Here is a 133880-nt window from a genome sequence, read left to right on the forward strand (position 1 = left end):
ATGACCAGCTTGATCTTGTGATACCAGCTGGATGAAAGCTTCATTCTTGCCCCGCGGCGTCCCGCTGTGCCATTGCCTCAACCAGACACTGTGATGGTAAGTGACTGCTGTAATTGTTCTGCTCCCAGCTCTTACACTTCAACCAACCAACTGGCTCTTCCCTCCTGGTCGTGCCACATTGCCCTCGTGGGCCGTCTTGGCTGCGGACCCACAGCCACAGGGACCGAGTGCCACTGTACAGTTTGACGCTGATGTGGAATTTCTTTCACACGAGCGACTGTCAATGAGTGCAGCACCTAACTCTCATCCTGGTATCAATACTATTAAGTTATTTGTTTTCTCCATTTTCCTCCAGTAGCACCGACGCATTCAAAGTACAGTAAGACTTCCACTGGCACACCCATACAATGGAGGGGAACAGAATTTAGTTTATGGAGCTCACAGTAGAAATAGAAAATCTCTCTCCAAAAACAATGTCCCTTATTTTAGTATTATAACATATATTATTTTTACATAAGACAGCTGTGGAAATCTACGCAGTGGGTCAAATCTGGGGAAGATAAACCAAAACATGGATGTACAGAAGAGGAAAACTGCATGTGTGGTTAGAGTGAACTGACTTTAAATATTTTGTTTTCATCATCACGCTAAAATAAAAATAAAAATATATATTTTTTCTACCATGGAAGCTCAAATCTCTGCCTCACTGTCTAAGTGTTTACTTAGCAGTCAGCGTGTTTTTCTTCATCGTCATCTCTCCCAAAGATTATGCACGCACTCAAATGCTCTAATAGCCTCATGTAGCCTTACTGACTACACACACACACACACACACACACACACACACACACACACACACACACACACACACACACACACACACACACACACACAAACAAACAGGGGAGAGGGAGGAAGAAGAAGATGCGGGGACGGTTGCTCGCTCTACTGTACATCAAATATTAAATTGTTGACCATGGCATATAGACTCATCCGAGCCCAGTGTGTTTGAAGTGGCAGTCGTTGCTGGGCGTAGTGGGTAACGTGGATCAGCCCTTGTCGTGTAGTGGGGAGCTATGCTACTGTAACTAAGAGACTCATTTACCATTCACTCTGCTGTGTCACTTCTTCACACACTCTTGTTGGAAACGAAAACCCACTCCGCATTAGTCAGGCCTGACGCTGATATCTCTGCCATTTGGGTGTTAATAACGTCGGAACCCTGTAGTGGTCTCTGTTCATTTGCTTATGTAACAAACGTCATACAGTGAAGAAGAGGAGGAGGAGGAGGGGAGGAAGGGTGAGGGAAATCAGTGAGGAACGGTAAAGAATAGTAAATTGTCTGCAGAGCAAAGACTAAATTCCGGCGTTACCACGCAGTCCATCCATAAACGGTCCATCTCCCTTTACCTACGGGATCCAAATATACACAAAGAAACACACGTGTGACTACACACACACTCACACACACACAGGCTATATATACAGTACACCACACTCTCAGACCCAACCGTAGGGATTCGCACGTCCGGCTTTTATCTCGCCTCAACCACCAGTAGTTGAGTCGGGAGCCGAGTGAATAATTCACTATATTTACCTGCTCCTCTCCTCAAAGCCTCTAATGTTTGTATTGCAGCACAAGTAAATGAATAAATAAATATATAAATGGAGCACTGGGTGAACATGAATGCATGAATAAGTAAAAGAGCAGCGGAGGCAGGCCGGCGTCTGAGCCAGAGGTATGTTGCCATCTTCTGGTTTCGGAGTCAAACTTCAGGGGAAGATGACAATTTCTGTCCCTGAGACCTTCAGTGCTTTGTGACTTCAATTTTGGTTAAAAAAAAAAAAAAATCTCTCTTCCTGGGCACCCAGATTAAGATTTGACATATCAGTGGCATTGTTTTATTTCTTCACTTCATTTGAAATTGTACTTGCCACCACTTGTTCGGTTCCGTCAGAGTTAAGTTGCGTCTTTGCTACTTTCATGTGAGTTTTGTCTAAATGTACTCCATGTCAAACACATTTAAATAAATCATATTGATTATGAAATCTCCCTGCTATGCAAGACATTTTTGATCGGTGACTCAAGGCAGTGCTCTTATAGGTGTTGCCAAAATCTAGATGCCTCTCTTGTTCATCTAATTTGCATGTATGATTATCCACATATGCCCTCCTGTTCCACCACTGCTCCGAAAAATGATCGGTGCTGTGGCAGGGTGTTAATTGGCTTGGCCCTGCAGTGTGTGTGTGCGTGCGCATCGGTGTGTGTCTTGCGACACACAAATGTTTGCGTATGTATATGTCAGCATGTTGACAGCGTGAGCAGTGTCGGAGCCCCTCTCTGCGGCCCGGCACATGTGGCTCTCCACCAGTCTGAGTGGCTCTTTCCTCTGTTCGTAACATGCGCTCTGTGCCTCCTCCGTTCCCCCCGTCCAGCCCTGCTTGGCCGTGTGAGGCCCTGTCCCGCCACAGACAAGGGCCCTCACACCCAGGAGCCAGCCGCGTGCTGGTGCTGGAGGACAGTGTGGTAGATTCTGGAGGGCTTACAAGCACAGCTGCACAGTCATTCAATATTATAATTTAATGACTTTCAGCAGAACCGCACCGTCGGGATAGGATCATGTCATGGTCTTGTTTTTGCTAAATTCTGTTCAAGCAAATTGTTATTAAAAACAAACAAAGTGAACTGGATTTTTGATTCTTTTTTTTTCAACTGGACGTCAATTTTAAATTTGCATATTTCTCGTGATTATATTTCAGGCAAAAATGGAGTATCTCAATATGAAGTATAATAAATTCAGCTCGACATGTTTGGTCCGTGACCATCCCTCCGGCTCTTTTGTACTGAAGCATTTGCAGACGCCGACACCAACATTATAAAAACATTTTTCAGAATCATAATCACAAACGGTATGAGTATGAGCAAGACATTGGACTTGTGATTGGTGTATGACAATAAACACAGTGCAACAGTAAAAAGACTTTACATATAAAAATAAAAATATGAACATTTGTACAATAGAATACGATTAACAAACAAACAATATAAGAGTATGTTAAAATAAGTCTGTTAATAAAGAGTTGAGTGTCTATAGTCTCACTTGAAAACCATCCAATAGAAAACGTCCATTACCTTCCTCTCCCTCTCTCAGCCAAGTCCTGTGGCATTTGTGTTCATCCCATTGTTCAGCGCGGGGATGTCTCCTGGGATATGTGCTTGCCCTTCCTTCATGGCTTCCAGCAACTACACCGGCCATGTTTCATCGTGTTGCCGTGCGGCGTCCCGGCCCGGTGGAGCCTGTGTTTGAGTGCCTCTGGTGTTACCTGCCAATGTGTGTGTGCGAGAGTGTGTTTGTGCGTGCCACGCGAGAGGTGCCGATTCCCTTCAGTGTCCAAAGCGTTTTGTGGGGACTCTACTTTGTGTGTTGCTCCGCCATCCACGTTGTGTAAACTTTTTTTGGTGGGGGTCGGCATGGGGGGGGGGGGGGATGCTGAATGAGCGGGATGCCACGCTGAGTGGGCACATGCCCCAGAAAGTGCCAGAGGACAATCAACGCCACCACCAAAAACACACACAAACACACACCCACAATCTCTTGCCCTCCCTTCCCTCTCTCTCTCTCTCTCTCTCTCTCTCTCTCTCCTTTTTCCTGTCTGTATCTTCTCCCGCTATCCCTCTTTCCTGATTTTCGCCCGGGGCAAGACAGCTGTGTCCATCAGGCCGTGGGGCCCGTGACATCGGTCGCACACTAAGAACCCACTAAGATCGTTGCAGCTCTTCTGGCTGTTTGTGCAGAGGCCCCTCACACCAGCACGTTGTTTTCTTCTTCTTCTTTTTTTAAAGAAAAGAAACAAATCTTTCACTTGTCAAATAATTCACTTATCCACAACATCCCTAGTTTATTTTGCTCGTATATATTGATTCAATGCTTCAAACTTTCATCCAAAAATATTTTTGGGCTGTTAGATTGCGATTGTGTAGATTAAAAAAAACAGATCCATGACTGAGCCCCCTGTCTTGTGACTGACACTGTGCATAATATATCAATTTGAAAGGGGAAAAAAAAATGGTTAAGAAACGTTCAGGGATGAAAACGTAGAGCGGCAGTGAACTATAATTATAATTAGACGGATAATTCAGTCAACACAAAGACTGCAGACAGATTTTCAGTTTGCAGGCCTCACTCCGCTCTATTAAATCCTTTCATGTTGTGCTGCCCAGCAATGGAAGTACCAGTGTTTTTTTGAATGGTTCCACAATAATGAGAGGACCCATCATAGTAGCCTCTGAATGAGATCCATTATGATTTCATGGCTGGTTGGGCAGAGTTATTTCTTTTTTTTTTAACTGTGTGCTCTTTAAAAGGTGTTGTCAGCTTCACTTAGAATTCTACCTGAATCTTTGGTTTTTTACGTCGCACACTAAAAGAAGCAGTTGTAGAAAAGATAAATCACTCGCTTAATGTCACATGCAACCGTTTTCAAAAGATGTGTCAAGATAAAATAAAAAATGTTGAGACCTTATTGATGGAAGTCAAATTTTGCTGTAATAGAATTAGTACCAGACAATCTGTGGCGGTAACACTGAGTGTTTTATGGTGGCGTGTTGATAAAGTTAGAAATGACGATACAGGTTTTACAAACAATATGAGACGAGAAAATAGGAATGCCACACGTTTTATGATCTAAAAACGTATTTCAAAAACTCAATCTATGGCGCCACTGAATGATCACAATGCTTATTTTTCATTTCAGTCATATCACACTAAAGCTGTAAATAAGTTAGCTGACAAGCGTAAAGAAAGAAAAGAAAGAAACTGTGGTGTAGTATTTACTGTAGGGCTTGAAAGCATACTTTTAAAATGAAGGTTGTCACAGTTGTAATCAGTGAATGATGATTGGGCTCCTCAATCATTAAACAATGCGATACACACGGTGGCACTTTAGATTTGTAAAAGGGTGTACTTTTGTCTCTGTGTCACTCCTTTCTTTCTCGAGTAATGCATCTGGATTTGTTTTTCTGTTGTTGCCCCATCCATACTGTTGGTGCTTGTAAAAAAAAAAGAAATCACAGTACTCCTGCTGCTGGTAATCCATTACCCACAGCCGCGTGGTGCTGTATTTATAGTAAAAATATTGTCACAAATTGCCACAGCTGCTCCAATTCACTTAATGTCGGGCTTTGAGGAGCAGCTAAAAGCTTTGCTCCAACAGCTCCGCGTCTTTGATGTCGGGGAACTGGATATCCCCCCAGATCTGGAACACAGCTCCAGAATAAACACTGTGGTCTGGAGGTTAACTTGCAGAGCGCTATACAGCCCGAATGCTGAAATCCATATGGCTTCAATGGAGGTGCCTCTCTCTCTCTCTCTCCCCCCGCCTCACCCTCCGTTCATTCGCTGCTTTTTTTTCTCCCTTCGCTCGGCAGCTTTTGTAACTTTGTGGGGGCAGCATGTGCTCTCTCTCTCTCTCTCTCTCCCTCCATCTTCACCTCTCTTTCTCTTGTCCTCTTTCACTTGCGGAGGTCCGTTTGAACGGGGGAGCCGTGCTCCCTGTGACCTGTGCTTGTCAGTGTTAATTGTATGGGTTTAATTACAAAAACACATTTAGCACGTTTGAAAGGGGGTTTAAGTTAAACCCTTCCTCTTCAGACCAAAACCTCCAGGATTTGGACGTGGCAGGGCTGTATCAGCTATCCGAGTCAGATTAGATGTTGCCTCTTATCTTAGCGCGGCCTCTCCTCTCGCTCAGCTGTCTGTCTGAGGCTTTGGCGGCCTGCTTAGCAAGGCAGCTTGATTTGTATGATGCGTCCACTCATTGCTTCTTTAAAAGAGCAATTTGGTGTCCCTTCTTTTTCTTCTACTGGTTACTTATCAAAGTTAAGAAGTAGTCACTTTTTTTATCTTTTTATTTTAGAAAAAGTGATATCTGCTACTTTATTAAAAGTCATTGTAAGATTTTAATTTGGCAAATTCGTTTTACTAAATCTAATGCCATTTAGAGAATTATTTTCATGTCTATAAGGAAACTCCTCAAATGGTACGTTTGCAGTAAAATTCTAACTATTTAAATATTCCAATATCAAATGATTTTAACTGATGAAACATAATTCACAGTGATTTTAAGACATTTCTAAACGCTTGAAATGAAGATTTTAGAGTTGATCTAGAGTGTAAAATGCTCCTGCTCATAGGAAAACGTCTGTAGAAATAACAGACTAAAGTCAGCTGAATCCAGTGTTATGTGAAGCAGCCAGCGAAGCCCCGTTTAATCAGGAGGATTTGTCATGTGATTGACGGACTGTTGACAGCAGCATTGGAGCAGTATTTAGCAAGGTCTCAGGCCCCCCGTGGCTAAAGTGAATTTTATGGAGACACTGGTGGGTCGCTGGCATAACGAGAACTCAGGCACTTTTTTAAAGCCGATGCAAATGAAGGTATTTCATGTTGACATCTCACCGTCTGGGGTGTGATAGTTGATCATGGTGGGGGGAAAAACAAAAAAGTGCATGAAAAGCCAGCCCTACTGAATAGCACGTGTGTGTGTGTGTGTGTGTGTGTGTGTGTGTGTGGTTGCACCCACCAGTGTGCCTCTGTGTGTCTTGGAGCAGAGAGTATATTAACAGACCTAATTTACAATGTATGGACTCCGCGGACTGGAACATTTGGAGTTAGGAGATAGTTAAGCGCTTGGTTAACAATGCTGGGATTGAACATGGGGCCAATGGCTGGTGGTCCTCTTGTGTGTCTCTGCTTAGGAGTTATTGCTGTGGAGATTCCAGAGTCAACAGTGAGGAACAAAATGCCTCCATGGCCTAAAGAATTCATTTGGAAGAAAATGATTAAAGCTAAGTAAGTGAGGTGTAATTATTAGTCTACACACAATGTCCTAAATATTTTTTTTAATTTAATTAAGAATTTAATGTCACATTAATCAGATGGTAACTCTTTCCAATTATATATTTATTCATTGGATTGTAACGTTTTATACTGTTCAACCTGAGTGTTTAATGTGTTTTATCACTTGAAATTGATCCTGACAGCACACGTTCTGTCCAATGAGTATCAATATGTGAGATGGACTCTTGTACTTGGATGCTGTCTGGTATTTGTTGTTTAACAGATTCCAGGAGAATAAAAATGTCCCGAATGAAGAAGAAGATTGAGATTCTTCTGCTCCATGCGGAAGCACGTTGGATTTCTGTGATTAGTTTTACCGATTAGAAGACTGTAATTCTGAGGATCCTCTGACGATGGGTTCTCAAATACATTCACTCAAATAATATGTTTAGGAAATCCTTTCTGAGGGTGATTTCACTGTTACAACGTGATTGTTATTATTTTGAAGAAAATAAAATGTAGTGTTATTAGTCAAATGGTTCTCTATAATATATCTGTCTACATAAGTATCTTTTGATTTTAATCTCAGCTTTTTCAACCTCAGAAGTCTGATCATGATGATGCATGTAGAACACATTTACATCAGGTCTTAAAACTGAACTGCAGGAGTGTCTCATTCACTGACACACCATGTCTGTCAAAAAACTAACTAAATGTCCTTTACGGATAACAAAATCAATATTCTACACATACTTTGGTGCGATATCTCCCCACTGCTTTTTGACTGGTGCATGTCCCTTTAAAGGCAAAATAAAAACAATATTCCATAAAGATTATACATCTTGAATGCTTTCTGACTTTTTTTTCCCAGTGCAGGCCCGAGGTCACGGTTTTGTGGGCAGCACTGCCTCCAGATGTCACATTGAGAACTGCAGCCCTGTCAACACTCCCATTACAGTTTTTAAAGGTTTAGGAATTTAAAATGATTGCAGAGAGTTTTTTTTAATTCACACCGACACCTTTGGGGTCATTTACTGAAGAACCTTAATTTCCTTGTAATGTGATTGTTTCCATTCGTCTACATGTGTGATAGGAGGACCCTCTAAGTCGACAGCTGGTCTGTCACACATTATAAAAAAAAGAAGAAAAAAAAATCACAAAAAGCATAAGTCTTGACTCACATAAGTGATTTGAAATTTGTCTATTTCCGATGAAAGGATAAAAATGAGAACGAATTGCAGCTCTGAGGTTTAATTGCTTTTTCATGATCCAGCAATCCTGCAGGAAAATGCAGCGTAAAAAAGCCCAATTAGAGTCTTTTCACTTTGTGCTGGAGACAGCAGGGTTCAGGCTGATTGTCTTTCTCTGCTAGTTGCTCCGCTCCAGAAGGTGATACTGGGTTGGACCCCTGTTACCCTCCGAGCCTTCTGTTAAATTTGGCAGAAAAAACGCCGGGGCCCAAGGAAGAACAAAGGCGCGCCGGTTTTTGCCATAGAACCAGAAAAAAAGAATCCCAGAAGAATGGATTAATTTGGTCTAATCGAGGAGACCCATTCCATGCTTACTCTAGCAATAAGAGCCATTGGAGCAGGCAGGAAGCAGCTCTCCTCCTTATTAAACGGCCTAAAAAATGGTTCAGAAGTTCTTTAAGCATGCTCCCTCCATACAGCAGATGCTCTGCATTAATTGGTCTATGAAGGCCTGACCTGGGGTTCTGTGCAAGGGGTTTTAAGGAAGCATATTTATTATTTGCTATAACATGGCGTACATGACGTGTGCACACAAGGGCCGCGTTTCACCGCATCACACAGCTCTTAATGCTGTGCGTGCTTCAGGGAGCTGGTGTTTGGGAGGTAATGTTTTAACAGCAGGTAAGTCCTAAACACCATTCATCAGAGGCCTGCTCTCTCCCCTCGTCCGGCCACAGCCATGACTGATGGGCCTGTCTTTTGTATGGATGTTATGCGCGGTGGAAAGCCATATGCCACTGGCACTGACTGCCATGCCCACCACCTCCGACTGCATCGGTGGTGGAGAGGAGGAGAGGAAGAAAGTCTGGAGGAGAGGGTTCAAAAAGCAAGCGGTCAAGCAGGAGAAAAGAAAACTGAAAAGAAAAATGAAACACACTGCCCTAAAAGAGCAGCATCAGAGCACTGGCCAAACTTTAAATACAGTTAGCACGCACTCACACAGTCATAGTGGAGATGTATTTTTAATAAGAGAAGCTGTGGTGGGAGGTGAGCGAGGGGAGGTGGTGCCGGGCTGGTCCATCTGTCCCAAGCAGCCTCTCTCCCAGTGCTGCTGCCGCCCCCTCGTGAGAGAAGCACAGCTGTTACTGGAAAAGCCCTACTGTCCAGAGAAGGGGCTCGCACTCCTCCCCTCCCGTCCTCACATCCTCATGCCCCCCCCCCCCCCCCCCCCTGCAAGAGGATGAAACGAACCGGCGAGCCCAGCCACTGTGCAGTCAGCCTGCGCGTCTGCAATTTCAAACCTCTTTAGATCATTTTTCATGCTCGCCAGAAATGAATAATGCACACATTAACTGGTGCCAGTTAATACATTTCCGTCTCACTGCACTTTATTTTTCAATAAGGGTCTAGCTGCTTCATTTTGTTTTGCAAAACAAGCCTCAGAAGGCTCCTGCTGCAAATGATCCCAGCCCCCCCCCCCCCTCCCTCCCTCCACGACCGCAGAGCTTTACTTCGACTTAAGAAATTATAAAAACGATCATAAATCGGCTTGAAATTCCACCGTTTCATGCAAACATCAGCGACTATATCTTTTTTTTGTCATAACCATGAGCATTTAGTGCTTTTCTCAGCTGAACGTAATACAAGAGCGCATCCTCAACATTCGGCCCCCAGGGCACTGCTACATAGAAACTGAATCAATCTTGGGGAACTTCCAGGCTTTGTGAGGGAGCCAAATTGGCAGACTATGTCCATTATATCAGCTCAGCAAAGCCCTGGCTAGCATCTGGCCACACTGGACGTTTTATGGCCCATCTCTAACTATTAATCATTGGCCGCGACATCGCAGACTCTCAAGAGGGTGGCTGGATCCTCCGTCGCAGGGAAACGCCGCTGAAAATGCCAGGGCATGTAGACACAACGGTCCCGATGCCCGCCGACAGTAGCCCTCCTTAAAATGACAGAGTGCATCCAAGCCAGACGGACAGAGGGGCTGTCAGGGAAGAACTGTGACAGGCGGGGGGGGGGGGGGGGAGGGGGGGACCCCCTATCCCGGAAAATGCCACCGTGCCCGAGCGGCCCACGGTGTCGTAGGCGCGCTGGTAGTATCCGTTCTGAGGTCGTGTCATGTAATATGATCTAGATGAAGCGGACAGGGTGGGTCCCTCTCCGGGATGTGGACGGGGTGTCAGACAAGCTGCTCCTCTAATAAGGGCTGCCATTCTAATGATCACTCAGTCAGCCTAACCTCTGACCCCTACTGTTAGTAAGAAACAGAGGGAGGGGCAGGCCGGGATGGTGGGGAGGACTGCGGGTACGAATGCGCAGTTATTTACATCAATTAGACAGGCAAGATGGAGGTGCCCATCAGAGCCCATTAGGACTGTTGTGGTTGGGGGGGGGGGGGGGGGGGGGGGGAAGGACAGTGCGGGCCCGCGCGGAGGCCCAGCGGACACATCACAGGGCTGCCCTTGATCACATCCTGTCACATTGATGAGAGCTCTGTCAGAGCCGCTCTTGCAGACGTACGGTTGCGCTTTCGAGCTGCCACGTCCGCTTCCAGTCCTTTCACCAAAAAAAAACACAAAATAAAATAAAGTGACGATGTTACAGCAACAATACAGCGAAAATTACAAATATATATATATAAAAAAGGGACCTTTTCTTGCAATCCCAGTCACTCACTTTCAGGGCGACCACCTTGTTGGTAGCAGTTTGGATGAGCCCTGTGTTTCTATATTTTGTTATGGGGGGGGGGGGGGGGGGCTCATCAGATGCAAACTAGCACACCCGCTGTTCCAAAACACCCTGGCTGGGTTCAAATTAGTGCTCCCCTGCTTCTTGTTCTTCTGTCGACTATGCCGCTGCAACAAAGGGATGACAACGTTTTATTTCATAACGAGTTTTGTTGAATCCAGTATTACAGATTTGGGCTGTGAACAATCACAATCCATTGATTACTGTGATCAAAAACTCATCAGTGTGATTAATAGAACACAATAAAAGGACCCCCCCCCCCTCCTGGGAGTCGATTCCATTGTATCATTGTGACGGAGCATCCAAGCAGGTAAAAGGTGTACAGTGAAAAAGGCCCGGAGAACAAGGGGAGGACTTCACAAGGCTGCGCCATCCCATCTTTTATTAATGTCACTCCCTAGGACAGCAGGTTTTTGTCAGTCAGAATGGATAATGAAGATGTTGGCGGGGCCGGGGAATCCATCCCTTTAATACTCACATATTTTATGATAATGAAAGGTATTCAAAGTATGATTATGATAAAAGTGGAGCTCCCCCACTGATGCGCCGGCACAGCTGTGCAGCTAGACAGCCGGCTGCAGGCGCCCAATGGAAGGGATCACACGGAAAGTAAAGAAGGGGATCCATAAGTACATAAAGCAAATAGCTGGTGGTTTTGCAGCCGGGGCCGTACATCGCGCAGCGCCGCGTGTCACGCCGCATGAAGAGAAATAATATGAGGGGGGGACGGGGGGGGGGGACAAAGCTTTTCAGTCTTGAATGTCACTATCCAAAGCTTTTTTTTTATCTTATTCCGTCTGCATTGGCTCCATAGCATGAAGCCCTTTCACCACGCTGACCTTTACACTCTGGAGGAAGCGGGTTTCAAACAATACTTTGAGTGTGTTGTGCATGTAGGCTATTTGTTGTGGTTTGAGAGTCTTTACATCAAAGCGGCAAAAAGAAAAAATGAGTTGAGCAACAAGGAAATCTCATCACGTGATATTAGTTGCATATTTAGAGAGGTCTCGCGCACACACACACACACGGCGTGCATATCGGTAACATCTTCCCAGCATCAAAGTGTCGACCGACGTATTGTACTGTATGTGTAAACAAACTTAGCTGGCCCCCCCCCGAAAGCAAAGCCGTACCAGCCCCGCCGCAGCTTCAAAAGTTCCCCGCGAGCCGCAGGAAGCAGGTGAAAAAATAGAAGTGCGTTGAACTTTGACCTCGGGGTGCACACTTGTTGACTGATGTTTCGCGCCGGGGTCGCCTTTTCCCTTCTGCGGCATTCTTCAAGACGAGCAGGCCCGTGCACATGTGTGTGTGTGTGTGTGCGTGCACGAGTAATCCCCGGGGAGATCATCCCCTTCTACCCTTTGAAGGCTCTGTGCTATAGAGCTGTTTTCATACAGCACCGGCCGTGGGTTTCCTGTCTCAGCTGACCCCCCTCCTCCTCCTGGACACTTCAGAAAAACTTCCCAGGACAAACACCTTTCTCCGATTAACTACAGAGGCCTCAAGAGCGGGGAAGGATTTTTTTTAACCTCTGAGTGCCATCCCACTCAGGAACAAAGAGACGGGGCGTTCAAAAAACAAACGAGATAACCACATTAGCCCGCCAGTGGTCAGAACTAACCAGCTGCCGCCCGGTCCCGACCGGCTCTCTCGGTCCAAGCCGTAGAAGCTTTTCCAGCACGGGGGACATTTGGAACTCCTGACAGAGGGCCAAATCAAACACATTGGACAACAGAATCCTTTGGATCCACACATGCACGGCGCTCAGCCCAGCTGACACAACACGGGCCGAGAGATGAAAAGAGGACGGGGTTCAACCGTGGATCAGTTCCACATGGCCTTCGCGTGGAGCAACAAAACGGCACAGCGCAGACGACCATGTAACCGGCGCAGGCATCCAACACACCTGCCACACACACACACACACACACACACACACACACACACACACACACACACACACACACACACGAAAAAGTTTCTCATAAGAGTAAAAAACAACAACTAACATATTGCTTTTCCTCTATAGATCCCCCCCCGCCCAAGAACGAAACTAGAGCCTGATACACAGACCATGGTCTTTATTTCTAAATGGTACAAAGCCGGAATTAGTGAGATAAAACAAAAGCAAGTGGAAATATGGGGAAAAAAATGATTTTATGGCACACAGGGGTCCCAATAGGCTCCCTTCAGGGTGTGGGGTGTTTAAGCTGGTCCAGTTTGCGTCGCAGCATGTTGTAGTTGTCTCTGGTCCCGGGGGCCTCGGGGTCCAACTTTAGAGACAGCTCGTAGTGTTTCTTTGCCAGCTCCAGCTTCCCCCAGCGATGATACAGCACAGCTGAGGGGAATATAGAAACGCTGATCCAGCTGAGAAGCAGCGACCGTCCTAAATCTATGTCTTCTGCCAGCATGCACGATTGTTCTTTTAGCTTTTGACTGTGTTGACTATCGGGTGCAACCAAAGTTGCCGTATAGCTTACCTAAATTGCCATGGCAACTAGCAGAATTTGGGTTGATCCGGAGAGCATGAAGGAAGAAGCCTTCTGACTCCTGAGGACAGAAAAATAACAATTATCTTCCCCTTCACTACCACTCCTCACTTTACAGCAGACACTGTGAGGAATAAAAGCATCAACATAAAAACAAATCATATTCTGAGTTGAGATGTTTATTCAACACTGACTGACCTTATATTTCTGTAACTTCCCCAGGACGTTAGCCAATGAAAACATGATGGTGTGGTCGTTGGGGAGGAGCCTCAGCGCCTCTCGGCCGATCAGCTCTGCTTGACCCAAGTTACCTCGAAAAGCAGAACAGACAAGTACACCAAACGTTCGTGGAAGTAGATGCTCACGTGTATTTTTACATGGGCCAACATATACGCTACTAAAACGGTGCGTTAACGTCCATACACAGTTACCAAAACACAATTGTAATAACAGCCGGTACGGAGAGAATCTGACTGCAGTGTCTAAGGCAGAGTTTTTCCCTCTCCACACAGGAGCGGTTTAGTCTCCTCATTAAGGTTGAACACAAGGCCCACTGAGTTATTGATCTCTGTCACAGGAGCGTCTGATGTCTGGCCAGAAAGGGAGAAAGCGAGCGAGAGAGAGAGAGAGAGAGAGAGAGAGAGAGAGAGAGAGAGAGAGAGAGACGGACAGTCAGAGAGACAGACAGCGAGACAATGACAATCACGTCCTGAGTCATGGCCTGTGCCCTTCAGACACAGCTTGCCAACACGTGACTACATGTGTGACTGTCTGAGCACCTCTGCCTCAATCTACACCGATTCTGCCTTTTGTTTGTGTAACGATCAAAAAGAAGAAGGAAAAAAATATCCCCAATGCCTTGCTATTTGAAAATGACACCTATTGTTCTTTCTTTTCTCTTTTTTGGTTTGGCGGGGAGAGGAGGTGGAATTATTTCTGTCAGATTTAAGGAACAAATGCGGTGGGGGGGGGGGGGGCTGTTCCAGCCTGCGCTTTGCCCACGTTTGATCAGGAACATACCGGGCCCTGATTGGACGGTTCCAGTGCCCTCCCGGGAGACTCCGCCCCCCCACGGGAGCAGCTTCTGACAAAACGGCTCGAGCGTTTGGAAATCAGAGCATTCTCCACACGGCAGGGAAGAGTGCCTTCAAAACTCACAACACAAAGCTTTAATACATAAATTTCAAGCATTGCTGATTCCTGCTCTTCCGGTCTAATCTTGTTGGCCATTTAGATTTCCTGCCTTTCCAAAACAACAACGCCGCGTTTCTCGGCTGTTTAATGCCGGAACAAGCTGTTCTTCAGCACAGAGAGTTCTATGAAAGTAAAGGGACTCTTAAATGATCAGCTATTCACAAACGGGTAAAGCGTATGATTAGTATTATCATTTGTTAGATTTATTATTGATAAATGGCATTACATAGTTTACTTATCACACAAATTATAATATTTCTGATGTAAACAGTTTTAGTAGCATAAAAGAAATGAAAAGTTGTGTATAGTGTTACTGTGTATTGAAAGATCAATTCTGGATATAAAGCAGGATCCAATCAGGAGTTGTGATTTAAATTTGTATTGAATCATTAGCACTTTCTATGTAGTGTGTATACAGTATCTGTGTGTGTGTGTGTGTGTGTGTGTGCATTTTGTCATTACCAGTGTTGTCCAGTAGTATGACCATGTTGTTCCAAGCCAGGCTGTGGTCAGGTTTTAGCACAGTAGCATTCCTCCATGCGTTCAGCGCATCTATATGTCTGTTCAGGTCAGCGTACTATCATGACAAGAGAGAAATAGTGTTCAAATAGTGCCTCTGTATGGCAAACTCTATATTTTCTAATTTGGTTTAAATGTTCTGAGTCAAAGTATCGCCATCCAAAAACTGACTAGAAGCCTCTTTTCTGTGTGTTAAAGCTTGCAGGTTGTGTGGAGTCTCACCAATCGTCCGAGGTTATAGTAGCAGTCCGGGTATTTTTTCCGGAAGCGGATGGCATTCCAATAGCTCTGCTCTGCTTCCTCAAACTTCTGCAGGCTGTTCTGAACTATACCCAGATTCATCCAAGCTGCAGCAAAGTCAGGCCTGCACAGATATGAAAAACAACAAAACACAAAGCTATCAGCAGTGAGCTATCTCAAGATATCTGTAGTCAGAGGTGTGTTCCTGCGTGTTGGCCAACGTACTGAATAGAAACAGCTTTAGACAGCAGCTGCTCGGCCTCGATCAGCTCGTTCCTCTCCTTCAGGATGTTACCCAGGTTGTTCATGGCGTGGACGTAGGTAGGATGAAGCCTGAGAGCCGCAGAGATACGCAGTTAACATGACTCGGCCCCATGCATCTAACATATATTGGCACACAGTTCAACTAGCAAGTGACCAACTGGCTCTCTAATTCTGATGAGGAGGCATACCTGACCGCCTCTCTGTAATATGCGATGGCAGCGGTGGCGTTCTCTCTGTCAGCCAGGTTCTTTCCGACGTTATAGTGGACCTGAGGAATCAGTCATCGTCACGTTAGGCATCGGAGTGCGACTTCGATTGCTCGGCTACAGGTTTATTTCCGCACGCGGGCAGACGTTTTACTGACACACAAAAACACAGATATTCACCTTGGCGTTGAGCGGACAGACAGACAGGGCGCTGGTGAAGAGGCTTTTCTCCGACCGCCACTGGTGACTACGGAGGGCACAGCGAGCTACGTACACACACAACAGCGCGAGCAACGACACACACAGTGGCTTCTGGAATGGGGAAGAGAGAGAGAAACATTTTTAACAGGCATGTACTGTAAATCTTCTTAAGCCTCAAGCTTTAACATTAATTACCTGTGACTCAGAGTTAACGGCCTGAAAATATATCCATGCAACACGTGGATGCCACCTGCTGTTATCATCCCCTCATAGGTGAGTCATTAGTCATTTCTCATGCATCACTGAGTCATGAAAGCTGCATTAACAGGTGGTGAATAAAAGAGTTGGTGGCTTATAGAAAGAGAAAGGTCACTGGTTTGGAATGCTTGCTGGAAACAGAGGCCACGTCCACACTACAATGTTTTAAAACGCATAACTTTTGCTGCGTTGCTGCCTCGCGTCCACACTATTCCCCCGGCGTTTTAGAGCACCCTAAAATTGAGTTTGTAAACGCTGCTGACGCCATTTTAGCTGAAAAAAAAAAACCTCCTGGGGTTGAATTTTAGTCAGGACGGACAGAAACGGAGACCTTTGAAAGCGATGACGCCGTCGCCCACCTTCAAGTTACACGGTTTGTATTTGTCGTTGTACGACAGGGTTGCACAAGGAAATTTAGATTATAGTCCCAATTTGCTACAAACAAAAAAACAACTGCTATATGTGGAGGGTGGAGGATGAGTTGAGGAGGCTCACAGCCAGAGGAAAGAAGCTGCTTTGAAGTCTGGTCAAATGGCAGCTGATATTACGGCAGCAGGCTGAACAGGTTGTGACTGGGTGGGTTTTGTCTTTTAATATCCCCTCAGCTCTTCTCACTAATATCACTGATGCTCAGTAGATGGGTGCCAATGATGTTCTGTGCGGTTTTAATCACCCGCTGGAGAGCCCTCCTGTCCCAGTTTGTAATGATTGGCGCTCAGTAGTCACGATGTGTCCTTCCCTGATTCGACACGCCGCTGTCACATGATCCTTTTCCGGAAGAAAATCAAACGGCATCATCCTCGACTACCGGTGGTCATTTTCAACATAAATAGCGAATTACAGGCGTTGCTGACATTGGTGTCTATGCCAGAGGCTCATGTGCAGATACATTCTGCATTTTATAATGCTACTACTGCAGGACGCGAGCTGTTATTCAAGTGCTTTGCGACAGGCACGGCAATGCCCGGTGCACGTGAATGGTTATGCGATGCGCTAAAACGCGCATGGAGAGGTAGTGGTGTGGATGTGGCCTGAGGGTTCAACCAGGTTTGGTATCATTTACTTCAGTGTGATTTATTGTGGTGTGATTTCGCCCCCTACCCTGTATTTGGACCAGCGGCAGCAGCAGTGTCCCATGCAGTAGGCCAGCAGCAGGCAGTAGCCAGCCGACGACAAGTAGAGCACTCTCTCGGCGATGACGAAGCCCACCCTGAAAAAAATGTTACAGGCCGGCAAAAAAGGGACCACCAGCAGCACCAGGCCCAAGGTCAGTGTCCTGGAAGGAAGAGAAAGAGGTCAAAAAGTGTCTGTCACTGCATGTTGAAGAATTTTAGGCTAAGAAATGGAACAACAAACCACTCCAAAAACCCATCCTAAACAAACTTTCCCCGTCAACCACAGTCCGTCTCTGAACCGAGAGAGAATTTTTAAAACTCAATCGAGACGTGGCGGTCACACTGCGGTGGACACAGTACAATTTTCATAATCAAGAGCGGGTCCGGAGAGGCCCAACATGTGCTTCGTCTCGTCTACAGCGAGTGCGAGATTGGGCTTGTGCTCGCTTACCTCCTTCTCTGGCTGTCCTGCGAGCATAAGGCTTGGCTTATCAAGCCTATCAGGACGCACCAGAGCAGCAGCAGCCACGCCATCCTCCAATCAGTGGCCGACTTAATGAGAGGCACGCAGCCCATGGACCAATCAAAACACAACCACCAGGGACACAGCAGCAGCCAGGCATTCAGAGAGTAGTAGTAATTATAGTTCACTATCTGCCAATCAAAGAGGAGCGGGAGGGGTTGGGGGGAGTGGGAGAGAGTGTGGGGGAAAGATGAGAGGAGAGAAAGCATTTCAAATTCAGAGTCAAAGTCAATCACAGCGTCTCTTGATAAAAAGAAATTACTTGGGGTCGAGCCCAAATATTAGATGTTTGATTAGACCATTAGAGTGAATTCATTGTTGCACAGATCCCGACATGTTTGTAACGTTTCAAGAGATACTAGGAAGGAGGCAGTCATGTGAAGCTTTGGTGTGTGTGTGTGTGTGTGTGTGTTAGAATATTGCATCTCACGTCAAATAACTTCCACAAAAAACAAAACAATAAATAATTCATACTCACTCTAAGGAATATATTTTCTGCAAAAGAGGCAGGGTTGTCTACTTCGGTGAATGCCGGTGGTCCAGTTCCCATGATCCTCCAGCGTGCATAGAGCATTGAGAGTCCCCCAAGACCCATGAGAGCCAATCGCGTGGGCAGTCCCGTTCGCAATATCGCACTCACCTGTCAGAACGATATTACCAAAAACAATATCATCAATGTTTGGTAGTTACTTGTGAGCGCGGTTTAATGCTTACAATGAAGCAAAATTCAAACACTTTTCCATAGATAATGTATGTGACATTAATCATACGAGGGAGTGCATAATTAATGACAGAAGGGAGGGGGGGGGGGGTATGTAAACTGTAACTCACATCGAGTGGATTCTTCCGAAGGAGCAGCCTCTGGCTGAGTTCATACACATTAACATTACAGATCAGGAGGACATCAAAGGCTGCGTTCACACCCTGAAGGAAAATGCACAGAGGAAGAGGGAGGAATGGCATTTAAAATGTATATAGGTCAGCAACTAAAAGGATCTTTGGCTCCTATCATACATTAAGAGGAACATGACACTTTGAGGTTTTTTTCCCCCGACGTGAGAACAGAAAGAGAGATCACGTTAATTGGCGTGTCTTCATAAATGGTTAACATGTGAGCATTTATGGCATGCGAGGTCTCGCTTTTGACATTGTTTTTACTGGATGTGATGAAAGCGTCACAACAGCAAAAAAGAAAAGACTTCTTACCAAGACTGTGATGCCTTGTTCTTTGCAGAGCATCGCGGCAGCACACAGCAAGAGGCTGACCACAACCCACCGGACAGAAAAGCTGTCATCTCTGTCACTCCCTGGGAAACACAAAGCAAAGACCAAGCCGATTAAAAGAAATAACAAGCGGCTCCAGAAGGTTTGATGCTGCCACTATACACACACACACACACACACACACACACACATCACAGTACTGTGTTACAGTTGCACATAAGCAAGGTACCTACCTCTGTTGAAAGCTTTGCAGTAGGTGAGGAAAGAGAGCTGGAAGAACAGAGCGCACAACAGATCCGCTCGACCCACTACGCCGGCCACCTTGTTGAGATGGAGGAGGAAGAAGAGAGACGGAGCAAGAGAATGAAACATGTGACATGAAGGGCAGGAAGAAAACAAGTTCCCTCAAGAAGCGGCATCATCGCACGCATCCCTTCACCAACTCCTGCTTTTACGTCACATTCTCTTTGGCATGGGGCAAATGGATGCTTAATAGACTTAAAAACAAATATATTAGTAAGAAAATAAAAGAATACTCTGCAAACACAAACAGCACTACACAACATATTTAAATATTTCGTATCCAAAAAGGTGTAGGAAGAAGAGGAAACTTATTAACTACCCAGTGTTCACCACGCACACACCTCGATCAGATCAATCAAGAACAATTCAATCAGAATGAAAACACACAAAACAACAATTCAACCGTGACATCCTGTTCCTCGCCTGACTACGATGTCACTTCCCCTCAGATCATCCAGCTCATATCCAGTCAATGTGTTGTTGAAAATGATACCACTTCCTCTCAGATCATGTCGAGTCTCTCGTGTTTTGGATAGTTTAGTAATAATTTTAAGCCAGACAACACAGAGGTAAATAGAACAATGTTTCAGCCGATAATCATTAAAGAGGATACAGTATAGCTAAGAATATCAAAACTGGGTATCGCAGGGTAGAAAGTTAACCAAAGGGAGACTCAAGGTGTCTCACATTTTTTCCTGAACACCATGCGGTTTACTTTGAAGCTTCTCAAACCGTTTCCCTGAGACAGGTTTCCTGAGCCATCTAGGAGCAATCCACGAGCATCAGCCTCTTAGCTACTAACACACTAACATAAGGGCCTGTTGTCCAGTGTGTGGCGGAGCAAGAGGAGCTTCAGAACAACCAAACAGAGCCCTTAGTGCAGCAGGCTTAACCTGTGAATCATGAATTCTACAGTACGGAAAGATATGCGGCCAGAAAGCATGACTGAGCGGTTTACAAGCCTTATGAAGATTGGATTTGTGTTGAATATATATATATATATATATATATATATATATACACATACACACACACATATACACACACACACATTCCCTCTTTTCAACGCAGTAAGTTATATACGGGACTATAAAGGTGTATAACTAAATTTGATTTCGAAGATATTTGACTTTATGTAACATTGCAATTGACTTTGATATATTTTACATGTTTCCAGCATAATTCATGATCCATTATTAAACACTTCCACCTCATTTATCATGAGGTTCGAGTTACTTAAATGATTCCCAAAGATTATACATTTTGTTGTGTATAAAATGCAGCTTCCTTTTATTACAAAACAACAACTCTTTAGTGTACAGTTATTCTTCCCACTGTATCCAAAAAATGTTCAAAAATCTTAACAGGACCAAGCTTAAAAATCTCTCATTACCAGCATTACCGCCTGTGTGTGTGTGTTGTATATGGTGTGTGGGTACAGCATGGTTGGGATCCTGGGGTTGCCTGCTTTGATACATACAGCGGGCCTAAGCCAACAGCCTGCCTGCCTCTCACCCCCCCAGGTCTCACCCAGTCCTTGACCTGCATGATTAAAGAGAATGGACAGGGGGAATAGCTGCCTTCCAGCCGGCCTTTACAGCAAACACACGTACGCCGGCAGGTCAATAAGCATCCCGACGCAGCTAATCATCAGGCCGCGCAGCCGCACGCACCTCGGCCCCGCGCTCCCAGCTGAGACCGGACTTTTGTTCTGGGCATGGAACCACTGCATGTTTAGTATTAAAGCCTCTGGACTAGTGTGTGAAGGTGGCATGTTGTGCTGCTGCAGGGAATCCATGCTGTTTATGCTATTTGTAGCACAAAATCACAACAAAAAGTACAATGTCTCAAGAGGCTGTAACCTGCCTGTTAATGACCCGGCCCAAGTTCCAAACAAGAACGGGAGCGGGCGGGCATAATTAGGGAACTGGTCTGGATCGACACATCAGCGATGTGTTGGGAAAACACCGATGCATATATTCATCTTCAAGATACGCCTTTATTTTGACATTCCCATGGCACATCTACGGGACACCTCCTTCCTACAGTGCCAGTAATACAATTGTCAAATGCTATTTTAGTTGCGAGTTGATACAAATGTAACTAACGGTGTTAAATGGGCTTCTGACATCACATCATATTGATTGAATCAAAATCGTATCGTGCCAGACTCAGCAAATATGGATCGTTGTCCAAAGAATCGATATCCTATCGTGATGAAACTTCTCGTTTACACCCCCGAGGAACAGCTGCATATGTAGGGAAAATAAGCTGATCCAAATATGTAAATTGCCATCATGTGTCACGAGTTTAAATACATTGCAAAGGCTGCTTTTGCTTGTACGTAAGAGTCGAATGAAAAATGTCAAAGTAACGGTGGTCTTAAACTGCAAATGCAATGATCACAACTTCAAAAGCATTGTAGCGTATCCCTCCGAATGATGGTTTGACACTTAACTGATGATTGTGTAATTTATTGATTAATCAAACAAACAACAAACAACTAACAACAACCAACTTAAGAGCTTGTGCCTCTTCGGGGGGGTACTCATCCCGTACCGTTAATATCCATTTCCAACCGTCTTTCTCTCCGTCCGTTACTCTCCGTCCGTTACTCTCTCTCCAACCGTCTTTCTCTCCGTCCGTTACTCTCTGTCCGTTACTCTCTCTCCAACCGTCTTTCTCTCTGTCCGTTACTCTCTCTCCCACCGTCTTTCTCTCCGTCCGTTACTCTCTGTCCGTTACTCTCTCTCCAACCGTCTTTCTCTCAGAGCTGCTTTCAAAATAAAAGCATTTCGTTTTTTGAAAACAATAAAGACAACAACTCAGAAAAACAAGCAAAACATGCAACGAAAAACAACAGATTGCTTGCTACACATGAATTTGGTTATTTACACTCCCACCAAATTATGAATGTTTCATATTACATCATATGAACTATGAATAATTTCACATTAGGAGCGACAATGTCCCTTTGTAGTCTTGAGCTTAAGAAGTCTCTAACATCAGAACTAACTTCTGCACTGGGCGCTCCATTATGGAGAGATTTCTAAGGCGCTCACCCTTCTTGTTCAGTCTCTTATCTCCCACTGAGATTTTCACTCTCCTTACAAGTCCATCCCTACCACTAACAGTCTCTAAGACCCTTGCAAGTCTCCATTCACCTCTGGGCAACAGTTCATCAATGTCCATCACTATATCACCGACACATAGATTTCTCCTCGGTGTATGCCAGCGCTGCCTTGCGATGATGTTGTGAAGATATTCACGTTTCCACCGACTCCAGAACTGCTCGGCCAGATACTGTACGCGACGCCATCTTTTTACGCCATACAAGTCCTCTCTAGGGAACGTTCCGGGTGGCGGAAGAGCTGTTCCGGATTTCATGTTGATCAGATGATTGGGGGTGAGTGGTTCCAGGCTGTCTGGACTGTTTAAGTTATCCACAGTGAGGGGACGACTGTTGACTATGGCCATAGCTTCATAGAGTAGAGTTCGTAGTGAAGCATCGTTGAGTCTGCTATGGGGAAGTGTTAGAGTGGAATTCAACACACTCCTGACAGTCCTTATTTGTCGCTCCCATACGCCGCCTGCATGACTGGAGTGGGGCGCGTTCATGACGAAATCACACTGCTTCTGTGACAGAAATGTACTGAGTCTCTGTGTGTTAAGCTCTCGTAAAGCTGCCTTGAATTCATTCCTTGCACCAACAAAGTTAGTGCCTTGGTCACACTGGATTTGACGGACTGCACCGCGAACTGCAATGAAACATCGCAAGCCGTTGATGAAAGCATCCGTGGACAAATCTTCCAACATCTCGATGTGAATTGCCCGTGAGCAGAAACAGGTAAAGAGTAGGCCGTATCGTTTATGCTGTTTCCTTCCCTCTGTAGCGACAAAAGGACCGAAGCAGTCCATACCACAATATGTGAAGGGTGGGGAGGGCTCAACACGTTCTACAGGAAGGTCACTCATTTTTTGGCCTTCTGGAGGTCTCCGGAGTCTGCGACAAGTCACACACTGGCGAACATATGACGCCACTGCTCGGCTCATTCCAGGAATCCAAAAGCCATTGGATCTGATTTCGTTAATGGTGAAACCTTTTCCCTGATGCTTTGTCCTTTCATGGTTGTGAGCTATTATCAGCTTTGTCACATGGTGCTCCTTGGGGATGACAATTGGATGCTTGAATGAGTCGGCGAGTGTTGAGTGGCGGAGTCTTCCTCCCACCTTGAGGATACCGTCTGTGTCCAGAAACACATCGAGGTGGTGCAGTTTGTTGCAACGCTGTAGTTGACTTCCTTTGTTTAACAGCTTGATCTCTTTATCATATGTTTGACTTTGCAGATCTTGGATTATGACATGTTTTGCACTTTCCTGTTCACTCACTGTAGAAGGTGCGCCTGACTTGATGTTCTTAGTTCGTCGCAGTAGGCGAGCCACAGCCTTGGTGGCTTGGGACCACGATGAGAACTTGGACAAGCGGTCGGCAAGACTCAATGATTCTGTGGTCTTTGTTTGCAGTGTCTGTGCCTTTTTGACTTCTGGATCTCCTATGGGTAAATCCAGTACTACATCTTTAGGTGTAGGTATTTCATTTCCCCAGAGGAATGTGGGGCCCACGAACCAGTTGGAAGTAAGTAGCTCGTTTACAGTTTTTCCCCTGGATGCGCCGTCTGCTGGATTTTCCTTCGTGGGGACGTAAAACCATTGCTGGGGGCTTGTGTGATGTCGGATCTTCTGGACTCGGTTGGCAACAAAGGTGTGAAAGCGCCTTGCATCGTTATTTATGTAGCCTAGGACTACCTTTGAGTCTGTCCAGAAGTACTCTTTCACATCTGCATAACCAAGCTCCTCTCTGAGCATATTACTGATCGTGACTGAAACCACGGCTGCGGTTAATTCAAGTCTTGGTATTGTAGACAACTTTGTGGGAGAAACACGGGCCTTTCCTATCACTAGACAACAGTGAATCTCTCCTCTTTGGTTCCTGACTCTGAGATAAGTGCATTGACCATATCCGCTGGTGCTCGCATCCGAAAAGTGATGTAGCTCTGTTTCCACAACTTCTCCAAATTTGTCAGGTATGTAACATCGAGCTATGTCTATCTTTTCTAAGTTGGCAAAGTCTTGATGCCAGCTCTTCCACCGTGGCTTCAGCATCTCTGGCAGGGGGTCATCCCAGCCAGTACCTTGGCGACACATTTCCTGTAGGATCTTCTTCCCAGTGAGAATATATGGTGCAAGGAAGCCAAGAGGGTCGTATATGGAGGCAACAGTAGACAATATGCCTCTACGTGTCATTGGTTGCTCTTTCAAGGTGTTGTTGAATCTGAAGCTATCCCTCTCTATGCTCCAGTGAATCCCTAACGCTCGCTCGAGTGGCATATCATCGAAGGTCAGATCCTTGGTTTTGGCGTCTATTGCACGCTCTGAGGAGGGAATGCTCTGTAGGACAGCATGGTTGTTTGACACAAATTTGTGAAGACGAAGACCACCTTTGGCACATAACTCTCTTGCCTCATGAGCCAACTGAATGGCTCTTTCTACAGTGTCTGTACTTGTGACTCCATCATCCACATAAAAGTCTCTTGCGACAAACTGGGAACCTATTGGATGAGATTGACTGTTTTCCTTGGCTAAGTATTTCAGCCCATAGTTTGCACAGCCAGGAGATGACACTGCACCAAAAAGATGTACCTTCATACGATATTCCTGAGGTTGTGTGCTTGTATCTCCGTCTTTCCACCACAGGAAGCGCAGGTAGTCGCGGTCGTCCTCCTGAACATGGAACTGATGAAACATTTTCTCTACGTCGCACATGAGCGCAATATGATGTTGCCTGAACCGTATGAGGACACCTGTTAGGTTGTTCATCATGTCTGGACCTGGTAGAAGGTGTTCGTTTAGGTTTGTGCCGCTGTACCTTGCAGAACAGTCGAACACAACCCGTATTTTTTCAGGCTTTTTAGGGTGGTAGATGCCATGATGAGGAATGTACCATCGTTCACCAGGAGTTCCATCTTTGTTTACTTCCTCAACATCACCTCTCTCAATGACTTCTTTCATGTATGCTGTGTAGTCCTTCTTATATTTCTCGTCCCTGTGGAACCTCCGTCGTAAATGACTAAGTCTGATTTCAGCGAGTTTTTTGTTATCAGGTAAGTGTGGCCGCTGCTTAAAGGGCAGAGGCATCTCGTAATGTCCCCGATCATTTTGCCTTATGCCTTCTTTGAGTTTGTTTAGGAAAATGATATCCTCTTGTGAGACAGTCTTGTCATCTCCTTTGGAGTCCTTGAAATCTGATTCCAGGGCGCTTATCACATCCATTGGCGTGACTATTGGGAGTTCTTTTACAGTGACTCTGTGACACAGCCTTGATTCTGTTCCATCGAGGCACTGTGTTGAGCAGCCTACAATGCTCCATCCTAAGTCCGTAAGGATGGCATAGGGCTCGTTGTCTTTTCCTGCTACTACTTGTCTGGGTGTTAGTGTTCTGGGACAGTTATACCCAATCAAGAGTCCTACATCACAGCTGAGAAGAGGTGGCATCTTATCTGCGATCGCTGTTAAGTGAGGCCACTGTTTTGCAGTTTCGTGAGTGGGAATATGATCACGATTCACAGGAATGCAGTCCTTGGTGTAAGAAGGAGGAAGGTTGATGTGAACACCTGAATTGTAACCTCTCACACGTAGTCCCGATACCCTTTCACTTTTCACAATCATGTTTTCTCCAAGCATAGTGGTAAGTTTCAGTTTCACAGGGTATGCGTCTGCTTGTAGTTCCTTGCTTATCTCCTTGTTGATGAAGGTGCTGTCACTTTGAGTGTCTAGTAATGCGTAGACAAGCTGTTCTTTGGCTGGGTTTTCAGCAGAGGACACCCATACAGGAACGATCATGGAAGTGCTGCCTGACTGACTACCTCCAGTGACACTGAGTGCTGTGGCTGCAATGGTTTCGTTTACAGTGTTTGGAGCTGTGTTAGCAAGGGGTACAGACCTTTCTCTACCATCACGTCTTCTGTAGTTCTCATCGTGGAGACAAGTAGGGTGCCTTCCCTTACATATATCACAAGAATGGTGGCGACGACATTCCTTGGCACCGTGGCCTGGTTTCACACATCCATAACACAGCTTGTTATCCTTCACGTATGCTCGTCGATCCTCAAGGGACTTTTCTTTGAAGTCAGGGCACTTGGGAAGTTGATGCTTGTCATCGTTGCACCACAAACAGGGGGACCTTGGTTTTGCATTGTTTAATGTTGACTTGTCACTGTTCATGGCAGTTTGAGTGCTGAAAACATTGGCTTTGTTTCCCTTTGTTTCCTTTATGTATCCTTTGTCATGAGATGAGTTGGCTGAGTGAAGAGCATATATGGAAGTGACTGGGTTGCATGCTATCTCTGCTTCTAAAGACACAAAGTTAGTGAAATCCTCAAAGGTGGGAAACTCTTTTCCTTCCATTAGGGCTATTGTAACCCGACGATTCCAACTTGATGCTAACCAGTCAGGAACCTTTTGTATTAGCTTTACGTTTTCTTCGCAGTCACTTAATATTTCTAAACCCTTCACGTGGGCCATGGCTTGCAGACAAGCACTTAGGAAGTCCGAGAATGTTCTTAACCCTTCAGCATCCTTGGGCTGAATTTTTGGCCATTTTGATAGCTTGTCCCTGAAAGCTCTTTGGACGACAAAAGGCTGTCCGTAGCGATGGTTGAGCTTATTCCATGCATCCCTATATGCCTCATCATCATTGCGATAAAATGTGCCTTCGAGACATTCATGAGCAGGGCCACTGACGTATTTCTTTAGGTAATACAGTTTATCAGCTGAAGAAATACCCTTTCGGTCAACAAGTGACATGAACGACGCTCGCCATTCAATGTACTGGATTGGGTCTCCACTAAACACTGTGGGCGTTGGCACTGGGAGTCTGTTTATGGCTATGCTGTCTTGGATTGCTTGGGCTAGACAGGACATGTCATTAGTGGGCGCTGGTGTCACAATGTGAGGATTTTGATGGTATATAGCAGGGTTGAAAGGAATGATGGGGGGTCTGTTGTTCTGCTGAATGGACTGTCTATCAGTTTCTTGTCTGATTTCTCTGTCGTAGATCTCCAGTCTAGCACGAGCAACTTCCATATCTCTTTCTACTTGTAGACGCTCTAATTCAGACGTCTGCTTTTTTAATTCCTTCCTATGGTTTTCCTCCATTATCCTTATTTTTTCCTTTTGCTTTCTTTCTTCTTGCAGTATTTTAAACTGAGCCTCCTTTGCAGCGAGCTCTGCGGCTGCCTCAGCCCTTTTTGCAGCTAAGATCGTTGACTCAGAGTGGTGACTGCCACTTGACTGAGAAGCTGTGCCATATACTGAGTACGCATAGTCATGGGCATATAACTGACGGAGACGATGCCTTTCACATACTTCGTTCATTGACTATCTTCATGACGTCTTTAGTCACAGCCTCACATGCATCAATCTTGCGTCTCAAGTCAGTGGATGGTGTGGCACGCTCTCTTATTTCACTGTACGCTCTCATGACATCATCCATTCCTTCTTCAATGTTGTCTGCTATTGTAGACAATTCGGTGTCTGATATGTCTTTCTTTAAATTTTCTTTGGATGTTCTGATTTTAATTTTCCATTGATCATACAAGTTTAGGAGTCTTTTTTCTTTTTTACTCAGTTCATCCTGTTGGTAGGCAAGCATTTTCTCCGTTTGTACAATATGACGTTCTGATCGACGTGGTAATGTAGCATCATCCATTTCAAGTTGAAGCTCAGCTAGCTGTTTTTCCTTACATTCAATTTCCTCCTTTAATTCCTGCTTCGACATTACTTCATAATCCTCCAGATGTAGTAAGCCTCTAATTTCTTGTATTTCCGTTTGTAGCTTATATATCTGATCCTTTATGGAATCCATTTTGAATGTATTTTTCCTTACCGCTACTGTTGACCATCAAGCTAGGTGCTGCAACTCGCTGCTCTGTGGCCGTTCCGTCTTTTTTCCAGAAGTAGCGAGGTGTAGCAGATGAAGGTGAAGCTCTTACTGAAGCGTATCCCTCCGAATGATGGTTTGACACTTAACTGATGATTGTGTAATTTATTGATTAATCAAACAAACAACAAACAACTAACAACAACCAACTTAAGAGCTTGTGCCTCTTCGGGGGGGTACTCATCCCGTACCGTTAATATCCATTTCCAACCGTCTTTCTCTCCGTCCGTTACTCTCTGTCCCACCGTCTTTCTCTCCGTCCGTTACTCTCCGTCCGTTACTCTCTCTCCAACCGTCTTTCTCTCCGTCCGTTACTCTCTGTCCGTTACTCTCTCTCCAACCGTCTTTCTCTCTGTCCGTTACTCTCTCTCCCACCGTCTTTCTCTCTGTCCGTTACTCTCTCTCCTACCGTCTTTCTCTCCGTCCGTTATTCTCTGTCCGTTACTCTCTCTCCTACCGTCTTTCTCTCCGTCCGTTATTCTCTGTCCGTTACTCTCTCTCCCACCGTCTTTCTCTCCGTCCGTTATTCTCTGTCCGTTACTCTCTCTCCCACCGTCTTTCTCTCTGTCCGTTACTCTCTCTCCCACCGTCTTTCTCTCCGTCCGTTACTCTCTGTCCGTTACTCTCTCTCCAACCGTCTTTCTCTCAGAGCTGCTTTCAAAATAAAAGCATTTCGTTTTTTGAAAACAATAAAGACAACAACTCAGAAAAACAAGCAAAACATGCAACGAAAAACAACAGATTGCTTGCTACACATGAATTTGGTTATTTACAAGCATTTACATAATATCACGTAGAAAACATCGTTAACAAAACAAGTGCAAACTTCACTTAAGTCCTCTGCTGTTACAGACAGGAGAAATCTAGTTTGTGCTGTGTTGTCTCACTCCGTGTGTGGATGTGCAAAAGGTACAAACTGTCGACCTCATGATCTAGATGAAGTTCCACGCTAACACTTCAGGTTTGTCACTTACTGAGTCAAAAGAAAAATGGAAGCAGCTAAAGTAGAAAATGCACCTCTGAGACAAAGTGGAGGGAAAATCTATTACGGTTCAACAGTTGCACACTTACAGAATATGACAGTGTCATATTGGACGATGTGACATTTTGTCATACTGAACCACATCAAGAGAAAGGATTACTTTATCCACCCAGGGTTCCTTCAGCTTAAGGCGAGTTAGATTTATGACTTTGTAAGACTTTCTTTAAGACCAACTTTACAATAACCGAACTGAGCCGTCTGTTTGCGGGTTGACTTGGCAGTGTTGCGTTTCTCACTCTGCATGTGGGATTCCACTGCTTTGATGCCCAACGCGCCGACTTTGAAGCGCTTCCTGCACAAAATACGCTGCGCCTCTTATACGGTGGCTGGTACCGCCGTACCGCAGAATCCTGGTTGAATAGTCAATTTAAAATCATAGTCATTAAAATGTGCACTTTCATGTCCTTGCTAGCTAGCAGACCAGTGTTGTTGCTTCCGCTTTCCTGATCTGCATCAGGCATTTTGTAAATAATCCCAAAAAGAGATGTTAATAATTATTTTACGGTTTTAAATTGCAATGTCAGAAAGAAAAAGATGAATTAAGTCCTAATTTGTTTGTCCTCACACTTTTAAAATATTGATTTAATAATAATTAAGGTCTTATTTTTTTAAATAAATGGGAACCCTGTTCACCACACACACTGAGCTTTTATCACCCCAGACAACTGCTGCTGTGAAACTAATGATCCCATGTACTGTGTTAAAATATACGGTTTGTTTTTCTTTTTACTGTATTTGGTGATCAGTGCTTTCTTGCAACATTATTTTTTAGACACCATTATGTCATTTCGTTGGTTGTCTGAGGACTTCTGAGAACACAACACGGTTTGGAGCATGCTTTTGCTGTTGTGCAAACACCAGCTCTGGTGTCATCCACTCTAAAGTCTGGCACTATTCTTTCTAACAATGCATCTAACAATGCATCCCAATAACTCTATTTGTAGCTCTACGTATGGTTCAGTGCTGCGGAGTTGCAGCACGTTATTCTCTACTGACAGCATTGCATGTACTGTTCTGTGCACAAACAATATAGTGCATCCTGTTTCACCGTGGGAGCCCGAGCTTGATGCACTTTATAGAAATAAAAATAAAACACTTTTGAACTCAAACTCTACTTACACTTTCTGTGTGGACCGGGTGGGCGGCGAAGAGGAGGGCGGCGAGCAGAGAGGTCTTGGGTGCGTGGTTCAGTATCCTGCCCTTCTCGTCATACGACAGACCACCAATCAGTATAGCAAACACGTCAATCATAAGGGCAGATATGACAGCGTGGAGGATGATGTTCAGCACGTGGAAGCCAACAGGGTGCAGGCCTCCCGCCAAGAGGTAGTTCAGCCTGCAACAGCAAGAGGGGCGAAAGACCTGCTGGTAAACGTTAGGCGGCTGGAGGAAAGTGCAGAAGTGTGTGAGAGCTGTTGTAAACATGATAGCTTTGTGCCAATTCAGTGTGAAAATAGGAGCATTAGTCACTGTTCTATCTTTAAGTATTGTTACATAGAACTGTAACTATGACCATGTTGCTTTGCAGCAGATAAGACAGTATTCTTGTGGTTCATACTCAAAGACTTGGAAGATTTTATATTCTAAAAACATTCAATTTGGTATTGGATGCCTTAGAAACAGAAGTCTACATTTATTTGTTGTCACCCAAATCGAATAGCTTACAGGATATTAAATCTTTGTTTCTTTATAATGAATGTAACACTTGACTTTGTATTTTTATAGGGCTTGTATAAAGCAAATAAAACAGTCCATGACTATGACATATGATTTAACAGTTAATTACAATCCCTCGTCGGCATTGGTGAGGTTGGTTTACGGCGTTTTGCTGGTTACACTCGTCTTTTTGCTTCATAGAAGTACGATTTGTTTTTACGCCCTCTGGCGTTTCAGAGAATAACGCAACAAAGAGCACGTTGAGCATAAACAAGCTTGAAGCGTGCGCGTTATCTGCGGAGGCTCGCTCTACGGTGCCACGCGCACATTTAAACAAAGCTTCAGTGTGCGTGATTAAAGCCTACACGTTGTTAAGACTGCATTGAGCTCCAGCAGTAAGAGCAACAGGAGGCACCCTGCCACGGCACCAAGCAGCACTAGACTCACAGCAGCTCAGCGTTCGACAAAGCCACATTTTGTTTGACGCCTCTGTGCAGGTCTAGGGTTTGGTCTCATACCTACACACAGTGGAGGAGGAGGCCTGCAGCAAAGAACTTCAACAGACTCATGTGAAAATTGTGTTTTTATGGAAAGCTCATGATACACGTAGTTATGCATGATTCCTTATTTTCCTGAGTTGCTACAACCGAGGAGGAGAGTGCAAAGTCAGCACGACCCATAGAGCCACATCTATGGGAAACACACCAGTGTTAAATGAACCGTAATATTCCTTTAACATAACACACCCTAATGGTTTAAGTGATGACAGGCAGTACGTTGTAGTGTCCTGTTAAACAACATGAACACCTGCCAGACGATCAGTATAATTGTTTGTAACTATTGTCTTAACATCTGTGTTGGAGCACACACAGTAGATATATTACCTAAATGTAAGGACAGTGAGAGGTCGGTAGGATTTGTGACTAGAGTTGCTACTCAGGTTGCTTCCCCAGAAGTCATTGCTCCAGATGTTGTTCAGAGGCGTTGCTGGTTTCAAGTCCTAGAACAGAAACACAAAATTAGACCGATAACGACGCTGTCACTCTGTTGATGCTGCAGAAGCAATGTCATGAAATGGCTTTTTAGAAAGGGAAACGTACCTTGTTGTTGACAATTGCTTCAGAGTCATCAAACACAAACTCCCCGTCATAACTGTTCATGAAGCACAGGAGTGCCACCAGGGCCACAGTGACCTTGGCCTGGACTGGAGCAAGCTTTGGAATTGGTATCTGGTGATCCCAATACACTTCAGATAATGCCATGATGCACCGGGTCTTTGGTCATTCTGTGTCATCATCTAGTGCCTGAGGGGAAGAGAATGGGTGCAGGCAGATAGCGTCATGCTGAGTCCGCTGCCACAAGCAATAAAAGCATACACACATGCTCAATAAAAACTGAGAACAGGCGTAATAGGGAAGCACAGTCTTTATACACTGGGTAGATTCATACCTCATCTTGTGGGAGACGTATTGTGAGAGGTCACTGTGCCTTGTGTTACTCCCATGTTAGCTTTGCCAGCTGGCTAACTAGCAAACGTAAACGTTACCTCGCGGAAGGAGCCAACAGTCGGACGGGCACGCAGACGTGGAAGAATGGCTTTGCACTTTGTAACAAAGACGTTATATTATCACGCTGCCACTGACACACGGAGGGGGACGTTACCTTGGACGTAAGCAGGCTAATAAAGCATGACTTTAGCATGTCTTGTTAGCGGGTGCTGTTCGGATTTGAACGGTATGAACATGACAGGTGCGCGGGAGTGCATGTATCGGCAACACGCGCTATCTTAATTTGAAATATTTTGCCGAACATTATGAAGATTTTCAGTCACATAACGTTACCCGGCGAGGTGCAGACGGAAAGCTCGCAGCTGTAAACAAATATACACGCTCGGGCTACAACACTTCCGGTATAGCGTAGCTGTCACGTGTTTATTTTCAGCCAATAGATGAAATCAGGATGAAACGATCTTCTTCTTCTGTTTTTTTCCCTCCTCTTCTTCTTCTCGTGCCAGCTTTTACAGGTTACACAGAGAAACACATACAATTCAGTCATACAATACAGTTAATGATACAAAAAAATACAAACTGAAAAGGGGACAAGCTCTTCAACCCCTTCCCTCAGGTCTCCGGGGTGATCTGGAGCTGATTAAACTCATTCTACAGACTGTATAGCAACAGGTTACCAGATCTATTGGTCTGGCCCCGTCTATTGGTAAAGCTTCAATAATAGTTCTTGCAACACTTTGCTTAAAAATCCATCATTTTCACTCTCTATCTCTCTCTATTTATCTAGGCTACTTATAGCTGGCTCTGCCTCTGACATAATGTTCTTATCCTGTCATTGATTGTCTATCCTTGTTTTACTTTTGCAGAACTGCTGATGAATCAGACCAGAGATCAGTGCAAAATACTGTCAATAAAGATGGCTCACTATATGTGAATACACACACACTGACACACTGACACACATACACACACACACACACACACACACACACACACACACACGTGAGTGCTGCCTTCTGGTCTTACATGAAACAAAGTTGATATGTATTGTGCTCTTCTCATTTAATTTGTTCTCATACCATCTCAGAGCAAACCACCTTAAATATGAGGAACTATATTTCAAAGTGACGTAGAGGAGTTACCATAACAGCCGGATTTTGTTTTGTTTATGCTTGTTCCGACATTACATCACACTGAAAGATGTGAACATGACACGTAACGTTGGTTGGCGCGTAGTTGTGCTTTTGGTTTCTAGTGCTGATAATTATTGGGTTACTTGGTTCATGTAAATGACACAGTGGTTTGATTAACTAGTTGGAGGAGCATGTCATTTGGTTTCATGTAAAGGTAGATTGTATTTTAACACCACATGATGCATGTTATGCAAGCATCTGAAGTTACTTTAGGTTTTCATTTTTACATTCTATTCTATTAGAATAAGATTAACATTAAAATGATCAAGACATATGGATTAATATATAGGAATAGGCTGAAATTAGTCTCAATAAAAGCATGTTGGACATCAGTGTTAAACAGACAGCAGTTGTCTAGTTAACTAATTCATTTCGTCATCACTAGGGTTTCACTTTTTGAAGTATCGTTTGCCAGTACATTGGAATAACAGCGTAGTGTATCTTCAATCTGGTAATCTGTTGTCTGTCACAAGATATTTCAGTAGAAAGAAGTGTTAATAGAAAGATGGTTGTCTGTAAGAATTAGACGTGCTGAGGTTACGGGGAGGCCCATGGCAGGCTTTGGGATTTTGTGCTCCACTTCACCTGTCATTGCTTAGAGAAGACAAGGAATCTCCCTAATGGCCAGAGCCGGGGGCCCAGGGCGAAAAGAGGGTGTCTGGGGGGAGAATGGGTCTCAGGGTTGGTTAGAGAAACAGACACTTATTCGGCAAGAAAGCACACATAATTAAGGCCGTGCTTTAAAAACATCAACCTTCGGTATCTGCACAGTCGAATGCAATTGTTATGGGTGCTCCTAGCTTGGTGAAGCTTTCGAGGTTTCCAGATTGGTGCCTGCTGGTTCTCTTCTAAAAACGGGTTCAGAGCACTCACATAATTTACTCTGTTTCTACACATGGCCTTGATATTACAAGCTTTTCAGCAGAATTGTTCCCATCTAACCGGGAACATGGATACTTCGGCAGAAGCATTTAGAACCCTCCGAAATTGCCTAATTACCACCCCATGCAAAATGCATGAAGTATGGATTTCATCTCCTGGTTCTTCACCCATGTCAGTCGGTCGGTATTCACGCTATTAGCATCACTTCCAGTGGGCTGGCCAGGGCGGGGCGGTGGAGATAATGAGGGAGGAAGTCCCAGTATACACCATTGGAGGATCCAGTGGCCCAAATGTAGGGAGACAAGGCTGCCATCTTCGACCCCGTCAGGGAGGGTCCACTGTTTCTGTGATCGCGCAGAAGGTGACAGACATTGATTGTGTGCAGTCTGACATAGAATCACAGCAGAAAGGAAAGGTCAGGGTCAAATGGCGTGAAAGTGAAGAAATGGCTGGGCATCACGCAACGTCCCGAGATGAACGATGCGGGCTGCATGTGTTTTTCATCATTAGCTGTTAATCGCAGTCGGAACAGTTTGCTCTCCTCTGATCTCAGCGGGAGACGCGCGGTGATATTCTCCAAAGCCTTGTTTATTAAAGAAAATATCTACTAATGAAGAGCAAAGTTTATATTTGTTAAACATGCTTTGTGGTGAAAGATTTTACATGTTTTAAAGATTACAGATCTGGCAAAAATAGATGTACTAGAACAACTTTTGCACCCGGGACAAAGACAATCTCTTGGGCTAATGCGTGTTTATCCCCTTCAGACCTGGAACATGAAATATTTATGGGTTTTCAGCCGATGGAGATGCATTGTTTGGAAATTTGACTTCTGCCTCAAATCAAAATGAAAGAGTGAGAAACTTTAAGTTATGCATTTGTTTACATGCAAACTTGGCTTACCGGAACTGTAATATTGACATACTTACAATATCCACTGTTACTTTGAGATGTTCAACGTTGAAAACACAGGACGTTGGCTAAGTTGTTGTCCATCCCACTAAACATCTGGTCAGGAGTAACATTCAGAAGTCTGATTACAATATTATTCGCATGGTTTCTGAGGTAAGGGCAATCATTTAACTCATGCAACATACTTTTTTATTTTACATTACATAGTCATTTGAGATATAACCACATTCATATTCAAAGTAAGCAAGTTAATTCCATCATATTTGAATTTATTACAGCTGCAGAGATTCTTGGGCCTGCAAAAAACATAGAACTTCCATTGGGTAGACCTAGTAAACGTAATAGAAACATGACTTGCCATCATTTCTTTTAGCTTGAGTCCCATTCACACAGAAGGGGCAGAAAGTAAACTGGTCAAAAGGAAATCTCGTGAGTGGTAAAACTAGGTCTTCCCATGTTAACTATTGCCTTTAAATGGAGGCTGTTCACAATCCGCTATATGCCGTTCCCCAGGTGTAGTGTGTATGAACGTGGCCAGGGTAAGAGTCACACACAGAACTCGGGCCCCCGCGGCAGTGAACCGGCGATCTGGACTTGTGCGATCTGGCCAGTGCCCGGACACGCTGCTCTGCTGCTGCGATAGCAGAAAACAGCTGTGACGGCAAAACACCAAGGTCGATCAAACGCAGTCAGAACACAGGCAGACCTTAAATACAGAGAACAACGATATAGCCAAAAGCAATACTTTTCTCAAAGGCCTTCTCCTTTTCTTTGAAAGTTGGTGATGGTGGTGCATATTTGCAATGTGCATGAGTCTGTTAAAGCCCGGTTGTTTCACACTGCGCTTGCTAAAACCTTAGTTGTCTCTTCTTTCTTTTTCTAGAAGCAAGAACCATTCCTTTTCTCACAGTCTACAACTTCCCCCGCTCATTAAAGTCACTGGGCTCCAAAGCGTTCTCGGAAAACATTCCTATTTTTGTCTGGGTGACAGAGGCGGAACCGACATCTACAACAAAGGTGAGTGAGATATAATTGACTGTAAACCAGGTACTGAGTCGTCGCTTGTCACGCGGCCCGTCTGAACCTCCTTTAAACAGGCGCTCTTCACTCGTTATTTTGGTTAAATCTGAAAGACTCACCTTTTCTGATCAAAAGTTTCCTAATATCACAATCCCCCCCCCAAACTTATCCTTAAAGACAGTATTGTGTCGTTACACGTGTTTCATCTCCTCTAAAGTTCTTGTAAGCGAACTATTGATGCGGCGGAGCTGAACCGTCTCCTTTTGAAATGTTCACCTCGGAGGGCGCAGAATCCAAATCTCTCCGCGCGATTGAGCGGAGCCGCGGGGACTTCAGGTGGAAAATCAAACGCTGTTTCAAGCACTTCCAAGCTCTTCATCGGGAGCTGGGGATGTTCAAGGCTCCTCCAAAGCTTCCCCCTGCCAACCCGCATGTAAGAACTGCTAATTCGCTCACCTTTTTTGTCGTCTCGCTTTACACATGCAGCACACGCGCTGGAGCACGTGCGGCCTCACGCGAGACGTAGACGCAGATGGGCTCGCTGAACTTCGAGATGTTTTTCGGGCAAGAAACCTATTTATGCCCCGTCCTTCCTCTCTTGTATCCCTGAGTGTTCATCTCTCAGCTGAGGGTACTCGGTTTCTCTTCAGCTCACTCTCATTTCCTTCTGTTCAGCAGCTCGGAAAAAATACAGCATGTTCTGGCAGACGGCGGGAATTCATTTATATAACAAGCCCACTGAAGGATTTGAGAAAAAACTTCTAGCCGAATGAAAGCTTGCAGAGTCTGGTTAAGCATACATTGGGATATTGGGATTTAGAGAGAATTCTGTATTAAAAAAGAACCACCACGAAGTTTAATGATGCAACTTTTCAACCTTTAGAAAAACAGCTTTTATCTGACACGTGTATGATCCCATTAGGTCTGAAGATATTATACAAGTAATAGAATCGCATCCCCGATTTAAACCTTCATGCACAGTAATAATGTTAATGCTGTAATTCCGGCTCTGTAGAGACACAGTCATTAGGCTATGTATGCACTCTGCAGCTGAGAGGAACACAGCTGGACTCCGTCTGATGGATGCAGCTGGAAGACAACCCTGAGAAACATCCTCAAAAAGCGCTGTAACCCAAGCGACCACGAGTGCGGCCACTTGCAGTCAAAGCCTCGTCTTGTATAAAGAGTGACATCAATGCAGTCAACTCCACTGAAGGTGATCCATCCGCGCTTTAATTAGGCGCGAGGAGCTAACAGTAATTTCCTCCTCGTTGGGAGCTTCGCGGCCCGCTCGAGGAGAGTCCCTTCACAGAGGACGGTGATGGAGAATACCTTGCATTAATGAGGGGAATCACAGCAGGCAGGAGCAAAGAAACTATCACTTAAAGAGCTAAGATGGCCGCTAATATCCGTTGCCTAAAGAAGAAGAAGAAAGAAAGAAAGAAAGAAAAAAAAAGCGATGAGATGACACATTATAATAATGATGCGTAAGTGCAAAGTAAGCATTTTTATAGGTAAAACAAAGTAAATTTGTTCTTAAAGAATATGTGCGAGATACTGTAAGAGAAGTATTATATTCTGCTGGAAAGCTTGCGGCTTCATTAGGCTGCCAATGTGTCACGGTCAACTTCATTCTTTTCAAAGGGTGTAGACAGAAAAAAAATCTGAGAGTTTGCAGTTTCTTTTATTCTAAACCGTTTCCTTTCAGAGAGGAAAAGAAGACGAATCTTTATATATTTCATAAGGTCTTTGCAGTGCTGTGTGTGAGTTTTGCCTGGATACCTTTTTGGGATGTCAGTCAGACTTCCTTTGTAAGAAATGGGAGCGTAACTTTAGCTTATTTCATTGTGCTGTATGCTGAGGACGACAAACGTATTGTTTGAATTAGAACCGCACACGTTTATAAAATTGTAGGATGCCTCATTTGAGTCTCAATTTCATTACTTGTTTAAACTATGCAACTGAGACGTTTTTTGCCTGCATTGGTGTTTGTTGGTTTATGAAGTCAAAGGGTTAATCTCGACACAAATGCAATTCCAGAGTGATAATCCTGCGGTGTGTGTGGTACTTTCGGCCTAAAAGATAAGAGAAGAAATGACTGCACATGTGGTAGCATTAGTCTACATCTGAGTTAAAACAGATTCAGCATTCCACACGCTGAATTCAACCATTGTGTCGAGTGTGGTTCTGGCACACTTTGTAGATGGCTGGTGGGGAAAGGACTCTTTTGTTCTCTACATGAGGCCGGTGGACAACCAGGTGGGAATGGTGATCCTCTGTGATAAGGGCTCTCCCCCCCCCTCCCCCCTTCATATCAGGATGAGCACCCAGGAGCCCGGGTGTCCATCACGGACTCACCGTCGAGAACCTCCCCAGGCAGGCATCTCTTCTTATCGTAGATTTACATTTTGCTGTGATGGCATAGCTACACATTTGTGCTGACTGCACTCCTGCACAGATTACTTGTGTGCCGTGTTCTCTATCTCTGTATACATGCCACAAATGTCACATCCATATTGTTTTGAGAACAACACAGGGTGGCTCCATCAGGCTCTGCTAAGAAAGACGCGCCGGACTTGAAACAGAATGCATGCAGGAGTAATGAAACCAGTGCAGAAACTACAGCATGCATGGCTGTTCTTCCGTCTTTTGTCTCCCTGTCTTTGATGGGAGATATAGGATATATGAACTGCCCACCTCTACAGTCAGAATCATGTTTGTGGCTTGCAGGTTTGTTAATCCTGTGTGCTACTTTAATGCCATGGGAATAGGAACCATAGGGTTCTTTGTCAGAACCTCGTGGTATGTACCAGTTTTCCACGATGGAAAATGTCTGTGTGTAAAATTGTGTCCTAACATGTGAATATGAATAACACATTGTATTTGTCTTGATACTAAATTAAACACGTGAATGAATTTGAATGAAACGTGAATTCCAGAAGTTTATTAAAGCCGTGTCTGCAAAGTTTCGACACATTCAGACACGCAGCAACATCGGCAACTCTTTTTTTTGGTCTCCATCAACTCTCAAGAAATAAAAAGGAGGTCGATAACTTTGTCCACCAGACAATTTGAGGGTGTTCAGGGGGTCTATAATAGCTTTTTGTATCAAAATAAAAAAGCAGCTGCTGAAACAGCCCGTTCTCACTCCCAAATGTGTCAAATACCGCAGCTTGGGTCAGTGCTCCTCAGCGTCGGACATCTCTTCAGAGTGTGTATGCGACGCACCATGCTTGCAACTAACTCCAATGTAAACAGACCCGCGTCCTTGACACAGCGCTTTAGTAAATATGTATATGTGGCAATGTGTGCATCTGGCATTGTATTCTAGCCTTTATTCTATGTCTGCCTTGTAAAGCACTTTGTAATCGTTCCTCGTTTTTGAAAAGGGTGAGCATCCAAAGGTCGAAAAGGGTCGTCGCTTTACTGCTTTATTTTTATTTGTTGTATTTAATGTATTTATTTTGTTACATTTATTTCTTTGTTTATTTTTTATCGTAACGACTGGTTTTTTATGCGTTTCATCTATTGTACTTTGTTTTATCTGGTTTAACTCTTACCTTAGTTGTCGTGCTTCGTTGGGCCTCACTGCTGAGCTTCCTGTTGTTATTGTCTTGCTTTTGCTGTTTCGTCTGTCAAAGCACTTTGTAATCTCTGTTTTTAAAGGTGCTATATAAATAAAGTTATCATTATTATTATATAAATAACCTTTACTATCATTATTATCAACCACAAAAGATACAAACCTTCGATGTACAACATGAGACTAGTCTAGTATAATATAGCGTTAAATACTGCAGTGACACAGCAAATTTGGATTTGGCGAGCCAATCAGCTCTTTGATCAGGCGACAGCCGGGCGTTTCCCATCATGCCCCGGGTCTTGCAGTGGGTTGGAGATCAAGTTTCCCAGAGCAAGTTGGGGATCAAGTCTGACACAAATCAGGCATTGTGCAGCATGCCAGGGATTGCTTCTGTGCGAGCCTGGCTCATTTCGAATGAGCCCGTTTTGTGGCGTCAGTCGTTGTAACGAGCATATACAGACACGAGCTGTGTGTGTTGCAACTGAAGCAGGGCTGATGCCATGGATGAGCCTGAACCATTTGGGAAATATGCTGTAAATCAAAACAAAAGGCTAATTATTGAATAGAGTGGGAGAATCTTTCAAAACATGTACTTGGCAAAGTAAGGTATGTAATTGGTATCAGTACTGAAGCTCTGCTACGGTACAGTATTGGCAACAGTATCAACGTTTCTCAAACATACATAGCCCTATGTCACCGTAACATTAACATATTAGTGGTCCAACCAGATCTCATGGATAGGCGTATAGATGGCATGTTCAGTATGTCATTGATGATGACATACTGAACATGATATTTTACGCCCGCTTTTCATGCAACGCCTCGATGTTGCCGTGAAAAGGTTGCGTTTATTTTTAGGCAACAAAAACACTTAGTCAGGTTTAGAAAAAAAGTCATGGCCGGGCTTACAATTATTATGTAGGCTAAGTAAAATACTCACAGAAAACACCTCACAAAGGCAACGAACATAAAAAAAAAACACTCTTGGTGGCAAATCCTGTGGTTGTTTCAACCATCCACCTGCCCATCGTCTTCCCAGCCCGCCCAACATAAGCACTCTCTCTTACATTTGAAACTATTCACACAGATGCATTTACAATGCAGCCAGTAAAGACTACATGGCATACAAATGAATGACGTTCTCATTCTTATTCTTATTGCACGCAAAATGACTTACAAATGTCGGGTCATTCACACGGGCTAAATGATCACAAATCATTTTCTCTAACATTATGAAAAAGATAACATCCGTAAAACTTAACAATAACCAAACTAAAAACCTTTAATAACGGCCACACTTCCTAAACACCTGCAGTCGTCGACGCGCAGACGGAGGTTAAGTCCTGTCCAGTCCCATCAGCTTCACCCCCTGCCTCCACAGGTGTCTACGGCCCGGCCTCCCAGAGTGACGGAGCCATCATAACACATCACGGCTCCGAGTGGGAGAGTGGCAGCAATCCATCCAGCCTACTGTACGAGTGTGGGGCCCCCGGGCACGGAGACGGGGACGGACCTCGGATCATTCGCCGGATGCCCGGGATGATTCTTTTAGGGGATGGCAGAACACTTTGTCAGCATGTGACTCCCTGCAGGGTTCTTTCTCACAGGGGTCAGGATTCGGACCAGAAGAATGGTTGGATGAATGGCCGAAGGGGGGGGGGGGGGGGGGGGGTGGTGCAGTGAAAAAGAAGGGACGTGTGAGACCTGCCAGCGGTTAGGTTTGATTAGTCCTGTACCGCGGTCCCTGCTGTTGCCCTCTCCCTGGTTTTGCTCACAAAAGTGTTCCGCCAAAAACCCTCTCGTCGCCATGGCACCCCAGGCCCCGGCATGATTGACACCTTGTCACATTATCTTATGACAGCGCTTGGGGAGAGAGAGAGAGAGAGAGAGAGTGCTGAGGAGTGATACTGAAGTGGCTGGGGACTCGCACACAGTCAGACACACACACACACACGGTCACACATACGCACACGGGCTTGCACGCATATACAGTAAACACACCCTAAGGAGCTCCAGCACACTTTAGCTGGGTATTGGAGGTGCAACTCAGTGGATGTGTGTGTGTGTGTGTGTGTGTTTGTGTGCATATCGTGCTCTAGAGGCATAATTCACCAAACACTGCGGAAGGTTGATAGAGGGACGCAGATGTTTTGCAAATTGTGTACATCGGGCTGCACAGACATGCTATTTTAGGCAGCGGGGTGTATGGTACAGTCCGCCGATTCCTTTATGAGACGAACATCAGTTTCTATTGCTGGAGATAGCCCCAGGCTTTTATTTATGTCAGTCTATACCCAAGAGAGGCTTCATTACCAGCAATGCAATGTCTCTGGCATATGTACCGAGTAGTTGTAAATCAGCAAAGAGGACTAAAAATAGATGAAAGTCAAGTAAAGAGAGTTGATCTCAACTTTGTTCTCATGCTAATATGATGTGAGGCTCAGAAAAAGGCAGTTGAATCAGTAACATGCTTTTATTGAACAGCTTACTGCTTCAGAAGGCACATTCCAAACCAAGTGCTAAATGATGTGCATTAAAAGGTTCTATATGATATTCAGAGCAGGAATATAGCAGCAAACAACTGTTAGCTGAGCAGAGAATGAAGTCACTCTGTGTTGAAATCCAAGCTTTTCTGATAGCCGGGCAGGCCGCATGTACCTTTTGAGTCTCTTTTTTTGTGTGTGCCCCGCTTGCTAGCTAATGGCTGCCCTTCAGCACTGCTCTCATATGGCAGTAACAACTGATGACGTCGCCCGATCTACGAAGTGTAGCCCCCCCCCCCCCTCCGGTTACGCCCACAGATTAACACTCCGCCAGCACTGTTCCCGTTGTTTGCACTGTTTGCGTCGTTAGCACCGTTAGCACCGTTAGCTGCTAACCAGCAGTTACTATGGAGGTCACTATATGCTCCGAATTCTATATTGAGCTCTTTCAATGCTCAATTCTGTTGGATGGATCCTAATAGGAATGTAATGGTTTCATTTGAATTATGCCTTTAATAGTAAGGTACTAAGCCACCTGGGCCACATGTGCTCTACATCACTATTGCCCTATTTCCACTGCAGAATGTTTTCCACGTACCTTTTTTAGGACGTTACCTGTATGCTGATGGCAGAAAACCTCGTTTTGGTTACAGAAAAAAAAAGAAGTCTTTGCTCATGAAGAGCTACTATCCAATAGGAACTCAGGTTGGCGTTTGCATTGCTTAATGTTACTGAGACTTTGCTGAAAGCCTTGAGACAGTGTTTCAGTATGTATTTACTACAAGTAAACAAAGTTGTTGCTAGTATCAATGTTAGGGACTTCTGATAAAAATGTCTTTGAATGTAATTCATTTAAGACAAAGTCTCGCAAACCAAGTCATATGAAAACAAACAATTCTCGAGAGAGAAGTCTGACAAGAGAAATAGAGCAAACGGACAGTTCTCCCCGTAATCAAAAGTACAATACTATTAGTTCCTGGAACTGTTTGTGCAGTGTGTGAAAGCATCAACCTAGCCAAGACTTCTCCACACACCTTGCCACACAGCAAGATATTCAACCCTCAGGCCCAAACTCTGCTGTCCAGGCCATCACATGACAATATCCTGCTCAGTTGTGCTTCTCTTCACTTTCAACAAACAACTTTTGGAAGTATATCTGAACATCTCCAACACAGTTTTCATAAACTGACTGATTCTAACACTTATTTACCATGAAACCTCACAGTGTGACTCTACCCCAAAACACGCTAAAAATATGACACGTAACAGGACTTCAGTCTTCGTCGGGAGTCGTCGTGGACAGGTCGATGTGCTCAGGTCACTAAGTAGAACGGACAGTGGTAACCCTTTCTGTAAATGGGACTCGCGGGGAGCCGTCTCCAGCAGTGGGCCACCAATGTTTGTCCACATGGGTATGACCCCTTTTCAAGGGCCAGGTCAGAGCAGGCATGCCGGTAACAGCTGGGTGAGGATGACGAGTGTCAGACCACAGCACACATCAAAGCATCTGACAGCTGGACGACACTGAACTGGAAGAATTGTTGAGTTCATGTTTGTTATCAGTGAAACGCATTTTTCACAAACCATAATGATAATTTAACAGAAATTTAAGTTGTATGTATTATATCATATTATTTCATTCGTACACCTGTAAGCTAAACCAGTCATTGGACATACATCCCTCCCCCTCATCAATTATTTGGCAGGTGTATTGAGCAGAGTCAGGCCAATATGAAGTCCTCATTAGCATCTGAGGCCCACTTTAAGGGCGGATATTCATCCACCTCTACCTCTCACACTGAGGCTCTCCTCCCTCCCCTTCTTTCCCCCTCTGGAGGCCTGCATTAAACATAAAGACTCTGCATGGATGAGTGAGTCAACAAATTACCACAGCCAATAAATGGAGAGAAATGATCCGCCTCTCTATATGCCACCAGTCTCTTATTTTCCCTTTCTTTCCCCTTGTCTTCTCTGTACTGCCCCCCCCCCCCCACACACTACCTTACTGACCTCCATTAGGGTTATTGTCCCGGGCTTTTAAATAAACATGATCTTAGCCTGAGCTTCTCCTTATTGCATTCAGTTAGAGCATCCCATCCCTCATGCTTGACTGGTTGCGTCCATCAGCTCTGGGGAGCCTGACTTGCTGCAAAAATCCCAGCAAATGTACGCAAAGCCGCTACAGCTGTTGGTTTAACCTTTGAGTGTCTCCTAAGGAGCACGGTGATATTTACACTTAATAAAATTATGCCTACCAGGAGAATATGCCGCTGACATTTGCCATTTGTCAAGTTGAGGTGGCAGCGAGGCTCTATGAGTCATTAGTGTTCAGGGTACAGTCGAGAGTTCCTCAGCCTGCAGTCGCCCATTACTGCACACGGAAGCAATCTCTGTAAAGATCATACGTAATTGTCACATTGCAGTAAAGGAGTCTTTTCGCCCGTATACCTGCATAACACTAATTCTTCTTTTCTTCATCTTTTTTTATCATCTTTCGCGCAGCGTGAAGCCAATCTTTCCTTCATTCTAACGCAGTGTTGCATTTACAGTAGCAGTAAGTGTCAAATAGCCCTTGAGCTGAAAGGTGGTGATTTTCTATGGAGGGACTCTTTGCTCACATTTCCCGGAGCGATCTGGCCTCAAGTGGAAAAGGAGGTTGCAGTTATAGATATAGATGAAAAGTTAACTGGCCAGCAATGGCTGTGCACTGGTACAGTATGTACCGGTGCGGGTGGCAGAAGTTAGGGAATAAGGGAGGGACCATGTGGGAACTTAAAATAAAAAATACATATTTTCCATCTTACTCATAGTATTTATCAGTCTAGATTGTTTTGGTGTGAGTTGCCTAGTTTTGGAGATACCAGCGAAGGCAGACATCTCTACGGCCGCTATTTCAAAAGTAGGCAACTCACACCAAAACAATCTAGATTGGGCATTAGCTGTCCCCCAAAGCAAAAAATAGTACTATTTAGTTTGCCTATCCTCTTTTTGCTATCATCTGTGCCCCTTGCAGCTTTTCTGCTTAGTATGTCATTCTATGCCCTGTAATAATAGAATAGGTACATTGTTCATTGGGGATCTTAATCTAAAGCCAAAAAAGAAAAACTAGGATATTAATGAGGAGCTTAGAATAAAGGGGCTACATTTCTCAGTCAAAAAGAGGACGAGCTGCACAGGCTTGGTTCCTTCTGAGAAGAAGTCTGCTCAGGATCATATACAAATGATGAGTCCTTTCATAGCACGGCCGTTGTTATGATGAGGATGAATTTGGCCTAGATTAAACATACGGTATACAAGAATGTTTGCTTGTTGGGTGTTCAGAACTTGTTGTTGGTGCTTCGAAATGTTGATTGTAGGTATGTAGGTTGTGTTTTTGGTGCGCATTTTCATTCTAAAATTATATTTGAAGTCGTCATTGATCACAACAACAATGAGATGCAGTGGGAATACATCAGAGATATTACAATGAGCATAAAAGAGGAACACGAACAACAGAAGTAATGTACAGTGCCTATAAAAAGTATCCTCTACGCTGTTCCCTCCAGGCTTTTTCATGTTTTATTCCCAAGGAAACGAAAAAAGTGTACTCAAGAAGTTCCTGAAAACTTTGTATTTCTAGTACGTGTTAGTAAGTGTTAGTTTGTAACATTGAATATTCATAAGTTAATAAGCAACAACCAAAGTTAAAAAATAAGAAAAACAACAAGTTAAGGTATAATTTATTAAGAGTTTAACACTCAAAAATCTTCATTATCACGTTTTGATTCTAAATCCTAATTTGTGTAAAAAAACACTTTCCTGTGCTTTAAATCAAAACCACAAAGGTTGTACTTACTGTTTTAAAATGTGTCTCTTTTTTTAAAGTGTGTTTGAGCTTTTTGGTTGAGAGAAGCTTTTGTGATTGTTCATAATGCATGCTTTGATGTTTATTTGTTGTTATCATCTTGCTTTTTTTCCGTTTAGTTGGTGCTTGCATAAGGTTTATTGTGTTCCTTCCAACACAGGACAATCCTCAAACTCACCTAATGAATCCTTAGCTATCTCAGCATTCACAGTGCTTTACCCACATTATCTGACCCATACTGCTTTATTCAAAAAACACTCAAAACGGAAATATTACAACAAAAATGTATTCTTAGACTAACCTAAGATAATGTGGAAATAAAGACTAACGTCGACGTAGCTCAGAAAATCCACCACAGTCTAGGTAATTATAGGAAACAGAGAATCGACAGTTACAATATTGAATTGTGTACGTGTTGTACTTCAAGGAGTGCAGAAGAAAACGATTACAATGTTAACAATGTATAACGATATATTCTAAGGATATATTCTGACAATAAATTCTAGTGATAGATTCTAACAATATATAAAGATCGATTCTAACTATACATTCACAGGATTTATTCTAATGATATATATTGATATATTCTTACGATGGACTCCAGGGATATACTCATTCTCACGTGTCAACAGTCACCACCACAATCACTGGACTATGTTTACTGCTGATTACCCCTGTAGCCAGAGAGACTAGTAGCATTCATTTGACTGGCCCTGTTAAAAACAATACATATATTATTATTACCGCCTCGCTGTTGGAGGCCTGTTGGACAACCAGTCAAGTTGTTCTGCTGTACGTTTATTACTGTAGACGTTCAGTGAGTGAAACGCAGTCACATTCCTGACATCTATAAATCCACATGCTTTGGCCAGTAAAGCTGATTCTGACAGTAGACAATGCTTTAAATATGTATGTTGCTGCAAAAACGCCAAACGTGGATGCTACACACACATTTTCAACCCAGCAGCATAGAAGATCCATAAAGTCAAGGAGGGCACCCCGAGAGAAGTGTCACCACTTCAGAATCCCAGCAAATGTGGTCACGTTCTCCCCTTTTGTTGTTGAGTCATGGAGGTGAATAACAGCCAGTTCAGTGATTTTATGCAGAGCATTATGATGTCACAGTGAAGTTGACCGTTGACCTTTTGGATACAAAATGTCATCACTTCATCATTTATCCTATCAGACATTTTGTCATAAATAGCATATGAATTCTTGAGTTGACGCCAAAACATGTTTTGTGAGGGCACAGTGACCTTTGACCACCAAACACTGAACAGGTCATCCTTGAGTCGAAGCGGACGTTTAAGCCAAATTTGTGCCACAAGGTGTTCCTGAGACAGACGATCTTGAGTAAAAACGTAGTCAAATTGCTGCTATATGTCAAACCTCCCATGAGATGTGCAACCCTCTGACTGATAACCATCTGATCATTTCTGTGTCTTGCACCTATTCCTCTTTTTGGTCATGTTAGGGTGTCATTGCCTGTCAGGAAAGTCAGCATAATGGTGTGGGGATACTTCTCTCCAACACGGAGTCCACTCCTGAGTTTTCCTTTGTCTTTTTAATGCGTGACAGTGAACTGACTCACCAGCTGGATGAGCTTCCAGAAGCAGGTGTATTTGACCTAAAATCACTCATCAAACATTTGCACTTCACGCAGGTAATCCCTCGCGATTAAAAACTAACAAACAAAAAAAAATATGGCTGATAAAAAAAAACCAGTAATGATTTAGGTGCACCATAAATACTTTTTGTACAATTTGAACTTAATTTCTCTTTTTCTTCATTTGTCATTAAAGAGTCTGTTCCTACTTAACAATTCTTCAGTGATGCAAAGTTGTGAAACCCTAAAACATGAATAAATCCCAGAGGTGGAGCTAATCACTAAGATATACTCGAGTACGAAGTACGTAAACCAATATGGAAACTATTCGGAGCTAATCGTATGCAACTGTCTGCTCGCTGTACTGCACTGCTCCTCATTATAAACCCTCTGGAAGATCAAAACTTGCAAAAGAACTGGAGGCAAGACGCTGCGCTTGTGTGTATTTGCGAGCACTCAAGAGGGGACGGAAACGGAGGCAGCCTGAACTCCAGGATGCTTCCCCTTCTTTCACCCAGAGACCCGGCACAACAAAAGCCTGCGTCTGCGCTCCAGTGAGTCTGGATCCCTTTGGCCTCCATTACTGGCAGGGTTGAAGGCAATACTGCAACTTCATCCTCATCGAGCGGGTAAAACCGTAACAAACCATTTGATGGTACACTTACAGACTCGCTTGTTTGGTCTCCTCGCTGTCGCTTGAACACACATGAAGAGTCTGTTTAGGAGGAGTTTAAACTGCCGGATTTTCAGAAGACTGCAGCTATCGTGTAGATAAAGAAATTAGGCTTCCCTGGATAACAGAAACAAGGTTGCAAATACACGTTAAAAAAAAATGTTTATACCAATAATCTCGTGGCCAGACACGTAGGTGATCCTGTCCCAAGTGTAAAATTAATTGCTGTGAAGTTGTCATGCCAAAAATCTAAATACTTTTTCTTAAATCAGATCTACACTGTCTAAAAGAAAAATCAAAACAGTGGCAAGCCAAGCAGAAAATAATCAGTAACATCACACAGCCCATGAAGGACACTGATTTTCACTTTGATCCTGTTTGATGTCGTTTGATTTTGTTTGCTTTTGCTTTGGTGCCCACGTGCGAGCGCGCCCCGCACACGAGCTGGAATTCTTTTGGAATCCAAAAAAAATTAGAGTGCGACTGCAGAGCGGCCAAAGGTCACGTTTGGAAAACAAACTACATGACAACGGCGTTCTCTTTTCATATCGTGATTGGCAATCTTCAAATGCAGCCCAACAAAGAGGAACAGAAAGAGAAAAACAAAAGACAAACAAAGGCGAGGCAAAATTGAAGTTGTCAGTTTGTACCTGAGCTGTCCCAAACCATCCCATTCTGCAGCCAGTGGGGGTTTTCTGTCAGTCGGCAGCAGACTTCTATACTTCTTGCCTCTGTCACAGCCGTTCCATATCTCTCTGGAGCTGTGGCTTCTATACACCTCTGGGTCTGGGGCTTGAAATGACTAGGTTGGACATAGAGGGAGGAGGACGCAGATGACAAATATATATATCAAAATCATTCAGTTTCCAGAATAAAGGGGGGGGGGGGGGGGCGGACGTGTGGGCAGGTGCGGACTGGACTGAAGAAATTAAAGGCAGTCTTTGATGTAGGCAGGGTAGGAAACTATGTATGGATGCTTATTGAGCTGAGGAGGAAGCACGTTGTTCTTTTGTGCGAGTGCACAATGTTCCAGCGCACACAATGATGGAGTCAGAGAGCCATTCTTCTTCAGCTTGACCTGACTGTAGCACGTGATGCTGCTTTCTATTTGTTTGCTTGCTTTGAGGACTTTCATAGTCGGGTATACAAAAAAAAATCCCCAGAATGCCTTGGAATGATATTGGAGACGGCCGAGGCATTTTGTTCAGAGCTGGGAGTTCTACAAAGCTGTGGAAGGGACCGGTTCGATGGCAGGTGCAGACGGGCCTCTCTTTCAGGACCACGATGTGAAATCTTTTCCCGTTTTCTTCTGACATTGTCAGGGCATTACAGTCGACTTTTCTGATTCACACCGCGGAGCGATCGCTCCGCTTCTTCATAATGTCAGATCCATTTTCTGCTCCCTTGCTCGCAAACAGCATATTCATGCACAATTTGACATAATGGCAGAGTTAAAAACATGAAATTATAAGGAAATGTTTCACCGAAGGCTATAATCACATAAAAAAAAAAGCTTTCCCAGTGATCTGTAAGATTGCTCGCTGCAGTGAAGTTTAATAGTTAGAGCATAGCACCCCCTGCAGGCAGGCATTATTCCCTGCTAATAATACCCTCAATTCTCAGACTGAAGTAGAGGCTTATTGTTACCCTTTCACTGCAATTACAGGCCTTTCTACTTTGATTGATGGGTAATTGAATTGGTTCGAGCCTGTATGATTTCCTTCCGAATTCGCCACTCATATTCCAATCTTGGCTCCAGATCAGACAAAGCCAGTCTCCCAGTAATTAAAGACGCCAAAGCCAGGTGTAGAACTGGGAAACTAGGGAACCAAAGCCACATGAATGGGACTGATTAGGTGTTTAGTGAAAATGAGATTTTCTGGCTCAAAGACAAAGTACAGCCTCTCACTTGGTGCGCGGCGATCGGTGGGGTGGCAATTGACTGCTGCTGATGAGGTACATGAGGTAAAGGCCCTGAAAAAAATGACATCCCGCATTCATCGCGCTTACAAAGGAGTCAACGGCATCGAAAGTCCGAGTGGAAATCTTCTGAGAGATGAGGTTCAAGCACGAAACCGGCTTTTCAATTGAACTTGTGTGGAAAAATAGAATAGACGTTTGGTTCTAATTCGGCAGAAAAACAGCCCGTCCCAGATCAGTTGTGGAGATTATGAAGCACAGAGAGAAACCAGCGTAATGGAAGCCTTAAAACGTGAGAAGAAAAGTTGGATTTGAGCTGAGGCAGTTTTATCTCACCATTGTTGTTGTTTTTAAATGGAAAGAATACACTTTTCTTACTAGACAGTTTACTTTTACATCATGGAACGTGTGTTCTTTAAGTTCAGTTGTGGGGGGACAAAAAAGCCACGTAAACGGACAGTTCACCCCCAAAATAAAAAATACTTCTTTTTCCACTTACCTGAAGTTCTTCTAGATTGTTTTGGTGTGAGTTACCTATTGTTAGGAGATATCGGACATAGAGATGTTTGCCTTCTCTCAAATACTTTGGGACTGTATGGCACTTGGCTTGTGCTGCTTAAAGGGCAACAACAACAAAATACATTTGGAAAACTTAACAGCAATGTCTCTTTCCAGAAAGAAGTAAGAAAGCAGTTATTGAACATAGTAACTAAAAAAAAGTTTAAATATACTTCCAATTTAATATTGGAACAAATGCATGAGTAAAAAGATTTTTCTGCATGTTCGGTGGCAATGAATGAGGTCAAAGCATCACACATTGGTCCTGAGCGGTTCACAGCTGTGGTCAGGACAAGGTCAGCGTACTTTGGGGCGGTGGGTGTACGCCAACGGACTGAGGGGGAAATGAGACTTTTCTCTCCCTTCATTGAGACTGGAATGGATTTTAATCAACACATTATGCCAGTTGTTAATTGCTTTTGCCGCCCGCTGCTAAAATAATTTGCTACTTTTTTTTTTTTTTTATTGTAGTAGTAGCCATCTGTTTCAAAACACAGGGACGGGATCAGGCCCAGACCTGTGGTGGATGTTGATATGAGATACAGGCAGCTAATTTGCACTGCCACCACCTTTATTGATGAGGCTACGAATGTGTGGAGAGATTCACAACGAGGGTCTGCAAATGGAACGCAAAGCTACATTGAAATGAGGAATATTGATCATCAGAAAAAAAGTCCTTTCATTCAAAAATCACACTCCGTTATTCAGTCATGTATCAAAACGATACATGACTAGTCACTTCTGTACAAATGTACACGCCAGATGATCCTGTGCATCCTCTGAAATAGTCATTTTGGCCTTGAGGAACAATGGCCTCCTTATGAGGCTCACCCCAGCTTTAACCCGTCCGTGTCCCTTAATTGCTCGAGGCAGCAGACGGACACGCTCAATAGTGTCTAGGAGGGACAATAGCCACGAGGAGCTCTGCGAGAGAAAGCTCTTACCCTGCTTCACCTCATATTTACTCTAATCAGTCTGTTGAGGCACACGTCACCGGGCGTATGGATGGAGCGCTCAACACCTTCTGCTCTTCTCTTTGGTCCGCTCTCGGGTCTTTGCTCTGTGTTTTATCGTTGATAGTCAAGCTTCTGTTCGAGTGAATGAGTGAGGGTACGGTCTTGTGTTTGTTCTATGTGCAGCCATAGAGAGGTGCAGGGATGACTTATTGTTGTAGTCCAACAGGAAGTTAGCGCCAATGGGATTTTTCCCCTTGATTTTGGAAATTGAAATGTATGACACTTACACGTTTCGTTCAGCAGAATAATCTTCACATGTGAACACTTTTATGATCTTTGAAGCGTGAATGCAATCGACAGAAATAAAAAGCTAACGTTAGACTATGATTACTCCACGGTCACATGACTTCATGTCACCACCACTAAGGTGGAAGTGTTTAGTAGTTTTATTTAGCTACTTGTTAGCAACAGCCTCTTTCAAGACATGGAAAAGCTTCACAGTCCATGTGAGAGGTATTTACTGATGTACTTTATTTTGTAGAACAAAACTTTAAAATATCTCAACCTCTCTGAAAACCCTATTTTAAGGGATCTAAATAAAAATCCATTCAAAGAAAGGATCGATATAGAGACAAGGAAACAGAAAATGCTAAAATGCTGACTCATTTCCGGGTTGTATGACTCATTCCTGCAGCATTCTGTAGAAAATGTGTTTCATCAAAGGGGACAGACAATGAAAATCCAAGTAAAGACAAGATGGATAGTAGCTGCATCCAAGCTGGAGAGTGAACCAAGCATCGAGTTTCCTCTTTATCTCCGGGGGAAAGTTTTGAAAGCGGTCGGCCGATGACAAATCAGATGAGAGAATCCAACAACTTACATCTCCGCTGTTCAAAAAAGCAACTTTACACATTCAAGGAAAATCACACCTCATTTCTGCTTCATAATCAGATGACATGGTTCATTGTCTCTGTGTGAAGTCTCGAAATCATATCTACTTCCCAACACTTCCTCCAGAACTAGTTACAGAACTGTAATTAGCTGTGTGGAGAGCCCATTAATCACTGTACCGGGCATGTACAGTATGTGTCTTTTATATAAGAATTTCTCCTCGGTGGCTCTGTCTGTCATGCATATAGCATTTGCAGCATGCGTGTGTGTGTGTGTGTGTGTGTGGTGTTATACTGCAGTATAGTCTGAGAGGGCATCCTTTAGTCTAAGAGATGCTGCGGCTGCCGCCAGGGTTTGAAGGCGACATCTCAACGGGAGGGGACCAAGCCATCAAAGCGAACATGTACTTTAATTACAGGTAATCTCGACTCAGAGACACTCTTCCACTCCCCCTGCTCTTCAGAACTTCCTCCTCAATTACCAAAGTGCCTCAATTAGGCCCTAAATAAGCAGTGGACACGCACAAGGGAGAGATGGGCAAATTGCAATAGAGAGGGTAAAAACAACGGGCCCCATAAGAGTCGGTGTGATGCAGAGGCAATTAAAAGACAAAAAAAAAAGTGTTCCACCACGCGGGGTGAAAATGAGGAAAAAAAAGAGAGAAAAAGCTCTTTGATGAGCTAAGTGGAGCTTAAGAGGCGATGGTCGAGGAGAAGAAAGAAGGAGAAAAGAGAAATTAAAGACAGATGATTGGCAAGAGGGCTGATGTCACACTGTTTCCCTACAGGACCATATGTCGAGAGACTGGAATGTGTGAGTAAGTCATGATTTCTATAGAGCAAGTGGACGTCCCACAGGCAGCTGATTCTCTACACTCTCACTGCCCCCCCCCCCACTCACGTTCATTACCGGGCCCAAGCCCATACACACTCCTTCTACTGTGAAACTTACCGTGGGCTTTTTGAATGGACAAATGAAGACCCTGTCTCTTTTAATGGGCTTATTCTGCGTCTAACAACGGCCCTTGTTAAGGGGGGAAATATTCTTTAGCTGCAGCCGGCAGTTAAGTGCATTAGTCAATTAGCTCAAGTCTAACCCCGAGCGATTGTCTGATGAATTAACGAGAGAAAAAAATACATCATCAAGGAACACGAGGAGACATACACACACACCTACACACACATGAACTCACACACACTCACACCTCTGTTTATGCTGTTTGTTTGCGTGAGTTGGCATGTGTACTCACCAGTGCCTGTCTGTGGACGGCAGATTCATGCTGACCCGGGCTGGCCGGTTGGAAGCGGAGCTCATCTATGACCACAGCAAGCTGCTCATAGCAGACAGGACTGTCATCACCGGTCATCGCTGTGAAATGGAGCAAAGTGCTGGGCGCCGGGATGAGCAGTGATGTGATATAGAGTGTGTTAAGGAGGAGGGGGGAAAGAAACTGTGCAGTATAATTTAGTCTAAAGGAAACAGCCCTGCACCCCAGCTTCAAGATTGAGTCGATTCTCCTTTGGTCACTTTTGACATTTCATGCAAAGTTGGGAAAAGAAGAAGCTCAACAGCTTATCAGGACAGCTCAGCGTGTATCCAGGAGAGGGCAGTGTTATCCAGAGGAAGGGTGGGGACTGCACTCAGAGTTTGATCTGAGCAGATGTGTGCGAGGAGCATCATTAAGCAGCATCTGTCCACTCAATTACCCCCTTCGTTAGTCTAATCCGGCTTTTCTTTTTTCTTTTAGAGGGGTAATTAAATTCACCATCAATTGAATCACGGTGTAAAACAAGTTGCGGTGAAAGGGTGCAAACAGGCTTTCTAAAGGAATTATGGGATGGCCAAAACGAGAAAGAGGAGAGAATCGGGACTAGAGGTGCACAGGCTGCACACGACGCATTGTAGTCTGTCATCAGCATGTAAAAGCACGCAGGGAGCTGAAAATGGGCAAAAGATTTTTGTTTTGTGGGAATGAAAATTTCAAACAGAGCCTGTTGAAATTGATGCTCGACCATCTCCAGAAGGAAGTGTGGATGTAGCGTCTGCTGACAGTATGGGATGTGATGTAAAGGAAATTCAATCGGACGATATCTTTGCTTATATATGCCTGTGTAGGCCTTTATTATAATAATTAAATATTTGATAAAGCTTAGCATTTATAATAATTTACAAAATATGTCATGTTTTATCCCCACACAAATACATAAGATAGATTTTACTTTTAATTACATTCACAGTCATATATCTAAAAGTTGCTTTAATTAGCTTGTTCTACCGACAAGAACAAGAGGCCTGGTATAAAGTGACTAGAAGAAAATCTATATTCATACGATTAATACTGAAGATCAGAAGAGGCATTGCCACAAACTAACACAGGAGAACAGAGACAGTTGACATGGAAGGACGTCACAAATTATCGTAGCTGGAACAAACTGATATTTACGGGTTTCAGAAGTTGACGTGAAACAACAGCGGGAAAAACAAAGAGCAGCAGCGTCTCGGTTTGTTTCATGAATGGAACGTGTCCTTTCGTGCCACAGTCTGCCGTAACACCATATGTGGCTGCATAGAAAAACTCAGCAATCATAATGAGTGGAAATCACAGAGGAAAAGTAAAACCTATCCCAGAGGTACGAAATCGGCAACGCAACGTCAAAATGGCTGCTTAAAGAAGGTCCCATCCATAACCAGCGCGCACAGACCACAGCACTTTCTGAACAGCTGTGAACCTGGATAAAAAGGGATTTTATAAAAGCATCGTTCTCATCGATCGAGGGGGAGAGCAAGAGGAGAAATAGAACGACTCGAGTCGGCCAGCAAGCTTCCCCGGCTCTTCTGTAAAAAAAACGCAGGATGCGCTGCGCCCCGTTCTCTAAATGTCGATGAGGTCGTCGCCGCTCTCGTCGCTCTCCACGGTCAGCTGACGGGTCCACCACTTCTTCACCTCCGACCCTGAGGAAGCCTCGTTGTTGACGGGGTTCATCTTGCACACTATGGACTTCACACTGGTGCGACCTGACACAACAAGCACAAAGAGACCAGAGAGCATTCACAGCCTGGTTCTTGTCCGGTCTAACTGATTTTCTTTGTCCAGGCCACTATTGTTAATAAATGTTTGTGTTTTACTTATTGCCATGAACAGATTCTGCCATCGGGAGCCTTATGCTATCCGTTTGTAGTCTGAGTAGTATTGACCAATCCCTTTCGAGCAGTCTGCGGTTGAATGCAGGTAAACAGTCAGTGTGGAGAGTAAAGAGTAAACAGATACGGAACACATTGGCCGTAAAGTAATCTAGTGACCCACCGGCTGCCATCTGACGATGATTTAGCTTTTTATTGCTATTGCTAACGGCGGCACACGTACATGAGGCCGGGTCGCTGCCATGGATTTTGCCCCATTTTTTGTCTGAATTTGTTGTTATTTTCGTCTTTATTACTGGAGCACTTGTGGCACATGACAGAATACACTCATCAACATTGGAGAAGAAAGCATGAGGATTGGATTCATTCGTCGGGAGCACAAGACAGAGTGCAGGACGAGAGGAGGTGGACTCTGTGATGCTTGCTGCTTGAACATGTGACAGACAGTGTTTCCCTAATGTTGAATGTTTGCATTTCTCCTGATGCAAGTAAAAAAAACAACGCACAGGAATATGCATTACTGTACTTGTTGTTGGTCATGTTTTTCTTGTGTGGGCTACAACTAGAGTTTGTTGTGCAACACCGTGCTGTATGATGACAATAAATCTTCCTTGAATTATTGGTTGATGAGCTTGCTAACGGGCTAACTTTGTCGCACACTTCATCTTTCACATCTCAGGTTGCTAATCGGACTGTAAACAACGAGCAGCGCACGGAAAAGGAAGTCCTGGCCCCGGATGTCCACTGGCTACACCGAAGCCCCACAAATATAGCCCCTTGCCTTGCGTTCCAAGATTGCTTGTTAACTGACCTGTCTGTGTAAATACATTCCTTTTTCTGTACTACAAGGTCACATAAAACCCTGGTCTTCCACGGCAGAGAGACACACTTGAGTCAAGCTTTGCTAAAACTCACATTGAACAGAGCGTTCACTTTAGAACTGTGACACTTAGCAACAGACGGCACACAGAGCTGCACACACCTGCAGGCAGCCGCCACTGTCCCAGCTTCCTCTGCGGTCTCCCCAGGTCTGAAGAGTCCTGCCTGTAGCCTCCTCTGTCTGACAGCGTGGGGCTCAGCAGCTGCTGGAGACCGCTCATCTAAACAAAGAGAAGACATCCTTTTGTTTCACCACTGCAAGCGCACACCCTGTAGATTATATGATGCGCCTGCTATACAGAACACTGTGTGCGTGTGCGAGTGGGCGGGTGTTGGTACGGATGCGGGGCTTCACCTCAGGCTGCGAGGGGTTGTCTGGGTTGTTAGTGTGGTCCTCACTCGGCAAGGTGGTCTCTATGCTGGGGGGGTTGAGGAAGCGGCTCAGCTCCTGCTGCTGGCTCTCTCTCAGGCTGTGGATGATGCTGCACGACTGCTGCTGCTTCTGCAAGAGGGAAGACGGACATAATGTGGTCAGTGTGTGATACCGCAGCGTGTATTGTACATGTGTGTTTGCAAATTCCCATGGGAACGAGTGTGTTTTTCGCGAGGAGTGTTTGTGTTGGGAGACTGACCGCCCGGATGCGTTTGAGGCATTTCTTGAGCCACATGCGTATGGTTTGTTTGGCAACCTCTTCTTCGATGGTGTACTCCAACTGTTCCCTGGCCAACAGCTCCTCCAGCTGGAGAGACTTCCTAATGTCCACTGAGCGATATGACAGCATGCTGTATGACACACACACACACACACACACACACACACACACACACACACACACACACACACACACACACACACACACACACACACACACACACACACAGACAGAGACACACAGACAAACGACCAACATGCTTAGTGGAAAAGAATTATGCTTCCGTAAAACTGAAGATCACCAGGGCTTTCAAGCAAAAATACACTTTAGGTGAAGCTGCACAAGTTAACATTGCCCCGAAGTGGCACCAAACCATCAAGAACTGAAGTTTAAAGACCTTTAAATCCTGAAATGATGTATAACTCTACACACGCAGGACCCTTAATTCATTGTTTTGAATCAGGGAGTGTCAGTTGTTGAAGACATTCGGTGCCTACTTCTCTTTAGAAGCAGGTTTTGTTACCTCCTGTGCAAAATATAGAGTTCCTGTCGTGATGATCCCTCGGACCAAATCCAAATATTCACTTAGAAATTATGAGTGAAATCCTTCTCTAGTTTAGATTTGACATGTGAGTTTATCAAACAATTACATTTCTTCTTTTAAAAATAATTGTAAGGTAGGAAAGGAGTGTACAAGTGTGCAGCTTGGTGTTGATTTTGTTATATACACTGTATCTGCGTTAAGTGTATGTGGGGTTCCATGGTCACCTGAGCACGTCATGGAAGGTCACATCCCCTCCGCTGTGCAGTCGCTCCATCTCGTAGCACATGTGTTTAAACAGCAGCTTGTCTTTGTCCAGGTCCACCTCCAGCCTGCCTCGGAGCAGCCGAAGCAGGAACTTCACCCTGGACGTGGGAATCAACCCCTGGGGAGACAGTCGTAGAAGTCAAATTAATCACCCTGATTCAAGTACATGATGAGACTTAGACATGAATTGTAATCTTCAATCTTTTAGAGTCTCTGGCTTTAAAGCCTGAGAGTAAAAACACTTAATAACAATTTATTTTTACTGGAGCCTTTGGTTTGTTGGACCACAGTTACAGCTAGTGACTGGCAAAGGTGAATAGTGCTGGGGTGGAACCAAATAAAAACATATGTCAGGGCTGCTGCTCACATATATATATATATATATATATTACTGAGGTAATAAATCAAGTGAGAAGTAGAGTCATTTTCTCTTAGACTTCTATACAATCAGACTTCTTTTTACAACCAGAGGAATCGCCCCCTGATGGTCAGTAGAAAGAATGCAAGTTAAGGACACTTGAGCATCGGCTTCCCTTTTCAGAAGAACAGGTTGCTGCCTGGGATGACATCATGGATAAATGGAAGGGGGGGGGGGGGGGGGGGGGGGGTTTACATTTTTAATCCGGCACACACAGTTCTAATAACTTCAATTTAAATACTCAATGCATACTTCATTCCCTTGAGCCCTTCTCATCAGCTCTCACCCTGCTTTTATCTTCTCTATATTATGCCTCGCTCATAGCCATATGATCATCACCCTCTCCCCTTCGCTGTGTCCTCGTCCTCTCTCCTATTGCTAATGTCTCACCTCCCGTTTGTCATCCACCATGTTCCAGATGATCTGGAAGTGCCTCAGGTCATTATAGCTCAGCAGCTGGTCCTCCTCGGTGGAGTAGAACAGAGAGAAGTTCTCCACGATGATGGCTGCAGCAATAGCAAGAGATATTAATAATCACGGATGATAATATTCTATAATGGCGAGTTTTCGTTTAAAGATGCATCAATCGTCTGTGTTTGCAAGACAATAAATGCAGGTTGTTGTGCTTCCCTTTATAGCTCTAAAGAGCTATTTATCTTATGATGCAATGAGCCAACAGCACTGGCTTCTAGGAGACTAAATGAATCAGAATATAGGCCACAATAAACTAAACTCTCGTCTCCGGAGGAACTCTTTGCCATCTCTTTGAAAAGATGACAAACCCATACGAAAGAATGATTCATGAACACTGCAGTCTTGCGTCACATAAAACAGCATGAAGTAGAGGCCTTGCTGTTGCTAAATCACAAGTTTGTGATCCTATTACGTCTTTTATGCACACACACAGTTGTGTCCCGCAAACTGTGTGAAAAAGACATGGTCCCCACAATGTCATTAATACAAGAGCACCTGCGCACACTGACCGACAAGTAGGTTGAGCATGATGTAGGCTATGATGACATAGAAAGAGCAGAAGTAGATGAGCGCTCCAGCGTAGTTGCCACAGTCAGTCTCCCAGTAGCGATGTTTATCCGGGGTGCAGAATGGGGCCTGAACCTGGGGACAGAAAAACAACAACATACGGGGCATTACAACTTCCCAAACGTTCCCTGAAATGTAACGCTAAAGGGTCGGTTCACCCAAACTACTAAATTAAACATATGTGTGGTATCTAGCCACGCAGATAGCCATGTCAGCAGTTTTCATTGGGGCTTCTTTTTCATTGATAGAAAGTGGTCCTAGTAAAATCTGCTAACAGTGAGGTCTGTGAGTACACAAAATTATAAGAACAACTGTGAGTGAACCCACTCGCCTGCATGTTAATGGGCTAGCGGAGGAAAATTGAGGTGAAAATTGAGACACAAAATATAACGTTTACGATACACTGTATTTTTCCGGGTTGGGAATAGATGGAGTGTTCTTTGGTCTGCCAGATCTGCGGCCCATCTTACCATACAGTCGTGCATGATTTTATTCCAATCCTCCCCGGTGACAATACGGAAGAGAACGGTGATAGCCTTTCCCGCTGTGGAGAAGTTGGCATGCCTGTGACAAGAGGAGACGGACAGCTCCGTAAAACTGTATCTACTGTACGTGTTCATGTGCAGTGCTCGTCAACAGGAGGACAAAAAAAGGCAGCATCCTCACCGGTTGATGTTCTCTCCGTACTTGACGGTTCCAAAGAGAACAACGCCAGCAAATGCATAGCAGAGGAGGAGGAGGAACATGCCCACGATGATGAAGAAGCTCTTGTACATGCTGACTACCACGGTCAACAGCAGCATCTTCAGAGTCACCTACATTCATCACACACACACATCCGTAAGCATATTTTGTTAAGATACAAATCCTTATTTATTTTTTGGCAAAAGACACCAAATTTAGCAGATTCTTGAGCGCAAATATACTCACATGCTTCCCACATATTGTGAAGAATCTGAAGACAATCACACATGTGCCCATCATGTAGGTATATGCATTCTAGAGGGGGAAATAATATAGTTATATGCAACATTGACTCCACAAGAATTTCTAAAATGTTCTCTTCGTGTGACAGGAATTTGTCGAACCAGTAGGGAGAAGTGCAGGACTATCCAGATGACACCCAACGACGTGACCAGCAGGTCGTAGCGATTCCGTCTGCTCTGCCAGTAGCCCGCGGGAGACATGGCTATGAGCTTCATGGTCACCTGGAAAAAGACAAGTAACATCACACACACACACACACACACACACACACACACATATATATGCCCAGTGCAGGCAATCAAACCATTAAAGTGACAAATGAGGGTAACATGCTCACCTCCAGTACAAATATAAAGGTGAAGACTACTGACATGGTGGCGAGGGGAAATGTCACCTGATCGTCCACGTCCCACTGGAGAGGAGAGCAGATTCACACACATGTCAGTAAGTCAGTTCACATCATATCAATGTACCTCATTGGAACATCTTCATTGTTCTGGAAATGCAAAATAAATACAAGCTCATAGGAGATTTAAAAAAAAAACCCAGATACATTAGAAATGACATGATGTATTGCAAATTGAGGCTTTACCTTGACTGAGAGCAGCACCGACTGTGCCAGCACCAGCACAGCAATGCCCCGTTTGAAGAAGGGATGTTGAGTGATGTCATACATCTTGGCCCTGAAACCCCCGTTTTCTGTCCAGCAGATAGAAGACCACACTTATAAAACAAACACGTCTCTGTGGGAATCATTTCCTTCAACATGTTTCTACCATCAAGTAGTGGACCCTCAGTCCAGAGTCAGTGATTCAAATTAGCATGTCTAAACTGGCTGTAGCTGTAGGTCTTTAACAAAAGCAGCTGATGCTTGAATCCGTGGTAGTGGTCCTTCCTGTCCAGCAGATGGCACTCATGGACTGCTCGGGTGTTGACATCTGAGCAATAACGCTTGATTGTGCTCTAGGTTTCCACATACACGAACAGATTTGGTGAATTTTTGCAAAGGGAGGTTTTTGTTACTGTTGTATCTCATAAAACAGAACTCGAGCTTGAGCAGGAGATGCAGAGTCTTCTCTGAGGCACATTAGGAAACTGAAGCTGCTTTAAAAAGAAACAAGAGGAGCTTAAGAGGGTAGTGGCATGTGCTGACGCCCACCCAAACTCACAAACAATACTATATCCCCTTTGCCACAGGGGCAGTGTGGGAAGTACGGGAGGGTCTCGGAGGGTCTGAGTCTCCTTGATTGACCTCCTGAAAGCCTCAACTGTAAAATGTGGGGTCTCTTAAATCATGAGACAATTATTTCTAACTTGCAACTGTCACCAAAATGTCTTTTGAAAGCTTACTAGTGCCCAGTATTCATTAATCAAACTGCTAAATATGCATTCACAAATATGAGTAGTGAGTGCGAGAGACGATGTGTGACGTAAATGTCGCATCCAGCCAGGAACGCAACAGGATGCGCCGATTTGTGCCAGTTTGTGGACCTAATTGGACCACTTATGGACATGTCTGATCCAGCGCCTTTCGTGAGAACCTGGTTTAAAGAAAGACGTTGTCTCCCCTCTCTTCTCTTCGACCAGGACAGCAATGAGAAGAAGCTGAGCCGAGGTCTGTGCGTCGAGTTTGAGCGTGTTTGCATGTCTGTGGCAAGTGAGTAGTTGTTGTGTGGTTGTGTGAGTGGCCATATTGTTAAGGTTATTAGCCTTAGTGATGTGTGAACAGCCAAGTTGGCTTTGCTTGTATCCATGAAATTGAGAATCGAGTATCTGACGGGACCCCCACATTGCCACCGGGTGTTCCGCACACTGCACAGGAGGACTATGACTGCTCTACGGGATTCTATTTCCTCATTCACATGCATATTCTTAAGTTCATGCTTGTTTCACGTGTCAGCAGTCTAGCTTTGAGTTTGGAGAGCGTTGTAGCATGTTATCCTAGTCACAACGTTATCCACATCAAAAGCGGGGAGTTTAATATCTAATAAACATGACACAAAATCTAGTGGCGGTCTCTGTGATAACATATGACTTTTTACAAGCACTTTTGAGTCGGACCATGTGAGTTCGGGCCAGCTCGGCGCTGTTATGATCTGCCAGCAGTGAGCGGGTGGCGCCGGTGCAGAGGGGCCTCTGGATGCGGATCAAAGTCTGGCTGATACCGCCGGTGTCAGCGACACCGCTGACTAGAACTGAAGCCATTGATTTCCTGTTAGTTCTCAGCCTCGACTGTACTAACGGGCCATTTTCCACACCGCCTCCGAGGCACGTTCAACTACTATCGCGACTCTTAATCACAGGAGAAAGAGCGACGGCGTGAATGTTCCGTGTTCCTGCGTCGACATGTTATCGATAGCAACGTAGTTTGAGTGTGTGTAAAAAATGTAAGGAAACTCAATATTTATCCGGTTGCCGCTTGTCCGTGAATGGGATTTTTAGTGCGGGTGAAGCTGGTAGTTCACTGCAACAGGTGAACATTTGATACCCTCTATGAATTTCCTGTAGAAGGCTGTGACATGCACGTTATATCTGTCCTCCTATTCAACTGCTTCATTACGACTGCTGGGAGGCGTCAGTCCTCAATGAAAAACAAGGACCGTAAAATGCGGATTAATCACGCCAAACAAAACTGCGGGCACACACGCCACATGGACAATCAATTCATAATGCTGTGATTTATGCCACTGCTTTGTACTGCAGAATGTTTGCCGAAGCATTTGTCTTTTTATTTTTTTGCGTGTGAGTACCTGGGCGAGGGGGCAGGTGCAGAGGTTGGGCTATCTTCAGTCGACTCTTCAGGTCCTCCCATCTCCTCTGGTCCACTGTGAGGAGAGCGGTGCCCTGGCGGCGGGAGAAACACAACACATTAAAATCCTGGTGGCAATTTTTTTTTTGTAAGCTCGGTTGCAGCATCAGTGACATGGTTTGAACCCCCCCCCCCCCCCCCAAAAAGCATAGAAAAGCATGATGCTGCATGATGCTGCATCGCTGCGCGTGGCTCTCTTTACCTTGTTCTCGTTGAAGTTTGCGATGACGACGCCCACAAACAGAGTGAGTCCAATCATGCATCCCAGAAACACAAAGACGTGGATGTAGATGCCATGGATCTGCAGGCACAGTGGTATTTAAACTGTCACACTGTTCTCATAATATAGACGCCAGCGGTGAAAAGAAAGACTTTGGTGGAAATGAGTGGTAAAAGTAAGGTGAGGTGAGGTACCGGTCCGACGCGGTGAATAATGACATCTCGGACCTCCACCCAGCCTTTCAGGGACAGCACTTCAAACAGAGCCAGCATGGCATTTCCCACATTGTCAAAGTTGAAGTTACGAGGGTTGGCCCTGAGGAAGGACGGAGTTAATACATCAATCACCATAAATAAAATAAATAAAATAAATAAAATATATAAAATAAATAAAATAAATAAAAAGCACTCTACCAGACTCTCGGTACCCAGAAACCAGGTTTCTTCTCTCCAGGCTTCAGCTTCAAGTTGAGGTTTTTGGAAACGCTGACGTTTATTCGGAATATACCGTGGCAGTCGTCCTGCAACCAACAACACAGTTCACAGCAAAACACAGAATGAAGCAACCATTAGAACAGCTGTTAGTGAAGTGGCTTATCATGTGTGTTGTATGAAATAACAACTCAAACATTTTGAAATGATAAACAGACTGGAAAAAAGCTGTACTTGTTTTTGCATAACGCACTGAGAAAATAGTTCTTAAAGGATTAAAAAGTCTGTTTGAAGACAACATGTTTCTCCTCATTGCTACGTAAGTAAATGGATCATTTCAATGCACAGAAATCATCGGCGCATTACCAGTTCTCCTCAGTTAACTTGTTGAGTAGACTTGTTTGTAAAGTAAAATATTGGCACAAGCTGAAAGAAGTATAATGACTGTAGTGTGATAAAGGTAACCACTGGATTATTGATTGACTGGGAAAACCCCTTGTACTTGTTCAGCTCGCGGTTCCCTGCGGGGAGTGTGGAATGGGGAGGTGGGTGGTTTAGTGAGGAGATTAGGTTTCTTGCTGTACCCGTCTGAGGATATGGGGGTCGTTGCACTTGGCGAGCTTTCCGGCAAACAGCTGAACCCCGAAGCTTGCGAACACCAGCATTAGTGTGAGGAGCAGAATGGAAACCTGCAGGAGAATCAATCAGGAGTTTAAGGCAGACGGTTCAGCGTAATCCATGAGTGCGAGATCAGAGAGCAAGCTGAGGGAAGTCAGACAGCTGCAGACGTGGAGAACTCAGCTGGGAAAATCCACGTCGGACCAAGAGGGAATCGGTAACTAAGCAAGCTCCTAATAATATAATTCTAACACTTGGCAGGCGATGGAAAAGGCAAGCCAACGCCAGAAACGGGTGTGAATGCAATAGCAACAAGAGCACAGTGCTATAGAGGGGAATAAGATGCATTCATGTGCAAATCTTGGTGGTATTTTATGCACGTATCCACTATAATTCATAAATACTTAACCGTCAACCTTTTTCCAAAGCATATCATAGTCCTTCACACATCTAAAAGCTTTTCGAGACCATCTTTACAGTTTAACAGTGTCGCATTAAGTTTAATGTTACACTGCACTGAGGTATAAATAAATAACTACCTGCCAGATGCCAGAGCTTTCTCCTGATTAAGTTTTTCGTAAGTACGCTGAAGAGTGAGAAGCCTGAGTCATGTTCATGCACATTTACGTGCATATGCCCAGAGTGCATATCAATGGGGACTAACATGAATCGTATGTAATATAAATCTCTCTTTCTGCTTCTGAGTAAATGTAATGTGTGTAAAAATAAATAAAAAAACTAAAACACTGTAAAGCTAGTAGACCGTGAAAAGATTTGCACCATTCTGCTGCACACAAGTGGAAATGGCTAAGAACGAACCAGGAAGATCTCCTTGAACCCTTTGAGAACCTCCCGCACCACCTTCCTCATCTGGGGTACCAGCTTGAAGATCCTGAGCGGACGCAGGCAGCGCAGCATCATCAGCAGCTGAGCCCCAGACTCAGGAGGGACGTCAGGAGGCAGCCAGCACAGGAAGATCAGACTCACCTGCGGAGAATAAGACCAACAGTGAGGAAGGCAGCAAGCGGTTAGGGCGAAAAAAGAAAGGCATCGTTGCAGTTGCAATGCGTCCACGTCACAGATTCATCATCTGATTTAGCAACCCTGGAGATATGTCATACACTAAATCCGTCTTTTGCATAATCTTTGCACACCAGATGAATAGCCAATTTGAACGTGAAATGAACTAAGCTAGGTTGAGATTACTCACAAGATAGATGAAGATGTCCATGACCCCTCCAAAGTCTCTAATGACGGCGGTGGGGGTGAAGAACAGGCCGTCGGCCATGATCTTCAGGTTGAGCTCGATGCTCATGAAGATCACGAACACGTACTCCCCGATCTGAAACAAGAGAAGCACGACAGTGTAACGACTGTGTAACGACAGTGTAACGACAGTCGCGTCTCCCAATCGAGCCACCGATCGCTCGCTCAGCTTTCCATACCTGCAGTGTGGGGGCATGCATGACCCTGGTGAAGGGCGATTCGAACATCATGGAAATGCACGAGCAGATGGTCACCACGATCATAACCCAGTCCAGATAGGTGACGAGGCCCAGAAGATCGCTGCGGGGGACACGTACGTTAGCATATTGTTTTGTTAAACAAGAGAAATAGTTTATTAGTCGTAAGTGGGTCAAGACAGGTATTTGGTTTGCAAACCAGCAAATAATTCAAGAGAAAGAGAGGGGGCAGACAAAGGGAGAGGGAGGATATGTGAGGAGAGGTATCAGAGAGTGAGAGTGAATAACACTCTGTGTGTGTGTGTGTGTGAGCAATCTGTTCTGCAGGAGTCAGTAAAAAAAAAGTAAAATCCCCCCGGCACCAACAGTATCTGATACAAAGGACGAGCTCTCATTTTAATAATCAGACCGTGTGCTCTCCATGAATTACGATCAGGCTGCATAATGGGCCCTCACTTCACAATTTTCATTCCTTACCGCTAGTTTTTTTGGGCAAGCACATCAGGCAGGTAATAAGAATTAATAAGTATTCCACTGCTGTAGGGCGGACAGATCAATAGCGAGAGAGTGAAGGGATCAATAATTCATCACACTTACTACAGCTGGTGGTACTTGGTGTTCTTCACCGCTCCTGTTATGGGGTCCGTTTTGGATCTAGATATGAATTCATACAAAGAAATTGAATTGTTGACATGTTGATAAAACCTCACACAAGGATATTCACCCTATGCTGCAGATTAAACAGTACAACATTGGTTCAACATTGGTCTAAAGCAGAGGTCTTCAACAGGGGGTCCGCGGAGGTACTGCAATTGTCATTGGTATCAGCTGAAGGTATGTTTCTAAATGTCAGTAGCACGGCCGCCCTACTCACTGTGCCTTCACATGTTTAAAATAAAAACATGAATATATGAACCTGTGTATTATTTGAATAGCTTAGTATTGAATGCACAATAAAGAGCTATGTTTATACATGGCACTAGGCCCAGTTTAATATAAAACACAATTTTATACAATATATAATATATAGTCGGGGGTCCCTGCTCCATCTCTCTATCAGTTTGGGGGTCTTTGGCCTGAAAAACATTGAAGACCCCTGGTATAAAGAAATCAAAGACAGGTGGGTCAACCTTAATATTTTTTGTGTATTTACTTTACACCATTCTGAGCCACGGGAAGCTGCCTGGAGACACTTGTCAACACCTTTAGAACAAATGGAGATATATACGACTGATCTTACGCATTGAAGCGAGCCCGCACAATCATCCTGCAGAAGTTCCTGAAGCGGTGCTCCCGCCCCACGATGAAGAGAGGCTTGTCAAAGTACGGATGGTTCTCCCTCAGTTCCTCCTCCTGGACTTTTCTACGAGCACAGAGATGGGACAAACACCATTTACTACACAGAATAGCCATGAAACAGCAAGGACTGAACAGAAATGTCTTTTTGTCAGATCAATTGGTCAATGCTTGTGTGTGTGTGTGAGAATACCTTTTCATCTCAGCTTGTTCTTTCTTCTCTTGGATCATCTTGATCTCACTGTCCTCCCTCTGCGCATTACGGTAGCGTACCGTACTGGAATGCTGGGGGCAGAGAACAGATGATGAAGGTATAAAAGACACTTTCTATTTGTATTTTTTATTGTTTTCAAGAATACTAGTGGAATGCATAAACAACAAAACACTCAGTGAGGTACAGCGTGTCAGTATTTGTGCGTGTGCCGCGCTCACATCCTGGGTGAGCGTCTCAAGCGACTTCCCCCGGCTGATCCTCTGACTGGTGGACCCATGTCTCAGAGATCTGCAGGTGCAAAAGAGCAAACATGTGTAACGCAATACTTCGCAGGTACGTAAGATAGTACTTGTTTGCATTTGTGGTTGTGTGCGTGTGTGCGTGTGTGTGTGTGTGTGTGTGTGTGTGTGTGTGTGTGTGTGTGTGTGTGCGTGCGTGCGTGTGCGTGTGTGTGTGTGTGTGAGTGGTCAGACCTGCGCTCCTGCCGGATGTGATGCTGCACACTGAGTATGGAGCGTTCTTTGGCTGGCTGGCCCTCCAGGGATCCGCTTAGAATACGCTGTCTGATGCAAGCCCTGTGAAACACAAACATGTTTTCTTACTCTCTCCTCGTGATAAATGATAATGAATATTAAATATATAAATATCATTTAAATATCAGTGCGTGAGGTCACCGGCTGGTAACCACAACGCAGCCGGATCTGGTCCAGCTTGCTGCCTAAAGAGCTATCCTCGACCTTCGTCATTCGCGGCCCCTGACAGTGGCAATCCAGACTGTTATTTGGAAATAGGTTCCAATCATTCCATTAGTCAATGTGTGTGTGTGGGCATCCCTGTGTGTTCTGGCTAACAGCAGAGTCATGTCCCAGAACAGGGCTAATGACGCCGTGGGCACCGACGGCGCGTGTACTTCAATCATTTACGGAGACTCTGAGCGATTCCTTGTTTATTGGCAGTGAGTGAAAGCGCCTGCGCGTGCTGGACGTTTGTCCACGCGACTGTGAGCCCTAATTGTGCGTTTGCGCGGATGATGGCAGGCCAGACAGAATGTGTTATGACTACTGATATGGTGTCTATCTTCCAGACTGACTAAATAAGGGGGGGGGGTGGGGGGGTTGTACATGGTGCCGGCGAGCTGATCCACACTTAGTGCCAGCTCTGCCATGCTGAATAGAAAATCATCCATTTACTTCATGGTGATGAGTCTGAAGTGGGTCTGTGTGTGTCTCTGCGTGTGTGTGTGAGACTATGAGGGAGAGAGGCATTAACAATGCCAGAGTGCTGTTACAGCAGAGCTACATCTAATGCAGACTAGGACGTCTTTCATGACCGTGGATGATGCAAACCAAACACGTCGACTGCAGCTGGGGTCTCCGAGGATGGTGTCAATGCAACATCTTCTGATCTCCCGATTAAAGCTAGGATTAGTAGACTTCTTCAAAAATAGTTGAAACTCTCATTACATCCTGACACTAGTCAATAAATTAAATATTCTGAAAAAAAAAAAAAAGATGAAACACTGATATCTGTGGGTGTAGCAGGACTGTATCATTCCATTCGGGCCCGATAAAATGATTGGGCGACCTTAAACTCTTCCACAAGCTGTTAGCTCGACAGCTGCGAGTGCTAACAATAGCCATGTTCGTTGTTTACATTCCTTAGGATTATTTAGCGACTTTTTCGCTAGATTTAGCAACTATTGGAGCTCGAACTGTCAGCTACTTATGTTGGAACAGAGTTGGCAACGGCGGCGCTGGGTTTTTTGGTTGGATAGTTTTCCTAGCGTGCTCTCGCTGGTTTCTCAAGGTTACCAATCGTAGCTTTCTTAACAGTAGACCACAGACAGCTAACAGTCAAAAGCGGGGGAGCTGTTTAAAGTTGCAGGTCAAAAGACGTCCACACACGTGGGGTTAAAATTAAGCAAGATTTGGTTGAAAAGTGAATCTCTTTAGAGACATCTGCGTGACGTATAACGATGATTTTTCTTGATGCAACAATGAAAGGTGGAGCGGGAGACATAATTAAAATGCTTCCTTAATAAACATTGAAATACAGTCACTGAAATGTTGTTTAAAAAATTCAACTAAATTAGTTTACAACCTAGATGCCCAGATGACCAAAATGATGTTGTGTTGCGGAGGTGTCAGAAGTGTCTTACCGCAGGATTTTATTGATAGTGTTCTCTTTTTCCAGGAGGTTACGAGCTCGGATGCTAAATATTGACCTGCGGAGCTGAGAGAGCACATGAGAGTCCATCAGCTGTCAGTTTGTTAAATGCATAGTGTACCATCCAAACACACACCATACAAACAACAATTGCTACTGCTACTGTATCTTCTGTATATATAGCCACTAAAAGAGTTGTCACTTTCACATTCACTATCTGTGTGTGTGTAAGTAAGAGAGTGCGTGAAAGTACCTTTTGGTCAATATACTTGTTGTCCTCAATGGCTGAGCGTTTGGAGTGGTCACAGGAGGAGGACGATGCGGAGGGCAGACGCCGGAACAAACAACTGGTGTCCTGCTGCTGACGATCAATGAACTGCTTCATGAAACTCTCCCTAGAGTACACAACAATCAGCACACACACACAACGCAAAGAAGTGTAATGAGCGGTTCGCTACTGAAGAACTCCATATGCTTAAAGAAAGTAATCACATTTGCAACGTAGCGGCCGAACAATCTTGGTACAATATATAGTCGGTGGGAGCTCCTGCTGCAGCGGCCGGGTAGATGGGCTGCAGAGGGGGACTTCTCAGGGAGCGAAGGACCCAGCTGTGCTTTAATCAGCAACTAAACGATAAAATTGATTACGGGGTCCACTGTGTTGGACACAGTTCAGTTCTACTGCTAAAACAAAAACTGCATGCAGAATATTATCGGTTACTATCTTCTTGGGAGCAAATGTGAAATATTGGTTTCTGGTTCTTTCTTCACAGCATGTCAGTACTGTAGAATATGTCTGAGAAATGGTGGTAACAGTAAAATGTCATTTAAATCACCCAGTTTCTCTTCTCCTTAGGCCCAAAATAATACTGGTGCTTGAAATATAAAATGGTTCGCTTAGCATGTGCCAAAGATTTTTTTTGGGACGAGATGCCCGTCTGTTTTTAGAACAGCAATTTAACTGCAGCCAAACAGACATTCAGGTCTGTATAAAAAATAAATAAAAAAAAAGATGTATTCTGTAGGAATTGACTCGGCTGAGACTGGGTACCTGATCCTGGGCACGGTGAAATCGGACGGGAGCTTGGAGATCTTCACCATCTGAGGTCTGTTGGGGAACTTCTCAAAGATCCTGAGTCGCAGAGGGAGCTTCTCTTTGGTGTCAGCGTTGGCTTCGCTTTGCTTAAGCTAGAGGAGGAGGAGGAGGAGGAGGAGGGGAGGGGAGGGGGGGGGCAGAATAGAAACCAGATCAGGCATGGAACAGAGCGAGATGAGATACAGTAAAAGAGGGAAAGTCAGCCACTTGATGGGAAGAGAGATATAAAAATCAGATACACGGGGGAAGAAGGACACTGTTACTGTGGTTTAGGTGTGGAAAGTTCAGGGATTTTGAAGAACTGCACGAGCTGGTATTCATGGAAAAAAAAGCACAAGACTAGGCCGGGTATTGCAGGAGAAAACTGAAATACAGAATTTTTTTATTTTTATAAGGACTTAAAAGTGCAGCGTTATATTTCTGCCTGATGATGGCAGCAACACACTTACCTACAACACACACACACACACACACACACACACCACATACACCACACACGGCCACATTTAAAACGAGATCCCACTTACTTTGAGAAAAGAATGGAGAAGGCAACAAAAGAAAAAAAGGAAAGATTACTTTGGAGTGCTTAATGGAGAAAAGAAAAGGTAGCACGAGTCGGAATAATGTGCGCGTGCGCAATGGGCCTAGCTGGCAAAAAAAAAAAGAAGAATAAAATAGATGACAAAATGAATGAAACCAATTATTCCCTTTTAATTACATATGGGGGAGGCTGATTGAAATCCCCTCGCAGGTATTCTGTGTCTGGCTGCCTGGAGATAACCCCTGATGCATTGCAGATAGGCTACGCAGAAGTGAACTGCATTTTGGGTCGACGGTGAAATGGCAGCTTATCATTCAGAGCGGCGAGCCGCTGTGAAACAACACTGACTGGGCTGCTGCTGAGCGACTGTTTCTCCGTCAGTCACGCCGTTCGTTCGTCTGGTATCTCTGTCTGCAGCTGGAGCGGCCAGTCGGGATTCGAGGGGAGGACAGCCGTGGGAAGGAGACGGAGGGAATGGAAATCTGTCTTTCTGTGTTTTACTTTCTTCCAGCAGACTGAAATGTGGGAGCTTCTTTTCTACCCCGAGTGGGTGAGCGCTGAGTGGCACACTGTGAAGACAGGATTATGGTACCAGCATTTGCTTGCCTAGGCTTTCAGTCTACATTGTGTCTCCCAAGATAGACACGAAAGAGGCAGAGAGAGAGACACCGAGCGTGAGACTCAAATATGTTAAAAGAGAGAGAAAGTAGACAGAAGGAAATGCATGGGAGAAAATAAGCATGAGACAAAACTTAAGGGATGACGACTAGACAAGTGGATTGTGGATCTAATGTGGCTTGAAGCAATAAACAAAGCACCATCATATGCAACATCTGCTTCAGCAGTACAGGATTGAAGATAAGAATAGTGAGCTTCTTCTATGGTGCTGCAGTTCTCCGGGGTGAAACTTGCAGAAAGTGCTGCAGTCATCTCAAATAGTACCTTTACATTTGGTCGCTCAATTCCCAGCAAGCAGAACACACACACAACGATTCACAAACACGCACACATACACGGTGCAGAATTAATATGGACCATACTGTTCTCAAAGGTCCAAATCAATTGGGGCCAACTCAGCGCGATGCACAGTTCTAGCCGAGGCTCTACGCCCCTCGTCTGCAGCAGTGTCCCATTACAGTGAAACGTTCTGTGCTGTGCATCTTCCTTCACTGCTCTCTGTGTTCATCTCCACCTATTATCCAACTCTTTTTTTTTAATACAACACTGACCAAGTGTCAGAATCTTGGTTTCAACTTCAGATTCTGCTCATTGCCTCCGTCTCCTCACTGATCTCCCGTTCTTGCTCTTTTTTTTCCCATAAAAGAGGGACAGAGAGAGCTGAGGCGAGAGGAACAGACTGAACGTTCAAAAAGAATGAACTTGACTCATAATCAGAGATCTTGTGTCGTGAATGATGCACACTTATTCATGTAATTCAATTCATCTGTTTGTTTATATGCTGCATCTGAACCCACCGACTGAAAATAACTAAGCGAAGGATGCACTGAAATCACCCTGGCATAACAAATCGCAACCCATTGTGCCATGGATCATAAAGTATCCTTTTATAACATTTTTATTAGCTATACTTTAGAATTGTTTGTCTGCTGCATTACCAAACATATAGTGTCTTTCACAATTGACGCTGTGTAAGGCTGTTTACCCGGTGAGTAGATGAACTAGCAGGTTGCCATAGATTACTACTAACTGTACGTGCTTAGGACCTTCAGTCTGGTCAATACACAGGATCAATAAGGCACACATGGACATGCAAGAGCTCAGTAACAGAGAGAAAAATCTATTCTCTACTGATTATTGGCTATAGCTTTAGGAATTGATTTCTCCAATAAAAGTGCACACATGACACTATAATAATTATAGCAAACTGTATTTTCATAGCACTTTCTTAACAACGTTACAAAGTGCTTTACAAACAAAATTGAAACCCAACAAGGCTGGTAAAATGACAAGAAGGCCAAAGGAGATGAGTGAGGAGGAAGTAAAGACAATAAAATGAATTTGGTTTTGAAAAGTGAATCCAATGCTGAAGAGTCTTAAACATGCATTCTCTCTAATGGCCATCAGGGGGCGACTCCTCTCATTGTATAGAAGTCTATGAGAAAATGACTCTACTTCTCTCTTGATTTATTACCTCAGTAAACATTGTAAACATGAGTTTATGGTCTCAAACAGCATGATGTTCATTTAGTAAATTGTGGTCTATTTAGAGTCAAATAGACCATAAAGCAGAGTATGCTTTAGGGCGGGCTTACTGTGATTGACAGGTTGCTATCGCTACCAGAGACGAATACTCTATGTCACTCTTCTGCAGTTCAAAGATGGTCACTTCTGTTTACTGGTTGCAAAAAAAACCCAAGATGGTGACGGCCAGTGTGCCAAACTCGAGATTTCAAAACGGCAGTCCACTAACCAATGGGTGGACTATATCCACTTTTTAAATACAGTCTATGATAAGATCACATAAATAGAAATGAAAGCAGTAGAAATATACAAACATTTCTAAAAGCTTTCACAAATGCAAAGGTTTTAAAAGAAGCTAAAGACGAAGTCTGAGTTTGGTAGGCAGAGAGTTCCATATTGTGGGGCTGCAAAAACCTTGACCTGGGCGTAACCAGCAGGGCTCCATCCGTGGATTTTAATGGTTGAGAGGGCACATGCCAGGTCAATAAATGTATTTAGGAGCAAGTCCGTTTAAGGACTTAAAAATGAGCATTAGAAAACCATTTGTGCATTTAAATGCAGCCAGTATATTTATTTCTGTCAATACACTGAACGGGGCTATCAATGGATCACAACTTGTGAAAGGTAGGCAATGGCTTGTGGTGATGAACCCACTTGGAGTACACATGTAACACAAACAAGGTTCCTAATGAATGCTAATGTTGCGCTCTGTATCTGCTGGATGTGTGATTAAAACACTTTGCAAGTCTGCCATTTCAACTGTGTGGGAATGTTTTTGTGTGGCCCAAAGAAAACAATTTTCAAGTGTGTGTGTGTGTGTGTGTGAGAAAACGCCCCTGTGTTTCTCTTTATGTTACAGTGAATGGCTGGTGAATCTAAACCACTGCTTCGCTTGCCACCGATGAGATTTAGTGTACGGCGGCGTAACAATGGAGCCGAGACTAATGTGTTTCGCCTTGAGACCCATTCAGGTGACCCGCCGCCGCTTCAAACTTCCATTCGACTCAATTTCAGGCTCGGCTGAGCTGGGGAGCTTTTCGTGAGGGATTTCCACAGCTTTCCCCAAACCGACGCTGAGGGAGGAAGAAAAGCTAATGCTGACCGTTAGCATTAGACTAAATTCAGTCATAGAGATAGTTCATGGGAGAGGGGAGGTAAAATAGTCAGCATCAAAATGGCCTCAGACAAGCAGCTGGAGAGTCTTGAGACAGAGTGAAAACGAGCTGAGAGGGAAAAAGGGCCAAAAACACGAAACCCCCTGCAAAACGACACTATTACTTGTGTTCAGTTCGGATGAATACCTTCATCTAATAACTAACATACAAGAAAGCTTGAGTTCTCTCTCTGAGGCAGCTCCATGCTGATAGAGTGATGACAACTGCACTTGGCTGAATGACGAACCTATGTGGCGGTTCGACTCTTATCTGTTCCATATATGCATCCTGAAAAAATTCTTCCTTTTTCAAGCTGCCCTGCAAGGGAGCGAACAGAACGCCGGATCCAATTGGAAGAGGCAGCAAAAGATATTAACCATGCAGCCCTTTTTTTGCAACTGATCCACCAACTGCAGCCAAACTACTTGAAAAATCACTGATATGGCAGTAAAAAATCTTTTATCTCTCTCGAGCATCCTGGTCATTGGAGCATTTGTGCATAAGCACTAGTTATTGACTGACTGAGGCAAGCGAATACTCGATCTCCCACTGTGCAACTCCTCTGATCGGTCCTGTGAGAGCGCTTCACAGACACGCAAACACACGGAGAGCGGATATCTTCGGAGACCGGCCAATGGCGCGACGGGGAGCTGGTGAGCGGCCGCCTACGCAGCCGCTCTGCCCGCACACGCACACACGCACACACACATATTCGGCCCGAGTGCCTGTGGGCGGATGTATGTACAGCCGTCTGCATTTCACCATTCAGACATCAGAGCCTGCCATTCAAGGAACAGGACCAGACATCAGCTGTGCATAATTGGGACAGGAGAAGAGAAAGAAAAGTGTTGTATCTGTGTTTCTCTGTCCTTCCATATACGCATGTTCCCTGGGCCAACCGTATCCAGAATCTATGTTAAAATGTATATGTGGAAATCTGGTGAAAAACATGCAGGTCCCTGTCATACTATATCCTATGTGCACTCCACATTCCCTCACAGTCTTGGTTGGGTTCCCCCGGCCTTGGGCCAGTCCAGCCGTAATACCCATCGGTGGGAGAGCTGAGAGCGAGTTAGCAGGGTCACCCTCTCCTCTCATTAGCTGGGTAATGGGCCGTGCTGTGGAGCTGCTGTAAAGCCACACAGCCTGTAAACCTCTAATACTCAAAACAACTGCGGATACCATATAATGCGATGCCTACACTGTATTTGTGCTTTACAGACTTTTTTTTTTCTTACCACTATTTGACATACATCTTCCACTCTTGTATATACAAAGTATGTGAGAAAAACAAACAAAAAAACAATTAAATAGCTACAGATCATCTCTGCAAAGATCTTTTTTTCCCCTCCAGATAGCTGGATAACCTATACGTTTCACAGTCTTGCATCATCCATATTTACAATATCAATAATAATCGTACTAAACAAAGCATCACACTGTAAAAAAAAGGGCTAAAATGTCAAATAAAGTAATAGTAGTAATAAGTAGTGGTAAGAAAAGTAGTGTTTTTTTTATTGTTGTCAAAAATAACACTTCAGAAAATAAAGTTTGAATGATCAAAACATCCCCAAAAACTACATAAATGTACTCAAGTATCATTGATGTGTTAAATGGAAGACACAACTCTTCATCTGCATTGGTCCAAACATACATCTGTGTGGATATTTACTATAAACCAGCGCTGGTCAACGATATTCCCCGATGCCTTGTACAACATTGTTACTGTTCTATCAACGCATTCACTCGAGCACAAAAACTGGGAACTAAATTCAGTCCAAATGCTTTTAAATGGCCGTTAAAGATTTCTTAGCACGTCTCCATGTTAGCCTTCCTTAGCACGTCTCCATGTTAGCCTGCCTTAGCACGTCTCCATGTTAGCCTGCCTTAGCACGTCTCCATGTTAGCCTGCCTTAGCACGTCTCCATGTTAGCCTGCCTTAGCACGTCTCCACGTTAGCCTTCCTTCCCATTCTTTGTTTTCACAGTTACGATTGTAGGAATGCCACATTCAACGGGCGAGTTTACTGAAGGCATAGACTAGAGTAACAATCCGAGGAAAATGAACGTGTGATTGCAGTCATGGAAAAACATGCCGAAAGTTTTTTTCTTCTTCAAAATAATTTTAGACATGGGTCTTGACTGTTTGTGTGTGTGTTCGTGCTAGCTTTAGCACAAGGCAGAGACATGGCACAGTGCCTGAAATGTTTTTCAATAGAAAAGTGAAGGTGACATTCAAAAAGATAAGAACACATTGTATTGGGATTCTCTAAGGGTTACGCTCCTCTGTTCTCCGCTCCCTCCGTCTTCTTCTTCGCCTTTCTTCTCCTCCACCAAATCCCCCAAAAAGTCCTCGGTCCATTAAATCACACAAATGGGAGGACGGGCTTCTAGTTGAACTCATAAATCACGAAATCCTCGGTGGGAAGCCGTAAAAACTCAACAAAATGTATAGTCGGTGCCGGGTGTCTTCTTAAAACACTGTGGCACCGAGCAGAATGCACGTGTACGAACACACCGCCCCATACGTGCACATATGGATATGGGAGAAAATGAGTTGCGACTTGGAGAGAAAAGCGGCCCTTTATTGTATCGGCGTTGCCGTCACAGCTGTGGAACATTGACTACTCATCCTGATCCTCATTTATACCCAAAGCAAACATCCATCTTCCCTCTCCTGCGGCTCTCTCTTCTCTCTCTTTCCCCTCCCCATGTGTTCATGTCGCTCCCTCCGTCTCCCTCACCCACCTCCCTCTCCCCCCCTGGTTGATCTCGCGCAGTCAACGCCACATCCCACCCCGTTCAGCTGACAAATGTGGAGGACGGGCGCAACTGGACTGACAGCCGCACGCTGCCGCACACTGGCGGGGGGGCAATTGCCTCTGTGCCACATCACACCCTCTGTCTGCGGCCTCCCCGCCGTGTTTCCTCAAGGATGCTCATCTGGTCGGGAGCCCTCCCTTACAACAGTCGTCTGTTAAACTGATAATGCATATCTGAGAGAGAGAAGTCATCCATCATCATCCGTCACACCGCGACTGACGCTCACATGGACCTCTACCAGCACAAAGAGGCCCACAATTATAAACTCCCATTTGTCTGCTTCACTCGTAAATCCTTGAGCAACAACGCAATCATATTTCAAATGTTGCATGCGTGGGCCTCGCACCGGATGGCAGCGTGGTTATACGGTACAAGCTATGAGGCACAGCGGTCCGCTTTATCATCTCTGAAGCTTTTAACTGAATCTCTCACGGCCTGATGATCCGGGATCACATCTTTTACAACAACAATCATCCTTGAGAGTGTGCAGAGGAAATCCTTTTTTCCAAGCCTGTTGTGGGTCTGGCCCCGAAATAGCAATGGCCAGGGGCTACTGGGCACACACACATGAACAGAATACAATGGGACCAACACCGTGGTAAAAGGAGTAAGGAGCATGGCCAGGAAATGAAGGGAGTGCATCTGTATGTATGTCCTCTCACGAACAACATCTCGGAAGTTGTTCAGCCCGACTAATACTGTATTTTGAGACAGATATATTGGTTCTGTACTTAAAAGTGAAAAAATATAAATCAGATGATATGTCGGCCATAGTGTTGCAACGGATCATAAAACTCACCGTTTGGATCGTATCACTGATCAGATCACTGATCGGAGCAGCACAAAAGAAAAAAGGGAGCAAATAGAACTTTTAGAGATCCCTGATCATGTTTTTTTGCTGCCGATATTAATCGCCAATCACTGATGATCCATATTGGCAGATACAGATCCCTTTGTTGTTTGATTATAGCAGCTGGTCTACAAGGCTCTATCCGTCCCAAAACAACCGCTCTGAAGTCAGTGTAAACCACCACAAATTCTAAATGTTATTCTTTTAATTTGTTATAGTAATTTATTTTTCTAAATTAAAAGAACACAATTCTAATGATAAGGAAGTAAAATATTGTATTTTTATGGATTAACACAAATCTTGTCATTAGTAGTTTTAGTTATTTAATTGTTTAATTATAAGCTGCTTAGAGGTATTGTAAACAGGTCATAATTCATATCTAATATCTATTTATGCTGTTGCAAAAACATTTCCTTCAAACAACTGTATTAATTGAAGTTTTTCATCACATATTAAGAGATCACGTGTGAGCCCTTCATGATAAGTTATAATTTACCCAATACTAATGTTCCCTGAACAGAGCCTGAACACATTATAATGTAACTGAACGTAACTTTCGTTCGTTATCCCTTGGCGGGTCTGCCACCGTCCTGTCAATTCAAACACGGATTAGTTGTTAACAATGTAACATTATCAGAGATCGGCGACTAGAAAAGCATGAATGCCGATGTCCTGATCACATGTTTTACTGCAGCAAAACTTTATTTCACACTGTGATGGTTAACGTTAAACTGTGTAATTCATCTGCGGTTGACAGTGGTCCGTTACACCACTAGTTGGCAAAAATATAAATTATTTAACATTAACATTTTTAATAAGGATTCCTCAAATTTCAAAGTTGATTTTAACTCAAAAAGCTACTGCCTCTCCTCTCTGTTCGTCTGGTTCAGAAAAAGACTTTGTGAGAGAGAAAGAGAAAATGTCAGAGGACAGAGTGAGAGGTCTCAGAGCGTGCAAAGGATTCAAATGTCAGTTTGTCTGCATGCGTTCTCTGTAAACAGACTGTAGATGAAGGGAAGGTAGCTACACTTTTAGCTTTTCTCACTCTCGGCCTAGCTTTTCTGTTTGATCCGTTTCAACAATTTCCCAAATGTGTTCGTCATGACTCATCTTCCTGGCCCGAGGACCTGTTTGATTGCCAGACATTTCCACTTTCGCACAAACGCATGCAAAAGCGACTGTTTGTGTGTACGCAGAGAAACGCTGAAGCAGATATATCACCGCCGACAATTCATACGCACAGATGCACACAAACACACATTATCATCATCATCACTGGCCTTAGGGGTAAACACCTTTTTTTATTTCTATTTGGTTGATATCTAGCGGCACAGGATAAACATTTTCCCCTCTCCCTGCAACTCCCCTTGGTCCTGCACACATTGCTCTGTGATTTGTTGGAGATGGGCCATCAGTCTCTACCATCACCAAGCCCGCCGACCTGTGACGCCATAGATGACGGTATAACGGGCAGCAAAAACATCCAATAGACAAACTCTTTTTTTTTCTTCTTTAAAAAAAAATTAAAAAAAATCACACACAGCTTTTGGCCGTGGTGTCTTCCTCTGATTGATAAAAGGTGTTTCTTGGTGGCACTTTGACGTGCCAGGACTGTCTGCAGTTTTACGGTCATCGCCGGCTGAGGTTACGTGGCAAGTTAATGCAATGAAAGAAAAAGAAGTGAAAACATAACCTGCATTTCTCCTTGGTCTTTTGAAGGTTTCTTCAAAGTTGCTCTGCAGAATGCATGACTCACTGCCTTTAACTAACCTGATTAGTATCCAACAATTTAGCAACAAATCTCAAAAAACACATTTTGTAGATTCAACAAGAGATTGAAACTAAAACAAAAATCTCACATCTCACTTTTGATTTAACAGTAAAGCTGTTATCTATGGAAAGAATTTTACTACATAACCGCTTTTGCACAATTTTTGCTGAGGAATTGAAATTCTATTGAAAAAACTATTCTCAGTATATAAATTAAAATCAGGAAGACTTTTATTTATACTCGTCATTCATTCTGAATTCTCTGTCTCTCCCTCCTCCTCCGGTCCGCCAACCAGATGTTGCCACAATCTCCATCAGCCAATCACGTCGTTGCTGTCGCTCTTTGTATCTGTTCTCCTCTCTGTTGCTGTCAGATGGCACTTTAGGCAAAATCGCCCCACCCTCCTCCACCCAGGCTACATGCAGTGATCATTCAGTGTCCAGGTTGAGTTAGTCAGAACTCCACTCCCCATCACATCCAGCTCTTCAGCATTCTCTCCGTCTCATCCCCACCACCAGAGTCTGGACTCAAAACCGGGTTTCCTAATCTTCTTACGGCTTCATCTCCCCTTTAAGATGATACGATGTTACAGTGGGGTCTAATAGTGTTGGGGAAAATCTAAATGACTAATGATAAGGTGTGCTTAAAAAGCTTGGTGGCCTGACCTTCCTCTGACATTAAGCGCCACAGTTCTTTAGTCTAGCCGAAAGAACACTCAGCACTGATTGTAATGGTAAATAAAGTTGCAGACGGAGTCAATCTAATGAGTGACCCTTGATATGGCGTCCTGCTAGACTTAGCGGGCATCCTTTTGTCACTCGGGGAGCCAACTGTCTACTGTTCTTAAGTGTCAAGGCCTGCTAAGAGAGACCTCTCGGCAGCATATTCTGAAGTAGAAAGATAACAAAGAACTGTGGACCTTCATTGAAGACCAAATGCTCTAGTGAAGTTACAAACCCTTTGTTCTTTTGACGCCATATGTATGTGTATTGTGTAGGTGTCACCTCCTGTGACAGAATGCTATATGTACCAGTGTCTCAGAGCCAGATCTCTGAGCAGTCTCGGCACGTTGATGTATGTGTTCGACCCTGTCTCCTTCTTTGCAAAGAATAAATGTTAACAGATTAATGATTTTCCATCGGTCTTGCGTGAATTTTTCTAACAAATAGACTATTCACATTTGTCATCCTGTTGTGCACATGTCAAAGGAATATGTGTTCACTCAAAATGAAGTCTCTCCTGATTGAAATGTTATAGTTGTTGGCGAAACCGCATTTTACCTGCAAATCACCAAAACAAACAAACTGGCTGTGCTGTCGTCAGCTGCTCCTACAATAACCTTGTGGAGAATTTTATTTTTTTTTAATTATGTACAATAACATAAAATAATGTATTTCATCTGATAACAACGCAATAAATCATAGACTACGCATGAGTTGATTTATTATTCTAAGCTTGCAAACAATTCCGGGTCGGGCTTTAATTACTACAAAACACTTCCGCACACAGGTCAGACAAAAGCTCTATGTGCTATAGATTTATTTCCCAAAGCTAGTTGTGTTGCAACAACTTTCAGACAATGTGTTTAAATTGAGACAAACTCCCAGCCATTAGCAAGGCCTACCTTCACCTGGAGGGGGTTGATTATTGACCGGAAGTCGTTTCGACTGTGCTATCGAAGAAGCACAGTCGAAACGACACCAAAGTGCACAAGAGAAATCAACCAGTTTCTCCTGCACAGTGGACATGTTTTAGAATTATGTTTCAGTCATTTAAGTTTCACATCAGCTATGAACAGAAACACACCTGGGAGGTTAATGTGTGTGTGTGTGTGTGTGTGTGTGTGTGTGTGTGTGTGCGTGTGTCTACTTCCTCCCTTCACTTCTGCTTTCCTCTGCTGTCTACCTTTCTCCTGTCCCAGACTTCATTTCATTAAAAATTCCAGCAAACCTAATTTCACGCAATAACTGCATTATCCTAATCAACAGTGATGAGTGGAGCATGCACTGGCGCACACATGCATGTATCTGTGCGTGTGTGTGTGTGTGTGTGTGTGTGTGTGTGTGTGTGTGCCATTAAGGAATTCCTACTTCCTCTCTGCTCCTGGCTCATCAGTATGGTAGAATAAACCGGTTGTTCATTAGCTGCAGCACTGCTTACTCTCTATTCCCTAATTATTAATGACCACCCTTCATGTGTATGTACACGCGAGTGTGTATGCACATGCACCTGTGTGTGTGTGTGTGTGTGTGTGTGTGTGTGTGTGTGTTGAAAACTAAAAGACTTGAATTCCTTTTCTCAGGCTGCGATTATGATGTGTGGATTCAGAACTGTTTCACTTGCCCGCAGCTCACATCACACAACATTAAAGCAACCAGTGCGGCGAGCCGACAATCTGCTTGATCACGGTGCAACTACCCACAAGTCTCTGTGCTTCTCCTGACGCCTCAAGCTTTGGCTCTTAGAGGGAACAACACAAATCAAGACGAATGGCCCGTCGAGGGTGACAGATGCAAGTCATCCCCTGAAAGGAGGGGCTGCAATCAGCATACAAACGATGACAGATGCTTTTAGCTACATGACTTATTGATGATGTCATTATCAAATCAGCAGACATGGGCAGAAACAGTAGTGCTGCTGCTTTGCACACACACACACACACACACACACACACACACACACACACACACACACACACACAATGTCGAGTTGTCATGACTTTTGGAGACATTACATTGACTTACATTAATTTACTGAAGACCTAACCATAATCATAACTGCTACCAACCTAATCCTAACCATTAACCTAAACCTGAACCTAAACCGAGACCTACACCTCAAACTTAACCGAAAACCAGTGGCGAGCCGTGCATTTTATACCTGGGCCTTCACTGCTGTCCTCAGCTGAAACACAGCTACGGTTATTATTTGTTTCGTGTAAAAATGAAGCCAACACCTGTAAATACACTAACTGCAGAGTGCAGATACATGAAAATGCTGAGACTGCGTCTCCTCTCTGCTCTGACTGCAGCTGGGACTGCTGCGCGAGGCTTCTGTGAGAGTTACCGCCTATGAGTGCTTTGGGGGGCGAAGGGGCTCACAGCAGCACGCGCTGCGTGTTCACGACGGTGCAGAACGGTACGAGCTTTAACGTCAGAGTCAAAACACCACAAAAGTCTCTAACAACACCAGAACAAGTCACTAGATTTGTCACTAGTAGCTTTTGACAAAAAAAGTCGCCAAGAGGGTTTGGAAAGTCGCCAGATTTAGGGAGAAAGTCGCCAAGTTGGCAACACTAAATATGTCCCCAGAACAACATTGGATGTAACAATGGTTCCTATCACATATTAAACCAAACAAAAAAAACAAAAAACAAGTTGTACAAATAATAATATATAAACAAGCATATTAAAGCTACTGCAGATGTACAAACAAACGCATTTAACTTGCCAAAGCTGCTGTTCACTATTTAAAGACAAAATCCATCCTCCTTTCTTTGTTAATAAAGAGTTTAATCTCACGGTTGTTCAGTACATCTGTGCGTTTCAGTTCCAGTAAGAAGTCCTTCTGGATTCATGGACACCAGTGAAGACAGTCGAGCCTCCCCAGTTCTATTTCTTGAATACGTTTTAATGCGTTTGAGGGCTGAAAATGTCCGCTCCACAGAGGCAGCAGATATTGAGATTGTCACCGCCCAACATGTCATGCTAGCCCACTGACCAATCCACACTTCGTAACGTTACTAAACCCTATACTATAACGCTTTCATAGTCGTTACTGCAAAACCTCACCTCAGTGAGCCCACCAGTCGCCGTGAATCTGTTTAGTTCATACGGGAGTTAGTGCGCCACAATGTTCGCAATGGCAATGGTACACATAAAAATGGCTGCCACTCTGATCATCTAGCTACATTGATTTGATTTACATTGATTGATCCTATTTAATTTCTATGGTGTCTCAGATTGTTGTTAAGTCGGCAGCAGAGGTAGTCACAGAGACGATGACGGCCACTGAATTGAGACACGGACAATAATGTTAAATAGAATTACCACCTCACGGTTCGATGCCAGTCATGTTGTGGTTTCCATCCATGTCTGACCAAAATGTCATCACTTCATCATTTTATCCTACTTGACATTTGTGTGAAATTGTCATAATTAGCATATGAATTCTAAACTCATGGCCAAAAAACGTATTTTGTAAGGTCACAGTGACCTTTGACCAGAAAATTCAAATCAGTTCAACCTTTAGTGCAACTACTGTATATGGAGATCTACAAGACCTCGATGTGCTAAATGAATAAATTCATAATAGGCTGATGGTGAAGTCAGAAGGTACTGTATTACAAGTGTATACCGATTGTCACATAGAACATGACATTGGCAGTGACTTACTAACATATATGGAAATTAATTTGAAGAATGGTTCACCATTGTGCAGTGCAGGTGGGCCTTATCGCTCAAAGCTTGGCAGCACATGTGAATTTTCATTTTAAAGCGACACGTGCACCCCAGACACACACACACACACACACACACACACACACATACAGTAAAGACGCCGCTGGCACACCTGCGACCGCACACGTTTGTTATTCTTGAAGTCTTTCATGGGTAGAAGCGAAACACAATGGCGTGGAAGGTGAGCCGACGCGTTTGACTGCTTTTCTTCTACTGAGATTTCTGACACACATGGAGCGTGACGGGGAGCAGGATGTCAGGGGCAAGATAACCTGTCACCTCCCGTATTTCTCTTCAAATTATACCGAGACAAAGTTCTGTGATTTGCATGAACTCACTATTTGAATAGTTTATTCGGCTTCAATTTGTCATTCCATTATTTGCAATTAATTTGAACACAGCAACGGTCTGTGTGTTCGATCAACTGTGAAGAAGAGATGATTAAAAAAGGTCTATGGGGAGAGAATACACACATGGATTCTGTGTGTAAAACCGTCAAAATAATGAAAAAATATTGATTGATATCCATCCAATTCCCATAACAGTCACTGAATTAACACTGTTTTTGAGAGGACAACAAATACATGAGGCAACACTATTTTCTATATATTGTCATTTCGTTTCCTTTTTGAAGAGCTTGCCATGGTCACATTAAGGACAAATCACAAACATTACCAACTCAATGAAGTCATTCATCAAACAGCGGGCAAAATAAAAAGATTCATCTCATACACTGTAATTGGTTTCTCATCCCTCAAAAGCCCTGGTGCCTATTTCTTATAGAAGCGCTGGCCATGTCATCGGGCCTTTTGCCAAATGTTTGCAGAAGCTTTCTCTTGTGGGTGCGTGATCACAATCTACGGTCTATTTATATGCAGCCTCCGTATCCGTGATTGAAGCACCTGTAAAATAGGCAATTTTACAGTCGCTGCGCCTAATCACTCAGCTGTGGGTGGGAAATAACCTGCCCAGGCAAGCTGAGACCTGCCAGCCGGCTGTGAGTGCACGCCGTTTATGTGAACGTGTGTGTGTGTGTGTGTGTGTGTGTGTGTGTGTGTGTGTGCAAACCCGTTAATGTCAGTGAGCTTATACAGTAGATTAATTCATAAAGTATCGTACTGTATGGCTACCCCCATGAACTGACCAGGGGCTTTGATCTTTAGGGATTTTTCTCTCTGTGACCGTTCAAAAAACAAGTCCCTGTCTGTGTGTGTACAAGTGCCAGCTTTTTTACACAACATAGGTTTTGCTTTATCAAAGTTAATTGCCCACTTACTCAACTCTATAGAGAAAAAACCTGCAGCAAAACAAAAAATCCCAAAAGGTGAAAATTAAGAAATGTCTGCACACACGTGGTCACATATTACAACCCTGTCACTCTTGCCAGGGTGGTAACAAAGTGATTTTAAATAAAATGTGGCAGCAAACAACAAGCAGAAATGGCAAGCAGCAGTTAAGTTATCCCTCCAGATCAAACCGCATTTTAAATGTGTGTACTTCTGCTATTGTTATTCTAACTGGTCAATATGTCGACTGAAAGAAAGACGACGTACTGAAATACATACCGGTCTAAATATCTTGCCACATGTCATTTATAAAAAGGAAAATGATGTCAATCAAATCTATTGAACTTTTTCAAATTCAAAGAAATTATGCATGTGGTGCCCGTACGGGCATTACATTACAGTCATTTAGCTGAGGCTTTTATCCAAAGCAACTTACAATTCAGATGCTATCACACCGTAAGGACAGCTACGGGAGCAATTTTCAGGGTTAAGTGTCTTGCTCAAGGACACGTCGACATGCAACCAGTAGTGACCCTCTGATTGAAAGAGGGCCCTGCTCTCCACTCAGCCACAATCGCCCTTTACAGTCAACTGTTTCAACACTGCAAAAGTAGGAGTAATAAACCAAAGTTTACTCCCCTCTGTCTGGCCACATGCGACCGTGATTAATAAAATGGAAATTATGTAAATCAAATTGATTGAACCTTTCCAAATTCAAAGAAATTATGCACGGGGTGAAACATGCAGTCATCTGTTTTGACATTGCACAAGCAGGATAGAAAACTGCATCATGCCCAATAGAGCTGTAAATCCTTCAACTGATGTGACAAAGGGGCAGCTGTTTCTACAAAGCAGTAATTTCAGATTTCAAAGTGATCACCTGAGGAGCATTTCTACACAAAATATATTTTTAAAAAAAGATACAAAATAGTGGGTCATTCACAACTTTAAGGCATCAAATGTAACATTGTGATAAACCAGCCACAGTGACGGAGCCTGGCAATGCCATGTCACAAATGTAGCTTTAATCTAGCACGGCCATGGTTGAATTAGTAGAGCGAAACAGAACCCTATTGAAGAGGTGATTGACAGTCCTGAGTCCTTCGGTATAAAATGTCCAAGACTTAACTGAAAAGCACACACACCACCAACAAGAAGCCTCTAGACACATTGTCTAATTTATCTTAAACTTTCCACCAAAGCGAGAGTCTCAGTTGATAATTAGTCATTGTAGGTGGAGAATTGTGTTCCATTTTTCTATCAGCGACACCTACTTTTAATAGGTGATGATAGTAAGCAAAGCTTGTGAGGTAGGTAAGTAGCGGAGTCACATTATAAGCTTTTTAAACTAATAAAAAGCTAAATCGTGATCAGACAATAGCCAGTGGGTTCTGAGATTGCGTTTCTTCCATTCAACCAAAGCCTACTCCAACGTGATTGGTCAATATTACACAGTCTACAAACACAAACCAGCAAGCTTCCAATACCAATATCTTGTCCCGTTGCCTACAGATTGTGCATATGAATCCAGAATGTGTTTACAGAGATTACCGCTAACTCAGACACAGATACTCATGGTTTAGTGCCCTGTTTCCCTTATTTGGAATCCTAATACTGCATGTGAAAACAAATTAACTGTTCCTATTTCTAGATAATGATTTAGCTTAATGGATCTGAGCATGAGCTTTTTTTTTTTTGTCTCTGGGCATCATTTACATAAATTTCCTACCTGTTTGAGCTTCTTCAAGTCTTCATCCAACTCAAGATTATCCAAGATTACAGCCACAAAAAGACTGAGCAGAATCTAAAATGCAACAAGAGAAAGTGCATTAGAACACAATGCTGTGTGTGAACACATTACAAAGAGAGAAAAAAATAAATCCTTTCAATTGCCTGTCAAGCGGCTCTCAACGTAGCGACGGCTGAGTTGGCGGCTCGCAGCTAACAGCGCTAACAGACATAGACAAACATCTGCAACAGTGCTGACAGAGCTAACAGTGTTTACTTGAGGGGGAAGCGGAGGGTGGGCAACTTCACTATCTGCTCAGGAAGACATTACTCCACTATATCTTCACATAGCTAATAGTTGTTTGCTGCTATATTAATGCTCTGAATTTCAAATTTAGCACCTTTAAAAAGAGTCAACCTTGCGGCCTCAGTGACCTTTCACAAGACATATAACTCTCTTTTCCTCGTCATTGGATTGGATTTGAATCCCTGCACCTTCAACTATTTCCCATTTTTAATGCCTGGTATATTTAGCTCATGTCACGTCTACAGGTTTCTGTGTGCTCTGCCAATGTTGCTGTATTAAACACACGTGCAGCCCCCTTGAGGCATGCTTTGTGATATCGGGTTCTGATAAACATTGACTCGACTTCTACTCAGTGTGTGAACACGTCGCAATATGTAAATGTCATTATCCCCGTTTCCATTATTGAAATAAGACTTCCCCCCCCCCAAAAGTACAAAGTCTGCCTAGTAATTGCATTTGTTGCTTGTTCTCTTCTGGAGGACATCCCGTCTGTCTGGGCTGAAGCGTGAGTCATCCTGAGACCGTCTGTGTTGTCTGAACGCTCCCCATATTAGAGGGCCAAACCGCCAAAATGTCAGCACTTCTTACGCCTGCAAGTCTGATTGACTGGGATTAGATGCACCACTTGAGAGCACACCGGCGGGCGCGGGGGCACTAATTGGATGCATTGAGAAAACTATTTGTGTATCCTTTTGGCCACTTATTTTCACCAACCCTGCTTTTACTGACCACAATCATGTGAATAATATGAGTGTGAAGAGATTACTGCACTGCAATGCATCTCTTGCAACTTTCTTGACTTGTACATTTGAAACAGTACAGTGAGTTCCTCACCAGGGTAGCGAACAGATGGTAGAGGATGAAGTAAATGGCTACTACGGGGGCCCACATGTGACCTACAGCCACCAGAGTCTGGTCCATGACATCCACCCAGCCCTCCTGGGTTAGGATCTGGAACATGGACATGAATGCCTACAGGGAGGAAAGCACAGGATAAGAGGGAGTGAGAGAGGCAAAAGGCTACAGAGGGCAAGTGAGTGCGTGAGCGGTGAAGAGAGGGAGAGGAAATTACACTGAGAGGCAGAAAGATCTGACATTTGAAACATGCTTTTTTTTTCTTTCGCAGGAGGGCAAATATCACACAGCTGATCCCTTTCTGACCATTACTCTCTAGGTAACGATTTATGAAATATTATAGAGAGAAAGAAGAGAGGAAATGAGGAGCCATTTGTTTCTGTCCTGCTGCTCTCTAATTTACTTGGTAGAGGTCAGATACAAGTGTAGGGAAGAGACACCGGCAACAGCGTGGCCCCTGGAGTCAAATGGCATGCCTGTGCCTCCTCCTTAGCATCTCACCTCCAGACAGCCAGGCCCCCCCCCCCCCCCCCCAGCTGCTCCCACATCTCCCACGTCACCGCCGATGAAGATAAACCCAGCAACAGGTCGTTGCCTGTGGGGGGGAGACAGCCAAACATCATTAACTGTGATGCGGTGTGCGTCTTGTGTGCACATGAGGCACAGGCAGTGACGGAGACGAAGAGAGAGAATGAGAGCGAGCATACAAGTGGCATCTGTTTACGAGCAACCCCCCCCGTGTGCCGCTGTGCATGGGATCGGAGAAATGTTGGAGGGGGTGAGGAGGAATAAAAAAAAAAAAAAAAAGGAGGATGGAAAGATGAGGCTAATGAGAGCGAAGGCGGCTCATGAGCACTTAGAAATCAAAGGAGGTACCACATCTGTCGACCTCATCGTGCAACCCATCATCGACATCTGCAGGCCTCTCCGCTGCTTGTCTGAGGTGTCTCTCTGGAGCTGCTCGCATGAATCTATAAGTTTTGTATGTACCTGTATGTCCTGATTTTAACTGTTTCCATTAGGCCATTCAAAATCAGATGGTTCCTAAATAACTGCTAATGTTGCATGAAAATGTTGGCTGAATAAAATTAATGTTAAAAACTCTTTTCCTTCCCCACAAAGAATCACACAAAAGCACCACTTTAAATCTGGTTTTAAGACGTTTTATAGACGTTCATGCTCGCAAGTTTCTTGGAAATAAATCATCAGCATGAAAAAAAGCATAAAGCAATGAGTAATCGACTAAAGAAATTTAACGGGAGCAGCCCAAAAAAACTACAAATGCAGCATTTGAGGGTATAATGGAAGATACACTGACATCTGATAAGCAGCAGTCACTCACAGGAAGCCTTGCATAATACAATGCAAAGAGAGAAAATGACCACCTGATGCAATGTATTCTCATTAACGGTCCACATGTTATCCTACGAACAGTGACTCCTCATTGTTGGTGTGTTTTCCTACGATAGCCAGCGACACGTTATTTTCCGCTCGCTACATGCATACGGTCTTTTCAAAATAGACTTCTGTCTTCACAGGAAACAACTCAGTTCGGTATAGTCAACAAAACTACTTAGTGGTGTTTAGGAAAAGATCGTCGTTTGGGTGAAACTAACTGTTGATTGCAAAAGCAAAAGTTACCCTGATTGGTCATTTAGACCTAATCTGTTCAATGAATCACCCATTTGGGCTGAGGTATGTGACTCAGGGTGAATTTGAAACAAGTTGTGATTCATTTAGGCACAGTTTACGGAAAAGAACACGTAAAAATGCATCTACGAAATAAGCAGAATGACACCGATAGAGGCTTTCTTTAATAAAGCTAATGCATGCATACAGATTGCCCTCTTGGTGGCAGGGTGAGTGCGAGGGGTTCCTTACCCTGGGGAACGTGGTGAAGCGGTCCAGTTCCTCCACGAAGCAGAACATCTGCAGGCTGATGGCCGACATGACGATGAGGAGGCTGGCTGTGAACACCACCAGGCTGCCAAGTTTTTTACCCGGACCAAATATCTTATACACAAAGTCCTCCAGAGCCGGGGAGATCTTAATCAAACGCACGACACGTAGCACCTGAGGAGAGGAAGAGCATACACTGTGAGGTGACCGTTTGTGTAACCGTTGGTTTTTTGGTCTTTGGGAGAGTAGTTTGATAATAATGAGGAACACAGAGGTGGTATTTAAATAGATTACAATATAAATCAGCGTTATCAAAGGAAACACAGGGGAAAAAACAGGGCATTGATGTGGACCCAGTGGTAAAGGTGCACTGATACTGTGCTCTGTCAACGGGCTCAGTCCCGAAATTGCTTGCAGTGACAACAACCCCCAAAAGGTAATGCATACTGGTCTGACTCTGATCTGGGATCCAGAAGAGTGGCTATTGATCGAGCTCAGCACTGATGCCCCCGGCCAAAGATTTTTTCTTCAGAATCCCGCTCTAAGCCAAATGAATGGCTATCTCCCATTCCCTGGACACGCAGCAAAATAAAGGAGACAGACGGGGGGAGGCTGGTCTACAGGGGGATCCGACAGTACACTAATACATTAAGAACACTCGCGGCGTGATGACGGATGGGAATGGGAGGACATTATACCTTCTAGTCCTGACACACCGTGATGACCACTATTCATTTTACTACAGTTGCAAGCTCTGGGGCTGAGAGCAAACCATAAGAGGGTAGGTAGGTTATACCTATATACTTATAGACCCCCCCTTTAAAATCCTCAATAGCAACATTTCAGTGGGCCTCCAGAATCATAACACAATTATTTGTTACTTGTAGTCACTAAAATGTCTTTTAAAAGCGTACTAAGAGACGTTTTCATGACTCAAACTGCAAAACAATCCCTTGCAAATATGAATGAGAGACGTAAATGACACGGTCAGCCAGAGACAGGCTGCCGCTAAAAGAGAGCCTGTCTTTCGTGAGAACCCGGATTAAAGCAGGACGTCGTCGCTCCTCATCTTGGAAACCAGGGAGGCGACAAGAAGAAGTGTGTGTGTGTGTGTCGGTTTGGGGCGTGTGCACGAGTGCCCGATTGGCTAGAGAGAGGCGAGTGCGCTGTGCGTATTCTGTTGCAGAGCGTAGTTGTTGCGTCGTAGCGTTGCGCGTGCAGCTTTATTGTTAACGCTATACGCCTCAGCGGTGTGTGTGTACAGCACGGTTGCCTTTACTTGCATCCATGAATATCTAACTATTTAGTTGCATATCTGAAAAACCGAAGAAATAAATGTGACTGTTTCAAGAGAAGAAAGAAAACCATATCTCGACTACTCATGCACACATGAGAAGAGCAATAAACAATCAAATCTAATCAAAAGTAATTACTTTTACAAGGGGTTATCCCAACCACGGTGCAGGCTCAGGGCCAGATGTGCGAGACGGAAACACGACAAATAACAGACTGTTGTTGCACGGCTGAATCAAAAGCTTGTTTTTTCCCCCCACAAAGAGGATTGTGCGCCTGCTACCAATGATTAACTATAAACGACACTCGTAGAATGGCTCTCCAGCTGTGCCGCCTGTGTGAGCCTCTGGCTCCAGCCTCTTGCAAGACAAAGCAATGCTTAACGTAAAATTGAATTGCATTGTCGCTGTCACGGATATCCCATCCAGAATTTTTAAACCCCGTATTGGCAAAATACCAATAACTAGAATCGGATCAGTGCACCCCGCCAGAATTGTCCAAAAATGATACAATGCCGGATAAATGCATTGACTGAACTGTTAAATTGTGCTGCTACTGAAGTCGTTGCAAATACTGAACCCACAGAATGGAAGTGTCGAGGTGGGTTGATTAAAAATCATTAAAAATTATTCTGCCAAGTGGGGTGTTTGCATTGTGACATTTGGTCCAAAGACAATTGGTGAGGCTCGTCTTAAGCAGTGAAAACACCCTTTGGTTGGATAAGATTGAATACAAATGTGAAACCAGCATTGATTGTGTGCTCCCTAGTCCCTTCTCCTATGGCTAGCACCCATTTGTGATTCCTCAAAGAGCCTTAAGGTTAATCAATTGTGACTAAATGTCATGATTAAAATGGGACCTACTTGGAAAAATAGCAGCAGAAAATGTTGATGAGTGTAGACAGAGGAAGGCACCTTTTTAAATATTGGCCATTGGCCAAAAGCAATATGTGCATAAGTATAAAGCTTATTTAAAGCTTGTATAAATCTACTGACACCACTGTGTCTTGGGTATGATTTATTGCTTTTTGTTTTAAGACAACAAAGGTTTTCATACGACACGTTGGCATGCGTTTGCTTGAGAGTAAGCATTGCAAACGTGTGGATGTCGGCTGTTGAGAGAGTCAGACAGGATCAGGGCAGCTTGTACGGTCAAGGCTGATTGGAGACCCGTCAAGGAGCCCTTTCCCATCGGATCCTCCACGGAGATTTCCATCGACACAGCAAGGTCACGGGGTTACACTTTGGACTGTGGGCAGCACTTATAGGATCTGGATGGATGATACTTCTCCAAGGTGCCATTGCCACATGGGTCACAATATACAAAGTTGATTTATATTTCTGCTTTAGGAACCGGACAAAAACGTTGTCAACAGGTGATGTGTTGCCACTTGCCGGTGTTTGTGTGTTTGCGAGTGAAGCAGTGCGAGTTAAAAAGGGACTTTTAATAAAAACTGAAACTAGCCTATACCTAGTTTGAGATGAGCTGGATATGTAAAATGATTTTGTTAATCAAGAGGGTCACATCAAACTCAACACTAATATTCAGCAGCACAAGGGCGACAGAGAGGCCAACGAGTGACCGATTCAGAGATGTCGGGGTAATTCTCCCTTTTAGACCCGCCGTCTAACCTGGGAGTGTGTAAGTGTATTAGATTACTTGAACGTATTGTAAAGAGGTGGCAGTCGGGGCTTGGCGTTACGGACACAAATGGGGAAGGCTCGAGAAGAGGGGAGAAGAGGGGCCGTGATACGCCGACGAAGACTTCTCAGAGAAAGTAATAGTGCCAGACTCTCAACCCGGCATCTAGTAGCACTACAACAGAGGTAAATATTACATTTTTCTCCATCGTTGTTAACATTACTCCTCGTTTCCGGGGAAAAGCCAACAACGGCATAAGTCCCGCTAATGCCGCTGATTGGCTAATTGTTAGTCACCCCGTGGTGCTCATTGGCTCCATCACTTCTTAATCGAGATACCGCTGGTTCATGTTGAACTCGGTGGAGTGAGCAGATTTAAATGTCTGGACCCAGGCAATGAAAAAGTGGGAAGTCAAAATACTTGACAACTGCCCTTTGGAGGATGGAAGATCACACACACAAATGTTTAGGCAAACACAGAATTTATAGACAAAAATAATGTAGATCACAACTACTAGATACATCTCTGAGGACTAATGCATCACACAGTACTGCTCAGTTTTATGCAAAATATCTACTAAAAATCACCAGGGAAAGACTCTTTCCACTGAACATATCAAATGTCCCTCAAAAATGGGTCACGACTGGAAAAATCACTTCACCGGATCTCTGTTCGACACTTGTGGTGTCGGTACATTTAAAGCATTTCGAATGAATAGTGGAGAGGCTTTAACAAGAAGAGTGATATGATTGATTCTCGCTCATTAATGCATGGTCACAGGAAAGAAATGTCACTAAATGATTCACGGCTTCTGTTCCACACTGCAATTTTATCTGAAGTAAGGATGCTTCAGTCTCACATTTAGGATATGAAGGGACTCATGTGTGTTTATACAGGCATGCTGTACAAATGTGTGTGTGTGTGTGAGTGTGTGTGTGTATCTATACCTGAAAGTAGGTGAACTGAGAGTGGTAGAGGTCGGGGTAGATGTGCAGCGTGGTGCCCACGACCAACAGAGATTCAAACTTGTGCAGGGAGGAGCTGATGTAGCCGGTGAAGCCCAGACACCAGATTTTCAGAAGAGCCTCAAGGTCAAACAGCACAGTGAAGGCGACCTGGGGTGGAATGGAGGAAACAGCAATCAGCGGTTCAGCGTTTTTACTCCCGGCCACCACAAATCTCTCTCAACAAGATGCTGTTCCACAGCAGTTAAAGGAATACTTCACCCTTAAAAAGAACATTTTTCGATATCAATTACGACCTTGAATTCTTGAGGAAAAGGTTTTATTTCGGTTAAACTTCGGCCTCTGTTTACTTCAATTAATCAAGGATTTACTCCGTTTGCTGTGGAGGCATGTGAGGAAAAACAAAGTTTTATCAAAAGTAACGCATGGATATACACATGGTGACCATTTCTCCACCAGTCCTGTACAGGTTACATTTTGTATTAGAGACAGTAGAAAGAGTCATTTTGAAATGAATTTACCTGTAAGTACAATGTACTCAAACTTTACTTTTCCAATTTCTGCCTCTTTACTCTTCTACTGTAGTACATTTCAGAGGGAAAACATTGTACTTTTCCTGCTACGTATTTGACAGCTATAGTCATTTTGAAGATTTATCAAAATATACGTAATGATTGAACTACCCAATAGTATAAAGTAGCTCAGCATCCACCAGCTACACCACTTAAATGCAGTTTTCCTGTACCGGAGATCGAAATAACAAAAGACGCCACCAGGTACGGGAAATGCAGGGTGTTGTGTTTTTGGAGCTTGACCCAGAGCAGGGACTAAACATCGGGATAGCTTGTTCTCTGTTGCATCGATTTTTACCTTTCTGTTTCAAACCGGTCTCTTGCTAGTCCCCTTTATGTGCCATACTAAATCCTCGGAGGACCCCTTTAAGTAAAGAATCTGAATGCTTCCACCACCGCTGTCTTCAGCAGGGGGGAATACAGTAAAAAGGAGGGAATGAAATTGGCACCTCACCAATAAAGCGTGCATTTCTGCGTTTAGCTCTAAACCCAGTGCCTCCATTTTCTATTGTTCCCTCCACAGCCTTCACACAGATTGGAACAAATCTGCAGATCGATGGATGGGGAGAGTGAGGGAAGGTAATATTGTGTCTGTTTTGTTATTTTTTTTCTTTTTCTTATCTCCTCCATTCAGCTGTGTGTGTGTGAGTGTGTGAGAGAGAGAGGTATGAAGGGGACGGAGGAGGTGATTACACTCCTCGCAGTCTTTGTTGGCGCTTTACCACCTGCATACTGATGACATCAAACCCACCTGCATGACACATACAGTGCAGTGTCACGTGTACACTTTAAAAAAAAAATCAAAAGAGCTAATAAAGAAATAGACATATACTAAAGTTGATCAATGAAAATGTCCATTAGTGAAAAATGATAAATATACAAAGGTATGGATTATAAACTGTCTGGTACCCTCAAATCCCCAGTTGGACCATACATCACGAAAGTGGTAATATCATGAGGCACTCAGATTACGCAAGGATTAAATCCCTATTATAACAGACCATGACATTACCATGGAGGGCATTCCAAATAAGGACCTCTACTGTAGAGACAAACCTTTTGTCTGTGTCCTTTAACGGGCTTTTACCAAAAGATGATCTCATACGGTTTGTTATCTAATAAAACAAATTAAAACAAAGCTTTAACTTGAAGCCATTGCTCGAAGGTCTTTGTGTCAATGTTCAGATCCAGGGATCGAGGTTGACATTTGGAGTTGAAAGAAAAAGCAGGAAATTGAAGGAAAGGAAATCATCTCACCTCTGCCAGGTAAAACTCATCATAGTGCCTGCGGTAGTTCTCGCCTTTGTAGTAGTTGCTAGCGGCAACGATGACGTCCACGGCAACCATGCTCAAGATGAACATGTGGAACACGGAGGACCGCATCAGTTGCTGTGGAGACAGAGCAAGCGTTCGATGGCAATCAATGTCAACAGCACACAACGGGCGAAGAGGAGAGAAGAGGTGCGTGGGAAATGGGCGGCCATTTTTATTTAGTTTCCCATTGAGCTTCATCAAACTCTGGCCTACGGATGTGAGTCAGGACCATGATAATAATAAAGTAAAGCATTATCTGAGGTTATAACTCACACACGTGATGGACAGACAGGAAGATAGCTAAGGTGTAATGTACCACAGAACGAGAGTGATCGTGAAAAACAGGGGGATGAGACTTAACTCTGCCTTTCCCTGAATGTAAATGTTGTGTTAATACCATCAATTATATATATATATATTTATTTCGCTTCCGAGAGCACAGACTGGAAGACAGATGATGACTGAGAGTATAGAATGAGAATAAATATACATGTGATGGTACAGACTCAGGTTCTTTCTTTTTCTGAGCTGCCAACTATACACTGCACTGTATATTACGAGGTGGAAACAGGCAAAGGGGGAGGGCCGGCAGCTAAACGGCAGGCAATTCAAAGCAATCAGGAGCCTTTCATTGGTTCGCTGGGAGAAACATCCACCCAGACAGCAGAATCAGTGTGCATTCAGCCTGGAAACAAGGAAGGAAAGGGGCGAGAAACGTACGTTATTTCCCGTGGGGGATAGAAGGGCCATTGAACACCTCCAACAGCATCACATAATGGAAACAGTCGGGACTCAAAAGGATGGGAGGGGAAACCCCCCCCCTCCCCCAAAAGAATGTTTGGACAAAAAACTTGCACTCCTCACTTAGACAAACACCGGAACGTATGACAGATGTGATCGCAGCCTTGAGCCGCATGTATGTGGCATAACGAACAGCTTGAGAGTGGGTAGAATAGCTCACCCTAAAAAAAGACTTGCATGTGAGACTGGAAATAGGAAGGGTTGGAAAAGTGAAGAGAGAAGAAAGCGAGGAAGACTTTTGGAAAGATAAAGAGTGTTTGGAAAGATCATATTCGCTGCGGGAAAATGGGACCACTGCCATCTACCCTCCTACACACAAATATACACCAACAGTGCAAACTCCTTAAACTCTAGAAAGCCTGATCCACACTCTGTAATCAGAGAAAGAGTGATGATGACTGAACTCGTGCATGTAATTATCTGATGGAACTTTGAACTTGGGTGGATAATTCATTGCTGTTTTAAGAAAAAAGTGTAAATAAAATCATATTTAGTGACAAACAGAAAGAGCAGGAGATTTAGAGAGAATGTCATCACCAGAAAAAAGAATGGCAGCATTTTAACACATAAGGTGACTTTTGTTTGTGTTTACCTGACACGGTCCTCTTATGGTATTATTATTTCTGAAAGGTTGGAGCGAGTAGCACGATTGTTGAAGCACTTTAAAATCCTGCTGGGAGATGGTTAAAATCACAGTTATGGTTCTCTCTGCATTAAATAACAAAATTATAGTCATTTAAAACAGATTTCTTACATTTCTACACCACCTAACCTCGTGAATTAAGTCAAAAACACAGCCACCTGCAGTAGTCTTAGTATTACTGAGGGTGCTATGAAAACCCAAAACACCTAAAAGGGCCGACTCTTTGATTCGGCTCCTTAGCGAATGTCCCATCTCCTCATCAAAACCTGTCCGATCAGCGAGCTTACCGTAGGTGGGCTGGCTGGCAAAGTTAGCTAACATAGCTGTTTTATGCAATATCACTATGAATCTTTTTTTTTTTTTTTTTCTCATAGCTGATCCGTCAGACATTTCGGCAACAGTACGAACATTCTTTCTGCTAATCTTTGACTGAAGTCGGTAGACCAAGCAGGTTTAATAAATATACGCTTCTCTTTTCCTTATGTTCTATATTGAGTCCATGATCGCAGTGAAACTAAATTATTATTATTGTTATATTATTATTATTAGGAAAAAAGTAGGTTAATTGAATAATGAGGACGCTTCTACTGCACTTGCTCCATTGCTCTGGCGCCTCTGCCTGTAGCCACGCCCAGCGGTGATGTCACAGTGTACGGACACGCCCCGGATTAAACGCCTACATCACTGCAGAGAGGGCGAGTAGTTAAACTGCTGGTGCTCCGTGCAAACGAGATTTAAAGCTGGCGTGAAGTTTTATGAGGTCGTATTTTCTGCTCTTATTTGGTCTCGTCTTTTTCTCTCATGCTTTTAATTTATTAGCTTGTTGTTGAGCACAACATTCCATTCACTGTTGTTGCAAATGTGAATTCTTGTCATCGTGTAAACTCAACCCAGACTAATACAGCTGCTAGTCTTGTTGCACAACTCTACACACACACACACACACACACACAAACACACAGTGGTTACGCTCCCTGACTGAGATTGGACGTGACAAAGCAGTTTGACATTTCCAGCAACCAGACGCTCTCCCCCATGGGGTGTTTTGGCTGAACGGAGTTGTGTGTGTGTGTGTGTGTGTGTGTGTGTGTGTGTGTGTGTGTGTGTGTGTGTGTGTGTGTGTGTGTGTGTGTGTGTGTGTGTGTGTGAGGGAAGGAGGGGGAGATAGAGGCAAACTGACAGAGAACAGAAAGTGGATGCTTGTGCGTATGAATTGGTTTTCTCAAGGTCCTGACTTTGCCCATATTCCCTGTCAGCTTTTGGGAATCAAACAGATACAGTCTGCCCATCCAGCTCTGCCACAAAATCACATTTTTAATCTCTCCCTCACATTCCTGTTTATTTTTTTTTTTTCCAAATGGCTAAAGATGTGCCTTCATGTCGCTCCAAAGGCAAAATGCCCTAATTCGCCAAATGCAGCTGATGGCACTGGCACTCCATACATGGCCTCAAGATAAATTTAACAGCATAAATCATGGGACAATTTGTCCCCCCCCCCCCCCACCACCGTTGTGTGTGATGTTTCTTAGCTTCTCTGAAATCCTTTCACACGCGTTTGATGGATTCTTTATTATTTCTGTTGCCGATTAATTCCTAAAACATGACCCAGTACATTCTGCAAAAATACAGCATGTACTCAGCTCTCATTTGCTGGAATGCAACAGAGTGTACGTGATAGAAATGATGTATGCAAATAGTGCTGTAGATAAATCATTTCAAGTGTGTATTGGTATTTGGGAAAACAGTTGCACGCTGAAGAAAAACAACATTAAAAATAAGAAGAAATAAACACTGCCCTGTGCGTCAAGCGTTCTGACTTCTTGTCTGGGTTCTTGAGGGTTTTTTTTATCACCCAATTTATGCCTTGTCAATTTAAACAGTGCAGCAAATCCTCACTCTCTGAAGGCTGTCTGGTCAGTGCGACGTCAACTGCAATCTCACAGAAGAGGAGAGACAGCTGTGCTCATGAGAGGTGTCCCGACATGATCCGCTGTCAACAGGCATAACAATCATCTGGATATATATATATGAATATATATATTTATATATGGATATATATATATATATATATATATGGGTAATACCTGGAGCATGTCCAGTGGCCACACCTGTAACACAACCAGGCAGACTGGCAGACCAAATGGCTGCTTCCTCCTGCTCCGTCTGTTCACTCAGACTGCCAAGGAGGAGGACAAATGCTCGTTCCTACCGGTGCATGAGACGAGTGTGGCGCATGTGCACGTGGCTGGCAGGATATACAACAGCGTTAACACACAGGAATTGTCGCCGACTGTCCGGGGCAGTGTCCTGGCACCGTCTCCCGCTGGAGAATTCTCTCTCCCGTTTACCGAGATCAAGAGGAAACTGAGGGGGATTAGGGACCGCTTCACTTGATTTTATCTCTCCAGTCTCCTCGCTGGCGTTTTGTTGACGATGAATAAACAAGTGAATCTGTCGAGGCTCTTTTCTTTTCTCTCCGTGCGGTATAGAAGTGGGCAACGGGAAAGATGCAGAACAGGTCTTTTGTCTATTGTCAAACGGGTGAGCAGCACAGCCAATTTGTGACTAAGTTTGTTACTGACAATGAGTTATTTCAATCTAAAACTTTTGGGCTAAAGGAGTGTGGGTGTGTAAAATCTTGCTGGGTCGGGGATCTGGCGCAGTGGGAGCCCCTTGGCTTATTACAGGCCTGAAAGGAGCGGGCTGACTCATGTCTCTGGCTGGGAAAAACAGCTCTTAATAAAACATGATGGTCCGCATGTCTGCGCCCTCCAACTCTTAATAATATCTGCTGCGCTCCGCCACCTCTGCGTCCGTTTACTGTCTGGCTTACTAGTCCTTATGGAGTTTTTTGCTTTATTCCTTTTCAGCATATCTCGCTATAAGTGTGCATCCGGCTGATTGCGGTCCAGACCAAATGGACAATCTTAACGGTCGTCGTGTTGTGGTCTGAGAGTGTTGACCTCACAGGGCTGGTCACATCTCTTGCAGGTCATTTTGTTTTCCATTATACATGTATATCTATCCCACTATGCCCCTATATACATTCGCCATCTATAACAGTATTCTCAATATTGTTTATTCTCCTCCTCCTTTTTTCTTTCTCTCCAGACAATTTCCCTTTTCTACGTGTGTCCCACACGGAGACAATCTGACCTTTACCGTGGCATGGGCAAAGGAGGGCTCCAGAGAATCAGTAACCTTCTGGCTTGGGAGGGGAGAGGTCAAAAAGCTGCTCCTTTCATGCTCCTAAGAGGCGATGCTAAATAAAGCCAATGCTTCTGGTTTAGGTAGCATTCATCGACATTGCATAGCCTTCCTTTGTGGTCATATAAAAGCCTGTTCTTAATCCCTCACATACAGACATCCCTTAGTTCCTTGAACTGTAAGTAGGGTTAGTCTACGCTGCATTTGAAAAGATTTGTCTTTTATTAATCCACTGGGGTACACCTGTATAGTGTGCAAGCCTTTCCTTTTTTTTAGTTTAAAGCAGCCAAAGCTCCAATCTGCAGTGTAATTATGGTATGGTGGAGCACTAGAGGCTAATTAGAAGACCAGGTCTGCAGGGAAAGAAACATGACGCTTCATTAGCCTCCGCCGGACTACACTGCTACTGCGAGAGCACAATGGAGAGAATCAGGAAAACACTAAAAAGCCTTAGAAATAACGTCTGCACTGTGAACAGATACAGAGCAATGGGATACAAACAGTGTCATGGGATGGATACGGCATGATGTAACTATATTATATAAACAGTGGACTGGCGCCTAATTGGTGTGATGCAATGACGGGCTTCCTGTGGACAATTCAAATGTGAATAGATAACCGTTTGATTGTCGAGTAAAGCAGAGCATAAGTCAGAGGAGTGGCTTGTCACAAAAAGGAGAATAATCAGCCTACCTTAACTAAGCCTAACTTCAGGGCTAACCCCCCCCGACTCTAATCAGCAGGTGGCTGGCTCGGGTCTTGAGGAGTTGTAGCATTCATTCACCGATAACTAAACTGTACACACTGCACTGCTAAGTTCACAGCTTTAACGTTACTGCTAACTTCATACTCAACGTCACACCGGACACTCGCTAAAGTTACGCCGGGCTTGCAATACACTGGTGGAATCCCGGACAGATATGCCACGCAGACACACAGCGGACAACCTCGCAGCTTAACTAATTGATGCAGTGCAGACTTACTGGCAACGCATGCAACATTGTGGCTTTCTGCCGAATGGGTGAACTGGGGACTAAGTTGTCGGTCTTGCAAACACACTGCAGGTGGCGATACATGATGGATTTAACATGTTTGTGCAACAGGTATCGTTGCAGCTGGGCGACTCGTTAGGCACTTCAACCTCTCCTCCCTGCATGCAAGGCACTGACCTTGTCAGTTAACAGTTAATGATCTTTCAACAAGGGTCGGCTATCGGTCAGAAAAAAATGTATTCAAAATTAGCCTCCCGAATACGGCACGCCCATGGGTTCCAACTTACAGGACTTCATTTTGAACTGAAGAGTTTCTGAACATAAAATGTTCATGGTGAAGTAAAGGGGATTATACAAAAATATGCATCTTGAATCTTACATTTGATGTAAGAACGCAGTCATTAAAATACAATCTGGGCTTTAACGCAATAGTTCAACATTTTGGGATGTTGGTTTATTTCCTCCCTGCCAATCCTTTTTAAGGTCCAGACTAGACATTGACTTATACGATTCAAGATTGTACATAGACTTCGTTACAAAAAAATCAAGGCTCCAAGCTATGCTAACGTATCCTCTCTTGAGTGATGAGTGCAAACTGAACACAGGTACACTTGCTTATGAGCTGTGGCTCTGCCCCAAGCTCCGCTCCGTCTGGTCTCTCATATGTGACAATATATAAAAGCCATCCAACTCATATGGAAGGCCTTCCGATAAGGAAAATCTCTCCCGGAAAATCTGGAAACCACTTTTCGACAAATGGTCGACTACCCAGCAGAAGAACTGACATGTGACCTACTCATGGAGTAAACACATTCACATATTTTTGGGATTACAGTCTGTCTTCTGTTTTCTGTTTGTTTCTTCTATTCCCCAAAAGATATTTAGGATTATTGTATCTTTTGTTGGCTGCATGTCCTACTATCATATGGTAATGATGTTTTGTTTTTTGCTATTGGCAGCAGTTACAAGAATAGTGCTGGTAGATCTCATGAGCACCAACTGCCATTATTACTGCAAATAGATCGCAGAAACTGAAGCTTCTCAAAACCAAAAAATAAAATAAAATAAAGTTCAGTCCAAAAATGAATAGAAATTGAGCTCAAAAACATCACAGAATGACAATTAAAACTGCTGAAGATTATCACCTTCATAAAAGACATTGCACAGTCCAGAGTGGGAGATTAAGGCTCTGGGTTTTGAGGGCTATTTCGGTTTGTTGCCCCTTCAGGAGCGGAAGCTGCCGTTTCGTCTCCAAAAGGAACAGGTGGTTAATCAATTACATGTTATCTCCAACTGCTGCAGCCCGTCGGACCCAGACAGACCAGACAGACCAGACAGACCAGACAGACCAGACAGACCAGACAGACCAGACTGACATCCAGATACGTGCACAAATGGACAGATGTCGACGGGCAGATCGACAGGCCGACAGTCGATATACACCTGTCGGACCATATAAGACGGTCCAGCAGGTGTAGGTGGGGGCAGCGGGCCCACAAAACGGCACGACACTCACAGGGCCGCATGTCTGTAGATAGCGCCCACCCGCCAGCCCTTGAAACATTTGAATCATTTGACGGCCAATTACTCTGGAGCCAGCCAGAGCAGAACAGAAACTCACACCCCACTTGCTCGGCACTCACAGATGGCCCCGCAGGCTGGATCCACACTGCCTGTCTCCACTCTAACCTGTCTACTCAGCTATAGCACTGCTCCCTTCTGATGTGTGTGAAAAAGCAATGAAATAATGGTGTTTGGCGAGGCTTCAGAGGAAGAGAGAGCGGGGGGGATATCCGTAATTTGTTGAAAATGATAAGAAAGGGATATGACGTGCCCTCTCCTCCTCCTCCGTTAATTAAAACATCAAAGAACAGAAATAAATACTGTGTACTGTACTTAAACACGTACAGAGAGACGTACAGCCCTCCACAACATATACTAATGCTCATGTACATATGCAGTGATCAGGTGGCAAACTCATGGTCTGAATAGGGAAGCCAATGAGGAAGTCCCTTAAACCTGCATTCTTTCTACTTGCAAAAAGAAGTCTGATTGTATAGAAGTCTGTGAGAAAATGGCCCTACTTCTCAAGGTTTATGGACTAAATTGCTAGTTTCAAGTCTTCAATACAGCATGATGTACATTTAGTTAATGATGGTCCATTTAGAGTCAAACAAATCATAAAGCAGGGTGTGCTTTAGGGCGGGGCTACCTTGTAATTGACAGGTTGCTACCACGGCGCCGTCCGCCCACTTTTAAGCCGTCCACTTTGCTGTCAATATCAACCATCTCTGCTTGTAGTATCTCCCTCAGCAACACGCTTGTTACGCTGCAGCCCTGTCTTCTCTGTGAAGAGGTCTTTGTGGTTTACAGCTGGGTTAGATCTTGTGGTTTCCCCGACACCGTCAGAAAAATCTAAACACTTTCAGAGTGCTTAGATGGCTTGAGATTCCACGAAATGCTGTCAGTGCGTGACTGGCATCTGAACACAACGGATTGACTTCTGAAGTCAAGCACGGCACGATGCATGTCAAAGTCACTCTCTCAGTACTATTCAGCTTTCACACTATTTGCCTCGCGCTTGACACTTTTAATACTCGAGTAGGCAGCAATTGAAGTAACAACAAAAGTACTTTAATGTCTTACTTTTTTGCCAAAATCTGGATTTAAGAGTCCAACATTCTTCGTCTGTAAACTTGAAAGGTGTGTGCTGAATGTTTGCTTGAATATTTGTATGGATTCCAATCATTTTCAATGACGAAAAAACATTCACGGAAACTGTTTGCTGCACAATCTGGTACTCTGCTGCCCATCTGCCTGTTCATTCTGTTCACAATACTCACATTTTTACCAAAGTACTTACAAATATATCACAATCAAACATACTACTTGTATTTGTAGCTCCTGCATAGAGCGGCTCCTGCTTGCAGGGAAACATCGAAACAAACATAAGAACATAATAACGAATCGAACATCAAAGTTTTCATTCTTGGAATTCATTGTAATTGACGTGAATGCAACTTTCAACTGAGCAAAGCAAACATTTCAGCCTCTAGACTCGACTTAATGCTGAGACTAAATAAAGTCTACTATGCAGACTATCACTTTAAACCTGCAGGAAAATATCCATTTGCAATGGATGGAAAGAGTTGGGTTTAAAAGATGGGTTTCACTTGTAGAGAAGCGCTGCATGGACGATAACAGGCAGAGTTTAGAACTGCAAATCACGACATCCATCATATAATCAAGGCATTATGCGTATTCCTCTAGATGATTATGCATCAATATAGCCTCTATTAATGTTGACATGGATTCCGTTGTGGACAGTGAAGAATAGCAGTAGGATTAACAATTGAATTGATTATCTACATAATTAATGCATCAGGAGAGAAAAGAAAAAGATCAGTGAAATAATGAGGAAATAAATCTTGCTTATAGATTTCTGGCATCACTGGCAGAGCTATTGCTGTGAAAGTCTCCACACAGCTGTGGTTAACATGATGTCTAGGTGCTTGACTACAAGGTCTGCTAGAGCCACGCTGAATGAAGGTTGCTTGAGGGTCCACACACCCATTCCAATACAAAGACCTGCTGCTTCTTTGTAACACTGAGGAACCACCCATTTACATCCCTCTCTCCAGCTCTGTGACCTTGCATCACAGGCAGACATTAGCATAAATGTCTTGTGTAACCCTGGTTCCACTATGATATTTACTCTCCTGGTATGAATATGAAGAAAGACCGATAAGATCATAACACCTCTCTTTTCTACGGTGCTTTTTATGCGTCAGGCACTCTTTGACAGGAGTCCATCCATCACCATTTCTGAGCCGTTGCCCAGAGCCCAACCACTCCATGTGATGGAGGCGTGAGCTGCTCTGCACTCTGACCAGCTCCAACGCTGCGTAACTCGGTCCGTCTCACAGGTCGTCGGCCCCACGGAGTCTGCGTGCTTAAGCCGGTGTTTTGACTTAAAGTTACGACAAGGAACTTTCATTTCATGTTGATTTTGGAGGTCCCCGTGGACGAAAGTGGTAGTGTTTCCGAGCACTAGACTCCCCTTAGAAAACCTCTCATTTAACTGCAGCAGGGGTCTGACAGTCTGGTTCTGGTTCTCCCGTGTCTCCCTTCCCTTCCAGCGGGCCCAGCAGTACGGCCTGGGTCTCCAGCATTGTGGTGTCGGGGTTTAGTGCTAACCGACGGAACCGGCGGAGCAGCAAGGCAACGCTCTAATCCTAGCCAGAGGAAGGAGACACTTCTGCCGGGTGCTGAGCTGTCTTTCTCCTGCTGAAGCTTCCAATTGCAGGTTGATCTGAGGTGTTCTGGTCGCTGCCGGAGGCCCCGCTGGAGGCCCCGCTGGAGGCTGGGTTGAAGGAGTCTGTTAAACCTGCATGATTTCATCTGAAATTGCAGTGCGTTCGCAAACCGAGGACCTGGTTGCACTGCTTTTAAGCATCCAAAATAATCAATATAAAAAGCGAATCTTCTCCATGATGGTCTTGTTTACTGATGTAGGTCATATAGAGGCATCTGTATTAAATTTCAAAACCAGTTAAAAGCAACCACGGAAGTCTGCCTCAGTGTGGGGGTATAGCTACAGGTGCCAGCAACAAGTATAGTTTGAATCATAACCTGTGAGTTCAAAAGGCCAAAAATCAGCACAGTGAATTTTCTTTTAGCAGATTTTACTGTAGAAAGCTATCATGGCAGCAAACAGTAGCATTATGTCATTAGCATTACGAAGTAAATCACCAGGAATGTGCACTTGAACATATGCGTAAGGGAATGAAGTGTGGAGCTATATGATGTCAAATATCAAAGCGGCCCCTCACTGTTTTCTTTGACGCTGTGGAAAGCAGCGGTCTCGTTGACATGGAAGCTTCATCTTTTTGACACAGCGCCTTTGTCGGCCTGAACACGGCCCTGATGACTCCCTCTGTCAATCTGTTGACCCTTTCATTTTACCGTTAGAAGCGGTCTTCTTCTTGTTGGCACGAGAAGACAGTAATAGCTACTTTTGGTTTGAGCGAATGAGGCAGATGAAGCAGCCTTTGGGTGCTCCCTGTAACGGAGCACAGGGCTCAGAGGGAAGTGAGCCGTGTTTATCCCTCCGGTTGTCTAGATCTTCCCTCCAACTGATGATGAGGCTCTGGGGTACGTGCTGCTTTAATGGGAATACTGCATATTTCACGTTCTTCCTTTTCCTGTGCTTTTCCCTTCTTCTTTACTCCCCTTTTCTCTGTTCCTATATGTGTCCTCGCTCTGTTTGTGTGTGCGCCTCCTTCCTGCTCACCTCTGGAACAGCGTTTTCACCACGAGGGGTTTGTTGACAGCTCTCCTCTCTCTCTCATAGCCCGTAGACTCTGTCGGCACTATCTCACACCTCACCGCTATCAACAGTGGGCCAGCTGCGAGTAACGCCCGCTGCTTTCGGCTTATCTTTAAAGCCCAACCTTTTGGATCACACCGACCACCAGGCGACGGAGGCGTCCATCGCGTAGACGTCATTTAAAAAACGCATCTGTCGCCAGACCAACGTCATTAGCTCTACACATCAAACACGAGCCTCCCCTCGTTTAAAGTCCCATCATTGAAGGCACAGACAAATGTGGAAAACAATGAGGTGATACCGCACACCACTGTGGCACTTGTTAAATGGATGAGGTCTACTGATTCACCATCAATACCAAGCAATACAAACATCAAGAGAGACGTTTAAATAATAGAAGGTTCGGCACACACAAAGTCAGATTTTATTGTTCAGGTAAATTTAAAATCATGTATGTTCAGGCGTGACCTTTAACAGAAGCTGAATTATGCGCGTGTGAAACACTTTACACCAGCAGCAGCAGCAGCAGCATATTAATTATGTGTGGGTTTACCTGGAGGCAGGCGGGCGCTCGGCCATGAGGTTTGTTGACGTCCACAGCTACGAGCTGCCACCCCCCAGCAGCGTCTTCATGGAACATCTGTGGCACAAGGACAGCACATGAGGGACTGAAACACACACAACACCCCCCCCCCCCCCCCCCACAAAGAAAAACCCCCGCACACCATTCAAGGGACTGGCCAAAACTCATATGCACACGTCCACCCTTTGGCTACATCTTCATAAAACATCTGTGGCCACAAAAAAAAAAGGCTGAAGGCATCATACAACAGCAGACAGAGCTGCTAAATACAGTATGTGGGCCTGAGGACCGATCGCCAGAAATAAAAAAACAAACTAGTGTCACAGCAGAGACCGTCAGACTCACAAGACAGCTGGTTCACTCACGAATATCATTCTCCTCGAAGACGAACTCAACATCTTGGCAATAAGCACGATCGTGACAACTGGATCCAAAATGCCATGTCATTCAGCTCATACTCTGTTAACTTGGCAGATGAGTATCAGTTAGTTGCCTAACTTTGCCGTAAGGACTGAATCTTCTCAACCATATAACACAATGAGAACAGTCTACAGCGCTGTGTGGGGGGGGCTCAGTGAGAGTGGTGCCATGAGCTGAACGCTAACGTCGGCACACTAACACGCTCAAAATTGAACTACATGCTTATCATCTTCACCATCTTAGTTTAGCATGTTAGCATGCTAGCATTTGCAACTGGCACAAAATGATTAGGTATGGTACTATTACTATTGAAGTCCATATAATCCAGATGTTACTGAATAGTCCAAGATGATGCTATATTCTGTGAATGGGTTGTTAGAAGCAACAGAGCAGAACTTTTTTGCATGAATGCCCTTTTAAATATAATTTAAGAGACCGACATCCATGAAGCAGAGAACTAAGTCAAAGTTGAAGGTGTAACAAACAAATCCTTCAGTCATTCTACCCCCCCCCCCCCCCCCCCCCTCTCTGTTTCAGCGACATCTTAAAGCTGTCACATCGGCTTCATGATATATCACAGCCTGGCAAGACTGTGGTGCCCCAATCTATAGCTTTTATCATCTTGCATTTAGTTCAACATGGCAGAGGATACATTCTACAAGCTCGATGCCAAACACACAGGGTTGGTATAATTCAACTTCAGATAAGACAAATTAGACTTCAATGTAATTCAACTTCAAGTTCAGCCCTTAATTACAACTCCACTCATTTAAATATGGGACAAAAAAACCAGATCCTATGGAACAAAAGTGGATTTATCCATTGTTATTTCATCAACAAATTACAGCCTAATCTCTATTAAAAGACCCAATAATCTGGCAAAGTCAAGGAATGGGGATTGTGGCATGGGTTGTGTCTCCAGCCTTCCTCTCTCAGGAGCATGAGGAAGGCAGCTCATTGTTTCAGTCTCTGTGATTGACAGTTAAGTGTTACGCCACAGCTAATTAGTTTCCCCCCTCTAAGATAAAGATGGGGGCATGACAATGTGATAACAATTAATTTGGATAATGGAAAGAAAGGCTAATTGTTTTCAAGGTCGTGGCGGTATAAACACGCCGGTGGCACCAGCCTGTTTGTCATCATGATCGAAAGAACAGAGGTTCTTGTGTCACGACTTTCCGAGATGTATCATTTTTAATAAAGAACAAACAGTACTGAAAACATTTCACTGCTTGACAGGCCAACTTCATTATAATTAAATAAACATTGTCACTTAAAAGGGGATTTGGATTCTTAACTAATCTAATCCAAATGTATCATTTCAGATGTGATTTAGTGAAAGACCAACTATAGCTTCTCTTTTCAATCAAAATATCTGCTAAATACAAATGCATATCCATGCATCCATCCACAATATTCATTATTTATTGTTGCATTTTTTTGCTTTTTAATTGGCTGCTGCTATATAAACACAACACCATATGTAGAGTTCTGTATTTTCTGTGAATTTTTCTAAAACAAGTAACATCTCTGATTTTCTGCCTCTCCATCGTCAGTTTTCACTTGTAATGTGATCATAAAACAAAACTTTAACAAAACAATTTCTCCCACTCTCTTGATTTTCCCTGCTTCAAACCCTAACCCCCAACCCTGTACGTCAACCCATATTAGCCTACTGTAAGCGTGGAGGACGCAATCAAATGCCTGTTGCTTCAAGAAAGAAAAGAGCCCAGCCTGGCAAGACTGTGGTGCCGGAGAGGAGATTTTAAAGACAGCTAAATGTGTTAACTTCTGAACTGAACGCTGTCTGGACTGAATGATGGGAGAAATCTACGGGCATAGAATAAAAATCCCCAAAAACGGTCAAACTATCATCATTACTTTTCCCTCACCCAAATCACTTCTTTATGACCTTGAATGTATTTTCAGGCCATAACGACTGTCGGTATTCCCGATTATCTCTCTCTAGTGTATATCCATCTATGGCCTGATCTCAAGACAAGTAAGTTACTTTTCAACATTCCTATCTGACCAAATAAAATGTTGTAAAAAGTAGTTGCTTCTTCAAAATAAATCTGATGAATCTCTTTGAAGACAAATGTCTTTCATAGTATTCGCCAAAGTTGCTTATGTACACTCTGGGGTTGTCACTCGCTTAGTGGTTCATGTTGATTTATTAACAGTCTGACATTTGCAGTCTTATCTATCTTGTTTTATCAAATTATTTGGAAGTGGCTTTTTGTGCCTTAATTAAATAGCAATAGAGGAGAGATGACAGGAAATGAGGGAGAAAGATCTCCAGCCGGATCGAAACCAGGTATATTGTGGTTCATGGTCTTAAAAAAGGATGCAGATAAACTAATGCAAAGTCTTTTTGAAGTAACTAAATCGCCACTGCTGCAAAAGTGAATCATATAAGGCCGCATGAGGCTGGGCAAAATAAGGCTAAGCCAGGTAGCACAGGTGTCCTTCTCCACAGCCATATATCCTCTAGTATGTTCTGTTCTTTGACACGCCCAGCATACCTCCAAAGGGTCGTATGTAGGAAGCGCCCTGATCAGATGCCCCAGACTACCCGAGAGGTCTCCTCTTAACGACAAGGAGAAGCGATTCTTCTCCGAGCTCTTTCAGGAGAACCAACCTCCCTACCAAGGCTCTCGGGGTGACACCAGATGTCCTGAGATACAAACCATTTCCGGCCACTTGCACTATTGATCACATGAATTCAGTCAACCTCCAAAACCTCTTGGCCTTTGGAACATGTACTGACCGGTAAATCACGAGCTTACCCTTCAGGCTCAGCTCACTCTTTACCATGACAGCTTGGTACTGTTGGCGATGCACTAATCTGCTTGTCGGTCTTTTGCCTTTAGTTTTTCATATCTTACCCTGTGATAACTCCTTCACTCATGTACGTTTCGTGCTTCCAGCCAAAGGAGGGCAATCCACCATTTACAGACAGAATACCGCGGGCCTCACACTTGGAGGTGCCAACTCTAAATCACAACTATTTCAAACTAAGCAGATGGTAATGGTCTGATGAAGCCAGCGGAATTTACAGATGCAAGCCTGAAGTCGCCAACGCAGACGCTCTCTACCCACTAGCACCAAAACACACATGTGTACTAGCACCCTTCGGCTGCCATTTCTAACGTAAGTGGAGGCATTTATTGATGACCGTGCACTCTCGTAACCCTGAAGAAACCATTCCTGTCAAAATGCGTTTCGGCTCATTCCTTTGATTCTTGAATTCATGCAACTTTGATGAGCTGAACTCTGATGAATGGACAGTTTCTTTTTTTTGTTTTTTATTCGCACTCTGTCCCAAGATGACCAGCTTTAAAGAAAGCCGGAGTTGAAGGAAATGTTTAGAATCAGGTCAGCTTAAGGAGCCACATAAAGTCGAGTGTGATAGTTGTACCTGTGTTGTAGCCGTGGAGGTGGTACTGCTCCTTGACCCCCACATCTGCTGAAATTGCACTCTTATCTCGGCAAATGTCTCGATGATGACTGCGATGAACACGTTCTGTGAAGGGGAGAGACAGGGAGGGAGTGAAACAGAGACGGTGAGAGGGGAAGGGGCCGTTGTGGCCATTAAAAATGGCAAAGGGCAGGTCCGTCTCTCGACTTCCTTTAACTATCTGTGACGGGATATTCCTTCTCTCATTAGCCAGAGAACATTCTACTAACAAGGGGAAATGGTTGGGTCTGCAGGTGAAAGATTAGGTTACGTCAATTAACCGAAACCTTTCGGTGTTCAGCTCTCCCATGCTGCCGTGCCACGGGGGCCGAAAGCATTGTGAAAAGTGCAGTGTAGAGAGAGACTGGCTCTAACCTTGACAAGCCATGCCAAGAAGAAAATGAGAGTTATGAAGTAGAAGTACGAGCGCCAGCGCGGGAAACTGTCGATGGCTCTGTACATGAGGAACACCCAACCCTCCTGTGATGCCGCCTCATACACGGTAAAGATGCTCGTACCTAAAACAAAGACAGACAGAGGAGGCGGAGAGGTGTACAGTCAGATGAAAAGCAGAGATTGTTATTGAAACAAGTGTCAGTGTCGGCCTTTCGCTTAACGCGGTGATGTCTGTGAGCTTCGCCCCAATTATCATGGCTCCCCTCAAACTAAGCCTTTCAAAAAAGACAATACCTTGAGTTTCTATATAATGAAAGTTGGTTCTGACAGCCTGTGAAAAACACAGCATGCCAGTATCCTCCCTTCTTTGTAATGACAAGACTTTCAATTCCAACTCAGACAGACACAGGCTCATTAATCCGATGAGATTAATCTGGTCAGATGTAGTTTATTAACCTAAATTCTGTGAGTTTCTTTTGTCTCTGTCGAGTTTGAATAAAATGTGTTGTTACAACGATCGGCGAGTGAAAATAACTGTTTCTGTCAATGCAGTCTGGTAGCTTTGAGGAGAGCATATCACTTTTCACGTTTCTTTTCAAGTCAACTCGACGAATTATGGCTTTAGTTCGACCAAACCAGAGTTGGTGATAGTTGGAACAGTGTAAAGACTAACAAAGACGGCTTTTGATTAGTTTTATTTTGTTTGAATGAAGGCTGTTTCCATGATCAGCGAGGTAAAATGACTGGATATCTATCTGGTGGCTTGGAGTAGAGCTTCATTTTTTAATAATTATAATAACTGTCCAAATCCCTGTTGGTTATATATTATATATTCACTTCAACATACGTCACAGCATCGCAAAAAGTAGGGCATCCAATTTCCATCACTGACAGAGCTGTCAATAAATACTGATTGTAACCTTTCCCTTAAAGGACACAAGCCAGATGTTAGTGGTTGTTATTGGGTTTTTTGTCCAGTGGGAAAGGGGCTTTAGTGTATCTTTATAGCTTTATGAACAATATATTCCCTCTGCATGGGTGTGAATAAAAATAGTACATCTTTATCCTCAATAAACTCTTTCAGGAGGCGAGAACCATTCCTAAAAATAGGATCGCACATAATAATAAAGTCAGGGTTTTTATACAAGGCACTTAAGCGTCACAGTAAAAGCTACATTAATATTCATAAAGTGTGTCGATAGACCAGAACACTTAGGCTGTAAATTGCACTGAATGAGTCACGTTCCAGTGTCTGAATCAAGGTGAGGTTTACTGTGAAGCTCTCCCTCTCCTTCACGGCTATCTACAGATTAGGGGCGCTGCACTGTGCACCGACACTGGAACTGAGCACCGTTCAGCTGATAAGAATGCAGGACGCTGCCGTATGTCACTGCTTCACACCGGTAGCTGGTATGTGCAGCACTTTAGTTCTCGCTTTCTCACACTGGGCCATTCTTCCACAGAATATACGATACCTTTTAAGTGGGGAAAAAACTGTGAAAACAAAAGCTTTTATTTATGTGAATTACTTCACGGATGTTTAGTCCTTATCAGGCATGTTATGTGCACGTGTTTGAATGCATTAAACGTGTTAAGTGTGCAGCTCGTACCTAGTTCATTGAAGCCACTATAGCCGAGCTCCTGTCGGCTGAGGCCCAGCTCCTCCAGGTCCATGCATTTGAAGCCATGAGGACACTGGTAGCCCTCCCCATCAGGGGAACAATGGGTGTCTGGGATGGCCAAGCTGTTCCATGTCACATTACTGACAAAAAGGTTAAAAAAAACAAAACAAACTGTTATTCAAAATGAGTGTGCAACGTGTGGTAAATGGAATCAGTATCATGAAAAAAGAAGGTACAAGTATCAATTGTCATTCTAAGATTTGACGGTTATAATGTGCTCTATAATGAAACCAGGGAGTTTATAAGTCAAATATTCATGGCCAGCTACACATTTGAAATGAGCATGAGAAACACACACACACACACACACACACACGCACATCTCTCCCCCTCTCCCTGTCTTTTAGCCACAGGTGTTGTTCCCGGAGCTGCTTGATTACTCTAATGAAAATGAATGCCTTCAAATTGGCTGCCCAGACATTCGTCCAAATTGTTTATTAGGGTTACAGGATCAGAAGGGATAATATATTGCGCTATCACAAAGGGCAATCAGAGGCAGGGTGATGAATCCGATAGAGCTTATTACGCCGGGGGTGGAATAACACCACTGTATCTTATCAAATGAATCACGTTTCTTGGCGACAAAGAGGAGATAAATGAAGCCTCGGATGAGAGACCAAATGTCCAGCAATGACGCAATATTATTAATGAGTCGAATGAAAAACAAACCGTCTTTGTGATTAGAGATTATTCAGGTGATCAAACTAAAATGAATTTGTAATGCTTTGCATAATTGGAAAATGTGAGGTCCTGTCAACAAGCTCGGCCCACATCAGCGAGCAAAAAGCTCTTGTTGACACATAATCCACTGAATCAGTGGGTTTAGCATGGGATATGCTAATAATACACTTTGTTCCATAACATTTAAAAACAGTGTAGTGTTTATGTCACATGATTTCATTTCTTGCCCTCTGAAATGTTAATTTTACATAAATTGTTTCAAAATATCAAATCAAGAATAAACCACACAAACCACAATTGCCCTGTCCTGTAGATCTAACTCACACTGAACAAACTGTGCATGTCATTCATTCCATGGAGTTAAATAGCGACGAGGTCGATTGCAAAAATCCTGACATCGACAAAAGAGGACCTCACTTTGTTCACAAATCCAAAACCCTTTCATCTAACATCCATATCAGAAAATGTCCCCCTGATGCTTTCCCCCCCTATTCCCATCAAATCCCTTGTGTTTGAAAAGCTAGGGAGCTTTGACTTTGTGCCAAGGGCATATGGCAGATAGAGATTAGACACATCAGTCCTTGTGTGACATATTTCTAAAATATCCCAGTAGGAGCATATGTATGTGAGGGATTCAGGGGAAGAAGCACAGCAGCAAACACATTTCATGCAGCTGCCACACCACACTTTTGGAATAATATTACGAAGGGACGTCAGCTATAAATGTGACAACGTCTTCTGCTATCTTTCCTGATACTAATGACGGTCAATGCACGCCGTGTCCCTATAGGGCGCACACGATATGTAAAGGGACATAGATGGGTAGCCGTTAAGCAGGAATTAGCTTAATACATAAAGGCTGGACAATGAAGGAATGTATTAATCATCACAATGAGTGTGAACTCTCCCTGCAGCCTGGGGCTTTAATCATGATGGTCGCTTCCCCCGTCTTTTGTCTCCGCAGGGATTCCTGTTCTCCGTTTCACATCATCATCCTCAACCCAATGGTTGAAATCAGATCCTTCACAAATTACGGTTTTGCACAGCGATCTGCACAAACCGTCACAACTCCCCTGGTGCCGACTGGCCATTTCTCTTTAATTAGAGTTTTCTAAAGACAATTAAAGATTACTGCAATTAAATTAAAGTTCATTGAATATTTCAATAGAAAATAATTGAACTTTCTTTTCCTATTTTGCCCCCAAATAAAGGCTATATTATTCTTACGATATTTCTGTACACCGATGTTTAAATTAAACAAGGTATTCCAGTAATGAGCTCTTATGTACCCTCTAAATTACTAGAATTAATAACGCTAATGGGTATGGAAAGAAGGTGCTGCTCCACTTAAGGAGAGCTAAATTAATGTGTAAGGCTACTGCTTAGAAGGTCACACCAAATGAATTACCAAAGACCAGATGCAGTCAGGATCTGAGACTCGGCTGAGTAGGTACCTACCTACTGTACTGACTGATCAGTTGACCCATCTTTGCTTTGCTGTAATTCATTAGAGCGGATGTCACAATGTGAGCTGAAAAGAGGACACAGGCTCTGTATAACTGAGCTTTCACACTAAATGCACTATGGCATGTGCAGGGGAAGGCTATTTTTCTCAAAGAAAGACACTGTTGTTGCACCACACTGACGTTAGGCTTGACGTTAGATATTCCCCATCAAGTCTTGTCTAATATTATAAAAATGTGCAATATTCATTCTCATCACAGGGTTATATTTAAAGAGGACTAAGTTACCAAAGGTCTGTCTCTGTTAGAACCTTTGATTTACGTCCCATCTCTGGCTGGAATCATAATTGCAATGAAGAGCACACCCGGGCAGATAGTCTTCACGGGTTTGGTTATAAAAGCTGCTTCAGAATGGAATTGATTTTAATTGTCACATCATGACTGAACACTTTCTATTCAAGCTGACGCAAAGAAACGGCTATGGGATAAGAAATGATGAGAGAAGAGCCAGAAAGTATGTATAATGTACTGCAAAATAACTTTAATATGAAATCTGGGAGCTGGGTGTAGTGCATTAAATGCAAGAGTAGCTTCAGGTCGTTTAATGCAGCATCCAGATTGTGCAGACCCCTGCAGTGTTTCACACAGGCAGACTGTAAAACAAGCTACCACCTCTGCAAAGCAGAAATCACAATATTAACTTGCGAGCACAAAGCCCACAGGAAGAACTCATCAACATTGATGAGGGGGGCCTACTGTACATATTTAGGCTTGTTTCAGTAGCTGTATTCTTAGGCTGTTTATGTTACGATCGCTTGCTGGGGAATTATCTAAGATCGGCTTTTACAGCCAGTAACGCACGGATCAAATGTCTGGCTGGATGCATTCAGGCTCATGCATGTCTGTTCCAACGGTGTTTCGCTTGGATGTTTTTGCACTTCGTGTTGACCCTCCTCCATAAACTGTAATAAGGAAAAGACACTCGGTGTACAGTATCTTCTAGCTTCTTAAAACAACTTCATTAAACATTATTGCTTCAGTAAACCGTTCTCAGTAAAAAAAAAAATGCATCGCCTCCATTAAAGCCGGGAAAGACGGCCTCCATCAAGGTATTTAAAGGATGACAGTTTAGTATCCAAAGTGAAACTTCGTTCCTACCCTTTCTGCGTGTCATTAGTGACGCAGTGATGGTTGAACGTTCCGAACATTTGAACGCCCAGGATTCCGTACAGGAGGAGAAAAAACAGCAGGAAGATGGAGACGCTCCAGATCTGTTCCCCGGATCGCCTGCAGAAGCAGAGGAGCGGGAAAAAAAAAAGTTTTGTTTTACATGAGCGAACCCATCCATTAATCGTGATGGCCGTAGTGAGGAGGAATGCTCATGACAGTGTTTCTACTTCAGTATGTTGGTGATGCGGGAGCGAGGGAGCTCGAAGCGGAAGTAGATCCGGAAGGCCCGGATCATAATGAGCGCTCGGGGGATCCGCAACATTCCCCACGGAGACATCTGATCCACCAGCTCCGCTATTTCAAACACCTGACACAAAGAGGATTGGATCGTTAAGAAGTAAAAAACCAAGCAACTACAACGCTGTCCAAGCACTTTTGAGGGCTGAAATAAAAGAAACTGTAATTGTAAATGTTGCAATATACCTGCAGCACCAGGGACACCCAGATGAAAAACACCATGAATCCATCAAACATACACCAGCGATCTTTCACATAGGAGTTGTCCCCCTGTGCAGAGAGAAACAGAGGCATCAACACGATGAAAAACAAGAGAGGAACAGGAAGAGAAGAAACATGGTGAGCATCTTCATTATCCAAGGCCATAGATTCCACAAAAAGGTGGTGCATTCGAACAAATACAAGACAGCCTGTGACGTTTTAAGCATTTCAAACTGCTAGGATTCATGGCTGTGGAAATGGTTCCAACATCAAGTGCCATTCTGTCTTTGTGTCTGACCGCAATCTTTAAAACGGCCTTGTTTTCGACGTGAAGAGACAAAAGAATGATCAGGCCCCTGAAGTGTGAACAAACTGAAATGTCATGGGGCAAAAATGGGCATACTTAATTACCACGGAGAGAGAGAGAGCGAGAGCGAGAGCGAGAGAGAGAGAGAGAGACTCAGTTAGAGAGAGAGAGAGAGAGAGTCAGTCTTTCACAGGAAGAAAGGCTGTAAATAGGAGGGTGTGTGCTCCACAGATAAGACCATGTTTGATTACACACTGACAAGAACAAAAGCATGCAATTACTTCACCATGCTGTGAGGATCATCATTTTTATATATGTTGTGCAGCAGGCACTTTTATTAACTAGCTACAAAGTAGGACTTTCAATGTTGAATATCTACATATATACATATTTATATAGATCATATAGATGTACATATATATACATTCACATACATATATATATATATATATATATATATATGTATGTATATATACATACATATACATTTACATACATATATATATATATATATATGTATGTATATATACATACATATACATTTACATACATATATATATATATATATATATACATATATACACAGTATATACAGTATATATATATATACCTACATATACATGTATATACATATATATACTGTGTATATATGTACGAAATGTTCCAGTTGTCATTGAGTTTCCCTGCACAGGTGTCCTCCTCTGCTTGTTATCCTTGATTTGTCAATTAAGCTGTCGACACTCTTTATGGCAGTAATTACGGGCCTTTCATCTGCCAGCTGTCCGTTCCTGGATGCTTCTAAAGAACATTATCCGTCCACCTGAGATTCTTCTTTAATCGTGTCGATTCATCTGATCGTACAGGTCGATGCAACCAGTGAGGTTGCCTTTCTAAAGCCTGACTGAAATCTGACACAACACAAAAGGGCTGATGGACCAGCATGCAATGCAGTCCGTCAGGTGTCAAGTGGCTGTTACCTAATTGTACTGTGTACTTCAGTGTTCCCATGCCTCCACTGTGTTCTGGTTATATGCACGTAAACTATTCAGTCCAATACTCTGGACAGAATGGAAAACAATAAATAAAATAAATAAAATTAAAATAAAATAAAAACTAAATATTCTAATAAAATTCTTCCAATAACCTAGAAGGACTTCATGTGTCACATGCGTTGCTTTCAAGACGCAATGAAACTGCATTTTCCCTCTTTAGTTCAATGTATTTCCTGTTTCCTTTGTTGGCATTTTACAGTCTAAAAATCGTATAATCTAACTTGATTTCGTTAACGTGCGTCCTCGTGACCGCGCGACTCCCTCGGCAGCTACCTTGATGATCCCTCGGATGTGCATCTTGGCGATCATCTCGGCGGTGTAGAGGAACATGAGCAGCGTGTCCAGCGTGAAGGTCACGTACTGCAACGGCGGGTAGTGCTCGAATGTCTTCGGGGTGTTCATGCACACGGAGATGACACTGATGATGGCGCAGGCCCGCAGCAGAGTGTGCACCCACTGCAGGAGACAAAGAGAAAAATGATGACAAATAATAGTTCTTTTCACATTCTACGCTGTCCAGCTGACTTCAAAATAACGGAAACGTGTGGCTTGAAGAGGACGGAGATAGTTTTGTGGCACAAACTCACTGCTTTGTTGATCCAGAAGATGTCAGCGCTGTCTGCGAGGGTCTCGTCCGGCCCAAAGTCGGTCATGGGCTGGGCCTCGACCCGTGAGCTCTGTTTCCTCTTCAGCATGCTGGGGCTCGCTGTGCTATACAGAGAGTGGATCTGACAGAGAGAGAGGGAGGCGGGGAGACCACGCGGTGAACAAAGCTCAACGCGGAACAGGAGAAACACTCTGGCTGCATCCAAGTCTGGGCATTGGGGTGCTCCACTGATTGTAACTCCAATCATGTGGAACATAAATCTAAATAAATAGGTTTTAGGTGTACTTAACGCAGCAAAGAGGCCCTTGGCCCCTGTCATATATGGCCATATTAACAGCAACTGACTTTAGAATAATACCAGTGCACTTCTTAAGGTATGGGTGACTGGACAAAATCTACTGTGGGTTATCCAATATTCAGTATTAACGTCTTAAATAAGCTGTGTATCAATCGTGGCCTTGGGATGTAATCACTGCCAGACTATCTTCAGCAAAAATAAAGTACCCTGACTTGAATGGCCAGAACAGAGGTGTGTACTTCAAAAAAAACAAAGATGTGTTGCATTGTTGAATGGCCACCGTGATACACAACGTAGCACACATGGAACACAGGACGAGTGTATTCACATTGGAACAGCTCCAGTCACTTACCACTCGGGGGGGAAAAAGAGGCGTCCAGTAGATTAAGCTGTGCCAACGTCGTTTTTTTTTTTTTTACCCGTGCATACCGTGTTTGTGTGTGTGTGTCTGTGTGCATGTGTGTATGCAGAAAAAAGAAACGTGTACAGGCCGTTTCAACATAAGAACACAAGAAGAAATGACTCTGAATGGAGACAAAGCGCACATACCAAAGGGAAAAGTAAAGCTGAAATTGCTCCAGCACTGCACATAACATGCGATCAGGCATACCCTGTAAATAACACACAACAGTTAGTCAACATCATGGCTCATATGGTGTACAGTACACTACCCACATCTACAGTATGCTCAGAGGAGACAGGAATGCCCACCACATCTGACATCAAGGCATATATGCGACACACTCAGTGAGTGAGTGAGTGAGTGACTGAGGTGTTGTGGATAGAAGAGAGATGGGGCGGTGGAGGAGGACCAGGGGGGGGGACTCACTGTGAGGCTCCTCATTGGTGCGTTCATCCCCAGGCCAACAGAAGGGGTGGAGAAACCAACCAGAGAGACAGACTAGAGATGCAAAAAGGAGAATGTCCTACAGGCCTGGAGGTCCTGTGGCAGCAGTCAGTGAATGGTAGCAGTCATAAGAGCAGTAAAGAGGGGTGAGAGAGCATATTCACAAGTGCTGCGAGGTGCAGCTGCAGCAACACACAGCTATGCAGTTATATCGGTGCAACCCAACTTACTTACATAAACACTTATTTTCTCTATGAAGCCATGCTGATAGTTTTGCTTATTTTTGACAATGTTGAGGTATCTATATCTGGTATCTCTGGCGCCAACCTCAATGTAAAGTCTGTAGGGCTCCCAGCACAATTTAAAACCTCTCTTTCTAGAAACAACTAGATATGTTTTCATAGAAACTATTTCTTTGGCAGAGTAGTGTCAATGAAAACTGCGAAAAAGTGAAGTTTCATACCCAGAGTATCAGAGACCCAAGATCATTTCCATTCACCTTCATCTTAAGGGGCGTGAATCTTTCAGAAAATCGATTCTCAACTCAGCACACAGGGCTTCTAATTGCAGGATCTACTCCAGTCACTGTGTGCAATATCCCCCCCAAACAATGTAAACACATAAAATACAAATGTATGCTGTCACATTAATACAATTGGTAGGCTTTCGTTTCTCAGAAACTTGCCAATTACAAAAATAAATTGGACATAAATGAATACTGTAAAATTGGTATTTTGTGTGATTCTTTCAACAAATCAACACGCTAGATGTCCTAACTGGCCACCTGTGACGCAGCACTGCGACGCCCTGTTTCTACTTATTCCTGTCGCCGCAGCAGACGAGGAGCAGCTGAATGGTGAAGTTGAAAGTTACCTTTACGACACCTCCTCTTTTTACTAAAAAAAAACAAAGTACGGTGGCAGCTGGCTGGAGGTATCGCCTGAAAGTTTGCTACTTGCTGGTGGCTATAGTGTATGTCATTCCCAAGTAAATAACACAATATTAAACGTGTGTTTTCTGTTTAAAAAGTCGGAAGATAACAAGTACTACTCTCCCATCTTTTCAGCGTTTACGTCTCCAGTGTGACCTCCAGCACAGAGCTGAAAACCACGTGGTGTATTCATTTATTATTGAATTATTCCTTGTTCAGCGTGACCGAATGTTGCGTCTCCGTCTCGCTGTGCATTCATTGTGCACACGGCAGGCAGCATCAGTAGCACTGCTTTTTTTCTTTTTGAACAATCGAATATTAATTTTCATATTTAAATGCAATATCTAATTTACCTCGTAGAAACTAATAGGTTTTTAAAAATCCTTATGTTGTATTGAATCACCCCTTGTTATTATACTGGGATAGAGGCAGAGATGTCAGAGACAGAAATTATCCGCATGGCTCAATAGGAACGTGAACAATGTTGAGCAAAGCAATTCTTCAAGAAAAACAGTGCACCAAAATACAATTCAATAAGATGGCATAGTTAAAGTACATCACAACAATAGATTCAACATACACACAAAAAAGATTCAGAAAAGGAGCAGGCATCAATTTCATAAAGCTCGGGTGAAATGTGTCACTCTCGTTGCATCACGAGCCTTTTGATCCGGTACTCAACTGACTGAAACTCAACAAAGAAGGTTTTTTAGTTTTAAAGGGACATAGCCTGAATATACACCTTTTAAAGGTTCCAATCTAAGCACGGGGAACACTTGGGAAAGCAGATAGAACGATGTGACTGTATCAGATCCTTTCCTGCTTCCACCAAGAAAAGAAAGTGTCCCTATGAACCCCATGTAGTTAGAAGCAATTTCCCAGTGTAATTGCTACATTTAACATATGCAGATGGTGACGTGAAGAAGAGTGAAAACTAAATTACAGGGTCTAAGTGCTATTATGTGGGAGTATAGGTGGCAAAGACTGCAATTACTTCCCCATTTGGAGAGAGGACATGTTCCTCACGGGCAGGATGTGATCACTGGGCAGATTAATTGTGACTGTGAGAGTATTTGTTGGAGTCTGCGAGAGTTCTTCGCTGAAGTTTTACTCTTGAGGAGTGCACTCCGGCGGTATCATCGAAGAAAAGAAAGCGTGGTTGATTTCTTTCTTTCTCTTCCATAGCCCTTAAATAGGCTCAAGAATCATGCGCTTTGTTCAAGTTTTGAAGCGAGGACAGCCAGCTTCCGTTTTCACGTCTGTTTAGTTTGATTTAAAGCTGCATTTATCCACGTTATATTCAGGAGCAGTGGTTCAAATGATTACGTGTAATGTAGAAGGTTACAGGGATTCACAAACATCATTTTGTGATTTCTATATGAATGACTCTCTCCACAAACGTATTTTTCGCTACAGTTAATTCCCTGTTGAAGAAAATGAAATTTGTGAATCGGGAAGTCTCAAAAACACCCACCCACACAAACGCAGTGAAGTTTTAAAAAATCCTTATAAATACATATATTTGTGGATTTTTATTGCATTTATTTAAACAGAAAATCTTTGTCTGAGCACCAGAAATACATTTGTGAATCTGTTTTAAAATGCTAATTTCTTTTCTGTGCATTAAAACACATTGTTGTGGTTCAGTCTTTTATCTATAAATCACAAAATAGATTTGTGAATCCTTCAGTGAGCATTCATTGATATTGAGACTGATCTGACCCCATAGAAAGTTGCCACCCATGGAGACAGACACATGGAGGGTCATCACCCAGTAAAGTTGTGGGACGTCAAACCAAAACAGTCAGCTGAAGGACACAAGGCTCCGTAGAGCTGAGGGGCGTTGCAGAACTAGATGATGACACTTTCACATTACATTTAGTGATTTGACCCACGTCAAAATATTCATCATAGCAGCTTCAAGAGTAGAAGTAATGATATTCAGGTTTTAAGTCAAACACACAATTGACACCTTTTCTTGGCATGCTGTTGCAACAAATGTTCATTATCATCACATGATTAGGTCGGTTTCATTAACATTCTGCTTGCTGCATGTTAAAGAGTTGTCAGTGCTGTCAGCTCATTTCATGAAGGTTTTCTAAATGAAAATCCAAATTAGTCTTGGTAATCTTAAAGACCACACCTGGAGGATTTAATAAATAAAGCCCCCAGAATGGCTGACCCCTATGTGGCCTGGCAGGCTCCAGTGGGCGAATGTGAAATCCTCAAACCCCCTAAAAGAACCTGCTCAACCGCCTTGAACAAGCTGCTGTGGCATACGACCGGTCGCACGACTGGCTGTCAATCAAAGAAACGCATACTATATATATATATATTTGTATATATTTGTATACAGAGCATATCCATCCTGAGATTGAAAGCTGAGCGAACGTAATAGACGGAGCCAAGGTTACTATGGAAACGGATGAGAGCTAAGGGGCTACATTGGACAAAAACAAGCTAACCATGTACGCATACACGTTTTGTGCGTAAGCGTGGGTCCTAAACGAAGTGACCACGATATGTGACAACATGGACACCTCGTAGTGTAGCAAATGCGGGACATTATTCAGTCAAGGCCTACTCCGTAGGATGAGAATGTCCTCACTTCCTGGAGAACCGACAAGCTAGCGCGCGGCAGCACGTCGGTAGCATCCCTCGAGCAACAACAGCTGGATGTCCGGTGACATACAGCACGCGGCGACCGAAGCGGCGGGTTAAGAAAACAAATACTGAGTCACTCACGAGAGGAGGGTTTCCCTTATCCGCCGCGTCTCGTCCTGTCCATGACATCAGCTGTTTTGGTGCGTTTGGGCCGTGTGTGTGTGGGAGAGTGCGGGAGCGCGCGCAGGTTTTCAATCACATCAACCAGCGCATGCAGCGGAGGCGCGCGGCCGTCTCCATGGTAACAGTCGAAGGTCCCTCGAGTTGCTGCATCACAGCGACCTCCCAAATACCTTTATTTGCCATAATTGTTTTATTACTGTAATTATATATATATTGGCAGACTGACACCTCCGTTATCACAAAAACAGTGAAAACAGTATTGTATGAAAAATGTATTATTTTTCTCTTTCTTCTAACTGCGGGCCCTCAATATCATGAATCATCCGTAAATTCTTGACATATGTGTGTGTATTTTTGTTTGGATTGTCTGTACTGTGTTTTTTATTCTGTTGGTTACTCTGTGTCTGTCTGTCCTCCAGGGAGAGGGATCCCTCCCTGCTGGTGAAACAAAGCCTGAAGTCCTCTGTGCATACCTTTTGATTGGAGCCCTCATAAATCATTGAGCTAAGTGCAGTGCTGTCAGGTCAACGCCGAGCAGTGTAGAGATCCTGTAGTGTGAAAGGTGATGAAAGTTTCACTTCAGCCTGCTGTGTGTAGCTGACGGAGCTGTTCATAGGCTTTTTCCCCCCTTGCTTTGGCCTGCGCTTGTGTCACGCTGTTTGAATGCTGCCAGAGTACAGAATGTGCAGACCGTTGTCTGGAGGAAGCATTATATTAAAGGCAGGAGTCGCGTGAAAAAAAAAATCATAAAACAACTACTGTGGTCGTATAAGATAATTCTGAAGTGAGGTGACATGCTGTTTATACCAGTCATGACAGTGTGTGGCCGCTATTGTTTTCACCTGTGAGTATTTGTGAGTCATCCAAATGAACTACCACTGAAGTGATTTTGAGTACTTTGCCAGGTGTCTCTCTGTCTGTCACCATAGTGTCGTGATTTGTTCTCCTCTCATTTAAATAATGTGATAAAACATGTTTTTGCACAGTAGTTAGCAATGCCCCTTACCAGCAGGCGGGTGTCGGTATAGTGGGGGACAATTGTCCTGATGATTTCAATGATATAACTGAAAAAAATCTCAAGCGAAGACTTAAGTTGCGTAGAAAGTTGCGCCTCAATTCAGGAATTTGCCCTATGTTTCTGGTGAGCTGCGTCGCTACAATATATAAAATTGCTGACCAATGCTCTAATTCAGTCAGAGACACTTGGCTGGAGGACTGGCCATTTAAGCTCCCGCAGTGCTTCATACATTGTTTACGGGTAAGATCAAATGCAAGGTACTCCTCTGGCTCCACTGCTATTTCCGAAGACTCAAACATTAGGATGGCAGAGCCTTGACTGTCTCTAATTGGCAGACCAAAATGACATTTTTGTATTCAACGCATGCTTAAAATTTCAAATCTGTCAGATTGGAGTCGAAATGCATGTGTTACTATTTCTGCAGCATCGTTTGGAGCCAAATCGATTCCATGTTTGACTCGTCATGAAAAGCACAGGTGTTGCTAAAACGAATCTTTTCCACCCAAGTGTCCCAGTCAGTTATGACCAATCTATGTGTGACAGTGGGCCAACATGCACAATACCAGGACGCTGAACCCGGATCAGCTAATTGGGATTCAGCCATCATTATGTCCATCATCCACACATGTGCTCTTCTGATCATGACCTGTCGAAATGCCTTCATAGGAACGGCCTTTTACATCAAAAGGAAGGATAGAAGCAAAAGTGCAGCACCATAGAGAGATCATCTGGAAAAGGAAGGGGGGGGGGGGGGAGTGAAACAAAGCATAAAAAAAACAGTCTGCTTCTAATTACATCTCAAACTGGTGACTTAACTTTTTTATTTTGGCAGTGTTCCCCCGCTCCGGCTCCTGCCCAGGCCTGTGTCTGAGAGTCAAGACTAATCAAAGGCACTTGTATGGAGAGAGCTGTTGGCCTCTGAAGGGATTGAGCCAGTTCAGGGCCAGGCTGCTGCTCTTTCTCTCCTTCTCTTTCCCCTCTCTCACTCTCTCTTCCTGTCCTGTCCGTTTAAGGCGAGAAAGTTTGGGGAAATTCCTTCGAGCTACTTTGCTTCAGGTTTCTCTGGGATTTAAACATGCACACTGGGGTTTCGGTGCAGTCCATGTCGGTGCCGTTGTTTCTGATTCTGCTCTCTGCCGTGGAGGACACTTTGTTACAATCGGTGAGGTGAGTTTCCACACAGCCTTGTTGCTCTGTTTTCTTTTCTGGTTTATTTTGGGGTAATCGTAGCGGGAGGGAACAGGGAGGTAAAGAGTGTTGCTGACAAAGACAACGTTTGGAGAGTGCAATGTGGGGAAGTTTAGGAGTGCCTGTACATGTAGTTTGCCCTTCTTTATGCTGTTTGACTTGCCAATAATTCGGCATGCCAAGTCATGGAAACTCTGCTTCTCCGTTTCCATCATTCAGCGTTTGAATAGCACTTTCTTTATCAACTTCAATTAATTTATTTTCATTCGGACACTGCTTATCGCAGCTTTCGTGACCTTTGGGTTTGGTGCAAGAAGGTTTAGTGACATCCTGGCTGGAGCGAGGGTTTTGTCTTTCCAAATCTTTTAATGAGCAAAGATTTGTTGGCAAAAACAAAATTTAAATAAGGAGGAAAATCCAAAAACATCATACATGTTAACACTTAATAACCTTTTGAACTATGATTTGTTCTACTTTTTTTGGCCTTTTTAATAAAATCATGAATCATTCACTGAAGCCGTAAAACTGATTTTATGATTTGATTTAATTGGAATCATGTGTGAAGAATGACATGAAGGTGAAAACTGGCTAAAATGCAAAAAAAAAGAAGAAGACCTTTTACAGTAGAGGCTGAGTCAGCACATCTGTACATCTTGCCATATGATTCAAACTAATTTCAAATGCAGTGGGGGGGGGGGGGGGTTCCAAGCAGGTGCACCGTGCCTGTCGAGTGATTATATTGTGTATGTCACAGTGGAGCCTACAGTGCATGGCATTTATTAGACAGCAGTGGCAAACCCACTTCCATCCTTGGGAGGCCACAGCTCCTCAGAATCTGGGTGATTATAGTGTTTTCCTCGGTTTTGATTATGAATATCCAAACAGTTCCTACCTTGTTTGTTTACCAGGTATGTCGTCATAACAACCCGACAGCGGCAAAACGAGTAGGTGTGAAACACTCAATAGTGAAGGTTATGGTTTGTAACCTCAGCTCTAAGAACACAGGCAAAGCGAGTGAGCTCCATGACACTTTCCATACGTATGCAATGCTCAATCCAATCGACGTCCAAAACATCAATAATTTCCTAGCGAGGCAGGATGAAGGTTGGAGAGCTCCACCTGTACTCATAAAACTAGCCAACTGTTAACCAACTAATTCTCAGCCCAATACGTCAAATACATCAAAAACAGCTAAGTCAGTGCGCCTAAGACTCAAACTATGGCGCTCTACGTATCCCTCTAGCATCTGTTTTGGAAGTGCCAGGGACGACGTGTCAATACAGGATAGTGTCTTTCCAAAATAAAAGTTGGGTTCAGGCAACAAAATGACTCAGTTAGGTTGAAGAAAGAAACACGGTTGACGTTAACTTCACTGACAAATGAGTCACATGACTAGCTACTCACTCAAGTCATGTGACTAAACACATTAACTACTCACTTGGCTGACAACTGAAGTGACAAAATGTCAAAGTCAGCTTTTAGTTTCACACAGGACATGGACAGCAGTCTCTGTTTAAAACATCCACCTCACCTCTCCACCCGCTATGAATATCGCACTTTGAGAGACTTGTATCTATACACAGCCATTCAAAAACAAGAGGCAAACCAATCAGTAGGCCTACATGTGTGTATATATTTGTATCTTAAATTTCCTTAAAGTCACTCCAATGCTATTCGACTATACCATCTACAAAACATAACAAAAAATAAGGCTTATTAAATGTCTTTTAAAGTTAAACAAAAAATGTATGAGACAGTGGATAGGAAGAGCCTCCACCCTCAACATTTATGTTGCATCCCAATTCCATTCCAGCGCTTTGCAGTGTGGCATTAGCATCAAGAACCTCTGCTACGGTCTTTTTCCTTTAACATGCTGGAGCACACACAGGGCAGACACAAACAATGCAATTTTCTCCTTCTTTCCCAAGAGCTGCACTGTCCTTGATGTAAAAGATCACCTGTTGTTTGAGGGAAACCTCTTCAATGTGTTTAAATGGCTTCTTTGACAAAGCCATGGGCCCTACAGGAAGGAGTCCGAAATCACTCACCACTCTCTATGTAGCGGACCAATTTCTAGTGCTATCCCAATGTGTATAGCGACAATTAGCATACTCCAGTAAGACTGAAAGTATCTCACAGTGCATCATAAAAATATTAGACAACAATGGTCACTAACAGAGCACTATTTATCATGCATTACGCTGAGGGAAATATGGCAGATGGACGAAAGGAGTTGAGGCGCAAAATTAATACATGTAATGTGAGCAGAGTGGTGCATCGTAACACAAATGGCCACAACTTTATTTTCTGTTTATTCATTCGGGAAAATACGCTTATGGCCCCCAAATTGGCAACAGAAGCTCGGCCTGTTTTACTTCTTCCGTTGTTGTACCTTTCACAATAAAAGCCCTAGTATAGGATTTGTATTTTATATTGTGAATATATGCTGCATCAATGTTTACCAGATGGAACATACATTCACTCAGAGCATTGTGCTAAGAAGCAAGTCAACAAAAAAGCTTGCAATATGTATTTATTGCAAGAAATGTGTGTTGGTATTTATTATTCAGCCACTGTTGATCTGGCAAAAAAAAGGTTGTCATGCACTCACCTGGTTCACCATGTTGTGCAACACTTACTTCTCCGGTGGCATCTTCAAATTGCCAATTAGTTTGAAATAAGTGCTAAAACGTGGAGCACGGTAGGGTAGCGTAAAAATAGACAAGGGCAGTGAAATAGAGCACGATATTTACTGTGCGCAGTTTTATTTGAGTGTCCCAATTGAAAACGTATCATGCCCTCAACACTGGAATGAAAAAATAGTGTCCCTGGCATGTTGACTACATTCTGCTAACAATCCCACAATGCAATGCTGTTGTAGATGACAAAATAACCATCCTCATACTCAACACAATGACGACAAAAAATGTTGATGATTAGTAAGTGTCCAAAATCTTATTTTACCGCTTACTATTGAGTAAACTTCTTAGTGACCGCTGAAAGTCATCATGGGAAAAGGCTCATCCTGATTAACAGATGCATTCAAAATTCATTCGGCTGCTCAGCAGAAGAACGCAGTCAAGCCCAAAAAGACCATGTGAAATGGAAGTTGTCTAACTTCCCCATGATGGAACACCCACATTCTTTATTTAATTTCAATGGGAGGGTCAGGAACACTTGATCTGTTTGAAATGTGTCTACTTCTCCCAAACTAGACAGTTTTGCGAGGGCAGGATTAGAAAAAGAACAGACAGCATCCAAATGAAACAAATCTCACAAGGAGATCCCGTGGAGTAAAAGCGAAGCCCGTGCTACAGCTGCTGGAGTTTGATGAATGGTGAAGCTGTTTCTGTCTTATTTGATTTATTTGATTTATTAGCTTAAAGGAATACTACACCCACAAAATGACCATTTGTACATCAATTACTCACCGTGTGTTACCTTGGAGGAGAAAACTTAGTTTGTTCCCTCATGTCTCTCAAAGTTTTTGCATCAAGTCCAACGAAAGTGACGTAATATATCTAGTGGCGGTTATTGGAACTTACGTCGTATAATAATGAGTATAGTGGATGAGCAAATACATCTGCATAGTGTGGGTGGTAGGAGTAGTCGAATGGTCAAACAAACACAGGACTTCTACCCAGGAGACAGCTGTTCGTATCCTGTGTGAAACCGTGAGCAAACATTGACTCTGGGCTTGTTGCGCAAGGTTGTTATGCTATTTACGTAACATTTTGTTGCTTCATCATTATTTCAAGAATTAGCCATAATCTTTTTTCTAACCTAACCGAGTAGTTTTGTTGCCTAAACCTTAACCAATCGTTTGACAAAGTTAACCTCGTGTCAGTGTGTGTTTCTGCAAGCGTGACACGAGGTTGATGTGAAACATCTTCATGAGAATTCAGTTCTTTGATTCTTCGTTCAAAGTGGAGGCATGAGAGGGAAACAGAAAGTTCAAACAAGATTTTAATCAAGGTAACACAGGGTGAGTAATATACAAATGGTCATTTTGTGGGTGAAGAATTCCTTTAATCCTTCACATTCTGTTGTGTGTTTCCAAGGTGTTTATGTAGATCCAAACAGGCTGGCTGTGTTCTGAGGAGTTACACTCTTCCCACTATTCTTCATCCCAGACTTTTTTTCGCCCCATGATGTTGCGGTTGAAATACCAACAAATGGAAGGAAAGTTGAAAATCAATTTCATGTTATGCTCAAGTTATGATACAGGTGACAGTGAAGCAATGAAACTGGTTTCACCATTTGTCACCATTTTGTCACCATTTGGTCACCATTTGTTCCCATCAGTAGGTAACGTGATCACACCTGATGCAGAGAGGACAGTATAGTGCTCCTGCCTGAAAAGGACACGCCCCCCCCCCACCCCCACCCCCCTCAGGTGCAATCCCTTAACCCAAATGGGAAGCTGGCCCAATCCCAATGTCGTCCCTAAAGCCTTAAACTCTGAACCCTCAGGGACTTAACTGACGTCACCTGGTAAATGGTTGAGTGTGAGTGGGCTGCAAGGGCTGGAAACGGTATGAATATAAATGGGACAGCACTTTGCAGCGACATGTCAAGTACCTTCATGACACCAAAACATGTTTACAATTCTTTTTTTAGCGCATATCATTTTTACTGCCTAGTTTCAACCTCTTCCAGGCATTTGCCTACAAGACGAGAGGTGATTGTCAAATGATCAAATCAGCTTCATTAACAAAATGAAAAGAAATGATTGATGAATGAACAAAGTGTATAGCATACACTATGGTGCTATGATGCGCATTCCCGCAAAGTCTGTGAGGGTTTCGGGCTGTCCTGCTGTCAAATCCTGTGTCAATCGAGTGTTTGAGGGCTCTCTCACAGACATTTTGAGCCCTTTATGAACACTTTCCATAAGTCCACATTTCTGCAGACTTTGCCTGAAGGAATTGCCCATAATTCATAGCAATGTGACGTTTAACACGGGGTTACCACTGGAAGCCGGAGATGTAAGGAAAAATAGGGAGACAAGGACATTAGGGATTAAAGACGAACATAAACACACATGAAAGCAGAGGAATGCAAGCAGAGACTATTTTACACAGCTGGTTTATTCATCAATAATTTCCTTTCATTTTGTTATTAAAGCTGTTTTGACAAAAACGAGTAAATAGTTTATTTGACAAATTACTCTCATCTCGTGAGGCAAAAGAAGAAGAGTAAAAAATATGTTTTTACGTATTTTACGTAACTCGACGTTGTCGCAGCAAAGTGCTGTCCCCTTCGTATTTACACCACATCAAGTCCTAACAGTCTCTCACACGCCATTTACCAGGTGATGCCAGATAAGTCACTGAGGGTTCAGAGTTCAAGGCTTTAGGGGGGAAATTGGGGTTGGGCCTGAGTGATTACCCACAATTCATAGCGTTGTGACTTCAAATACGGTAAACCTGTGTTTGAAGTCACAACACTATGAAAGTCTGCAGAAATGTCGACCAATGGAGAAGTGTGCACTAGGTACTCAAGGTGCCCTCGAGCACTTGAGAGTTTGACAGTGGGACAAACCTAAGTCCTCACGGACTTTGCGGTAACACGTCTCAAAGTAGTGCGAGTATGTGAGTGTGTAGATCGAGATCGGGCTGTTGCATACGGCCGCGCTCCCTTTGTTTAGCTAGTCCTAATTCAAACCGCACACACACACACATGCTGATTCATTCAAAAAACCTACAGAGAAATGAAACGAAAAGAAAACTGCACTGCATTTTGAACCTTATTAGACTTCTGCCTCATCTATGGGTCTTTCACACATACTCATCCTACCCACTAGCCATTAGATAGATGACTGTTTTTATCCATCATATGATTACTTTACCTACCAAATATCCTGAACAGATCCCTTGGGATGTTTAAAGGTAGACATGTCTGAGCAAAGGTGTTTTCGCTCAGATGTGGTCGTATTTCAAACGGACACAGATGGCTATACACTTGATCCTTGACCTCCACAGTTTTCAAAGCTGGATTACAACTGACCTTCTCTCTTTTTCCCCAGCCAGGTGGGTGCTGTGTGTAAGCTGTCCACAGAGTCCTCTCTGCGCCGCTGCCGCACACCCGATGGCAAGAGCTGCAGCGGGAGGGGCAAGTGCGACTGCGGCATCTGCACCTGCTTCGCCACGGAGCCAGGGAAGTTCTACGGTCCGCGCTGCGAGTGCCACGACTGGGTCTGCGCCTCGCACAATGGGAAAACGTGCAACGGTGGGTACAGTGACGCCACGTGAGACAACCTGCTGGTTTCAGTGTAAAAGCGAGGAGGCAAATTTGTCACAGCACGGTTTTAGTCTCATATATTGTCTAATAAAAGTTTGACATTCCAAGCTCCATGGGAGGTAGTGTGCAGGCACATCGCTCCACATGTTTTAGTACTTAGGTTGGGTTGTTAGATGGGTCAGTAATTGATGCAGCAGAGCTCGGCCCAGTTCCAATCCGGCCCCTATACTTTCCCCAGTTTCCCAGTTTGTAGTCGCACTCACAGCTGAATGAAGCACCCTTCGTTAAGGGGTAGTTTGTAAATACAGCGGCAAGCTTTGAGACAAACTA

The 133880-nt window shown here is 43.7% G+C and overlaps 3 protein-coding genes across 3 annotated transcripts in view; 1 reads left to right on the forward strand and 2 right to left on the reverse strand.

Moving 5' to 3' along the window:
- Positions 1 to 12852: 12852 nt before the first annotated feature.
- On the reverse strand, positions 12853 to 32921 carry tmtc4 (transmembrane O-mannosyltransferase targeting cadherins 4). Its single transcript, XM_079170542.1, has 18 exons — positions 32468 to 32921; positions 32119 to 32322; positions 31903 to 32018; positions 30482 to 30698; positions 19253 to 19340; positions 19002 to 19102; positions 18627 to 18719; positions 18274 to 18435; positions 17724 to 17926; positions 17259 to 17433; positions 15879 to 16010; positions 15681 to 15760; positions 15454 to 15561; positions 15211 to 15352; positions 14932 to 15046; positions 13474 to 13586; positions 13267 to 13336; positions 12853 to 13124 (listed from the first exon to the last, which is right to left on the reverse strand). Exons 2-18 carry the CDS (start codon positions 32278 to 32280, stop codon positions 12976 to 12978), a joined length of 2226 nt encoding a protein of 741 aa, XP_079026668.1. The 5' UTR covers positions 32281 to 32322; positions 32468 to 32921; the 3' UTR covers positions 12853 to 12975.
- Positions 32922 to 55919: 22998 nt separating this feature from the next.
- nalcn (sodium leak channel, non-selective) lies at positions 55920 to 121127 on the reverse strand (the record flags this gene model as incomplete). Its single annotated transcript, XM_079169579.1, has 44 exons — positions 55920 to 56062; positions 57171 to 57288; positions 57423 to 57569; positions 57700 to 57850; positions 58489 to 58646; positions 59337 to 59452; positions 59930 to 60062; positions 60458 to 60551; positions 60654 to 60802; positions 60918 to 60986; positions 61076 to 61195; positions 61312 to 61386; positions 61567 to 61673; positions 63725 to 63818; positions 63986 to 64084; positions 64198 to 64318; positions 64417 to 64523; positions 65019 to 65123; positions 65872 to 66039; positions 66263 to 66394; positions 66498 to 66618; positions 67113 to 67169; positions 67756 to 67878; positions 68005 to 68096; positions 68244 to 68313; positions 68499 to 68600; positions 70184 to 70257; positions 70445 to 70586; positions 71243 to 71379; positions 88103 to 88177; positions 89243 to 89380; positions 91145 to 91336; positions 95044 to 95211; positions 96891 to 97022; positions 108473 to 108559; positions 112344 to 112448; positions 112758 to 112900; positions 114389 to 114540; positions 117763 to 117891; positions 118002 to 118141; positions 118258 to 118341; positions 119905 to 120087; positions 120219 to 120359; positions 121086 to 121127. 44 exons carry the CDS (start codon positions 121125 to 121127, stop codon positions 55920 to 55922), a joined length of 5235 nt encoding a protein of 1744 aa, XP_079025705.1.
- A 6052-nt stretch (positions 121128 to 127179) lies between these two features.
- itgbl1 (integrin, beta-like 1) overlaps positions 127180 to 133880 on the forward strand; it is a 47691-nt gene continuing 40990 nt past the window's right edge. The window contains exons 1-2 of the mRNA XM_079170010.1: positions 127180 to 127286; positions 133336 to 133538. Coding sequence (XP_079026136.1) covers positions 127195 to 127286; positions 133336 to 133538 — 295 coding nt within the window. The 5' untranslated portion in view covers positions 127180 to 127194. The remainder of the gene's footprint in view (positions 127287 to 133335; positions 133539 to 133880) is intronic.

This window comes from Pholis gunnellus (assembly GCF_910591455.1).
Source record: "Pholis gunnellus genome assembly, chromosome: 12".
Lineage (NCBI taxonomy): Eukaryota > Metazoa > Chordata > Actinopteri > Perciformes > Pholidae > Pholis > Pholis gunnellus.

Bases quoted from the DNA above. Each gene is read 5' to 3' on its own strand.
- tmtc4 (XM_079170542.1), bottom strand. From the start codon at position 32,280: ATGGCATTATCTGAAGTGTATTGGGATCACCAGATACCAATTCCAAAG. The intron at 18,436-18,626 runs GTGAGTTACAGT...TCGTTCTGACAG, and splicing joins TTCGGAAGAATCCACTCGAT to GTGAGTGCGATATTGCGAAC. The intron at 13,337-13,473 runs GTCAGTCAGTGT...TTCTGTCCTCAG, and splicing joins GGAAGTTACAGAAATATAAG to GAGTCAGAAGGCTTCTTCCT.